At 44.1% G+C, this 144,179-nt stretch overlaps 2 protein-coding genes across 2 annotated transcripts; both read left to right on the top strand.

The window, feature by feature from the left end:
- The first annotated feature begins 9,912 nt into the window (after positions 1–9,912).
- On the top strand, positions 9,913–74,865 carry LOC141735629 (tubulin-specific chaperone A). Its single transcript, XM_074568678.1, has 4 exons — positions 9,913–10,063; positions 59,833–59,938; positions 72,091–72,177; positions 73,790–74,865. Exons 1-4 carry the CDS (start codon positions 10,011–10,013, stop codon positions 73,868–73,870), a joined length of 327 nt encoding a protein of 108 aa, XP_074424779.1. The 5' UTR covers positions 9,913–10,010; the 3' UTR covers positions 73,871–74,865.
- Positions 37,355–44,096, top strand: LOC141735608 (protein NYNRIN-like). The gene is made up of 3 exons (XM_074568667.1): positions 37,355–37,387; positions 39,409–42,441; positions 42,890–44,096. Exons 1-2 carry the CDS (start codon positions 37,355–37,357, stop codon positions 42,412–42,414), a joined length of 3,039 nt encoding a protein of 1,012 aa, XP_074424768.1. The 3' UTR covers positions 42,415–42,441; positions 42,890–44,096.
- Positions 74,866–144,179: the final 69,314 nt, after the last annotated feature.

Raw genomic sequence — 144,179 nt, forward strand, 5'->3', positions numbered from 1 at the left:
TACGCCTCTTTCCTCCTGCCACCCTTGAAGAACCATCTACAAACAAATGAAGACCTCCAGATAGGGGTTCTTCCCTTAAGTTAGGTCGTATCTTAGTCTGGTACTCAATTACATCTATGCATTCGTGTGTAAGTTCTTGATCCTTCGCCTCTACTTTTTCTTTTCCACAAAAAGCTCGCTGGGTTAAGGCAAGGGCTGGTAGTTAAAATCAAATCATCCTTTTCAATTAAAACTGCCTCATACTTCAGTATTCTTGAATCAGTTAGCCATTTTCCCATGGTTTGGGCTAAAATGGTTTTGACTTGGTGAGGGGTGCTAACTTCTATCATTCCCCAAAGGTAAGCTTCCTGCTTTCTTCTACTAATAAAGCAGTAGTGGCTACTGCCTGCACACATTCAGGCCATCCTCAAGAAACTGGGTCTAGGAGCTTTGGCAAATATGCTACTGGCTGTCGTTTATCCCCCCATTCTTGAGTTAATATTCCCAGTGCAGCTCCCTTGTCTACAGTCACAAACAACTGAAATGGTTTCTCCAAAGATGGTAAAGATAAAACTGGAGCAGTTATTAGGCTTTGCTCTAATTCGCATATCAAATTCTTCTCCTCCTCCGTCCATCTTAATACATTTAGTTCATCTACTAACAATTTAGAATACAGTCCTTTAGTCCTTTGTGCATACCCTTCTATCCACAGCCTGCAGTACCCGGTTAATCCTAAAAACTTTCTCAATTCCTTTTTGGTCTCAGGCAAGGGTAATTCCACTATTCCTTTAATCTTTTCAGGACTTATCTTGTGGCTTCCTTCACTAACCAAATGTCCTAAATATTTCATTTCTGATTCTACATACTGTAATTTTGTTTTTGAGACTCTTAACCCCTGCTGACCTAAAGAATTTAATAACTCATTGGTGGCTTCTTTTACTTTGTTTTCTTCTTCTCCCGATGTCATGGTTTAGCCTCAGACGGCAACAAAGAACCACGTGCCGCTCGCTTGGGCTTTCCCAATACAGGAAGAATCAGAAGAAAAAGGCAAAACTCTTGGGTTGAGACAAAGGCAGTTTAACAGAACAGCAAAGGGAACAAGAAAAACAACAACAATAACATGGATAGAGGAATATACAAACACGATTAAGGAAACGCCGCTCACGAACCAGATCGGGATGCCCCAGCCCGCTCCAAGTGGCCACTTCTTGCCCCCTCCCCCGGCAGCTCAGGGTGGGCATGGCTCACATGGCATGGAATACCTGTGTCCCTGCCAGAGCCTGGGGAGAATTAACCCTATCCCTGCTGGAACCAGGACACCCGATATTAACAAATCATCCACATACTGAAGCAGGGCTATTCCCGATGGAGGTTTGAATTGTTCAAGCACTTGTTCTAACACTTGCCCAAACAAATTAGGAGATTCTGTAAATCCCTGCGGTAGCACCGTCCATCGATATTGTTGCTTTCTCCCTGTATCTGGATCTTCCCATTCAAATGCAAATAGATCTCTGCTCCCTTCATCTAGTGGACAAGCCCAAAAAGCATCTTTTAAATCCACTACACTAAACCATTTATGATGAGGAGGAATTTTACTCATTAGGGTATAGGGATTTGGGACCACAGGATGTCGTGCCTGCACTATTTCATTAATCTCTCTCAAGTCTTGCACTAGGCGATATGAACCATCCGTTTTTCGCACTGGCAGGATCGGAGTGTTAAAAGGGGACATACAGGGTTCTATTAACCCATCTTACTGGTTGCAGCCCTCGCCTTCCCTCAAGGGGAATTGGGTACTGCTTTTGTCGAATCACATTTGAATGCAGAATGAGTTTTACCCTGAGGGGTTCTATTTTTAACCCTCCTCGGTTCCCTTCACTCACCCATACCTCGGGACTTATCTTTTGCTCATCCTGTTCTGTTAGCAACTTCATAGATACCGTTATCTGTCCTCTTAAAGTTTCTATCTTTAATTCTAAACCAGTGATAAGATCCCTACCTAGGAGGTTACTCCCAGCTTCTGGTATGTATAACAGAGTTCCCATCACTTTCTCAGTTATGCTTCCCACAATCATGGGTTCAAAAACAGGGACTGAGAGACCTTCTTCACCCTTTATTCCTGACACAACTATTCGCTGATTGGACAATCTTGCCCCTTGGGGTATAAAATTCAAAGAAGTTCTAGAAGCTCCAGTATCGACTAAGACGACTGCTTCCTCTTCCTGAGGTCCCACCTTTAAATTTATCAAGGGTTCCCGGTGGGACCTCGAGCTGGGGAACCCCTGACTTCCCTATGCTACATAATCAAAATCCATCAACGACAACACTCGTTCCTCCCTTCTCAAGTCAGGGCACTCCCGCCTAAAATGGCCTATTTTCCCACAATGGTAACACCCTACCGGTGAACCCCGAGCTGCTGGTAGGAGTGGTCGGGGCAGCCCTCTTCCCCGTCCTCTTCCCCTGTTATTCACCCCTCTTCCTCGCCCCCAAGTTTCTCGCCTTTGAGTTATTACAGGATCAATCCTTTGTCTTACCACTTGATCCACAGTAGATGCCATCATTTTTGCTTTCTGCTTATGTTTTTCCTCCTCCCTTTTGACATATACTTTCTGGGCCTCCCTCAGCAAATCTTCTAAGGGTCTCTCGCTCCACCCTTCCATTTTTTGTAATTTCCCTTGTATATCTGGCCAGGCCTTTGTGACAAAGTGAACTTTTAATGACCCCTGTGCTACTGGGTCATCAGGGTTCATGCCTGAATATTTTCTCATTTGATCCCTCAGCCTTTGTAAGAAGGCAGAGGGTGTCTCATCTTTTCCTTGCTGTATTTCAAAAGCTTTAATAAGATTTTGCGACTTAGGAGCGGCTTCTCTAATGCCCAAAATTAACATTTCCCTCAGGTCTTTCATATTTGTTCTGTCTTCAGGATTATTATTATCCCACTGGGGATCCACATTTAGAATCATAGAATCATTTAGGTTGGAAAAGACCCTTAAGTATGGATTTCTTTTTTTTTTTTTTGACAGGTGAACTGTGACGCTAATCCCTTGGAAGCTGTACTGGAATGCTTTGTAAAGCTAAACAAGGTATGTCTTATTATTTACAAAGTGTTCTATTATGTACAAGGTTAATCCTTTAAGTGTTTGAAAAGAAAAATGTCATAATCTGTAAAATAAAATAGGTATTAGAAAATGAACTGAGCAACTTTTTTCACTGTATATAAGAATAATTACTTTATTAAGTACCGATTTGTTTAAAAAAAATTTCATAATTTTTCCATGTTTCTTGCTAACAAAATTATACATTAGATCAGGAAGTTGCAAATACTCAATTTAATGTTGTCTACATCAAAAATAACTCTTTGTGATTTATTTTCCTAGAGAAATTTGTCATGTGCTTTTGCAAACATACAGTATCTATATACAAGCTGAACAAGCCTGTTCATATTGTGAAAATGTTTTACCTGTTTATTCTTGTTAAAGGAATTATCTGTAGAATCATTTTCCCTGGCTACCACTCTGGTACAGCAATTACTGAAAAAAACAATAGATTTTTCAGAAGAACTGCTGACTGACAACTTGGATATCAGTCAAATATAAGATAAATTAATATCTTGGTTAAATAAAAATAACTACTTGTTCACAGAATTTCTGAAGAGGTCCTCTGCTCATAACTTGTTCCTGCCTGATTTGAAGTTCAGAGAACGGTACTAGTTGAATTTAAATGTGTAGTAAAAATGAAAATATGTTATTCTATCTCCTTTTATCAGCATCCCCATTTCCTTATATTAATATTTTAGCAAATCAAACTCTGTTATAGTCTAATAGATACAGAAATTGCTTCTAATTCTCTTTTCCAGTCCAATGAAACCCAAACCAAGTGTCCAAACTCTGTCAAATAGAGGACCTTTCTGTGAAACCCAGTGAAATAGTTTCCTGTGCAACTTTAACGTCATCTGTTGCTACCAGTTAGCCCATCAACTCAAACAGCAATTGCCTGCACCATGGGCGTGAAGTTTCTAACCTAAAAAATCAGGTCCTAGACATTTCAAGATAGGTGCCCTAAATTAGAATCATAGAATCATTTAGGTTGGAAAAGACCCTTGGGATCATCGAGTCCAACCATCATCTCCACTCTACAAAGTTCTCCCTTACACCATATCCCTTAACACCACATCTAAACGACTCTTAAACACATCCAGGGATGGTGACTCCACCACCTCCCTGGGCAGCCTAATTCCAGTGTCTAGCCACTCTTTCTGTGAAGAATTTTTTCCTAATGTCCAGCCTAAACCTACCCTGCTGCAGCTTGAAGCCATTCCCTCTTGTTCTATCGCTAATTACCTGTGAGAAGAGACCAGCACCAACCTCTCTACAATGTCCTTTCAAGTAGTTGTAGAGAGCGATGAGGTCTCCCCTCAGCCTCCTCTTCCTCAAACTAAACAGTCCCAGCTCCTTCAATCGCTCCTCATTTGGGAATTTCTGTTCGGCTGGCACTACACCCTGACCAGGTGGGTTTTGTCTTTCCCATTCCTGCATAGCAGCCCTTCTAATCATTCCTCTTTCTTCTCCCGTGAACAAAATATTTAAAATGGACATCATTTCAGACCAAGAATAAAAACTTGGCCCTAAGAACTGATCGAACTGTTTGGCTACCCCTATGGGATCCTCAATTAAAGATTTCATCTCTCTCTTAAACGCCCTCACTTCACTACTTGTGAGTGGAGCACTAACATAACCCACTTTTGCTCCTAGAGGAACCTCCCTTAGGGGATATGCAGTTATCTTGCTCCCGCTTCCTTCTGACCGCTCTTTTTCTGAAGGGAAAGGGAGATTTAAGACGTCTTTACGACATTCCTCTATTTCCTTGCTCAATCTGGAGCATGCTTTGGTGGGGGGCACACTGGGGACTTTCCCTTGGGAATCTTCCCGAGGTGGCTCTTCTCTCCCGGGGACTTGGGGTTCCCCCGCTCCTGCAGCTTCACTGGGACCTGGGAGCACTGGCACTGGCAGTGCTTGGGGTGGATTATAAGGGGGTGGTAAACAATCTAAAGGGTCCCAGTTTGTAGATGCGACCTTTGTGCTATCTGATTTATCATTAGGAGTCTTAATTGGAAACATATAAAATGGATATGGACGACTCCGACTCCCATATCTACTTATTTTAACCCAACAAAATGCATATTCGCGTTCTTCTAAGGAGACAGGTTCCTTACTATTTACATACACATTTAGAGTCTGGCACACCCAAACTTCATCAGACCCGAATTTGGGCCAAAACACGCTAGGAGGTCTTATAGGCGCCTGTGTCCAGACAAAACAACAATATTGTATCATTTTCTTTTTGTCCTTATCCCTTGTACAAGATGGACTATTCCAATATCTCAACATCCCCCCTAATGGACTGTCTGGGGGAATGTTCCCGGGGTCCTTCCTAGTATCCCCTTTTCCATCCCTAGGCCTAGAATCCTTATTTCCCATTCTATACAGAGACTTTTCTTACACCCCTTCCTTTTGCTTCGTCCTTCTCCGGCTGCGCCCCTCCCGGGACTACAGAACCTCAGATCCGGACTCCACACTCACTTCGTACCGCAGTACGCCTCAGTCACTCACACACAAGTCTCTTAGAATGTCCCCAACCACCAAGGCAATACTTTAACAATCCGATTTGTCTTACCTTGGTCCGTGCACGAAGTTGCCTGGTCGTACTCTCTGTGCCTACTGCACCTATCCCTTTTCCCCCTGTGGTTCACAGAGTCTGCCGTCCAACTGGGTCTCGAGATCTTAGTCGATTCCTCCCGGAATCCCCGCCAACGATCCACGAGACCGTTGAAATCAACAGGACGCGTCTTCCCGTCCTTCGGCGACAGGGACTCCCAAGAAGATGACTTCTCTCCCGGACAAGCCCCCAAATTGTGAGAAATAAGTTCAGGTCCGAATGAAATAGGCTCAGGCAGAATCCTCTGTGAAGCGCATTTTTATTCACGTTCTTGCAAGAGCGGGTGACCTAGCAAGTAGGCACACCTTCAGTTCTTGAAACACGCCTTTTTATTCCCTAATCCCGGCCGAATTTTTCCCTCCCCTGTTTCCCATTGGTTAGGTACTCCAGGGTTCACAGTCTGCCCGAGGTGCCTAAAATCCTTCCCGGATGTCTCGCCTCTGTTTACTTCTTCTCCTTATGCTACACCTAAAGGGATTATCTGACTAGTTTATTTCCTTCCTTTTTGGTAAAAAAACTGCTCAATGTCATTAGCCCTGGTTAAATGTTTGACTACCCTTCTAGTCACTAATCCAGTAGGAATCAGTTTGTCCTTTTGTCTGTGTGATAAGAGATGTTCTGCAAGCCTTTGCTGGAGCCTCTTTGTCTTAGTCATTCCCTTATCATGTCACCTCTGATGGAAACAGCTTTTCTCCTCTGCAAAAGCAATACCTGCCTTTCTTACATTAAGCATGCACGACTGGGAGGAGAATATGTAAATGACTTCTGGGAACTAATTAAGATATGTACGACTTTTTGAGAAATGTAGTTAATATGTAAATATTATGACCGTAAATATGTCTGCTCTGCGTTGCCAGACAGGCACACTTTGGAGGAGTAATCCCTGTGTGCCTCCAACGCTGCAGCTTTGCCAGTAAAGAATGCCTGCTTTCGAAGATTTTCAAATCAAGTCTTAGAGAGTTTTATTTGCTGCTTTTTACGGTATCAGGTGGTACCGTAATAATTTTTGTATATTCCTCTATCCATGTTATTGTTGTTGTTTTCCTCTTTCCTTTGCTGTTCTGTTAAACTGCCTTTGTCTCAACCCAAGAGTTTTGCCTTTTTCTTCCAATTCTTCCCCGGTGTGTGTGTGTGTGTGTGTGTGTCTCGTCCCACTCCCAGTAAAGAGGGAGGGTAAGTGACTTCAGATTCGTAAATTCTCAAGGGCGCGGACTAAGGTGAGATAAATCTCAAGGTCCATATAGAAACAATTATTAGCTTCACAAAATGGTTAGTATAGGTCTTAACAAGTCCACGATAATTGGTTAGGTATATAACAAATTATGGCAAGTGGTGGGGTATACATTGTGTCACTTAACAACAGGTATAGGACAACTTATGGAAGCGGTACTTAAGGTCATACTTAAGGTCGTTACTTCACAACTCTAACCGTTACTTAACAATTCTAAGAGAAAAGAGAAAGTGAGGGACAGAGAAAGGAAAAGACGAGAAAAAAGACAGAGAGAAAGAGATCACCGGTCTTGGTTCCAGCGTCTTTTTCAGGGAATCTTCCCAGGCATAATCTTCTTCTTTCTTGGAAAAATCTTCCCAGGCACGGTCTTCTTTCTTGGGAAGTATCTTCCCAGGCACTATCTTCTTCTTTTGTTTCTTCTTTGTTCCCCTCTCAGGGGCACTTATTTTCCCCTTTTATGTTTGCTGAATTAACATGGTCCACCCACCTTGCCGAGGACAGCCTCGTCTCAGGTTTCTCCCTTCTCCCAGGTGACGTGTAGCATGATTTGGGTGGAGAGATGAGTGCCATAGTCATACATGTTTAGCATGATCTCTATAATCTTCATTAGCATATGCAGGGGTGTGTGCTTTCATATGCATTTCACGGATAATGAAGCAAAGGTGACTCATTGGACACAATGGCCTTGAGAACTGAGAACTAGCAAGCTCACCACACGAGTGGCAGAACTATCCTGTCTTCACAAGACAGCTCTCCCACACTTTCAGGTGCCAGAAGTGTTAGCCTTATCAGTTCTTTGAAGGCCAGGCCTGCATTATTTATTTCCTTGTGAGTGTTTGAGGCATTCCACTGAAGGCTTGGAGGGCCTTCTGCCCCTCATCAGGGAATTTACTGTCCGTCCCTTACAGGGGGGGAGTTTGAGAGAGCAGCCATGTGGTTCTTTGTTGCTGTCTGAGGCTAAACCATGGCATTGTCTCCAGGTCACATTCATTCATGGTGTTATGCAGGCTGTTGATTTTAAGACATACATCTTCCTACAGAGACAACCTGCCAAGCCAAGGCTGTATTTGAACTGGCCCAGCTCGCGGGTCCCCAGGGAGGTTTGCTGGGCTCTGTAACAGGGGTCATGTTCGTCCTCCTCTGCAAATAAGACGCAGCTCCGTGGACTTGAGTGATTTTGGCCCTCCCTATATGTCCTGGTTTGAGATAAAACAAAACCAAATTTCTTTTCAGTAATTCTACTTTTCAGCTAAGCCTCTTCTGACTAACTGAACTCTCTGAAATTAACGGCGTATTCTTCAGACAGTAGTCTGCTTCCAGAGTGATAAGACCTGATTGTTTATAATTTATGCCAAGGAAAGGTATGCAGAGAGGCTCTTGCTTATACTTATTGCTATGACAACCAAGGTCAGCTAACTTTGTTATATGCTCCATTGTAGGGTCGGAAGCGGAAAAGCGTAGAGGGGTCCCACCTGCAGGGAGGAATGGACAGGACAGGTGACCCAAAACTGACCAACGGGGTATGCCATCCCATATGCATCACGCTCAGTATAAAAGCTGTGGGATCAAAGGGTCAGTCTCTTTTCTTCAATGGCTGACATCCAAGGAGGACCCTGTCTGTTCATCTGCCTTTGATCCTGATCCGTGTGTTCCTGACTCCAGCTCTGGAATCCAGTTCCCATCCAGCTCCCTGCGGGGAGATGCTCTTCCTTCTCTGAAGGGGAGAGAAGTAAAAGAGCATCTGTTCTTCATTTTAGTGCCCAGCGCAGCCCAAACCACGACACTATACCATGTCTGAAGTGGGCCCAATAGTGCCAGCCACACTCCTATGGCTGCTGGCTAATGACCTATAACTGGCACGTCATCAAAAGGAATATGACACCCTCCCTCACAGATGGTTTTTCTTAAGAGGTATTGGTCACCAACAGTGTCGAGAGTCAGGGCAAGTGACTAACACAGGACAAAAGGTCTATACAGACCTTCCTGAACTGTACTCCACCAAAACTATATTTATTCTTCTTATTTATTCATTGAAGCTATTTTTTTTCTTTCTTAATGATTTAAATGCTCATTCCAGGGAAGTTCTTTCAAACACATACCCAAAGGATTATTTTTCTAGAATCTGACCCCTGAAATGGCTAGCATCAACTAAGTATAAGCATGATGGAAAACAGCCCTTGAACTGTCAGTTGGTTATAATTCTAGGACTGAGCTGCCAGTGCTAATGTTGCCTTTTAATTCATTTTTATCTCAGAATACCTCCTATTATCATAGAATCACAGAATGGTTCGGGTTGGAAGGGACCTTAAAGATCATCTAGTTCCAACACCCCTGCCCTGGGCAGGGACACCTCCCACTAGACCAGGCTGCTCAAAGCCCCATCCAGCCTGGCCTTGAACACTTCCAGGGATGGGGCATCCACTTCTCTGGGCAGCCTGTTCCACTGCCTCACCACCCTCACAGTAAAGAATTTCTTCCTGATATCTAATCTAAATATCCCCTCTTTCAGTTTAAAACCATTACCCCTCATTTGCTCCACTCCCTGATAAAGAGTCCCTCCCCATCTCTCCTGTAGGCCCCCTTCAGGTACTGGAAGGCTGCTATAAGGTCTCCCCGGAGCCTTCTCTTCTCCAGGCTGAACAACCCCAACTTTCTCAGTCTGTCTTCAAAGGAAAGGTGCTCCAGCCCTCTGATCATCCTTGTGGCCCTCCTCTGGACCCATTCCAACAGGTCCATGTCCTTCTTATTCTATTCTATTGCTGCATCTGACGGTGGATTCGGTCTTTTTTTTCGTGTGTGCTTATGAAGAAATGGTGAATTACACTTGGCCGCTCGAGGGGCCTCGCGCAGGTTACTGCACGCCCACGGAGACCGCCCGGGCCCAGCCCTCACTGATCGCTATAGGGACGCTTCCACCGGGCAGGAGGGGAGGAGCGCAGAGCCCCGTACTCGCTCCCGGTGGTGCCGCCCAGGCTGGTGGCTTGGCGCATGCGCGCGATCGGGCTGCGTAGTCACGGCGTGCGCCTTATCCTCTGTCTCTGCGCCCTTGGGGTCTAGTCCGCGTTGCTTCTTCGCTAGACTCGTTATGGCTGATCCGCGCTTGAGGCAGATCAAGATCAAGACCGGCGTTGTGAGACGGTGAGTGCGCGAGCGTGAAGGAGGGGGAGCCGTTGGGAGAGGCTGAAGGTGGTCCCGCCGCTCCTGAGGGGGTGAGCGGAGAGCGGGTTCGCTCTGCTGAGAGCTCTGAGGGCAGTCACTGTCGCCCTGAGCAGGGAGGGGGCCCTGCGGCTGCCGCGGCACCCGGGAGCTCCACCGGGCCTAGCGGCAGAGCTGCGAATGGGGCTTCGTGCGCTGCCGGCCGTGCCTGCTGCGGGCCTGGGAGTTGTTGCACTGGGTCGTTTTGTGGTGGGATGGGGCTGCCGAGGTGTGCTGGAGGGTGGCCGTGGCACAAGTTCTACCATGGCTGCCGATTTCTTCCCCTTGCTCACCGTCATCAGGAAAAGACCTTTCTTTCTGAAACCGCAATTAAATGTTTCTTTTTTTTTGTCGCGCTGCTCCATTAGCGTACAGGGCAGTCTCGCCATATACCTCGCAGAGGCAGGAAATCTTACCTATTTTACCAAAACAAATGTTGAATGGGTTGTTTCTGATTCGATAGTTCACACAGCAAAATCGATGGTAATTTCAACACCTGAGTCTCAGTTTTGTCTAGTTTTAACACAGTCTTCCTTTTTAAGAAAAGTTGCAGTTTATCTATCTGAATCTCTCTTATGACTGTAAGCACAAGGTTTTGACATTAAATATTTGGTCACAGTGGGGTTTATTAAGGCTGCACCCTACTAAGACTGCACTGGCCAGGGATAGACAGGAATTAGTACGTGTGTCGGATCAGGATGTTAAATAGTCCAGTTTTGTACAATCAACTTTGTATTATGACTTATTTAAATTCAGTTAGTGAAAGACTAACAGTAAAACGGGTACGCTTTCTAATACCTGCTTAGCTTTTAAGGATTGGAATTCAAGACTAGAAAAGTAAAATGAATACAGGTTTATCATTATATTTATGCTAGATAAAACCCCTTTGAGTTCTCAAAACAAAACCAAAAAAACCCCAAACTTCGAAATGGGGAGCAGTTCTCAAGTACTGCTACAAGCAAGAAATTGATTATATGATTGTAAGGTCCTGTTTCCTATCACTGCATGGGGCGTGCAAATCATGAACTTGTGTGTTATTTTAAAGCTAGAATGTTTTAGTGTGGTCTGATTGAGTGGCTTGGTGACTGCTTCTTGCTTTGGGTCCCTTTCATGACCTGTGTTACGGTTACTAACTTTTCTGGACAGGAACATTGTAAATGTTCTCTTCACGTTTGTAAGTGGATGGTGATTTGTGTCAGCTTTTGTAGACAAAGTATTCTGAGGTGTGGAAAAACTAGACTTACTTAGGTTAACATTTTTTTCAATCTCTGTATACTTTCTGTCAGCCAAAAGTATAATTTATTGGTGTCTAGATACTTTTGAGAAAACTGTTGTATCTATGTGTTGGGTTTGTGTGGCAAGCTTTTTGGAGCAGAGGAGGGGGCTATAGGGGTGGCTTCTGTGAGAAGATGCCAGAAGCTGCCCCCATGTCCGATAGAGCCAATGCCAGCCGGCTCCAAGATGAACCCGCTGCTGGCCAAGGCTGAGCCAATTACCAATGGTGGTAGTGCCTCTGAGATAACATATTTAAGAAGGGGAAAAAAACCTGCTGCGCAACAGCAGCCAGAAGAGAGGAGTGAGAATATGTGAGAGCAACAACTCTGCAGACACCAAGGTCAGCGAAGGAAGAGGAGGAGGTGCTCCAGGTGCCAGAGCAGAGATTCTCCTGTAGCCTGAGGTTAAGACCATGGTGAAGAAGTAGGTTGTTCCCCTGCAGCCCATGGAGGTTAATGGTGGAGCAGGTATCCTCTCTGCAGCCCGTGGAGGACCCCGTGCCAGAGCAGGTGGATGTGTCCAAAGGAGGCTGTGACCCTGTGGAGAGCCCATCCTGAAGCAGGCTCCTGGCAGGACCTGTGGACCCATGGAGAGAGGAGCCCACGCTGGAGCAGGTCTTCTGGCAGGACCTGTGACCCCATGGGGGTCTGGAGGTCTATTTCTGAAGGACTGCACCCCGTGGAAAGGACCCATGCTGGAGCAGTTTGCAAAGAACTGCAGCCCATGGGAAGGACCTATGTTGGAGAAAGTTGTGGAGGACTGTCTCCTGTGGGTGGGACAGGGGGCTGGAGCAGGGGAAGAGTGTGAGGAGGAAGGAGCGAGAGAGACAAGGGATTTTAAGATTTATTTTTATTTCTCATCACCCTACTCTGATTTTGATTTGTAATAAATTAAATTAATTTCCCTGAGTTGAGTCTGTTTGGCCTGTGATGGTAACTGCTGAGTCATCTTTCCTTGTCCTTATATCGACCCATAAGCCTTTAGTCATATTTTCTTTCCCCTGTCCAGTTGAGGAAGGGGAGCAATTGAACAGCTTGGTGGGCACCTGACATCCAGCCAGGGTCAACCCACCATAATCTAATAAGACACAATTTTACTTTTGTAGAACTTGTAATTTGTGGAAGTTTCTGTACTGACTTATTGCTGTTGTTTGATAGTTTTACTGAGAGAACTGTTCTCTCAGTTTTACTGAGAGAACTGTTCTGAGAGAACTGCGTGCACTTAAGATGACCATTGCTTAATAATAAAAAATCATCACAAAAGTTACCTGAACAAGCTTTTTCTTCATGTTTATAGTCTGGGAAACAGAGGGGGAAAGTCTACGCTAGGCAATGTGTGCAGATCCTGTTCAGAGCTGGTGCAGGCCTGCACGTTCACATGGTGAATGCTGTACCATGTGGCTATGTCCCCTGGGCCTGGGAGTGGTTTGATGATGCTAGTGTGGAGCTAGCTTGGCATCTGTATACCACTGACTGTTCTTAGTGCTTCTAGCTTTGAAATTAGCTTGCACATTCTTTGTCTGAATTTCTCTGCTGCTGCAGTTTAAGTGAGTCTGAGAGCTGAGAACAAGAGATTAGTAGTGTTGTTACCCTGTGTGAGCAATTTCTTTTCCGCTTATTATGGCTCTTCTGTTTGTTCACTTGATTTATGGAAATCCATGGATGCTGGTTTTGATTTTGTTTCAAGTTTGCTGCATCCAAGTTACAGAGTAGGTTGCTTAAATTCCCACTGGATATTAGTTCAGTTACAATGGTACTAACACAATTCAAATTATATACAGTCAAAATTAATAGACACAAAGCTTCTAATGTTTCTACTTTGTTTCTTATGGCACCCTTTCCCTGATGTTATACTCACCTTTTTGCTGTCCCTCTGGGTCCTAATGTGAGAAACGTTCCTTAGCCAATAACAACGGCTCAGGCAGTGAACGATACGAAGCACAATTTATTTGAACATTCTTGCAAGAATGGGTGACCTAGCAAGTAGGCACACCTTCAGTTCTTGAAACACACCTTTTTATTTCCTAATCCCGGCTGAATTTTTCCCTCCCCTGTTTCCCACTGGTTAGGTACTCCAGGGTTCACAGTGTGCCCGAGGTGCCTAAAATCCTTCCCGCATGTCCTGCCTCTGTTTACTTCTCTTTATGCTACACCTAAAGGGATTATCTGACTAGTTTATTTCTTTCCTTTTTGGTAAAAAAAAAAAACTGCTCAATGTCATTAGCCCTGGTTAAATGTTTGACTACCCTTCTAGTCACTAATCCAGTAGGAATCAGTTTGTCCTTTTGTCTGTGTGATAAGAGATGTTCTGCAAGCCTTTGCTGGAGCCTCTTTGTCTTAGTCATTCCCTTATCATGTCACCTCTGATGGAAACGGCTTTTCTCCTCTGCAAAAGCAATACCTGCCTTTCTTAGACTAAGGCCACTGGCTAAATTTGGTAGTGGGGAGGGGACAAATTCAAGCAAGTCATCACCGTCTCAAATCCTTTGCTGAGGGGAATATGATGTTGATGGTTTTGTGCTTCTCTGAGTCTGTATATAGAAATGCATATAAAAATCCATATTTTAGTTTTTTTTTTTATTGCTTCACACTCAACACTTTATCTGAATTTACTGTGTATGGTGTGTTGCATGTGTCAAATAGTATTTCTTTGTTATCCTAAAACTGGTTTTACCTGTTTCTCAGGGTTGCATTTCTTTGATGAACAGTGCTTGACTACTGATGATTTGTTTTTTTATAGCACTGGGGCATTTTGGTATCTTCCTGTGGCTGTGTTTTTCAAGGACTCTACTATCACTCCATGCTCTTGCTCTCATCAGATTTGATCGTTTAGACTGCATTTTTATTCTAAATCAGAGATAGTTCATTCTTGTTAGTAACAAAAATCAATACAGCAGTTATACCACACGGTTGTACAAAGCTGAGCAAAAACTAAAACAAAGTAGGTAATTTGAAAAGGAGGCTAAGGGGGGACCTTATAGCTCTCTACAGCTACCCGAAAGGAGGTTGTAGAGAGGTGGGGATTGGTTTCTTCTCCGAAGTACCAAGCGATAGGACAAGAGGAAACAGCCTCAAGTTGTGCCAGGGGAGGTTTAGATTGGATATTAGGAAAAAACTCTTCACCGAAAGGATTATCAAACATTGGAACAGGCTGCCCAGGGAAGTGGTGGAATCACCATCCCTGGAGGTATTTAAAAGATGTGTAGATGTGGTGCTTAGGGACATGGTTTAGTGGTGGTTTTGGCAGTGTTAGGTTGATGGTTGGACTTGATGATCTTAAAGGTCCCTTCCAACTTAGATTATTCTATGAATTGTTACCTAGTCATAATGTTGTCTCAAAGCGGGGTCACTTACCTGGCTTGCAGAGGCCAATATACACACAGAGTAGAGGTATTATTTATTTAAATCATTTCTGCAGAGATGGGTTCTAGGTGGTAATCCACAAAGCTAGCACACCGGCCTACAGTCTCCTCGGAATATTTATACAGTTCAAAACACAGAAATACACATCCTCAATTATAATTACCGGTTAGTACCTTATCTTAACAGTTTCTATTGGTTAGTACAGTCTCTCACTTTCATTTAAAGTTACAAGGTCCTTTAATTGATGTGTGCGTGCCCCAGCGCTGTGGGGGGGTAGTCCAATTCAGTCTCGAGTTGGTGGTCACAATCTCCCACTGCCACCTTTACCTTTCCCCCAGTTATGGCAAATTTTGGTTGACTTTATGCTTTATCCAGCAGCTGTCTGGTTTTCAACCGGTTTCAGTGCTTTCTGTGGAGGCATGTTCCCTTATTATCAGCCTTCTGTTCTTCTTCAAGGGTATATTCATTAATAAGGCATTTATTGTTTATACCAAGTGTCTGGTTTCACAGGGCCTTGTAACCTTTTTACAGCTCTTTATTCTTACTTAATGAGAGATTCTACCTTCTAAAATATATTCTAACTTTTTAAAAGTACATTCTACCTTTTTAAAGTACATCAATAATATATAAACAGCTGCTTTGTTCTTAGCTTGAAAAAAGCAATGAGTTAGGTAACTGATGAGAAAAGAATGGGCTACAGCAGATGATTAAAAAAAAAAAGAGACAAATGAAGTGTCAAAAAAATTCAATACATCCTGATGGTTCTTGACCCTTATCTTTTTATATATACTCTTATAGCCTGAGCATTGAACATGCTTGAAAATCAGAATTACAGGCTAAATTCAATGCACTTTTCTAAACTGCAAATTCAGAAAAAAACTAAGGAAAATTAATTGAAGTGTTAAGACAGTCACTTTATGGCATGTTTAATAAGCCTCTGCATGAGTCCTCTTACACACCAGGAATAAATACCTATATAGTTGCTCTAGTCCCAAATGAGCAGACAATATTAACGTTCCTAAGTTGACTCAAGTCACATGCACACCCACTGTAGTACAGAACTAGACTTATAGTTGGAGAAGGAAGGGTGGAGTGGGACAGAGCCACACCTCTTGCATCTGTGTGCAACTATCACAGAAGTGGGAGCTGCTGCTGTATCATCTCCCCCACAGGGAGTGTAAGATAATATTCCTTTATATATATATAAAACCCCATAAAAATAAAAGTTACCTTTTATTTTTGGAGGAGGGATGGGGCCTCCACCACCTCTCTGGGCAACCTGTTCCAGTGTCCCACCACCCTCATTGTAAAGAACTTCTTCCTGATGTCTAATCTAAACCTACCCTGCTCTAGTTTAAAACCATTGCCCCTCGTCCTATCGCTACATGCCCTTGCAAACAGCCCCTCCCCAGCTTTCTTGTAGGCCCCCTTCAGGTACTGGAAGGCCGCTATAAGGTCTCCCTGGAGCCTTCTCTTCTCCAGGCTGAACAACCCCAACTCTCTCAGCCTGTCTTCGTAGGAGAGGTTGTGGATACTTTACTTACTTTCATGCTTCTTATGTTGTGATGTATCAATGAAAGAAATTTGAACTAGCAGTGGGGAGAACCATTTGCTTTTTCTGACAAATCGGATAGCCAGGCTCGTGGTGATTGCATGCTTTGATTAGCCAATCTTTCAAAAAAGTAGATTTGATGAGCATGAATAAGGTTTGCTGTACTTGTGGCTTATGTCCTAACAAGCAGTGCTTCTGTTTAATCACTTCAAAGTGAGGATCAGAGATAACATCGGTGCATTACTTGATGAGGTTTGGTCACCTCACAAATAGGGATGTAGACAAAGCAGAGATGTTTAATGCCCTTTTCACCTGTCTTTAACACCCATGATGGGCCCTGGTACCCCCAGAGCCCTGTCTTTGGAAGACCGTGATTAGGGTGATGATGAACTCCCAGCTGACCCTGAACTTGTTCAAGATTTGCTGCTTCAGCTGGATGCGCATAAGTCTATGGGGCCCAATGGGATTCATCCCAGGGTACTGAAAGAGCTGGCCGATGTCATTGTGGGACCTCTCTCCATTATTTTTCAATGGTCTTGGGAATCTGCAGAGGTCCCAGTTGACTGGAAGCTGGCAAATGTTGTCCCAATTTTCAAGAAGGGTAAGAAGGAAGACCCTGGTAATTACAGGCCTGTCAGTCTCACTTCAGTGCCTGGTAAAATTATTGAGAAGGTTATTCTGGGAGTTATTGAAAAACACTTGAGAGACAATGCAAGCATTGGTCACAGCCAGCATGGGTTCATGAGGGGGAAGCCCTGCTTAACTAACTTAATTTCCTTTTATGACAAAGTCACCCATCTAGTAGATCGAGGGAAGCAAGTAGATATGGGTTATTACAATTTTAGCAAGGCTTTTGATTCTGTCTCTCACAGTATCCTTCTGGACAAAATGTCCAGCATACAGCTAGACAAGCCCATAATACGATGGGTGAGCAATTGGCTGATGGGTCAGACTCTAAGAGAGTAAATGGGGTTACATCAGGCTAGCGGCCAGTCACCAGTGGGGTTCCCCAGAGCTCGGTTTTAGGGCCAGTGCTCTTTAATGTTTTTATAAATGATCTGGATGCAGGAGTCGAATGTACATTAAGTAAGTTTGCCAATGATACTAAACTAGGAGGAGCTGTGGACTCCCTCGAGATTAGAGAGGCCTTACAGAGAGATCTGGATAGACTAGAGAGCTGGGAAATCACCAACCATATGAAATTTAATAAGAGCAAGTGACAGATTCTGCACCTGGGAAGGGGTAATCCTGTTTATACATACAAATTGGGGGACAAGAAGCTGGAGAGCAGCCCCACGGAAAGAGATCTGGGGGTTTGGGTTGATGGCAAGTTGAATATGAGTCAACAGTATGCCCTGGCAGCCAAAAGGGCCAATTGGGTCCTGGGGTACATCAAGCACAGCATAGCTATCTGGTCAAAGGAGGTGATTGTCCCCCTCTACACTGTACTGGTGCGGCCCCACCTCGAGTACTGTGTGCAGTGTTGGGTGCCTCAATATAAGAAGGACATCAAACTACTAGAGTGTGTCCAGAGGAGGGTGACCAAGATGGTGAAAGGTCTCAAGGTCAAGACTTATGAAGAGAGGCTGAGGTCACTTCCTTTGTTCAGCTTGGAGAAGAGAAGGCTGAGTGACCTCTTTGCAGTCTACAACTTCAAGAGGGGCAGTGGAGGGGGAGGTGCTGATCTCCTCTCTGGTGAGCAGCTGTCCTGGTTTGGGGTGGAGCAGAGCCAACTTCCTGTTGAATGAGAGAGGCTCTTGCTTATACTTGTTGCTGTAGCAACCAGGGTCAGCTGACTTGGTTGTTTACCCTGTGGAAGGGTTGCACCTGTGGGGAGGAGTGGACAGGTGACCCAAACTGACCAACAGGGGTATTCTATCCCATCTGCCCCATGCTCAGTGTAAAAGCTGAGGGATCAAAGGGTCAGTTATTCTTCGATGGCTCTCTTTCTTCAATGACTGATGTCTGAGGAAGACCCTGTCTGCTTGTCTGCCTTTGATCCTGATCAGTGTGTTCTGGAATCCAGTTTCCATTCATTGCCGAGTAATGTCTGGGACTTCCCCAGTGTCTGCTGGTGACATCTTCCTGGGAACTTGATGTGGTTTTGTGCATATTGTATCTATTTCATTATTTCCTTTTGTATTTTATCGTTAATATTTCATTAAAGTAGTTTTAGTTTTTTTCTAAACTCATAACTCTGTTTGTCTCTCCTCTTCCTCTCCTTGGAGCAAGAGGTGGGGGAGAGCATCTGCTGTCTTGTCATTGGCCAATCTGGCCTAAACTATGACAGCGGTGATAGAACATGTGGAAATGGAATGAAGCTATGTCAGGGGAAGTTCAGATTGGACATTAGGAAAAGGCTCTTCACTGAGAGGGTGGTCTGTCACTGGAACGGGCTCACCAGGGAAGTGGTCATGGCACCAAGCCTGTCAAGAATTCAAGGACTGTCTGGACAATGCTCTTAGTCATATGGTTTAGTTCTAGGTAGTCCTGAGAAGGGCAGGGAGTTGGACTCAATGATCCTTATGGGTCCCTTCAAACTTGAGATATTCTGTGATTCAAAATAGTCTTACTTTTAGTAAATCCAAAATCAGACAACCTGCTGGATAGTGAGGGAATTGATTGGGGGGGTGGGGAGAAAAAACAAACCTACTTTTAAAAATATTTTTTACTCATTTCAGATTGGCAGTGGTTTTAAAAACTCCTGTGAACAAAGTAATTTGAGGCATGTGAAAATAGCACTGACATTTGCCCATAGTTTCCATATGATTAAATGGAAGTGACATCGGTAGATTAGAATGAGACTAAGACAATTCACATTGCAATTGTTAGTTAAGCTTTAACAATCTTTTAATGCTCTTGTTTAAATGTGGATGACGTACCATAATTACAAATCTACATGCCTTGATTATAGAATTTTATGTCATGAACCTGGGGGAAAATGTACTGATTTTTGTGAAGCAGCAGCTCTTTTTTAAAACCACCTTTCTAAAACTATGGAATCTTCCTAAGATGTTCTTTTGCCTGTAGCGCTAGCGTTGATACTTTTTTTTTTTCTCTCTGTAAAATATCCTCACATTGCAAAGCAACTTATGCTGTTATGTTTTTTTATTATTCCCCCCCAAGTACAGAAAGTTCTGCGAGTTACACAAAACTGTTGGTTTCATTTAAAATATAAATATAAACAAGTATTTTAAATTTTAATTATTTTACTAGTGAGTTGGGGATACATTTTGTGCAAGGGAAGTATGAAATACTGCAGAGAATGCAGATATTCCTTTTGCTGTATGGTAACTATTGCGAAATCAAGCACAAAACTAGCTAATTTTCTTGGTCACTCAAGAAACTTGCCATTTCTGGTGTAAATCACAAATTTTCTCAGTCTTCTCTCCACCATATCACTTTCTTCATAAAATCATAGAATGGTTTGGGTTGGAAGGGACCTTAAAGATCATCTAGTTCCAATCCCCTGCTGTGGGCAGAGACACCTCCCACTAGACCAGGCTGCTCAAAGCCTCACCCAACCTGGCCTTGAACACCTCCAGGGGTGGGGCATTGACAACTTCCCTGGGCAACCTGTTCCAGTGTCTCACCACCCTCACAGTAAAGAATTTCTTCCTGATATCCAATCCAAATCTCCCCTCTTTAAGTTTAAAACCATTGCCCCTTGTCCTATCATTACACTCCCTGATAGAGAGTCCCTCCCCATCCTTCCTGTAGGCCCCCTTCAGGTACCGGAAGGCTGCTATAAAGTCTCCCCATAGCCTTCTCTTCTCCAGGCTGAACAACTCCAACTCTCTCAGCCTGCCTTCAAAGGAAAGGTGCTCCAGCCCTCTGATCATCATCTTACTTGTTTTTGATTAGCTATGGGTACTGGTCCTGATTCTTACCATCAATATATTGATAAGAAACTCATGTCTCCTTTCTTTATTCTCATTATAATTAGAAGATTGTATGCAACGACTGCTTGTTAGTTCAGTTAATGGGAAGGGCTGGGATATCCTTTATTATAGGAGTATTGGGGAATGATCTGCAGAGCTGCTCAGCTATACTGAGTCATCATGATAAAGCTATTTAATGTTTACACTGCACATCCAAGAGCGCAGGGATTCAGGTAGGTTGAATATATTGCATGCACTGTTGGATACATGTTGACAAACCTTTTATACCTTTTCCCACAGCATTCTGCTGGAGAAACTGGCTGATCATGGTTTGGATGGGCATATGCTTTGCTGGGTAAAAAACTGTCTGGATGGCCAGGCCCAAAGAGTGGTGGTGAATGGAGTTAAATCCAGTGAGTGGCCGGTCACAAGTAGTGTTCCCCAGGGCTCAGTACTGGGGCTGGTTCTCCTTAATATCTTATCAATGACCTGGATGAGGAGATCAAGTGCAGCCTCAGTAAGTTTGCAGCCGACACCAAGTTGGGCAGGAGTGTTGATCTGCCTGAGGGTAGGAAGGCTCTACAGAGGGACCTGGACAGGCTAGATCGATGGTCCAAGGCCAATGGTATGAGATTCAACAAAGCCAAGTGCTGGGTCCTGCACTTGGGTCACAACAACCCCATGCAATGCTACAGGCTTGGAGAAGAGTGGCTGGAGAGCTGCCTGGCAGAAAAGGACCTGGGGGTGTTGGTCAACTGCTGGCTGAATATGAGCCAGCAGTGTGCCCAGGTGGCCAAGAAGGCCAACAGCATCCTGGCCTGTATCAAGAATAGTGTGGCCAGCAGGACCAGGAAAGTGATTGTCCCCCTGTACTTAATACTGGTGAAGCTGCACCTCAAATGCTGTGTTTGGTTTTGGGCCCCTCACAAGAAAGACATTGAGGTGCTGGAGTGTGTCCAGAGAAGGTCAATGAAGCTGGTGAGAGGTCTGGAGCACAAGTCTTATGAGGAGTGGCTGAGGGAGCTGGTGTTGTTTAGCCTGGAGAAAAGGAGGCTGAGGGGAGACCTTATTGCTCTCTACAACTACCTGAAAGGAGGTGGGTGTCAGTCTCTTCTTCCAAGTAACAGGTGATAGGACAAGAGGAAACGGCCTCAAGTTGCGCCAGGGGAGGTTTAGACTAGATAGTAAGAAAAATTTCTTCACTGAAAGGGTTGTCAAACATTGGAACGGGCTGCCTAGGGAAGTGGTTGAGTTGCTGTCCCTGGAGGTATTTAAGAGGTGTAGATGTGGTGCTTAGGTTTAGTGGTGGACTTGGCAGTGCCAGGTTAACGGTTGGATTCGATGATCTTAAGGGTCTTTTCCAACCTAAATGACTCTCTGATTCTATAACTCTGTATCCAAATTAAATACCCTGTCTCAGAGTGTAGGAGGACTGTGCAGCTCTTGTCTAGGATTGTCACCAGCTCAGTCCTGGAGTCTTAACAGTGCAGCCTGTAAACTTGGGTTCAGTGCTAGCCAAATGTGGTTGTTGTGGTCCAGAGCTACTTTCATACATCCGAAGCACTTTCTGTAGTGCTTGTGGTGTGAGGATTGGATACAGAAAGTCCAAAGTTGGCCCTGCATTTGAAGGCTGCTTCAGTCTTCTAGACTTAGTAATTTAGTCTCTGTCTAATAAAAACTGTTTTATGTGAACTGGTTGAGAAAAGTGCACACCTGCATTTACACAGTGCTATCTGAATTAACATCTGTGGCATCCATAGTCACCAAGCTAGATAATTAGTTTAAGGGCAATTGTAAGTTGACTCTAGTCTCCAGAAACAAAACTACTTGTTTTAAGGGGTTCCTACTTCCCTATGTTTTTCAATGCATTCTTACTTTCAAACTTCAGGAAATACCACGCAGTACCTGCACTTGTGGGGGAGCATGCCAGTGTTCTGAGAGCCAGAAGGCCTACCACCCCTCAAGGGTGAAAACTACACGCACAACTCCCTCTCTGAAATGCTTATACACCAATGCACGCAGCATGGGGAATAAGCAGGAAGAGCTGGAGATCTGTGTGCAGTCGCAGGGCAACGATCTCATTGCAATTACTGAGATGTGGTGGGATAGCTCACATGACTGGAATGCTGTCACGGATGGTTATGTCCTTGTCAGAAAAGACAGGCCAGCGAGGCAAGGTGGTGGAGTTGCTCTTTATGTGAGAGAGCATCTGGAATGCATTGAGCTCTCCCTGGGGGCGGATGAAGAGAGGGTTGAGAGCTTATGGGTAAGGATATATGAGGGACGTTGTTGTGGGTGTTTATTACAGGCCACCTGATCAGGATGGGGAAGCTGATGAGGCTTTCCACAGACAGCTGAAGGTAGCCTCACAATCACAGGCCTTGGTTCTCATGGGGGACTTCAATCACCCCAATATCTGCTGGGAAGACCCCACAGCCAGGCACACACAGTCCAGGAGGCTCCTCCAGTGCATTGATGACAACTTTTTGACACAGGTGGTGCAGGAGGCAACAAGGAGAGGAGCACTCCTGGACCTGGTACTGACAAACACAGAGGGACTGGTGGAGGACATGAAGGTTGGGGGCACCCTAGGCTGTAGTGATCATGAAATGATAGAGTTCAGGATCATGGGCAATATTCACAAAACAACAAGTAGGATTGCAACCTTGGACTTCAGGAGGGCTAACTTTGACCTCTTCAAGAAACTGCTTGGAGAGATCCCGTGGGCTAGGGCTCTGGAAGGCAAGGGGGCTCAAGAGAGCTGGTTGGTATTCAAAGACCACTTCCTCCAAGCTCAGGATCGGTGCATCCCTAAGAGCAAGAAATTGGGCAAGGGACGCAGGAGACCTGCGTGGTTGAGCAGGGAGCTTCTGAAAAAGCTCAAGTGGAAGAAGGACGTTTACAGTAAGTGGAAGAAGGGACTGACCCCTTGGGAAGATGACAAGAATGCTGCCAGAGCTTACAGGGATAAAACGACGAAAACCAAGGCCTCCTTGGAATTAAACCTGTCAAGGGATGTTCAAGGTTAACAGGAAGGGCTTTTTCAAGCATATCAGAGGCAAAAGGAAAACTAGAGAAAATGTGGGCCCACTGTTGAATGAGACAGGAGCCATGGTGACAGAAGATGCGGAGAAGGCGGAGTTACTGAATGCCTTCTTTGCTTTGGTCGTTACTGCTTGGCTCAGCCCTCAGGAGTCCCAGACTTTGGAGAAAGTAACAGGGAAAGTCTAGATGAAGGAATCATAGAATCTTCATGGTTGGAAAGGACCTTTGAGATCACTGAGTGCGCGCGCACACACACACACACAAACAAACAAACAAACCCACAAAAACCCCCCACAAACAACCAACCTACAATCTCTGCCACTAGAGCATGCCCTGAAGTGCCAAATTTAGACGTTTCTTAAATACCTCTAGGGATGGTGACTCAACCACCTCCCTGGGCAGGCCGTTCCAGTGCCTGACCACTCTTTCAGTACAGTAATTCTTCCTAATATCTAATCTAAACCTCCCCTGCTGCAACTTCAGACCATTCCCTCTGGTCCTGTCATTATTCACCTGGGAGAAGAGGCCAACACCCACCTCTCTCCAACCTCCTTTCAGGTAGTTGTAGAGGGCAATGAGGTCTCCCCTCAGCCTCCTCTTCTCCAAGCTAAACATGCCCAGCTCCCTCAGCCTCTCCTCATATGACTTGGTCTCCAGACCCCTCACCAGCCTGGTAGCTCTCCTCTGGACATGCTCCAGCACCTCAATGTCCCTCTTGTACAGAGGGGCCCAGAACTGAACACAGTACTCGAGGTGAGGGGCCTCACCAGTGCCAAGTACAGAGGCACGGTCACTTCCCTGCTCCTGCTGGCCACGCTATTCCTGATACAAGCCAGAATGCTGTTGGCCTTCTTGGCCACCTGGGCACGCTGCTGGCTCATGTTAAGCTGGCCGTCCACCAGCACCCCCAGGTCCTTTTCTGCTGGGCTACTTTCCAGCCACTCTTCCCCGAGCGTGTAGCGTTGCTTGGGGTTGTTGTGACCAAAATGCAGGACCCGGCACTTGGCCTTATTAAACCTCATACAGTTGGCCTTGGCCCATTGATCCAGCCTGTCCAGGTCCCTCTGTAGAGCCTTCCTGCCCTCAAGCAGATCAACACTCCCACCTAGCTTGGTGTCATCTGCAAACTTACTGAGGGTGCACTCAATCCCCTCATCCAGATCATTGACAAAGATATTAAACAAAAGTGTCCCCAAAACTGAGCCCTGAGGGACAACACTGGTGACCGGCTGCCAAGAGGATTTCACCCCATTAATCCCAACTCTCTGGGCACGGCCATCCAGCCAGTTTTTGACCCAGCGAAGAGTACACTTGTCTATGCCATGATTCGCCAGCTTCTCCAGGAGAATGCTGTGGGGGACGGTGTCAAAGGCCTTACCAAAGTCCAGATAGACAACGTCCACAGCCTTCCCCGCGTCCAGAAGGCGGGTCACATGGTCATAGAAAGAGATCAGGTTGGTTAAGCAGGACCTCCCTTTCCTAAACCCATGCTGGCTGGCCCTGATTCCGTGGCTGCCCTGCACTTGCCATGAGAGCTCACTCCAGATGATCCTCTCCATGATCTTTCCTGGTATCGAGGTCAGGCTGACAGGCCTGTAGTTCCCCGCATCCTCCTTCCGACCCTTCTTGTAGATGGGCGTCACATTAGCCACCCTCCAGTCATCTGGTACCTCCCCTGTTGACCAGGATTGTTGATAAACGATGGAGAGAGGCTTGGTGAGCTCTCCTGCCAGCTCCCTGAGTACTCTTGGGTGAATCCCATCCGGCCCCATAGACTTGTGTGCGTCTAGGTGCAGAAGCAGATCACTGACTACTTCCTCCTGGATTATGGGTGGGTTGTTCTGCTCTCCGTCCTTATCTTCCAGCTCAGGAGGCTGAACCCCCTGGGGATAGCTGGTCTGACTATTGAAGACGGAGGCAAAGAAGGCATTAAGTATCTCAGCCTTCTCCTCGTCCTTGGTTGCAACTTTCCCCCCGGCATCCAGTAAGGGATGGAGATTCTCCCTGGCTCTCTTTTTGTTGATGTATTTATAAAAACTTTTTTTGTTGTCCTTAATGTTAGTGGCCAAGTTGAGCTCCAGCTGGGCTTTTGCCTTCCTAATTTTCTCTCTGAATAACCTAACGAGATCTCTGTACTCCTCCTGAGTTGCCTGTCCCTTCTTCCAAAGGTGGTAAACCCTCTTTTTTTATTCCTAAATCCCATCAGATGTTCCTTGTTCATCCAGGCTGGCCATTTTCCCCGCCCTTTAGACTTGCAACACTTGGGGACAGCCTGCTCCTGGGCCTTTAAGATTTCCTTCTTGAAGGGCATCCAGCCTTCCTGGACCCCTTTGCCCTTCAGGACTATCTCCCAAGGGACTCTCTCAACCAGTGTCCTGAACAGGCCAAAGTCCGCCCTCTGGAAGTCCAAGGTGGAGGTTTTGCTAACCCCCTTCCTTACATCACTACGAATTGAAAACTTGACCATTTCATCATCACTAAACCCAAGATGATCTCCGACCACCACATCTCCCACTAGTCCTTCTCTGTTTGTGAACAGTAGGTCTAGCGAGGCACCTCCCCTGGTAGGCTCGCCTACCAGTTGTGTCAGGAAGTTCTCTTCCATGCTCTCGAGGAACCTCCTAGCCTGCCCGCTCTCTGCTGTGTTGTATTTTCAGCAGATACCCGGCAGGTTGAAGTCCCCAACCAGAACAAGGGCTGGCGATTGTGAGACTTCAGCCAGCCGCTTATAGAATACTTCATCTGTCTCCTCATCCTGGTCGGGTGGTCTATAGCATACTCCCAGCACAAGATCATCTCCCTTATTTGCCTTCCCCTTCATCCTTACCCATAAACACTCGACTTTATCATCACTGGACTCTAGCTCTATCCAATCAAAACATTCCCTAATGTACACAGCCACACCCCCGCCCCTCCTTCTTTGCCTGTCCCTTCTGAAGAGCTTATAGCCATTCATCGCAGCATTCCAGTCACGACAGTCATCCCACCGCGTTTCCGTGATGGCAACTACATCATAGCTGTCCTGCTGCACAATGGCTTCCAGCTCATCCCGTTTGTTGCCCATGCTACGTGCATTCATGTAGATGCACTTGAGCTGGGCTACCAATTTCGTCCCCATCCTTGGCCCTTTATCCCTAGGCTCATTACTAGTGGGCCTGGTTTTATCCCCTTCCCCCTTCGTTTCTAGTTTAAAGCCCTGTCCATGAGCCTTGCTAACTCTTGGCCTAGTACCCTTGGTTGAGGAGGATCAAGTGAGAGACCAATTAAGTCAACTGGATATCCACAAGTCCATGGGTCCTGATGGGATGCACCCAAGAGTGCTGAGGGAGCTGGCGGAAGTCATTGCTGGGCCGCTCTCCATCATCTTTGAAAGGTCCTGGAGAACAGGCGAGGTGCCTGAGGACTGGAGAAAAGCCAACGTCACTCTGGTCTTCAAAAAGGGCAAGAAGGAGGAGCCGGGGAACTACAGGCCGGTCAGCCTCACCTCCATCCCTGGAAAGATGATGGAACAGCTCGTTCTGGGCGTCATCTCAAGGCATGTGGAGGAAAAGCAAGCTATCAGGAGTACTCAACATGGATTCACCAAGGGGAAATCATGCCTGACTAATCTGATAGCCTTCTGTGATGTCATGACTGGATGGAGAGATTGAGGGGAGGGCAGTGGATGTGGTCTGCCTTGACTTCAGCAAGGTTTTCGACACAGTCTCCCACAGCATCCTCATAGGGAAGCTTAGGAAGAGTGGGCTTGATGAATGGACAGTAAGGTGGATAGATAACTGGTTGAAAGAGAGAGCTCAGAGGGTCGTGATTAGGGGCACAGAGGCTAGTTGGAGGTCAGTGACGAGTGGTGTCCCCCAGTGGTCAGTACTGGGTCCAGTCCTCTTCAATATATTCATCAATGACCTGGATGAGGGGATAGAGGGCACCCTCAGCAAGTTTGCTGATGACAACAAGCTGGGAGGGGTGGCTGTCACACCAGAAGGCTGTGCCGCCATACAGCGAGACCTGGACAGGCTGGAGAGTTGGGCAGAGAGGAACCTTATGAAACTCAACAAGGGCAAGTGTAGGGTGCTGCACCTGGGGAGGAATAACCCCATGCACCAGTACAGGTTGGGGGCTGACCTGCTGGAGAGCAGCTCTGTGGAAAGAGACCTGGGAGCCCTGGTGGGCAACAGGATGACCAGGAGCCAGCAATGTGCCCTTGTGGCCAAGAAGGCCAATGGCATCCTGGGGTGCATCAAGAAGAGTGTGGCCAGCAGGTGGAGGGAGGTCATCCTCCCCCTCTACTCTGCCCTGGTGAGGCTGCATCTGGAGTACTGTGTCCACTTCTGGGCTCCCCAGTTCAAGAGGGACAGGGAGCTGCTGGAGAGGGTGCATCAGCAGCTACCAAGATGATGAGGGGACTGGAGCATCTCTCTTATGAAGAAAGGCTGAGGGATTTCGGTCTCTTCAGTCTGGAAAAAAGATGGCTGAGGGGGGAATCTTATCAATGCTTATAAATACTTAAAGGGTGGGTGTCAGGAGGATGGGGCCAGGCCCTTTTCAGCGGTGCCCAGTGACAGGACAAGAGGTAACAGGCACAAACTTGAGCATAGGAGGTTCCACCTAAACATGAGGAGGCACTTCTTTACTTTGAGGGTGGCAGAGCACTGGAACAGGCTGCCCAGAGAGGTGGTGGAGTCTCTGTCTCTGGAGACATTCAAAACCCACCTGGACACTGTTCCTGTGCAACCTGCTCTAGGTGACCCTGCTCTGGCAGGGGGGTTGGACTAGATGATCTCCAGAGGTCCCTTCCAACCCCTACCATTCTGTGATTATATACGTGCAATCAGTCCTTTATATCACTTAGCTAAGATTTCAATGTTTAGCATGCTATTAGTTATTTACTGAGGATCTGTTGCAGTAAGGAATCTCTAAACCTTGAGGAGTAACGTTGAGAGCCGTCTCTACTCAAGGGGAGATCCTGGTGTGCAGCCCGGTGCCATGCAGGAGAGCTCAAAGGGCTCTTGGGCTGTCCACTATTTATAGAGTAAGATAATTGACCTATACTCTAATTTGCATAGCAACAAAATGTCTAGGTCCCCATTCCAGACAGTGTTTGGTTGTCTTGCCAGCCATCCCCCAAAGTCCAGGTGCAACCCATCACAACTCCCACTGACAGTCATGGCTTGAGCAGGAGCCTAGGGAAGGGGGAGAGCACACTGCTAGAGTGGCCTGACAAGCGCTGAGTAGGGTGGGATAATGGCTTCTTTATCTCTGCTGGTGATGCCCTTGTTGATGCAGCCCAGCATCTTGTTGGCTTTCTTTGCTGCAGCAAATGTTCACTCATTGAGCTTGTTGTCCACCAGGACCCCCGGCTCCCTTTCCACATAGCTGCTCCACAGCTGGGTAGATCCTAGCTTGCGCTGCACTACTGGATTATGTTTTCCTGGGTGTAAGACCTTACACTTGTCCTTGTTGAACTTCATAAGGTTCTTGTTAGCCCACTCTTCCAGCCTATCCAGGTCTTCCTGCAGGGTGGCTCTCCCTTCCGAAGTGTCCACTTCCCCACTTGGTTTGGTATTATCAAATTTGGTATTATAATTTGGGCAAGTACATATGCAAAACTGGCTTTGCAAACTTACATTCTTTCAGCAGTATTTCAAAAGTTTAGAAATATTATGGTTATAGTTGCTTGGCAACCCTAGTTTAGTGCCATTACATGTGTGTAGTACTGTTGTCTTGTTTTTGACTGTGTATACCTTTTTCAGGGCATTCCTGCCCATGACATGGAGCCACATATTCAACTATGTGGATAAAACAGTTGCAAATAATAATAATATGCATGAAATAGAATGTGGCTCTATGGAAAAAAACTAAATTATTATATTAAACTTATGGTAGTGCTTTGTATGTAGAAGATACAGCACTAACAACCCTAATCCATCCTGGCTTGACTTTGAGTTTAGTATTAAATTATATGCATCATATGGGTAGAAATCTCATCAGGACCAGGAGGCCCATTGTATTTTCTATAAACTGTATTCAGTCTCTTTCCTGATGCATTGTGAATTGCCTACACACATAATATGACTTCAGTTCTATCTAATTTTGGTCATTACTTTAACACTTGCAATGGGTTATCCCCAGAATTCGGGGGAGGAGGGAGAAGTAGATTCTATGCCTTTTCTCCAAAATAAAGGTCTTGACTGAAGATGATGACTGTGGGGTTATAGAAGGGAAAATTAAGTGGTGATCTCTGGTAACCCCAATTGCTGCTACAACAGAGGCCCCATTTCTTGTTTTTCTTCTCCAGAAGTGAAGTTCTCTGGTTCCTTAGCGTTTATAACTTTCAACTTCTGTCCTGTTCCATTATGTACCTTTCTCTCCCAGAATTTTTGCCATTCCAGAGCCTCTTCAGGATGGGCTGATAAACTTTTTACTTCTCTCTAACTCTTGTCTTCAGTCCATCAGAGATGCTTTTTTGGTTTTCTTGGTTCAGTACCCCATCTCTTTGCCCCCAGCCGCCCAAGTTGCTTCTTTCAGTACCTCAGCAAATACTTCATCCCTGGCTAGCATCTTTCTGCTTTTTGAGTAGTCAGTAACTTAAGAACTTTAACTGATTACATCTGTTGGATTCTTCCGTTCCTTGTTCCCTCCTCCATGTTCCCACTGGCTGCTGGCATTCATAGAATCGTAGAATGGTTTGAGTTAGATGATCTTTAAGGTTGCTTCCAGTTCCAACCTCCTTGCCATGGGCAGGAACACCTCCCACTAGACCAGGCTGCTCAAAGCCCCATCCAACCTGGCCTTGAACACAGGGATGGGGCACCCACAACTTCCCTGGGCAACCTGTTCCAGTGCCTCACCACCCTCACAGTAAAGAATTTCTTCCTAATATCTAACCTAAATCTCCCCTCTTTCAGTTTAAAACTGTCACCCCTCGTCCTCTCGCTCCACTCCCTCATAAAGAGTCCCTCCCCATCTTTCCTGTAGGCCTCCTTTAGGGGGTTGAACAACCCCAACTCTCTCAGCCTGTCCTCATAGGAGAGATGCTCCAGTCCTCTGATTATCTTTGTGGCCCTAATCAAGCAGACTTTCTCAGCAGGGCAAAAGAGGAACTTCATCTGTTGCTATGGCAAGGATTTAAAAAAGTCTGCAGGAATATATTGCAAGAGCAGGAAAATGAGAGGCAAGGACAGAATGTAAAGCCCTGGAGATTCAGAGAAATTTCAAATGTAAAAATGATATAATTTGCCTTTTTTACTAATGAAAGAGATGCTGTAAAAATGTTAAAACCAAGTCATTTTAAAATTAAAATAATTTTCTAACTTCAAAAAAGCCCTGTAACTGATTTTCATAGTCTTCATAGTAGTGATATCAGATTAAAGCCAATGAATAAAGGTAACCTAGTAGTTCAGCAAAATTCTTATAAGTTATAAATCAGTAGTGCCATTAGTATAAGACGGCATGAATAATAGGAAAAGCTATGAGTTTCATAGTTGGTTGGTTAAGAATAAGGCAGGTACCTAGAAATGGGAACAGACTGAAGAAATTGACCACTGAAACATATTGCAAGCCAAAGAAGAACCATATATGGCTAGATCGACTGAGTTCACCAAGCGGTCACTGCAAGTTTTGGAGTCTATGACCGCTGAGGACCACCAGAGGGACCATCATGACTCGACCACACATGTGTTCTATAGGAGGGGACTATGTAAATGAGTTCCGAGAATTTGAGTGAATATGTCTAACCATTCCGGGAAATCAAAATGCATATGTATGTGATAGCCTAATAAAGACTGTGTTCTGTTTGACACACGGTATGCATGCTAGGAGGAACGATCCCCCGTGCATCCAGCGCTGCAAATAAAGAATGCCTGCCTTCTAAAACTTAAAGCGAGTCTTAGAGGGTTTTCTTCTAACCGGGTTCTATGGTAACAGTAGTAGTCCCTGATAAATGCTAAGCCTGCAAATTTAGCCTGAAAATGTCATGGTAACTCAGTTCTGTAAGCTGTAGATGTGGGGAGGGGTATGCGTGGTAAAAATAACGTGTATACTTGTGTGTGGCTGCTTTTGACTTTTTTAGAGAAAGTTTATCTTTTATGCTGATTTTGTCACTATCAAGAAAATGAATGCATAAACTTGAGACCCTGTTCAAATCAGGAAGTAGTCAGTTACTCATGGCTAAGAAAATATGGCAGTTGGTGATAACTATGTCAAGTATTGTATTTCTTTCCTCTGTCCTTGACTTTTGCTCTTAGGCCCCGGTCTGTAATATGCATGTGCTTATGTAGCTTCAGTGAAACCAAAAATGTACATAAGTAATTTTCAGATTTGGGACCTGATATTTTAAGCTCTGCAGGTAGTGGTTTCCACAGCACCAATGTTACTACAGTTTTTGAATTACTTGTGCTATATTTGTGTATAATGTTAATACATGGAATTTATTATACTATAACAAAAAAAGCTGTACCATGTACAACAGTTACACTATTATGGATTTTTATGTTTGGACTAAGTCAGCATAGCTATTTCATTATCTAGTCAATACATCTTGTCAGCTTTGAGTTTTCTGTGTGCTAAGGTTTAATCCATGATATATTAGCATATACCATGGTTAATAGTAACGTTAGTTTTGAAGATATGTATCTCCTTTCAATAGTGAAGCTATTCAATAGCAAAATTGATAAATTCCCCCCCCATCTTCTTCAGAGTTCCACTGAGCTTGCTCAGTCCAGCCAGGGAAGTGTTTCTTATGTTGATTTTTCTAATACTGGAGAGCAGTCTTTATTTGGTGGCTTAAGCACAGAGGTACCGTTCTAGCTTATGTATAACCTGATTTGTTGGGTATTGCTGGAGGAAACATATCAAGAGTATCATTGTGTACTTCCACTGTCCTTGTACCATTTTACTATTTTCATTCTGGGCATTCAGTATTAGTTCCTGCCTGCGACACTGGCTCATAAAGGTGGAATTTTTGCCTACCTAGTACAGAGGATGTACCTATGGAGAATAAGAAAGGGGAGGAATTTGTGTCTTTCTCAACAACAGCCAGAAGTTAGAACAGTCTAAACCACTTGCAACTCTGCACCCTAAACAGACTAGGAGTGAAGTCCATTGAGAAATCAACATCATCCTAAATTTGGAGGTCTCATTTCCCTCTCCCCTTCTCCAGTTCTCTGATGCTAGTCAAACCTTTTGCTGAGCTCGCTCAATTTCCTTAACCCAGGAGAAAAACTGTTAGGGTTTTTTTTCTTACTGTGTTAATTTCCTGCTGTTTTGGTGAACTGAATTCTCACATTAGCGCTGTCAGAGATGTAATTGGTGAGTGATCTCCCTGTCCTTATCTCAGCCCACGAGCCTTTCATTGTCTCTTTCTCCCCCTGTCCAGTTGTGAGGAGGGGGAGTGATAGAGTGGCTTGGTAGGCCCCTGGCATCCAGCCAAGGTCAACCCACCACAGCTCTTCAGCTTGGTAAGTGGAAGTGGAGGAGAAAGTGAATAGAAAAAAATAGGTGAGGAAGTAAATCATAATGGTATGGAAAAGGTGGTTAAAGAATTTTTTTTTTTTTTTTTTCCTTCCAACTCAAGATTCTCTCAAGCTCTTTGAGCTCTTCTGGTTTTAGTCTGCAGCTTTAAAGTAATAAAACTGTGGGGTTTTTTTTACACAGAACACGCAAATTGTGGAATTAAGCGATGTGAAAGTCAAATGTGTAAAGGATTTTAAAAGGGTAGCAGCCATAGCCAGGAGCTGACTATTAAACATTGATGGTTTAGTTTTCTTCAGTGTTAAAAAGTCCTTAACTTGATTTCTAAAGGCAGGTATACCACAGGAAATGTCACTTTTGATTTGATTTGGTTTTTTATATTCTTTCCCTAGTAGTTAACTGTGGCAATTAGGCACGGACTCCGTTTCGTTGCACGAATGAAATCGCTTTATTTTAGGCAACAGCCTCCTTAAATACCTTCTGCTACAGAGCTAGTAATTTCTCACTGCTACATCCTTATCATGTGATTACACAGCATATACCACACATACCACATACCATACATGGTGTAAACAAAGACAAGCTATTCATCTTTAGCAACCCGGCCGGCAGGCCATCAGCACTCTCTCCTTTTCCTCCTCTTATCATGGCTCAGGTGCTGTGCAGCTAGGGCTTGGTTTGCCGCCAGTGAGAGCGATGAGATCTCCAGGGCTCGTTCCGGGTGCCGCGTCCGCAGGTTCTTCGGCATCCACAATTCCCCCTTCTTTATTTACTACCAAAACAGTGGCTAAGGTTTTGTCTATAAGATGCCGCGCACACTGTAGCATACAGGGAATACAAAGCATAATGCACAAGAATATGCTCATACAAAAAAGCAAGAATTTTAGAGCTGATTGCAACCATCCAGTTAAGCCCCAACTGTTAAAAAGGTTATCCAGCCATCCCCAACTTCCCCCCATTCGTAATTTTCTGCACATTTTGCTCTAACTGTTGTATACTTTTATGGATTCATTCAGGGTGGTCTGATAAATTCATACAGCACATGCCGTCAAAATCTTCATATCCATGGCCGTGCGCTAATAACAGGAAATCGATGGCTGCCCTGTTTTGCAAAGTTGCATGGCGTACTGAATCTACGTCTAATAAGAGGCCAGAAAGAGCTAATGAAGTAGCATTACTTTGTTTCACAAGCCAACAACCTAGCTTTTTTAAGAGTATTAGCGCTTTCACAGAAGCCACACCGGGAGCAAAGAAAGAAGAAATGGCAACCACGGGCAGTTGCCAAAAGTGTACCTGGTTGTCACATTTTGACTCGAAAGCATGAGTTACCGATCTTTTATTTCTATGGTAGTCGTTCGCATGAGTGTGATTTAATATCATTGTGATGTTAGGTGTCAGCGTGGTTAATTTTTCTATAGTACAAGGCCCTCCCATAATCCGAGAGGGAATCCCTGACCATGCACGATCTCCACAAATAAAAAACACGCCCTGGGACAGTTTCCGGGGCACCGGATCCACAGGGGCAACGTGAGCGGATGTCCAATTGCACCATTTTGATTGATTCCGATATGTATAATCAAGAGGGGTGACCTTTTGGAGATATGTTGCGTTTCGAGGGTATTTGGTAAAGTTAAAATACTTACAAGCATCCATCTGAATTGAGCCTAGAATATCAATCTCCTGTGGCTCTAAAGGCAGGGGAAAGAATAATTTATTTGCCCAATATAATCTACTAAGGCAATTTGTAGGTTAAGACTTTGTGATAACCAAGGGTCAAGGTCGTCCTTTTTGACGGGGACATGTATGTGGCTTGGATCCATTCCAGAAAGCTGCTGACAGCACAAACGACCCTGGAAAAACAATCGTGGTAACATTTCAATCATCATAGTTACTGGTTTTGAAAAGGTATGTGGCAAAAATACCCACTCTAATGCAGTCAGGCTCTTTGCGAGTGCATCATCCCACTGTCCTATCAGTGCGCTCATGTCTCCCCCTCTCCGGCCCGAGACAGCCCCCTTATATCCTGCACCGGATTGAGTGGAAAAGTACAGGCTAGAGTCGCTGCACGCGTGGCCAGCACATGCAGCGAGTCTCACCAAACTCATGATCCAGCTTTGCTAACAGCGGCTGTCTGATACCTGACTACATTGTTGTAATCCCTTCTTGTTATCTTCTTCTGTGAAGGTCAGGTTCTCATGGGTATGCACATAGTTTTTGCAGCAACAGTACTGAGTCCCTTTTTCCCAACATGTATACTGGGTTTGGTTCAACTAGTAATTTTCCGTCGTGTCTCACTTGGACCATCCTCTATTATCCCTTACACATGCCACGCTGTGGTCCGTAGTTGGGACACCACGATATTCTACAACTCATACAAGGGTACGATGCAAAGCGGCATCTACAACTGATCGTATAATGCTTATTAAACACAGCAAACAGCATACTCAACATAACAGACAAATAGACAAATTCCTTCCACACAGGCAATGAGTATAATTTGCTTCAACCAGCCCCACCCCCAAGTCCATCCAGCAAAGAGATTTCACCCAGTGGTCTCCACAAGTTGCTGGTTCGGTCACTTAGATTCATACAACACAGTCCTTTCAAATCTTGACAACCATGTCTGTGAGCTGAAAGCAAAAAATCAATAGCAGCTCTGTTTTGCAGCATCACATATCGAATACTATCTACATCTAGCAATACCTCAGAAATAGCTGTACTAGTAGCATTGTTAAACTTATCCTTGGCAGCAAGAGAGTCCTTGTTATCAAAAATCCTTGGCAGCAAAAGAGTCCTTGTTAGCAAGAGCGCATGCGGACTCCCTGTTCTTGCTGGTACTGTGCTTTGATCTTCTTCCACAACAGGCCAAGATTCTCAAGCAGCTGGATAAGGTGTCTGTGAGTCCATTACAGGCTTATGTCATCCAAATGTTTTTCTTGCCAGCACCCGAGACTGAATAACAATTGGTGTGATATATGTGCTTTCCAGCACCCAGGTGCGAGTCCCTTGAGTGTATTTACAATCCTCCTCGCCGATTTTCCATTGCTTTCCCATATTCCACCCCCTTGCTCAAGAGACCGCTTCTGCTGGGGTTCATTTTAGTCTCGCAGGGTATAACACAGAGCAATCTACTAAGGCATGCAATAACATAGACACATATAGGAAAAACCCAAAAACATATCTCTATGGTACTGCTTTGAATCAGGTGTCCTATTTCTCTTTTTCTGATGCTTTCTCATAGCGCGTATGGCATACTTTTGTGCTAACGTGGCACATTTCCCATCTAATTGTTCCTGTTTGGGTTTTTGGTTTTGGGGGTTTTTTCGGTTTTTTTTTTCTTCTTCTTTCTTCTTCTTTCTTCTTCTCTTTTTTCTTTTTTTGTCTTTTTCTTTCTTTTTTCTTTCTTTTTTCTTTCTTTTTTCTTTCTTTTTTCTTTCTTTTTTCTTTCTTTTTTTCTTTCTTTTTTTCTTTCTTTTTTCTTTCTTTTTTCTTTCTTTTTTCTTTCTTTTTTCTTTCTTTTTTTCTTTCTTTCTTTTTTTCTTTCTTTTTTTTTTCCCTCCCCCATCACTTACGACTGACAATTCATCTTTAGCAACCCGGCTGGCAGGCCATCAGCACTCTCTCCTTTTCTTCCTCTTATCGTGGCCCAGGTGCTGTGCAGCTAGGGCTTGTTTACTTATCCCACAGTTTGCCGCCAGGGAGAGCGATGAGATCTCCAGGGCTCGTTCCAGGTGCCGCATCTGCAGGTTTTTCGGCATCCACAGTTAACTACTGGCTGTCACTGGAGTCAAGGTCCAGAATAATTTTTAATCTTATGGTTCTTCTTTTTAATTTCAGAAGTCTGTGAGAAGCTAGTAAAAATACTATTCTTTTGTTTGGGTTATTTTTTCCCCTGTTTCTGGGGGCATAGACCTCTGCTTCAGGGGTCCATGAAAGATAACTAAGGAAAACAGGCTTGTTTTCAGTAGATTTAAGCCAGGTATGTGAGAAAATTGAGGTAGAGTTCTGATAGCTGAAAAGAGCAATTGGAAATGGAGACTTGAAGTATGAGAATAAGCTAATATTGGTAGTATGCAGCTGTTGGTCAGTTCTTACTTATTTAACTTAGGGTGTCCAAGGAGAGGAAGGATTTGGTAATTTTTGGTCAGTAGATTTATTTTAAAATGAGGAAAACTAAAGGAAAATTTCAGTCATTATTTGATACCTTAATTATGTACCGGGTGCCTCTAATCAAAAGCTCTCACATGCTTCCTCGTAGTCCGCTGAACTGTAACACTTGCCAGAAAGCAGAATGGGATGTGGAAACTGTAAAAAAATATATAAAAAATGAAACTTCCTTACAGATTTTTGCATTTTTTTAATATCTGACACAACTGCAAAATATATTATCCTATTAATTTAAATAGTGGCTGTTGTAATAAATAGAATCATGTTTGTTAATCAAATCAGGCTTTCTTAAAGGCTGGTGAAAAATTACAATGTTTCGACTCTTCACATACTTAAATCGCAGGCATCCAGCGTGCTATCTGGTGCACTTTGACACCTCAAGGCCTAAATCACAGGCATCTGGTGTGCTTTAACACTTCATTCAAAGGGAAGAGCTAAGTTGTGAGATAAGCTGAAAAGAGTCTCCCCAAGGACACTGATAAAGATGAGGAGCCTTCAGCCTCATGACCATCAGGAGGTGGGACAAGACCGACCCCCTAGCAACACGTCGCTCAGACACAGAATATACCAGGATTGACACATATACAGGAACCAGAAGAGTATATAATCAGCTACTTTCGGGAAGTGGGTGTGCGCCGTTGGCGGAGCAAAGACTCCCTGGCCGCCCAGCGCTGTTTTGCTTGCTGTCGCTTGCTTAATAAACTAATTTGATTAATTGGACTGGTTCCTGTCAATTATTGGGCCACAATCTATAACAAATTTGGTGCCATGACTCGGATAGAGGCAATTTGGCTGTAAACCTCACAGGGGGGGCGCCCTGCTGAGTAAGCGGCCCCTGTTGGGGGTTTTTACACCCAAAACCTCTACCGACGAACTCGAAATTCGGCAGCAAGCAAATAAAAGCCGGCAACCCCATAAACTTTGTGCACGAAGACCCGAACGAAGACTCAGGAGTGAGTAAGTATAGGCCGGTGATCCGTTTGGTTGGGGTTGGGTATCCTGGAGTGTGCCTGTGTGAGACGTCCACTTGAGGACGAAGCAAGTGGGGACCCTTTAGTAGTGCGGTTCCCATCTCCCGCGAGGGACAGGGCCACGAACAGGGGGAAAAGATTGTGTGTGTGTGTGAAGGCACTCCGGAAGATGGGACAGAAGAAAAGCAAGCCTTCTGATCCCATGGGTGGGTCGGTGCCTAAGGTTAGGTTACCCCAGATACCGCCAGACAGTCCGTTAGGATTAATGATTAAATATTGGGATGATTACCCTTCTAGGCAGGGTAAGGATAAAGCAAAAATGATACGTTATTGTATGGAAGTTTGGGGCGGGAAACAAATTAGAAGTGACCACCTGTATTGGCCCGTTTTTGCGTCCTTTGAAGATTGGATATGCCAGGCTTTGCATATTTATGTTAATTCTAAGGAACCCTTTAGCCTGGAGGAGAGTGAATATGCACACTTGTGGATAAGGTCAGAGACGAGAGTAAATCTATATCACTTGAGAGAGAAGAAACAGGGGGGTAGGAAAAAACCCAATTTGTAGCTAAATCATGGACGGACATTAGAAAGAAGCTGGAGAAAGTGGAGGATTGGCAGGATAGGGGTTTGGATGAATTGTTAAGGGAAGCCCAGAAAGTGTATGTCCGCAGGGAGGAGGAAATACATAAGAAACAAGCCAGAATGTTGGTAGCTGCAGTCAGAGAAGGGCAAAGGACGTCAACCCCTGGAAAAGGGTTTGAAGCTCACCAGATAAGACAGGAGACCCGAAAACCTTTAAGAGGGAGAGAATGGGGAACTGTGGTTTGTTTTTATTGTGGAGGAAAAGGGCATGTTAAAAAAGGACTGCAGAAAGAGAATGATGGATGAGAAAATGTTCAAAGACTAGGGGTGTCAGGGGCTCTATTTGCTGGGAACCCGAGAAAAAAACAAAAACAAAACAAAAAAAACAAAAACCAAAAAAACAACAGAGCCCTTGATAAAACTAGAAGTGGGTCCCCAGCAACAAGAAATTGAGTTCCTAGTGGACTCGGGAGCAGAAAGATCTACCGTTCAAAAATTGCCCCAAGGATGTAAAATATCCTCGGCGACTATACAGGTTATTGGAGCAAAAGGAGAACCTTTTGGAATACCCGTAATAAAGGATGTGTTTTTTGAAACCCATTCTAAGGTAGGGGTGGGGTCCCTGCTACTCATGCCTGAAGCAGACTATAATTTATTGGGCCGAGATTTGATGATTGAATTAGGAATTGGCTTAGAAGTAGAAAATGAAACACTAAAAAAATTAAACTGTGTCCCTTACGAGTAAGAGATGAAGAGAAAATAAATCCTGAAGTCTGGTACACCCCGGAAACAGTAGGTAAGTTAGATATTGAACCCTTTTCAGTAACAATAAGGAACCCAGAAATACCAGTCAGGATAAAACAATACCCCCTTCCTAGAGAAGGGAGGCTAGGTTTGAAACCTGAGATCCAAAGATTACTTGAAAAGGGGTTGCTAGAACCCTGTATGTCTCCTTTTAATACTCCCATCCTGCCTGTAAAAAAAGCCGGATGGAAAATATAGGTTAGTACATGACTTACGAGAAATTAACCAGAGAACAATAGCTAGATTCCCGGTGGTGGCGAATCCACACGCCCTCCTGAGTCAAATAGGGCCCGATAATCAATGGTATAGTGTAATAGATCTGAAGGATGCATTCTGGGCATGCCCTCTCAAAGAAGATTGCCGAGATTACTTTGCTTTTGAATGGGAAGACCCAGATAACCATCGGAAACAACAATTACGGCAGACGGTATTGCCCCAAGGGTTTACCGAATCTCCGAACTTGTTCGGACAAGCCTTAGAACAAATCCTGAAGGGGTATGAGTTAAGTGAAGGAGTCACACTGGTCCAATATGTGGATGATTTGCTCCTAGCTGGTGATAGCGAAGAAAAAGTGAGGCAGGAAAGTATTAAGTTACTAAATTTTTTGAGTTTACAAGGATTGAAGGTATCAAAATCAAAACTACAATTTGTTGAGAAAGAAGTAAAATATCTGGGACACAGACTAAGCAAGGGAACTAAGAAATTAGACCCCGAAAGGGTGAATGGCATATTGTCATTACCGGCTCCTAGAACTAAAAGACAGGTTAGGCAATTATTAGGTCTCTTTGGCTATTGCAGGCAATGGATTGAGAACTATAGCAAAAAGGTGAAGTTCCTCTATACCAAATTAACTAAGGATGGATTATTGAAATGGTCGGAGGATGATGATAAACAATTAGAAACACTAAAACCTGATTTAGTAAATGCCCCAGTTTTGAGCCTGCCAGATGTAAAGAAACCATTTTATCTATTTATCAATGTTGATGAAGGGACCGCATTTGGGGTATTAGCACAAGAATGGGCAGGAAGAAAGAAACCTGTGGGATACTTATCTAAACTCCTGGACCCTGTAAGTAGGGGTTGGCCTACCTGCCTTCAAGCGGTAGTAGCCGCAGCCCTTTTGGTAGAGGAAGCCCATAAAATTACCTTTGGAGGAGAATTGAGGGTATTATCACCTCACAACATCAGGGGAATTTTGCAACAAAAAGCTGACAAATGGATAACAGACGCCCGGCTCCTAAAATATGAAGGCATCCTAATCTCCTCTCCCAAACTGGAACTCGAGGTAACAAGCGTGCAGAATCCAGCACAGTTTTTGTATGGGGAGCCGAGTGACAAAATAAATCATGATTGTCTTTACAACATTGAGGAGCAAACAAAAATCAGACCAGATTTAGATGAGGAAGAACTTGGAGAAGGAGAAAAGCTATTTGTAGATGGATCATCCCGGGTAGTTGAAGGAAAGAGAAAATCAGGCTTTGCAATCGTTGATGGAAAAACATTTAGTGTAATAGAATCAGGACCTCTGAGTCCTAGTTGGTCTGCACAGGCTTGTGAACTATATGCTGTATTGAGAGCCTTGCAACTTTTAAAAGGTAAAATTGGAACCATATATACGGATTCAAAATATGCCTTTGGCGTAGTGCATACTTTTGGAAAAATTTGGGAAGAAAGGGGTTTAATAAATTCTCAAGGAAAAGGATTAATACACCAGGAATTAATAATCCAGGTCTTACAAGCATTACGAGGACCAGCGGGAATAGCCGTAGTACATTTAAAAGGACACCAAAAAGGATTAAGCCCATTAGTCAGAGGAAACAATCTTGCTGATCAAGAAGCAAAAAGAGCGGCATTAATGGTGATCCAGACTAAAAGAACTCGGGAGGACTGTATAACTTGTGGAAAGGAATCAGACGAATTCCCATGTTATGAGTGTTGGAAGGATTTTGGAATCGATGCAGTCCCTTGCAGATGTCTAATTTATGATGAATGTGACAACCCCAAGTATAGCCATTGCCATCTACACGGAAAAATTCACTCAATCCTGAGTTTTACAGTGCAGGAAAAAGATAAGCTGACTCAGATGGGAATCAGGGAGACAGAAAAAGGAAAGTGGACACTCCCGGATGGCCGGGAAGTTCTCCCAAAACCTCTGGCTTTGAAAATCATGCAAAAATTCCATGAGAACACCCATTGGGGAACTCAGGCGTTAGTGGGTCAGTTTGCCACAAAGTATATGTGCATTGGTGTATACAATATAGCAAAGAGAATAGTTAGCGAATGTATGACATGCAAAAGGGTCAATAAACATCAGTTACAGGAAAAAGCCCTGGGGGGAAGGGAACTGGCTCACAGACCATTTGCTAAAATCCAGCTAGACTTCACTGAACTTCCAAAGGTGGGACGATATAAATACTTATTAGTAATCATAGACCACCTAACCCATTTTGTGGAAGCTTTCCCGACAGCTAGAGCCACCGCTCAAACCGTAGTGAAGACTTTGCTGGAAAATATAATCCCTAGGTATGGATCCATTGAGGTAATACACTCTGATAGGGGCTCCCATTTTGTTTCAAGAATAGCAAGGGAAGCTCTCTCCTCTTTGGGGACAAAATGGGAATATCATACTCCCTGGCATCCACAAAGCTCGGGAAAGGTAGAAAGAGTAAATGGGGAAATAAAGAAACAGCTCACAAAATTGATGTTAGAAACTAAGATGTCATGGGTAAAGTGCCTCCCCTTAGCACTATTGAATATAAGAACACAGCCCCGAACTGATGTAGGAATTTCCCCCTTTGAAATGTTATATGGGATGCCATACGATTTAGAAATTCCGCAGGACCACCCCCAACTTGAAAATTCACAAATTAGACCTTATATAATTCAACTCATGGCTAGGAGAGAAAAGCTGCGGAATAAGGGCTTAGTAGTACAGAGACCCCCCTTGGATGTAGCCATGCATAACATAAAGCCAGGAGACAAAGTGCTAATCAAATCATGGAAAGAGTCCCCATTAACCCCCCGTTGGGAAGGGCCCTATCTCGTTTTACTCACCACAGAAACAGCCATCCGGACAGCAGAGAGAGGCTGGACTCATGCGAGCCGCGTAAAAGGACCATTAAAAGACTATTCTTGGGAAGTGACAAGCCCGCCTGGAGATCTGAAGATTGCCTTCAGGAGGTTGTAAATGGACACACATATAACTGTGGTACAAGTGAGCGACTACAGCATATCGGTGGGGTACGGTTACGGTGATACAGGGGGCATAAGAATCAAGTGTGACATTCTGAGCTGTAATTGTTATCCTTTTTATTTGTTTTATTTGTAAAGGGTGTCGAGAACGGAGGGGGACCCATTGCCGTTACGGGATACCCCCTCGAGGGGTTTGCCAACCTTGTGGGGACAAAGAGCGTGAGCTCACCAAATTGGCTCTAGACATAAAAATATTTAATGGTGAAATCCAGGAGCAATCTAGTGAATGGCGGGAGATATTTGCACGGGGTATTAAACCCGAGTACTATTGCTATCACCCTAGCGAACCTGCTCCATTTGTAATTGACATTATTAAAGTGTGTTGTCGCAAGACACTTAAAGGGGTTCAGTGCGATTCACCTGAAATGCACAGAAGCAAGAGACTAAAAATTGCATTTATTCTCCTGAAGACTACCCCTGCTGCCGAGAAGATGATACCCCTCGTGGCTCGAAGCAACCGAGTCGACGAGCGAGGCAGAGGAGTAAAAAGCTGTGGAGAACAGAACCCAAAGAGTGGGACTGTACAAAGCCACTGGGAGGACTGCCTCAGTGTTAACCAAGGGAATCGCACGAAATGCCCCGGGAGGAGTGATAGCACTGAAAAGGACTGGGTAATTGGAGTGAGTGTTCAAACTAAACTTATTACCCGGCCGGGTTTCCACCCTTCTCGCCACACTCTAATTTTAATTTTATTAAATCTTGTAGGTGTCTTATTGTTTGCACAGCAAGGGGGGTTGTGTGTTGCTCTGGATGAGGAATGCTGCGTATATGTAGATCACACTGGAGTAGTTAGAGACACCATGACAAAACTACGAGAAGGATTAGAAAAAAGAAAGAAAGAAAGAGAAGCACAGCAAAGTTGGTATGAATCTTGGTTCAATTATTCCCCATGGATGACTACGCTATTGTCTACCATCGCGGGACCTATGATACTATTAATTTTGGGATTAACATTTGGCCCTTGTATATTGAACAAAGTAATTGAAGTTGTAAAGGGCAGACTGGAAGCTGCCCATTTAATGCTTCTCAGGGCTAAATACGAGTCATTAGATAAGGAACCAGCAATAGAAGAAACATTAGCTTTAAGTCACGCTGAACTCCAAAGATTTGATGAACAAAATGGTAAATAAAAAAAAAAAGGGGGGATTGTAATAAATAGAATCATGTTTGTTAATCAAATCAGGCTTTCTTAAAGGCTGGTGAAAACTTACACTGTTTCGACTCTTCACATACTTAAATCGCAGGCATCCAGCGTGCTATCTGGTGCACTTTGACACCTCAAGGCCTAAATCACAGGCATCTGGTGTGCTTTAACACTTCAAAGGGAAGAGCTAAGTTGTGCGATAAGCTGAAAAGAGTCTCCCCAAGGACACTGATAAAGATGAGGAGCCTTCAGCCTCATGACCATCAGGAGGCGGGACAAGACCGACCCCCTAGCAACACGTCGCTCAGACACAGAATATACCAGGATTGACACATATACAGGAACCAGAAGAGTATATAATCAGCTACTTTCGGGAAGTGGGTGTGCGCCGTTGGCAGAGCAAAGACTCCCTGGCCGCCCAGCGCTGTTTTGCTTGCTGCCGCTTGCTTAATAAACTAATTTGATTAATTGGACTGGTTCCTGTCAATTATTGGGCCACAATCTATAACACTGTCTCTGGTCTAATCTTTACAGAATGGTAGGGTTTGGAAGGGACTTCTGGAGATCATCTAGTCTAAACCCCCTGCTAAAGCAGGTTCACCTAGAGCATGTTGCACAGGATCGTGTCCAGGCAGGTTTTGAATCTCTGCAGAGAAGGAGACTCCACTGCCTCTCTGGGCAGCCTGTTCCAGTGCTCTGCCACCCTCAAAGTAAAGAAGTTTTGCCTCATGTTCAGACGGAATTTCCTGCGTTCCAGTTTGTGCCTGTTTCCCCTTGTCCTGTCCCTGGGCACCACTGAAAAGAGTCTGTCCCCATCCTCTTGACACCTGCCCTTTAGATATTTACAAGCATTGATGTAATTCTCCCTGTAGGAGACAGTAGCGATTCCCAGAAACAAAGACTGGGAGAAGCAGCCTGAGGGAAGCATGAACAATGGTGAGAGAGGAAATTTGGTAGAGATAAGGTGGCCTGGTTTGAGGCCCTCGGAGCCTTTCTGAGAAATATGTCAAACACAAGTACCCTGAAATGAAACTATAGCTACAGGGTGGATAATGTACAAGAGGGACATTGAAGTGCTGGAGCGTGTCCAGAGGAGAGCTACCAGGCTGGTGAGGGGTCTGGAGACCAAGTCATATGAGGAGAGGCTGAGGGAGCTGGTATGAGGTTCAACAAGGCCAAGTGCCGGGTCCTGCACTTGGGTCACAACAACCCCATGCAGCGCTACAGGATTGGGGCAGAGTGGCTCGAAAGCAGCCCGGCAGAAAAGGACCTGGGGGTGTTGGTTGACAGCCGGCTGAATATGAGCCAGCAGTGTGCCCAGGTGGCCAAGAAGGCCAACAGCATCCTGGCCTGTATCAGGAATAGTGTGGTGAGCCGGACTAGGGAAGCGATCATCCCCCTGTACTCGGCACTGGTGAGGCCCCACCTCGAGTACTGCGTTCAGTTTTGGGCCCCTCGCTACAAGAGGGACATTGAGGTGTTGGAGCGTGTCCAGAGAAGGGCTACAAAGCTGGTGAGGGGTCTGGAGGACAAACTTTATGAAGAACGACTGAGGGAGCTGGTGTTTAGCTTGGAGAAGAGGAGGCTGAGGGGAGACCTTATCACCCTCTACAACTACCTGAAAGGAGGTCGTAGAGAGATGGGGGCTGACCTCTTCTCCCTGGTGACAAGTGATAGGACGAGAGGAAACGGGTTCAAGTTATGTCAGGGGAGGTTTAGACTGGATATTAGGAAACATTTTTTCACTGAAAGGGTTATTAAACGTTGGAATAGGCTGCCCAGGGAGGTGGTGGATTCACCATCCCTGGAGGTGTTTAAAAAAAGGGTAGATGGGGCACTTAGGGACATGGTTTAGAAGTGGCTTTTGTCAGGGTAGGTTAAAGGTTGGACTTGATGATCTTAAAGGTCCCTTCCAACCTCAGCAATTCTATGATTCTATGTTTAGCTTGGAGAAGAGGAGGCTGAGGGGAGACCTCATTGCCCTCTACAACTACCTGAAAGGAGGTTGGAGAGAGGTGGGTGTTGGCCTCTTCTCCCAGGTGAATAATGACAGGACCAGAGGAAATGGTCTGAAGTTGTGGCAGGGGAGGTTTAGATTAGATATCAGGAGGAATTACTGTACTGAAAGAGTGGTCAGGCACTGGAACGGCCTGCCCAGGGAGGTGGTTGAGTCACCATCCCTAGAGGTATTTAAGAAACGTCTAGATTTGGCACTTCAGGGCATGCTCTGAAGGACAGAGATTGTAGGTTGTTTGGGTTTTTTTGGTTTGGTTTTTTTTTTGTGTGTGTGTGTATGGTTGGACTCGATTATCTCAAAGGTCCTTTCCAACCATGAAGATTCTATGAATGTGGAGTCTGGATAATGCAGGCCTTCTGCTCAGGGAACTGATAAGGCTAACACTTGCTTATCTCTTGTGTGACTCATGCGGGAAGAAACTCACCTGAATAGCACAGGATGTGGCTGGAGGAGGAAGCCCTATGGAGACAGGATGGTTCTTCTCTGATGCAACTTGTGAAGCTTGTTAGTTCTCTGTTTTTGGGGCCATCGTGTCTGATGAATGACCTTTGTCTCATTATCCGCAAAATGCATATTAAAGTTGACCTCCCTGCATATGCTAATGAAGATTATAGAGATCATGTTAAACATATATGACTGTAGCACTCATCTCTCCACCAAAATCATGCTACATGTCACCTGGGGGGAGGGAGACAGACCTGAAACTGACACCATGGCAGTACAGCTGGTCATACTGATACAGCGAACATAAAAGGGGAAGATAAGTGCCACTAAAGGGGGATCTGCAGAAGAGCACTCCTACAAACCAGAGACCCCCCTGTTGGCTGGACCAACACTGGAACCAGGACCAGTGATCTCTTTCTCTCTCCCTCTCCCTCTCTGTCCGTCTGTTTCTCTTTTCTCTTAGAGTTGTTAAGTAATGCAGGGCATACCTTTCTGCTTGCCATATTTTGTTATATACCTAACCAATTATCATGGACCTAGTTAAGCCTTATATTAATCACTGTGGGAATCTAATAAATGTATACAGACCTTGAGAGTTGTCTCACCTTAGTCCATGCTGTTGGGGATTTGCAAATCTGAGTCTCACACACACATACACACACCGCCTTCTGAGGGGATTGTGACAATCCCCTCTCAGTCTTCTCTTCTCCAGGCTAAACAGACCCAGGTCTCTCAACCTTTCCTCATAAGACAGGTGCTCCAGTCCCTTGATCATCTTTGTAGCCCCCCCGCTGGACTCTCTCCAGTAATTCTTTGTCTTTCTTGAACTGGGGACCCCAGAACTGGACACAGTACTCCAGATGTGGCCTCATGCTCTTTTTAATGCACCCCAGGAGACCATTGGCCTCTTTGGCCACAAGGGCACATTGCTGGCTCATGGTCAACTTGTCCACCAGGACTCCCAGGTCCCTCTCTACAGAGCTGCTTTCCAGCAGGTCAGCCCCTAACCTGTACTGATGCATGGGGTTATTCCTCCCCAGGTGCAGCACCCTACACTTGCCCTTGTTGAACATCATTAGGCTCCTTTCCGCCCAACTCTCCAGCCTGTCTAGGTCTCTCTGTATGGCAGCACAGCCTTCTGGTGTGTCAGCCACCCCTCCCCCCAGCTTTGTATCATCAGCAAACTTGTTGAGGGTATACTCTGTCCCCTCATCCATGTCATTGATGAATACATTGAACAGGACTGGACCCAGTACTGGCCCCTGGGGAACACCACTAGTTATAGGCCTCCAACTAGACTCTGTGCTGCTGATAACAACCTGCTGAGCTCTGCCATTCAGCCAATTTTCAATCCACCTCACTGTCCATTCATCTAACCCACACTTCCTAAGCTTCCCTATGAGGATGCTGTGGGAGACAGTGTCAAAAGCCTTGCTGAAGTCAAGGTAGACAATGTCCACCACTATCCCCTCATCCACCCAGTCAGTCATGCCATCATAGAAGGCTATCAGATTGGTCAAGCATGATTTCCCCTTGGTGAATCCATGCTGACCACTCCTGATGACCTCCTTTTCTTCTAGATGCTTAGAGATGACATTCAGGATGAGCTGTTCCATCACCTTTCCAGGGATAGAGGTGAGGCCTGTAGTTTCCCAGGTCCTCCTCCTTGCCCTTTTTGAATATTGGAGTGACATTGGCTTTCCTCCAGTCCTCAGGCACCTCTCCTGTTCTCCAGGACCTTTCAAAGATGATGGAGAGCACCTTCGCAATAACATCTGCCATTTCCCTCAGCACTCTCGGGTGCATTCCATTAGGGCCCATGGATTTGTGGGTGTTGAGTTTGCCTAAATGATCTCTAACCTGATCCTCTTGGATCAAGGGAAAGTCTTCCTTTCTCCAGACTTTTTCTCTTACCTCCAGGGTCTGGGATTCCTGAGGGCTGGCCTTAGCAGTAAAGGCTGAAGCAAAGAAGGCATTCGGTAACTCCTCCTTCTCTGCATCCTCTGTCCACCAGGGCACCCATCTCATTCAGCAGCGGGCCCACATTTTCCCTAGTCTTCCTTTTACTGCTGATGTACTTGAAGAAGCCCTTCTTGTTGTCCTTGACATCCCTTGCCAGGTTTAATTCCAAGTGGGCCCTAGCCTTCCTTGTTGCATCCCTGTGTACTCTGGCAATGTTCCTATACTCCTCCCAAGTGGCCAGTCCCTTTTTCCACCTTCTGTAAACTTCCTTCTTCCATCTGAGTTTTTTCAGAAGCTCCTTGCTCATCCATGCAGGTCTCCTGCCTCCTTTGCTTGATTTCTTGCTCCTAGGGATGCACCAATCTTGAGCTTGGAGGAAGCAGTGCTTGAATATTAACCAGCTCTCTTGGACCCCCCTACCTTTTAGAGCCCTAACCCATGGGATTCCTCCAAGTAGGTCTTTGAAGAGGCAGAAGAGTCAGCTCTCCTGAAGTCCAGGATTGGGATCTTGAACTCCACCATCTCATTGTCACTGTAGTCAAGGCTGCCCCCAACCTTCACATCCCTAACCAGTCCTTCTTTGTTTGTTAGTACAAAGTCCAGCAGCACACTTCTCCTCATTGGTTCCTCTGCCACCTGTGTCAAGAAGGTGCTCTGCAGAAACCTCCTGGACTGTGTGTGCCTGGCTGTGTTGCCTTTCCAGCAAACATCAGGGCAGTTGAAGTCCCCCATGAGAACCAAGGCCTGTGATCGTGAGGCTATTTGCAGCTGTCTGTAGAAGGCCTCATCGACTTCCTCTTCCTGATCCGGTGGTCTGTAGCAAACATTCAAAACAGTGTCTCCCATGTTAGCCTGCCCCTTAATTCTTACCCATAAGCTCTCAACACGTTCTTCATCCACCCCTAGGCAGAGCTTGCTACATTCCAGTTGCTTTCTCACATAGAGAGCAACTCCGCAACCTTGCCCTGCTGGCCTGTCTTTCCTAAAAAGTATATAGCCATCCATGACAGCATTCCAGTCATGCGAGCTACCCCACCATGTCTCAGTAATTGCAATGAGATCGTGGCAGTGTGACTGCACACGGATCTCTAGTTCTTCCTGTTTATTCCCCATGCTGCGTGCGTTGGTGTACAGGCATTTCAGAGAGGTAATCAAGCATGCAGGTTTCCCTGGAGGGGTGCAAGAGGATCTACCACAGCCATTCACACCCTTGAGGTGATTGGCCTTCTGGATATCATCTTGGGAGGCAGCTAAGGAACATTTGTCACTGCTCTGGTTGGCCTGGCTTATTCCCCAGTTGCATGTGATGACATGAGCATGTCACCTTGGACCCCACACCCCAAGCCCTTCAGTTTAAAGCCTGCCTCACCAAGTTGGCCAGCCTGCTGCCAAAGATTCCCTTGCCTCTTTAAATAACTTATTTTTTTATAGCAATCATCTTGTTAATTTTTTAAAAATCATTAATATCTTGAAATTTGAGGCTCTACCTTGAAACTTTAGGATAAAGATTGAAGCGTGAAGAAAAAACTTTGTGGCCAAAGGGCAAATATTCCCAAAGCAGAAAATCAAATCAGAGGGGAAAGAGATACAAAAAATAATAAAAGCAAAATTACTGAGTTTTTTTCTTTCTGGCAGAATATAGTAGAGTAGAAATAAAAATTATTTAGGTTACATAAGTAATTATTTTTTTTAAACACTGCTGCATCCCTATGAGAGGAAAGCGTGCGAGTATTTTAAAGTGGGCACGCATCTCTTCCTATGCACAGGCTACCATTAGCTTTATCTTAAGGAAAGTTAGGTTGGAGATCTTTTGGTTTTAGTAAACACTTTCGTGTGGAAGAAAAAGTGAATTCTTGGTGATATGAGTGCTAGTACGAGTCATCATATTGACATTAATGACAGTCATCAGTGACAGAAATTATTTTCAATATAAATTTGCATTGGTGCTAATCTGTACCCTGCAGTACCCTGGAAAAATTAATAACTATCAGGAAAAATTACTTGTAAATCTTTGTTTAAAACAGGCTATAGTGGCAAATCTTTTAAAGGGAAAACCCCCCACTTTTTCTTTATAAAGCTTCCAAAGAATAACATTATGTAGTTTTGGGGGTTTTTAATTTTTTTTTTTTTAGCATGGCAAGTTTACTTTTTGTGCAAAATATACACGGTGCACTTTGTCAGAAGCAATTGTTTTGGAGATTAAAAAACCCTTGATTAATTTTGTTGCTTCAGCCTCTAGGTTGTTTAATCACTGTCTAAATATAGTCAGTTTAAGTCATTACAGTTAAGCCAGTATTTAAAATTCAAAATGTACATAAATGGCAGGCTGTACCCTATTTTATGTGCTCAAAACAATTTATTTTTCATAATCTTTTTCTCAGTTTAATCAAAGTAAGCTACAGTCAGCTTCAGAAGGTTTCAGGTAGACATAAGAGCGGCTTCTTATGTTTCCTATGCCTATTCTGAAATCAGGTTAAGGTAAGGTTATCTTACAGATTCAATACAACAGAAAAAAATAATTATCACTGTTTTTCTGTAAGACTTTTCATTTCATTAATGCTACATTAATAGATATCTGTATTTTTGTACCTATTAAAAAGTTTTAATAAAAGAAAAAAATATCATTGTTTGATTGGGGAAATCTAATATTTGCCACTAATACCTTAATGCTTTCCTTTCGAAGATGGAAATAAAGTTGGAACTTCTAATTTCTTTTCCATAATTTAAAAAAAAGAAAAAAACACAAAACCAAACCACAAACCAACCAAAAAAGGTAAATATCTAAAGACTTAAGAAAGTTAAAGTGGTACTGAAGTAGAGAGCATTTTTTATAGGTGGAGTCATTGAGGCTTTGGAGTTCTGGGGGAGGAGGAGATGAAACAGCTTGTGCTGGAATGGTCCTGTACTTCTAGCTGGTTGTGGATGTCTTGCTGCAGATTCCCTGAAGAAATTACTTTAACAGTTTGACTTGTTCTCTTTATGCATACTGAGAGCATGTAGAGAATAAAAAGAACAGATCCATGTTTGGATCTTTTGTAGACTTCTTGAGCAAAACTGGACTGAGAAAGTTCTTCTAGCCACTTCTCAAAGACTTTTCAGCATTTTGTAGGTGGTTTAAGAAAGTACCGATTGCTTTCAGAACAGTTCATCCTTACAGGTACTTTTTATGTTATAAAACTATGGGCAGTGGTTTGCAAATGTAATTTAGAGGAAGATTCTTCTTGGCCCATTTAGGAACTGGTGGATGTTAGGTATACAGTAAAAATGAAGCGATTTTTTTTTTTTTTGAGGCTGTGACACTTTGGTTTGATCATAAGCCTTCCAAATAATATTTTCCATAAGCTTTGGCATAGGAAAGTACCCATCACCTTAATGTCACATAGATGTTTAAGATGTTCCTGTGCATGTCCATGAATTCTGGCAGCTGTTAACACTATGTCAGGAAGGAGGGAGAGCTGTAGGAAACATAGTGGCCAAACTCCTTGGAGAGAATGGGAAGTGTGCTTGCCTGGCAAATATAACTTCTAAAGAATGACACCAGTGTAAAATATCAACACATGAAAACCATAAAGCACTTGAACTGGCTCAGAGGATCTCTGATAAGTCAGATTAATAGATCTAGTTCTGTTTAATTGTCACAAATGTGGAGTCAAAATAAATTCCTAACACAGTCTTTTCAGGAATTTGAGAAATACCCGGTGTCCCTTTCAACACAAGGTTCAATATAGAATGGACCTAAGTTAGACGTTTCTCTTGCTGGTGTATATACACTTTTGAAAATGGAAAAATTCAGTAAAACATTTTCTTCTTTTTTATTGAAAACTGAAAGCTGTGGTTGTGATGGAAGTAGTGGGAGCCTTTGGAGTGGCTTGTTTGCTGCCTTGCCTGCTGCCTGCTCAGGTGACTTAGGTCAAAATGAGTAAGACCTTTTTTTTTTTTTTAAGTGAAGATCATGTGAGCTTAGCAAAGTAGATGTTAACCTTTAGCAAGAATATGCAGTATATAACAACTCTTAAGTCACATTGCAATTATGTGATTTTTTTTTTTAAATAAGATAAATTGCTAAAGGAGATTCTCTTTGACTACTAATGCTTCACCCAGAATACCTGTGTGTACAAGAGGAAATAGTGTGGAATAGTTAAGTTTAAAACATCATGCCTGTGCTTTAAGAAATTCCAAATTCTTGACTTGCTGTCTTTGAACATCAGCATTCTGCACAATGCATGCCCTGGTCTGAAGGTGAGCAGAAAGGGAGGAAATGGGAACCTAATTTCTTTAGCCTCTGTAGCCCCAAGGTAAGTTGTGAGAGAGGAATGTGCAAAATAAATACTAATTTTATGTAAAATACATACATTGGTAACAATTCCAAACTTTTTGTGTTATCTGTTGTACAAACCCAGATATTTATCACTGGTTTAAAATACTTTTACCAAGTTTGAATAATGACTTGCTTATGCCTGAAAAAAAAATAGATTTCATGCACATAATAAAGAAATCTGTCTTATTCAGTGATAGTATATTCTTCTAGTGAAATAGAATTCAATGAACAGTGGCCTCTATTCCAGACCATTTATAATTCTGCAATAGTGCTGGGTGCACGCTTACTGAAGTGTAACCTTGTGCAAGATCTGCAGTCACAGTGCAAAGTAAAATGAAGCATTGCCACTGCTTCCTTTCTCCTCTTTGGAAGCTAAAAATACTGTGCATGGCTTTTCTACAGTTTTGCACACTTGAGTTAGCTCCTTACCCAATGGATACCCTTAATAAAATAACAACATCAATTTAGTTTTGTCATTTGAACTGGCACATGGCTCAAAAATACAGTATTAGAGTAGTTGAATGTGTGTTGAGTCTAATTCTTCTTTCCATTTTCTAGAGAGTGGCTTTTCCATTAACTTTGGGAAAACATACTGGCACATTCATAAGCTCAGCTCCACCCTTCATATAAGTGACACTGTGCAATAAGAAATTAAGATCAAGGGATGTTTTTCGTTACCTTGTGGTTTTATTATTTACGTTCCAAAGACAACATTACGAAACACAACTGTATCTGCAATATAACTAACTCATCTCAAGGAGCTTTAAGACACTGAGTGTAGCATATGCTAACTATTACAAGATTCCTTGATGGAAGGCTATTAAAATTACTGGTAACTGACATAAAATATGACAAAGTGTTTTAGGCTCCCTGAGCAAAGCAACACATATTACGGAGGAGCGGCCCCATAATGTAACTGATTAATGAAGGATTGCTGAGGCATACACAGATGATGTTATGAAAAATGAATTATTTGTTGTTGTGCTGACATCCCAGCAACTGCAGTCAGAAAAGACTATTAGTGAGAATCATTATCAATAGCAATATTTTTCAAACTTTATTATAGCAATCAGGCTAGAAATTATTCAGTAGATTTACTTCATTTGGTGATAACTGATAAATAATCAAAATTTATCAATGTGCTTGCACACATTTCACTAACAATCGAGCAAAAGTGGTCCATTTACTACTTGACTTGGTCCAAATTAGGATTAAATTGATGATCAGTTAATCTTAGGAGGGGCAGCATTGTATTTTGTGGAGGAACAGCAGCAAAAGTATCAAATAAATGGTGTAAAGACAGGAGATTAGTAGAATGAGCAGAACCACTATATTTTGCAGCTAATGAACATGCAGATGGATTGCAAATGACTGGATTTATAGTGTTGGTATAAAAATAAAACTGGCTGTAGTTTAGAGCTGTCACAAACATGGAGACAGAAATTGGAGTATATTTGATATCACCCTTCTACAAATAGAAAAGGCAGAGCAGAGTCTCAGGTAATACCTCTAATTGCATGTCATTGACAAAACACTTTATGGGATAAAAATGTGTTTGGGTCAGAGGTTTGGGGACACAGTAAAAGATCAAAACAAATGTTTATTTTGGTACTTCCATCCGTTACTCTGGCAATGCTTTATATTTTTGTACAAACAAACTTTGTACACAGCAAATGAGTACGGAAAAATTCTTGGCTTTATACAGTGCCTCTGGCACACAACATAAAAATCTCCACCAAGAATTCAAGAAATGTACACACACAATGTCAGGCTTCTGTGAAATATTTCAAGTTAAAAAGCTAACAATAACTTTGTTTTCAACTATATGAAGTCTAATTTCAGTTTTCATATAATCATTTAGGTTGGAAAAAGACCCTTAAGATCATTGAGTCCAACCATAAAGCTAACACAGCCAAGTCCACCACTAAACCACGTCCCTAAGCACCACATCTACGCGTCTTTTAAATACCTCCAGGGATGGTGCCTCAACCACTTCCTTGGGCAGGCTGTTCCAACCCTTTCGGTGAAGAAATTTCTCCTAACAGCCAATCTAAACCTCCCCTGGTGCAACTTGAGGCCATTTCCTCTTGTCCTATCACCTGTTACTTGGGAGAAGAGACTGACACCCACCTCCTTTCAGGTAGTTGTAGAGAGCAATAAGGTCTCCCCTCAGCCTCCTTTTCTCCAGGCTAAACAACACCAGCTCCCTCAGCCACTCCTCATAAGACTTGTTCTCCAGACCTCTCACCAGCTTCGTTGCCCTTCTCTGGACACACTCCAGCACCTCAATGTTTTTCTTGTAGTGAGGGGTCCAAAACCGAACACAGCATTTGAGGTGCAGCTTCACCAGTATCAAGTACAGGGGGACAATCACTTTCCTGGTCCTGCTGGCTACGCTATTCCTGATACAAGCCAGGATGCTATTGGCCTTGGCCACCTGGGCACACTGCTGGCTCATATTCAGCCAGCAGTTGACCAACACCCCCAGGTCCTTTTCTGCTGGGCAGCTCTCCAGCCACTCTTCTCCAAGCCTGTAGCATTGCATGGGGTTGTTGTGACCCAAGTGCAGGACCCGGGGAGGGGGAGACCTTATCACTCTCTCCAACTACGTCTGTATAAAATACATCTCAATATCCGAGTCTATCCAAGTGATACGTTGTAAAGAATAAATGTAGTCATCTACCTTTTTGAGTTTGAGGGGAGACAACAATGACTTTTTTTGAAGTGTTGAAACAAAGTTGTAGTTATTTTTTACGTCAGTTTTGTGCTGATCAGTGTGATACCTTTGCATTATAATATACTTTATAGAGCTTTGTAGAGACTTTTCTGAATGGAATATTCACCCTGAACTTGGGGTATACCAAAATTAATCCTTTTATTCTGATAATACAGAATACATCTTACAGGTATGTTATTATTGCTTAACTGTAACATAAATAAATATAAACAAAATGCTGAGAGGTTGAATTTCTTAGTCCTTGTTATTCTTAACTGTCCTCTATGGTTTTTTTGTGTATTGCATTTTAAATTACTCGTTTCAACTAAAGTTCTGTTTTATACTGAAGGCAATATCTCTGGTGACTTAATTTCCACTTACTTATCATATGTTATAGTTGCACTTGAGAAGAATTTGAAAAATAAAATAACATTTTAAGGTAGCTGAGAGGATACATGTTGTCATGCATGCCAAAATGTTTTACCTTGAGTGCATGAAGGACTAAAATTTCTATTTTGTGAGCAAAGTTAAGATTTTTCTTTTAAAAAGGGTGAGTGCCCTTCTCTCCTATTGGTGTCCATAGGAGTTCTGTTTATAGACTACTACCGAAAAACAGGCTTGTTTTTACCAAAGAGAAGAAAAGAAAAAGAACATTATTTAGTTTTCTAACTTTGGCAATCAGATTTGAGAGAACTGGTCACAGAGCTGACAATATTTCTTAATACAGTGTGCCTTTCAACGTATAGAACTTTTTGTTGATTAATGTTTGATTTATTTACAGAGCTATTATAGGATGCAGGATATTGTGTAGCTGAAATAAGGCTAACTGTAGGGTTTCAGATGGATACTAGGTGACAGAATTGTTTAAAAACAAGAGAATAATTTAAGGAAATGCTTATTGTAGAATAAAGGCTTATTACATATGACAATGTCATGGTTTAACCCCAGATGCCAGCTAAGCACCACACAGCTGCTCTCTAACTCCCCCCCCAGTGGGATGGGGGAAGAGAATCAGAAGGGTAAAAGTAAGAAAACTTGTGGGTTGAGATAAAAACAGTTTAATAATTGAAATAATAATAAATTGTAATGAAAAGGAAAACAACAGAGAGAGAAATAAAACCCAAGAAAAACAAGTGATACAAATGAAAACAATTGCTTGCCACCAACCAAACGATGCCCAGACAGTCCCTGAGCGCACACACACACACCCCTGCCAGCCTCCCCCATAGTTTTATTGCTGAGCATGATGTCATATGGTATGGAATATCCCTTTGGTCAGTTGGGGTCAGCTGTCCCAGCTGTGTCCCCTCCCAACTTCTTGTGCACTCCCAGCCTACTCACTGGTGGGGCAGTATGAGGAGCAGAAAAGGCCTTGACTCTGTGTAAGCACTGCTCAGCAATAACAAAAACATCCCTGTATTATCAACACTGTTTCCAGCACAAATCCAAAATATAGCCCCATACTACGTACTGTGAAGAAAATTAACCCTATCCCAGACAAAACCAGCACAGGCAAGTATAACTATGATAAATAATCTACATTGTTTCCTTTTTTTTATTTTGGATTAAAGTTATTGTAGCTTATATTTTGTATGACACTGTAAAATGTCTGCTAAAGTTATGCCTGTAGTAGTTTTTATGGCTGCAGGTTTTTCTATTTATAAATGACCCGTGTACTTGAAATGCAACAAGCTATTGTCTGCCTTTTTGTGGTACCTACTGAGCTATTCGTACTCTGTTCACTGTGTACGATCACACCATATATAAAGATTCTGGTTTAGTATTCATTTTAACCTGGAAGGGGACAAAAAAAAAAACCACCCCACCCCCCAAAACCAAAACCAGAACCCAAACCAAAACCAGAATCTTGCTTCTAGATAGACAAAGGATGAAGGGGGAAGAGAGGAACAAAGTATCATGTAGCTATCTTTCTGTAGAGTTCTGCTGAAATTTTTAAGGAAGAGGTGATTAAAGGATAGTATTGCTCCATTATGAAATTTGACTTTCCTTTTGAAATCAATAGCTTGTTTTAATTTAGCATTTCCCAAGCTACGTATTCAATAGAAATAGCTTCATGGCATCTAGAGGAAGGATCTACTACAGAAAATGTTTTCAGATCAAAACTTCTTAATAGCATTAATATCAGCATCCTAATCTTATGAATGATAAATGGAACATTAAATTGGACAATTCTGATTACTGAACAAAATGCAATGGAAAAAGTGTCTCATATTTCTGGAAACATTACATGAAACCTGTTTTGAAAGCAGAATATTTCAAGTTCTGCTTCTGAAATGTACAATTAATACAGAAATAGAAGTAGGTAGATAAATACGGATGTAATTATTAAGCATCCAGATCTGAGAAATGTGGGCAAAAAATCAAGTTAAAACTTAGTTCTAAACTATGCCCAAACATGCAGTCCTTTACCTTTTGACAAAAATAAGCAAAGTTGAATAGCGGTCAGTTTGAAAAATTAGTATGCATAGAGGGAGATGTGAGTGTGAAAACATAGTGCGAAAACATAAGTAGTGACAAACATTGTGCCTTTTGTTCTAGCTAAAAATTAAAATAATTAAAAATGCTGGGTTTAGCAATGCAAGTTGCCTTTAGTTTTGATAGCATACACACTTTAGTAAATGAATCAACATAAAAACTGCTTTTAATCATTTCTCTCTCCCCCTGCTCCTCAAGGGAATTTTCTGTTCTCATTCAAAAAAACCAGCTGTCTCACAGGTTGATTCAAATTAACTTTTTTGGAACCTAAAAATAGCAAAGCAAATAATACTGTCTGGAATTAAATCAAGCAGCCTTGATCAAACAATTAACTCATCCTCTATTAAATCAATATTTGATAATGCTAATACTGGAGATAGTTCCAGTAGTTGGAATTACAGCACCTGATTTAGTATCTTTATTAGTAGTAATTAGGCTGCTGTCTTTCCCCAGTACTGTTTTTCAAAGCTAGTACTTGGCTGACTTGTAGAAACTGGCCTAGATGATACCTACACTACATGCTTTACACACTGCTCCTTTATAAGGCCCTCTTTGATGGTGTGATTCCATGGGGGTTGAAACCAGTTCAGGTGAGTGTTGCCACAGCCCAATATAGATCAACTGTTGTGAAACCACAGCTTAAGGCTATTTTGGCAAAACAATTTTTGATGATATAAACTCTATCAAAAGCAGGGAGAATTCCTGCTGTTGCAATATCAGCATATTCTCTTTGGAATTTTTCTCAAGATATTATTGCAGTGGCGCTTTTGTGGTGGCTTCAGTTCACGAAAGATTCTTATCAACCCAGTACTGTTCTGTCCATCCTCAGCAGCACTCCTAGTAGAGCACTTAACTGTGACAAATTAGGAATTAATTTGCTCTGATGTGATAATGTGACCAAGAAGCTCTCTACAAAACCTTTATTCTCTTTTCATTTGTATAATATTCTTTGCTTCTTGGATCTGATTATGTTCTTTTGGCTGTTGAGTTTTCCTTAAACAATCTTATCTAATATAGGCTGATCTGATATAGGCTCGTTCTTGTTTGGGGAAGGATTTTCCTTGGTGTTTCTTTGTGTCTTGAATTAGCTAATCAGGAATTACTTCATCATTCTCTAGATCCTGAAGGATGTTTTGGTTTGAATCTAGCATTATGTAATCCAACATATACATAATGAACATACGTGACAAAGTAGGAGATGTAACAGCAAAATTGCAATAACAGCAAATAATTAAGCCTGATAATGGAATTGCAATGTAAAAATTACTGCAGGACATCAGACTAGACTACTTTAATATTCCCTTCTGATCTTCAAAGTTTCTTGCGTTACTCTTGAATCTACGCTTGTTAGCAAAAAGCATTCTGCTTCCCAAATATGGGTCCATTATTAGGATTAAAAGATGGATTATTTTCCCTGTAAAAAATAAGGCCATAAAGAAAATTGCTATAATGTAAATTATAGAACTGTTACTTTTGTCTGTAACTCCAAAACCAGCATCAAGGTAAATGGAGAAAATACTCTAGGGAACACAAGACTATGAGGCTACTGTGTTATTTGGGAATTTTACTTTTCATTATTTTGTACAAAAACTAATATGGGAAATATTGCATTTAATGGCATGACATACAGTTGTGATCAGTAAAAAACAAAACAAACAAACCATTTTGGGATCATAGTTTGTGAACCTGAAAGTGCTTTTTCTTTTCATTTACACATGATAACTTTTTTCCAGAGTTACTACTAAGAAGAATGTCTGTCATTTTTTTGGTGCAGGTGCAGTGGTGTTATTTAGTAGTGAATAGGAAAGAGTAAAGGCCACATGACTATAACAGCCAATATAGGTTACTCACAAAACTATCAGAGAATTTTTTTTGAGATAGAGAGATAGCTTTCTCCTCTACTACTGTCTTCATTAGCAGTCATCCAGATCTACAAGGCAGCTTCTTATCTGTTTCTATTATGTATTTGAAATGAAGTACCAGTATATAACTATTTTAGGATATTCTGTATGGATAAGACCACACAGAATCTTTAAAAATATTTTTAATTGAAATAATTCTTATAAGAATTATTATAAATTATAGCTAAATTCAGCATTTCCTAGATGCAGTTTTTATAGTGGTTAAGAGCCTTTTTTTATAAAACTGCATATTATCTTATAGGGCTGCAGCTTTCAGGGGTTTTTTTTGTTTTCAGTGGCATAACGTTTTACCATAATAGAACCAGATTAACACAATCACTTGGTTTAATTGCAGATTGGCAAAAGAAAAGGTTATGTATGAAAAAGAAGCAAAACAGCAAGAAGAAAAGATTGAAAAAATGAAAGCTGAAGCATGTGATGATTATGGAATTAAGAAGCAGGTAAACTATCCTAAAACTTGTTTTATAAAATCCTTCTTTGCTCTAATTTAATCATAGTCATCCTTAAATAAAAGAATCTCCTCTACCTTTTTCCAGACTCCTGTTATGTAAGTGCTAGACTAAAATCCTGTTGATTATAAAAGTCATAATATGCATTTGTAGAAATTTCCTTTCTTCCAGAACTGTTAAATTATAAGGAGACTGGATTGTTTAGCATTTGGTGTCAGGATGGCTATCACTCACTAACAATGGGTATGGTTTAGAGTCACTACTACAATATGATTGAATTTTTCTTGGAAGGTTCCCCATAAAAGACAATTGTTTCAGACAGTTGGTACATGCCCTTTTGGAAGGAGGAGTGTCAAGTTTCCTTGTCACTGAGAGAAGGCTTGGGTTTGGGAGATTCGTTTATATTCTTTACCTAAGTGTGGAATGTCTGCGTTTAACTGGCCTTTATGTTCTTTTTCAGCTAAATATGTTATCTTTTAACTATGTTTTACCAAGCATTTCCCAGATGTTTTCTCTTAAATCTTCACAGAAACTGAAACTGTAAATTAAAATTATTTTCACTTGTTTCAATAGTCTGGTGACTTCGTGTTATAAAACCTACTGTTCTCCCATCTTCATTGTCAAACAATGGAAGAATAGGTTAAATAAATCCTAATATAAAAATAAATGAAAACAAGCTAGGAGAAAGCCCTTTTAGAACAAACTAAAACAACTTTTTTAATAAGTTCAGATTTCAGTTCATGTGTGCATGTCCTGCCTTGCTTTCATTATGCCATGAGAAAGAAATACAAATAAAGAATTTGTATACAAATAAAGAGTTGTATTTATAGAGCTGAGCTGTCTTCTGCCTTACCACAGGCTGAGACTCCAAGTTCCTACAGAAATAGTATTTCTGAAGATCTGCTGGTGCTAACAAGAGCTAATGAATGCAATTCCCATTTTTAGTGTCCCCCATTCATCAGATTATTTGACTGCACTGTGGTATTTCCACATTGACCTGGCAAGATATCATCAAAGTCAAAAACAGCAGAGGCCATTAACTTCTGCTGTGAAATGAAATGTTACACACTACTTGAAGGTATTTTCAGAGACCAATGACAAAAGCCTTCAAAGAGAAAATAGTCTTGATTCATTCAGAAATTGCCCAATCCACTTTGAAAACAATCAATTCCTCCAATGACTTTATTTTAAAATATGGTTATAGACTTTATTTCAGTAATGAAAAATAGCATTTGGGAGATGGGAATGGATTCAGTCATTTGAGACTATGAGAATAATTTTAACTTATTTTAGCTGAGGTATCAGCTAAATCAGATATGTATATACAAATCAATCCAGAGTTGAGGGAGGGATGCTTAAAAGCATTACTTACCTCTTAATGTACTACTATTCTCATTTAGCTTTCTAGTTACATCTCTGCAGTAGAACATATGGTTTAACAGTACAGAAGTGTCTAAGGAAAAACTTACTTTAAAATTAATAATGCCATTCCTAAAGCATATGTAGACTTTAGGGTGCGTCTGGTTTGTAAGGAGGAATCGGTCCCTTTGTAGAACAATAGTTTGACTCAGTATATTCTCCTAACTCCTTATACAATTAGGCACCTTCTGGTTCCTGTGAATTCAAGTGATCTCTAGCTGAGGCAGTGACTGACTAGGGTAGTTGGCGCTTGTTAGATATTAGCCTTCACCTGCACTGTCTAGAAGGACAAATTTAATGAGGAGCAGATTCAGTAGCTGAGAAACAAAAAGGACTGTTTGCTCGCAGTGCTGGTATATTCTGACCAACAATATAACTTGAAGACCCCGTATATTACCATTGTCCTGTGTGCATGTTGTATTTGCATTACTTGCTGTGTCTCAACTAATGTACTTCAGCTGAATCCAAGCTGGGTGAGATCTACTTGTGGTAGGTAGTATATCCCAAGGAAAGAATTGCTAGCATTATGGGGCAGGGAAGCCCTTCCTTTCCCATCACTTACAGCTTATTAAAAAAAAAACCCAACAACAACAACAAAAAAAAAACCCAAAAACAAAAAGAGAAACCCCCACAAAAAGAGAAACCCCCACACCAACAAACAAAAAACCAAATTAAAACAAACAACCCCCCAACAAGAAAAAACCCCACCCACAACAAAAATCCCCAAACAAAAAAAACCCCACCAATCTGTTTTTTTGTCTACAAAAGGCAGATGAGAAGTTTAAAATTTAGGGGAAAGCTTATAACAATTTATTGTCATAAAAAAACATAATAAAAGAAGAGCAGTATTTGGGGGGAAAATACTATGAAAGAAAATATTTTCATAAATTTTTTATCTCAGAATCACACTATCTTCAACCACAAGACACTTAGGAAAAAGGGTTATTAAGTATTTTAATAAAATGCTAAATTGAAAACAATTTTAATAAAAACTAAACTATTTTATACAAAACAGGTTTGTACAAGTTAGGGGAAATAAAAAAGTATTAAGAGACTTTTGATGTATTCTATCAGGTGTGAATTCTGCATATAGTTTCTGTAGAGGGTCATGAAGACTCCTGACTGGTAGCAGCAAACAATGCAGTTGTACCTCCATGTGGATTTTTTTTTTTTTAAATGAAGCCTTAGTTTCTACAGAATTGTTAATGGTTCTCGATATATGAAGACTTTACACAAGGCTTCATGATATTTTATCTGTAATAGAAACTTTTCACTGTAGTTGCTTATGAATGCAGACTAATGGTAGGAACCAGTAGTTTTCTGTATTTCTGAGGTTGTTGATTTGTCCCGTACATAAATAACATCCTTTCCCATCTCATGCTTTTATCTTGAGGCTTGTGAGTGTGGGAAGAGCCTGAGGTATCTACTTATTTCCTCTCAGTGGGATTGTAGATCTACTCTGGAGTTTTTGTTAACTGGCAGCATTTTTACTGATAAATGATAAATTTATTTATTTATTTTTAAATAGTTATCCTACAGTTCCAAATGATTTCTCATGTAATGTCATTTCCAGATGAATTAAAAATCCAATGGACTTAACATAGAATTTAATATCTGCCTGCCAAAGAGTACATACAGTCTTGCTAATACAGTTTTTCTCCAAGTATTAGTGAAAACAGTAATATTTCTCTTGCTTTGTTGAGTGGGAGGTAGAATATTTCCTGAAACAGCTAAAAAGAAATACATTTGGAAACAATTTCTATTGTTTTGGAAAATTATTGTCGAGGATGAGAATGAACTGCTAATCTTTTTACTGAAGGAGTTCTAGCTGAAAGGAACATTGTAATGTTCTGTAACTTTTTCATTTCTAAATGTCTATTTAGCATCAAAGAAATACTCCAGTTAGCTCATGTATTGGGTCTGGCTGAGATGGAGTTAACTCTCCCCATAGCAGCCCTCGTAGTGCTGTGCTGTGTATTGGTAGCTAGAAAGGTGCTGATAACACATCAGTGTTTTGGCTACTGCTGAGCAGTGCTCCCACAGCATCAAGGCTGTCTCCAACATTTCCCCCCTCACCAGTAGGCTGGGCGTGGGTAAGATCCTGGGAGGGGACATAGTCAGGACAGCTGACCCAAACTGACCAAAGGGATATTCCGTACCATATGACGTCTGCTCAGCAATAAAAGCTAAGAGAAAGGAGGAGGGGCATTTGTTATTATGACACTTGTCTTCTGGAGCAACCGCTATGCATACTGAAGCCCTGCTTCCTGGGAAGTGGCTGGACATTGCCTGCTGATGGGAAGTAGAAAATAAATCTTTTGTTTTCCTTTGCTTCCACATGCGGCCTTTGCTTTTACCTTTATCTTGACCCATGAGTTTTTTCCATCTTATCCCCCCCTATCATGCTGAGGATGGGGAGTGATAGATCAGCTTGGTGGGCATCTGGCATACAGCCAAGGTCAATTCACCACAGCTCAGTTGGGTTTTTAACTCTTTCCACCCCTCACCCTATTGGTTCAAAGTTTCAGTCTTCTCACTGATCAAATACAGTAAAATTAGATGAAACGTACAGTTTTGCTGCAGTCTGATTATTTTCATAAATTGGATTTTTTTCTAAGAATATATGATCTTTGTTTAATAATCTGAACTCTGTAGCTCTAGCTACTTAGGTAAAGAAGCAGTGGAAATGCTAATGAAGGGTCTAATGCTCCCCCTTATGTATTTGGACAGTATCCTTAACAAGCACAATTTGTTTCCTTAAAAGCTAGCAACTTGTAATTCTCTGTATTAAATACAGAATAATATTCTTAACATACAGGTGATATTAAAAATGCTTTTAAACTTTGTTTTTTATTACCTAATGTGCTTTCTGAAAGAGACCAAATGATGAAAAATCATTACTGTGATCTTCCTTTTTCCCTTCTGTTTTCTGGAGGGTGTTTTCTTTTTTATCTAGGCAGGTGTAAATACCTTTTGGATTCCAGATTTTATACTGAAGATTAAAGACACTTGTGCAATATTTGGAATAAGTTAGTATGGCAACTTGCCACCGAGGACATGATTAATTTTTTCTGTAGTTGGGCTCACTTTTTCTCTGCTCTAGAGGGAGGAAAAAAATCTGGACTTGACTTTTTGGCCTTCTGTCTATCTAGGGAACTTCCCATGTCTGTTCTGTTTCCAATTTTAGCACAAATATTTCCCCAGGTATTTTGCCTCCACAAAACAGATGGGGGATTCCTCCCAAACCTTCAAGCTTATTCTAAAACATCTCCTAACCTAACCTTTGAGCAAAGCATGCATTCAGAATCTATATGCTATCTTAACAAGCAAACAAAAAACAACAACAAAACGCAACCATCTAAACCTCTCCCCCAGGCTTAACCTCAACAGAGAGAAAATTTGGTTATTTGTTCTAACAAGGTTGAGACATTCTTGTTGGGAAAGCAAGTCTGTCTTTTTTCAGTGTTTTCTTCATGCTACTCCCAAAGAAAACTCTTCATTCAGATGTTTACCACCTCTCACCTGTTTACAGGGTGAGGCTTTATATTTGCATTAACATGGATCTGTTCAGGTAGAATTTTGAGTTGCTGGGAGGAAATGTGCTGCCTGCTGATTAAATGATAACTTCTGTAATGGATAATTCCATTATCATCCTCTAATTTTAAAGGAGCGGTATCTGTGATTTATGATACAGAGTATTTAATTAAAAACTTTTTCAGTGGAGGACACAGAGTTTTGCTTCTGTCCTCTGCACAGTATCTCCATTTTTTAGCTTCAATTCATGTGGTGTTCTCCCTCCATTCCCCACTGCTGGCAATGAAGAAAACCTTACAGTTGTATGCTAGTGGAAAACAGCCAGTGACAAACTGTTTTCCAAAAAGACCAAAGGAACCTTTCTGCCTTTTATGCCTTAGTGATCTGCTTTAAAAGAAACAGGATTGGCCCTCACCTAAGAGGAGTTGCAGAGAAAGCTTGTTTGAAAAACAATATCGTCATCATACCCTGTGACTCAGTAGTTGTTCTTCTTAAGATCAAGGAATGACAGAGCATCCTATGGAGGTTTTCTTGTTGTTTTTAAATTAATTGTGGGTCTGCACACCTCTAAATCTTTTGTTAAGTTGTGGGTCAGCTGAAAAAAAAAAAAAGCACAAAAAACCCACCAAACTCTGCTTCCATCTTTTTGAAGCTGATAAAACTGTTGTCCCCATTATACAATACATGTCAGTTAGGCTGAGCAAAATTGCTTCCTGTTGCAGACTACTTAGTATCAACACTCATAAGCATTAATATTTATTTGTATTCTTAAAGTATCAAAAATTTGTTTTGGTACAAGTGCTTGGGTGAGCCAAAAAATAGAGACTCTGCCTCATCTGAGCAGCTCTGATATGCCTAGATAAATTGAAATACTGGCTTTGAACTTTTATTGTGGAACCTGCTAAAATCAAAGTTGCTTATGTTTAAAGCCTCAGGCATTACCTCCTCAGCTGTTTCTCATAGAGTTGTGTTTGGTCTTTGTGCTTACTTTGAATGTTTAAAAATAATTGTCTGATTTTTGTTATGGTGCCCTTCCACTTAAGCAACTAGTAGGTGGATCTGTGTGTTTGCATCTATTTGGCTTTTCTCTTTCCAGTTCTGCTTTATCTGTCACTGTAATCTGGAATTTATGGAAAACTGATTGAAGGCTATTGATAGTGCATTACGCACAACTAGTTCCTTGACATCTGAACCAATTTACAAAAAATCCACATCATGTTTAGTAAATAGGCTATATATACCCCAACAGTTAGAGAGCTCCATCACATCTGAGCAGACTGCTTTCTTTTGAAATATACCAGACATCTGCTCCCTTAGTAGAAATACCTTCAGTGCTGAAAGAAAACTGATCAGAAATGTGGCTCTTGAAGAGATGTGTTTAACTGGATTTTTCAGTACGCTTAAAGGAATAGGGACATCATCCTCACTAGTCACAGTAGCTCTTCTGGTCCTATGTGCACTTATTGACAACAAAGTCAATTTGCTTCTCTCTGTACATACTTTTGTGCTTTATTGCTTTTGTCTTAACACTGCACTTTATTTAGATGCGTTTCAAGTACTCCAGTTTTTTAATACTTCTATTTGGCATTGTAATTCACAGAAACCTTGCAGATATTTATGGTTCTTTGCAAAGTTAGATCAGTTCCATGTAATAATTTCCTCTATGACCTGCTTATAATTTAAACTCCTTAGAATTTAGTCAGAAAGTTTCCATAATGCGTTGGGGGAGGGGAGAGGGCTGCTGTTTAAGTTTTGATAGAATTTGGAGAGCAAACACTTCTTAAAAATTCTAGTCCTAAAGCTTATCTAATTATTTGAGCTTTTGACTGCTTTATTATATACATTTGTAACAGTAAATGGTCCACCTTGGGAAAAAAAGTGTTTTATGTAGAAGTTATCAAAGTTTGTAGTAATCAACTAATAATCTTGTTTCCACAAAATTCCTGTTTCAATCTCCAACTGTTTGCACCTACTGAGTGTAGTTACAGGATTTATCTTTCTTCTGTTTTTTGTTTATTATTACATAACTGCAGGCAAATGTAAATAAAACTCAGGTACCCCTTTGGATCTCAGTCAAATTCTGTTTTGGTTTAAGGTAGTTTTGTTCTTTTCTTACAGCAGCCAGGACTAAAACTTATATGCCTTCCCTGATCACTTACTGAGTGGCATATATTAAATAAATTACTACTTTCCGTATCATCCACCAGCTTTCCAACACACAACTATTTAGCAACACCAGCCCAAGAATTGGATATTCTCACGCTTGTAGGTCTTCTTTGTAGAACAAAGTTGTAGTACATAAAGCAAAAGGCATCGTCTCATGGCATGCCTCATTCTATAGAGATTACAAACCTTTATTTATTCACTGAAAGTTTAACATGCAGACTGACTAGTCTTATTTTTAATAGTCCAATGCTGAATGCTTAAAAGAAAGTGATAATACTGATGAGAACTAGAACTTGGGGGTGCTTAACTTTTTTTAAACATTTGTCAACCATCTTTGCTTCATCAAAAGTAGGCAAGTTTTGCCCTAGATTCTCTGAAAAGAAATTAGAAAAAGGTTTTTAAACCCTTTCTCTGAAAAATGACTTGAACTAAGAACTTAAGCATATGGCACTTAAGAATAATGATAATGTTGTACTACAAAAGGACTTCCTGTATGCATAAATATATTCTTAGCCATAGCTTATTGTCCCTTTTGTGATGACAGTGTTCCCTTCAGTGTGGCAGCATTAATACTGAAAGAATACAACATAGGAATGACAGAATGAAGTAAGCCATTTAAAGTGAAAGCCTTTTGTTGTAGGTTATCCTGAATGCAGAAGAGGTTTCATACTTAAATATCTAACCTACTTTAATTTCTAAATAGATTTAACATTATTACCCTCTTTTGATCTTACAGGCAGACAGTGATGAGCTGGAGAGTAGAAGTCTGAGGGCAATGAAGAAAGATTTCAGGGCCTTGGGATGGCTTGTCAAGGGTTCGGGAGCACAAATTGTGTTCTCCTCTGCCCCTCCAGTTTTGGGGACTGACGAATGGGTGAACAAGAAAATCAGACAGATCAACACCTGGCTCCAAAATTGGTGCTATGAGCAGGGCTTTGGGTTCTGTGATCATAGTTTGATCTGCAGGACACCGGGCCTGCTTGCTAAGAATGGGGAAACCTTATCCTGAAAGGGGAAAAGGGGACTAGGCCAAGAGATAGCAAGGCTCACGGACAGGGCTTTAAACTAGAAACGAAGGGGGAAGGGGATAAAACCAGGCCCACTAGTAATGAGCCTAGGGATAAAGGGCCAAGGATGGGGACGAAATTGGTAGCCCAGCTCAAGTGCATCTACACGAATGCACGTAGCATGGGCAACAAACGGGATGAGCTGGAAGCCATTGTGTCACGACTGGAATGCTGCGATGAATGGCTATAAGCCCTTCAGAAGGGACAGGCAAGGAAGGAGAGGTGGGGGTGTGGCCGTGTACATTAGGGAATGTTTTGATTGGATAGAGCTAGAGTCCAGTGATGATAAAGTCGAGTGTTTATGGGTAAGGATGAAGGGGAAGGCAAATAAGGGAGATGATCTTGTGCTGGGAGTATGCTATAGACCACCCGACCAGGATGAGGAGACAGATGAAGTATTCTATAAGCGGCTGGCTGAAGTCTCACAATCGCCAGCCCTTGTTCTGGTTGGGGACTTCAACCTGCCGGGTATCTGCTGAAAATACAACACAGCAGAGAGCGGGCAGGCTAGGAGGTTCCTCAAGTGCATGGAAGAGAACTTCCTGACACAACTGGTAGGCGAGCCTACCAGGGGAGGTGCCTCGCTAGACCTACTGTTCACAAACAGAGAAGGACTAGTGGGAGATGTGGTGGTCGGAGATCATCTTGGGTTTAGTGATGATGAAATGGTCAAGTTTTCAATTCGTAGTGATGTAAGGAAGGGGGTTAGCAAAACCTCCACCTTGGACTTCCAGAGGGCGGACTTTGGCCTGTTCAGGACACTGGTTGAGAGAGTCCCTTGGGAGATAGTCCTGAAGGGCAAAGGGGTCCAGGAAGGCTGGATGCCCTTCAAGAAGGAAATCTTAAAGGCCCAGGAGCAGGCTGTCCCCAAGTGTTGCAAGTCTAAAGGGCGGGGAAAATGGCCAGCCTGGATGAACAAGGAACATCTGATGGGATTTAGGAATAAAAAAGAGGGTTTACCACCTTTGGAAGAAGGGACAGGCAACTCAGGAGGAGTACAGAGATCTCGTTAGGTTATTCAGAGAGAAAATTAGGAAGGCAAAAGCCCAGCTGGAGCTCAACTTGGCCACTAACATTAAGGACAACAAAAAAAGTTTTTATAAATACATCAACAAAAAGAGAGCCAGGGAGAATCTCCATCCCTTACTGGATGCCGGGGGGAAAGTTGCAACCAAGGACGAGGAGAAGGCTGAGATACTTAATGCCTTCTTTGCCTCCGTCTTCAATAGTCAGACCAGCTATCCCCAGGGGGTTCAGCCTCCTGAGCTGGAAGATAAGGACGGAGAGCAGAACAACCCACCCATAATCCAGGAGGAAGTAGTCAGTGATCTGCTTCTGCACCTAGACGCACACAAGTCTATGGGGCCGGATGGGATTCACCCAAGAGTACTCAGGGAGCTGGCAGGAGAGCTCACCAAGCCTCTCTCCATCGTTTATCAACAATCCTGGTCAACAGGGGAGGTACCAGATGACTGGAGGGTGGCTAATGTGACGCCCATCTACAAGAAGGGTCGGAAGGAGGATGCGGGGAACTACAGGCCTGTCAGCCTGACCTCGATACCAGGAAAGATCATGGAGAGGATCATCTGGAGTGAGCTCTCATGGCAAGTGCAGGGCAGCCACGGAATCAGGGCCAGCCAGCATGGGTTTAGGAAAGGGAGGTCCTGCTTAACCAACCTGATCTCTTTCTATGACCATGTGACCCGCCTTCTGGACGCGGGGAAGGCTGTGGACGTTGTCTATCTGGACTTTGGTAAGGCCTTTGACACCGTCCCCCACAGCATTCTCCTGGAGAAGCTGGCGAATCATGGCATAGACAAGTGTACTCTTCGCTGGGTCAAAAACTGGCTGGATGGCCGTGCCCAGAGAGTTGGGATTAATGGGGTGAAATCCTCTTGGCAGCCGGTCACCAGTGTTGTCCCTCAGGGCTCAGTTTTGGGGACACTTTTGTTTAATATCTTTGTCAATGATCTGGATGAGGGGATTGAGTGCACCCTCAGTAAGTTTGCAGATGACACCAAGCTAGGTGGGAGTGTTGATCTGCTTGAGGGCAGGAAGGCTCTACAGAGGGACCTGGACAGGCTGGATCAATGGGCCAAGGCCAACTGTATGAGGTTTAATAAGGCCAAGTGCCGGGTCCTGCATTTTGGTCACAACAACCCCAAGCAACGCTACACGCTCGGGGAAGAGTGGCTGGAAAGTAGCCCAGCAGAAAAGGACCTGGGGGTGCTGGTGGACGGCCAGCTTAACATGAGCCAGCAGCGTGCCCAGGTGGCCAAGAAGGCCAACAGCATTCTGGCTTGTATCAGGAATAGCGTGGCCAGCAGGAGCAGGGAAGTGACCGTGCCTCTGTACTTGGCACTGGTGAGGCCCCTCACCTCGAGTACTGTGTTCAGTTCTGGGCCCCTCTGTACAAGAGGGACATTGAGGTGCTGGAGCATGTCCAGAGGAGAGCTACCAGGCTGGTGAGGGGTCTGGAGACCAAGTCATATGAGGAGAGGCTGAGGGAGCTGGGCATGTTTAGCTTGGAGAAGAGGAGGCTGAGGGGAGACCTCATTGCCCTCTACAACTACCTGAAAGGAGGTTGGAGAGAGGTGGGTGTTGGCCTCTTCTCCCAGGTGAATAATGACAGGACCAGAGGAAATGGTCTGAAGCTGTGGCAGGGGAGGTTTAGATTAGATATTAGGAAGAATTACTTTACTGAAAGAGTGGTCAGGCACTGGAACAGCCTGCCCAGGGAGGTGGTTGAGTCACCATCCCTAGAGGTGTTTAAGAAACGTCTAGATGTGGCACTTCAGGGCATGCTCTGAAGGACAGAGATTGTAGGTTGTTGGGGTTTTTTGGGGGTTTTTGTTTTGTTTTGTTTTGTTTTTTTTGGTTTGTTGTGGATGCTGAAGAACCTGCAGACGGGGCACCCGGAACGAGCCCTGGAGATCTCATCGCTCTCATTGGTGGCAAACCATGGGATAAGTAAAACAAGCCCCAGCTGCACAGGACCTGGGCCATGATAAGCAGAAGAAGAAGAGAGAGTTTTGCCAGGTTGCTAAAGATAAGAAGAAGAAGAGTGAGTGCTAACGGCCGGGTTGCTAAAGATAAATAGTTTGTCTTTATTTACACCATATATGGTATGTGTTGTGTGATCACATGATAAGGATGTAGCAAGGGAGAATGAGTAGCTCTGTAAGGAAAGGTACTTAAGGAGGCTGTTGCCTAAAATAAAGTGCCTTCACTTGTGCACCAAAACGGAGTCCGTGACTAATTGCCACAGTTTGGTTTTGGTTTTTGTTTGTGTGTGTATGGTTGGACTCGATCTCAAAGGTCCTTTCCAACCATGAAGATTCTATGATTCTATGATTCTAACATTATTGAACAACTCCACACACTTTTTCTTCTCAGTAGTTGGATTTCAGATCCAAAAGTGTTCCATGAAATGTTCCCTTGTATAAATCTGAATTTTTCCTGTAGGAGGAGTCAGGATGTTCAGATTCAGTGGGGTGCCAGTTTAGAAATTTTATTCAAAGTGCATGGTGAGAATAATCTTTCTGACCAAATGAAGCACAAGGATAAGTAATAACTTTTTATGCATGATAAACATCAAAAATATGAGCTTGCTGGTCTTTGCTTTTAGTTTTTCTTTACCTTTCTCTTTCAGTCAGAGCTTCCTGCAGTGTGCACACAATGTGATCAATAACTCAATAACTTTTTTCATACAGTAATTATTTCTATGTGGTATTATCTGAACACAAAGCGAATGGAAGTGTCCTGTAAATTAACAGAGTTTAATAATTATGCTAAGTGTGTCTTTTAATAAAAAGCCTATTCAGAAAATAGGTACCACTGTCCTTAAGTTCCTAGATGGTGACTGGACTACTGATTTTTCAGAGTAAAGACTTACCTTAAAAAATAACGTTCCTATCTGGAATATATTCTCATTTCATTGGCTTCTAATTTTCACAGATTGAGATCTTACAAGAGTCACGAATGATGATTCCAGACTGCCAGCGCAGATTAGAAGTTGCACATGCAGATCTTACTCAACTACTAGTAAGTGTAGCACTAAAATCCACTGATCAAGAAATGCTGTTGTTCCTTGATGAACTTGGATAAACATGCTTATCTGTACTACAATTGCAGCATATTAGAACTGGATTTAAGAATTACTTTTTATAGGTCCCAAGACTAACACCCTATAACATACCAATATTTCATTTTAGATAACCGTCTTTACAGAATTGGTCTTCAGTCTTATAAAAACTGCGTGTGTTAGAATATTAGAAGCTGTCTTTAAGGGAGCGCACATTCAACATACACTTAAATACTGAACTATTAGAATGGACTCTGAATTCCTGTGATAGTTACATGATCAGAAAAAATAGTTCATTTACTTTAGGTAGTCTTTCTAGATCACGTAGATGTATATAATATACTTGTAGTGAACTGAAATAGTCAAAATACTTTTCTTACTATTATTATGCTATGGACAAGAAACAAGACAGTTGAGTCCTGTAAGGGACTCTCTCTCCTTTCAAAGAAGTAATGCAAGGCATGCCATACCGCTTGCCATAATTCATAGTATATCTGTTATTAAGTACTAGCACGGCCACTCTCGAGTCTTTGGTCGCGTTCAGTGAGAAACCAAAACGACTAGCTACTTAAACAGTGCAGTTTATTTAAGCAACAGATATACAGGTTCTTAGGATTGCCGGTGATAAATACACTGTCTGCAAAGCACGTGCAAATGAAAGTATTGTTACATATACAAAACACACGACAAAGTTATAAACGATACAGCCTGGCTATAAATGTAGAAAAGAGAGTCTCTAGAGAAATTTCTAAGTTTCCCGAGGAAACACTCGGTATAATCTAAGTCTGACCCAAAGGCGTCCCTGTGCGGGGGAAGAAAGGCTCAGCCCGTCAACTGGTCCCAGAAGTCAGTGATGGAGTTCTGACTTGTTCGTGATGGTGTCTTCCTTGGGTATCCCCCCTCTCTCGGGCTGTTTTTATACTATTTTTTTTAACTTCAAAGTGGAGTTTGAGTGACTTTAGCCATAAATACTTTTATTATGATTGGTGTACTCAAGGAGGAGTGGTCGCACCTCGGGGGCGGGTAGCCTCTGGGATGGAGGTGTGTTTTGGTACATTGTAATGAGCAAAGTTCGCACAAAGGACAGCATTTCATCAACACTTGATGAAATGTTGGCTCGGGTAGCGAGTAGGCCGCTTATCTGTTCCGTAGTACCATCTTGTTCCCATATCTGCTATTCGTCACAAGGGAAGGCCATGGAACAAGCGCGTTCCGTTCCATCCCTCGTGTAGTTTTGCAAACAACCTTGTACAGGGAATCGCAGATGTTGCATTCTTCGCTTGCCAGCTGCGGCTGTATTCTACCTCAGAAGCCTCTTGATTTTATGACTTTCCTTAATGTGTGAACAATGCTGTACTTTTGTATTCTTGGCCAATTTAGTAATTATTTCACACCACCTGACAGCCATTATCCTGGACCTTAAGCAGGACAAAAGAAAATTACCTGTGCTTTGAATTATGTAAAACTAGTGTTTTCAATAATGTTATATCCCTTGTTTCATAGTTTCCTTCTTAAATTTAATCCCATGTCCATTATTTTCAAAGTACTCAAAAGTTTTGTTTTTAATTCCAGGAAAATGAAAAAGAATTGGAAGAAGCCGAAGAGTATAAAGAAGCAAGTTCTGTACTAGAGTCAGTGAAGCTGGAAGCCTAGAAGTTTTTCAGTACTCTCTTTATATGTGTTAGCACTGGGTCCATTCCACACTTTCATTTGACTATGGCTCTTGTTACTATTGTTGGCTTACTAAGGTTCCCTTTATGCAAACTGGCCTTTCTCTAACTGCAAGATGCATCAAATAAATGATGTTCTGAAACATCTGTGTGTTCCATATTCAGGCAGAATGGAAACATTTCCAGTTCACCTCAGTTACAGAAAGGAAAAAAAATAAAACCTATTTAATGTAAGCATAATAGTGTAATAGCTAATATACAGAACTTAATCTAAACAATTCAGGCTAAGAAATTTTAGCTATGTAAGGGACCAATAAATACTTTAGAGGCACCTTATATTTGAAATAAGCCGTTATAGCATAACAGTCTGTACTGAAAGAAGAGATGGAGTAAGTGACCCTTCAGTGTCACCCATCTTTTTTCTGTGATGCAATTTATTTGTAATTTTATCAAGTATTACTCCTTGTTTATCTTTGAGCTCAAGACAGAATTAAGAGCCAATTCCAAATCTTTCTCAATTTGCTTAGGATCAATTTTTAGAGCCCAATTCACACAATTGCCATTGATCAAAATTCTGTTACTTTTTCAAGAAACAGAATTTAGCAGATGACTAGTATGTTGTCAGTTGGATCTGTTGGTAAGATTATGGACTGAATGCTTTTCCTGAAAGCACCTTGTCTTAAGTGAGTTTCTTTGAACAAAGCTTAAACCCCAGAAGCTGAAAGAGAACTAACAGGTAAGGGAACAATGCTTAATCTGCCTAGAAGACCAAACATGTACAAAAGCTGTGGTTCTTTCAGAATGGCTTCTCTAAACAGCCAAGAGTAAGCTCTGATGAACAAGAAAGTTTTTTACATTAGTTTTTTTAGTATGAAATTTTTTTGGCATATTCCTTAAAGGCAACACAAAGCACAGTGTACCTTTTGTGTGGTGCTATATTGAATACTCTTTATTAAAATTTTTTGTTAATTTGCCTGAGTTTGGGTAAATTGCATTTCCATTACCTCCGTGTACCTTACTCTAAATGTGCTTAATAAGTCTACTTCTTCATCACTCCTAAGCACTGCTCTGACAGATTATCAGCACTGCAATATTTCTGATTGACTGCAGAATGACCTACTTTTGAAGTGACCCCAGACCAGTATTAGCGCTAAGAGATAAAAAGCATTTGTGACAACACTATGGTTTCATAAGAGTATATGCACACCTTCTTACCAGCATTGTGTCCTAGGCACGTAACTGCCAAACAGACACTGCTCTTTTCACAAGGTAAATGAACTGCTGAGAACATCTGTCTTTGCATACTCATTTCAGTCAGTTTCTTCTATGAACCTTCATCAGGAACAGCAGCTGGAGCAGACAAAGCCTTCCTTAGCTGACTGACTACAGTCAGCATAATAGTAACTATGCTTGCAGGGCCTTGAGTGGAGTGTGAGGAATAAATACTGAGCTGAAAAGGGGGAGGGGTTAGTCAAGTCTGCCAGTAAGGCAGAATTTAAAATAAAAATTACTCTTCTTCAGAAGAAATAATACACATTTCTCAAAACCAAACACACAGAAAAAGGATATGCAGTTGCCGAGTACCACATGCAGATCAGCATGAAATCTGAACATAGGTGGGACCTGTAGTGGCTGAAGGGAAGTAGCATTGTGGTATGGCTTAAGTTGGCATTTAGAGTTAAGGGTGCATGGGACTGAGTAGTTAACATATAAAGCAGACCCCAGGGAAAAGTTTCTTGGCGCAATAGTTTCTAGGGTAGAGTGGTTTCTCGTGTTTGCCTATATATCTCTGTCCAAGCTATTTTCTAGCTCCCTCTGATTACATCATGAACTATCTATTTCTTCTTCCCTCTGAGTTCTCCAGAAGACTGAGCGTATTCTGTTGTACAGAAAATAGCCAACCTCACTAATGAAAAATCAAGGTATGTTCATACCTGAAATTATTTGCTCTTTTCTTGTCTCCAGGTGTCCCTGAAAGTGTCTAACTTCTGAGAAGATAGCAGCATGATATCTGTAAAAACTATACCAAAAAATTGTGACAAGGCAGCAATAACATAGGGCTGACCCTTGAAGGGCGATTGGCAAATCCATGCAGGTAATTCATTACTCATGCTAGTAGAACAGTTTATCCAGTGATATATTATGGCAGACTAAATTTTTCCAGCAGTGCTCTGAGTGGCCAGATACAAATTATTCATATAGAAGATGATTTTTGCTGACAAAACATTTATCATTTAGACTGGGGCCAATTTCCATAGTGAAGTAAAATACAGAAAATTAAGCCCAAGTAGTAGTCCTCTTGGATCCCAAACTCAAAAGGCAATAGCACATCAAGTGACACCATGTTATTTCTAATTTTAAAGTTACCTACTCTTTTTGGAGATACGTAGTCTGCATTAGCAGATACAAGAGACCATTCCAAAAAAGAAAAGTCCTTTGGGCAACATTTTTGACCTGTCCTCTTAGAACCTTGACACTAGCTTTACTGATGCCTTTCAAAGTCTACTTAATATTGACACAAGCTGTATTTACCCTTACTATGACGATACATGTTCATTTATCACTCAGAAGTTTTCATACTACACTCTTATCATGAATGCATTTTTATGCCCTGGACATTTCTCTCTTGCTGGCAGAATAATTTTAAGAAGTTTCCCAATTATTTGCCATCTGAACAAAGTGTTTGTTTTACTGGAAGGCCATAGCAGAACAGGAGTCCAAAAAGTTATTTTAGAAGAAAAAGGTAGACAGAAAATAACAATTTCTAAGTAAGTTATCATTATATCATAACAGTCCCATGCCCATTGCTCTGATCACATGCTTGTTAGCTACTACCTGCTTTTAAGTTTACCTTTGCACAGTTAAGATTCTCACCCTTTGATTCGTAAGACGTGCTGCATCTGAAATACAACTACAAAACAAATTTGATATCTTCACCTGGAAACTAATATTTCCTCAAGTCCTCAGTTATACTGTATATTCAAAACTGAAAGTAGTTTCAAAACTCAGTTTGTCCTCTAATTTAAACTCCTTCCTTCACTTGAAAAGCCTCCACAATACAAAGGTAATTTCTTGCAACTGGCTAACTTGCAGGCCAGTTGCCTTTTTTATGTTACTAAAAGTGTTTCAATCAATACAAAGCACTTTCTTCCCCAGCAATAATTTCATAAGGATTCTTTGAAGGTAAGTTTCTTACATTCATAAAAGTAACCATGATTCTAAAATAAAGCTTCTTACAGGCCTCTAATACAACACATCTCAAAATATACCGCATGAAAAACAAACCGTGCTTTGCACCATATTTTGGGTTGTTTTTACAGTGTTTATGTTCTAGGAGGAAGATCCAGGAAAAGAACTTAATTTTCTTCTGAAAACTACATGTTGTAGTTCAATGCTTTCAAGAGGATCCAGGAAACATGCACACTTCAGCACAAACTGTAGGAAGCACACCATTAAGCCACACATCCCTTCCTCACTCCTGTTCTTCCAGCTCCAATTCCAATAACCAAGCTGCACCTTTCTCTGTCTGAGATTTTCAGCTGTGGTGGGTTGACCTTGGCTGGCTACCAGGTGCCCACCAAGCCACTCTTATCACTCCCCCCTTCTCAACTAGACATGGGGAGAAAAATACAACGAAAGGCTCATGGGTTGAGATAAGGACAGGGAGATCACTCACCAATTACCATCATGGGCAAAACAGATGCGACTGGGGAAATTAATTTAATTTATTGCCTATCAAATCAGAGTAGGATAATGAGAAATAAAAACAAGTCTTAAAACCCCTTCCCCCCCACCCCTCCCCCTTCTTCCTGAGCTCAACTTCACTCCTGATTTTCTCTACCTCCTTCCCAAGTGGCGCAGGGAGACAGGGAATGGGGGTTGTGGTCAGTTCATTATGCATTGTCTCTGCCACTCCTTCCTCCTCACACTCTTCCCCTGCTCCAGTGTGGGGTCCCAACCACAGGAGACAGTCCTCCATTAAGTTCTCCAACATGGGTCCTTCCTGCAGGCTGCAGTTTTTCAAAATGCTCCAGCGTGGGTTCTTTCCATGGGGTGCAGTCCTTCAGTAATGGACTGCTCCAGCACAGGCTCTCTGCGGGGTCACAGTCTCCTTCAGGTGCATCCACCTGCTCCAGCATGGGGTCCTCCAAGGGCTGCAGGTGGATACCTGCTCCTCTATGGGCTGCAGGGGGACAGTCTGCCTCACCATGGTCTTTACCACGGGCTGCAGGGGAACCTCTGCTCCGGCACCTGGAGCATCTCCTCTTCCCTCCTTCACTGACCTGGGTGTCTGCAGGGTTGTTTCTCACATATTCTCACTCCTCTCTCGGCTGCTGTTGTGCAGCAGGTTTTTTTCCCCCTTCTTAAACATGTTATCACAGAGGCTCTACCACCATCGCTGATTGGCTCAGCTTTGGCCAACAGTGGGTCCGTCCTGTTGGGGGACATGGGGGCAGCTTGGGGCAGCTTCTTACAGAAGCCACCCCTGTAGCCCCCCCCCCCCCCGCTACCAAAACCTTGCCAGACAAACCCAATACAGCAACCCTGAACCTCTGCTTAGAGTCCAATTAGAGTCCAATGTCTACATCAGTTATTTCTCCCAAAACACAAGCAGAGGATACAGCTGCCAACTTCATCCTTTTACCCTTTTATTTATTAGCCAAGCAGCTACCACTTCCCTGAAATGTGGAAATCTGTTCTTATAATTGGCCACGCTATACTACAGACCAACTAACAAGACAACTGAAATTTTACATTCAAAAATAGATTTTTGGGATGACTTAAGTATGGGGAGCAGGGGAAAGCACAATCTGGTCCAAAAGCACTTGCACAAGGAATATCACTATGTACAGGTCATTTCTGGCCATAGCTTACTAGCATAAAAGGGATGAAACTGAATAATGTATTTTTCCCCAATCAAAAATAGTATTCATTGAGTTGAATTAGCTGAATTTCACTAAGGTCACACAGCATAGATTAAAAGGAGATTTATCCATTGAAACACAGTTTCAGAAAGGACAGAGACTTAAGTAAGCCTCCAACAGAACAAGCCTGCTTCCCCTATCCTGTAGGCACATAATTAGCTACAAAAAAGGACTACAGTGTACGTCTCCAGGGAGGTTATGCTCCAACTTCCCTTAAGAGAAGGTAAGAGCTAACTGTACATGAATATTTTGGGTTAAATCTACAAAAAGGATAAAGGTGGTACAGTATGTCCTGTGCTAAATGCTTTGAGGTAGGAAAAGGACCGACTGCAGAGTACAGAGCCAAACAGCCCAGTACCACTGAATCTAAGGGCAACCATTTCATAGATGTCTAATGCTCATGGATCTGCAGAATATAGTGTACTCCATGCTACAGACACTTCTGACACACTCTGTCAGAGTTTGGACTTTCAGGCATGGGAAAAGTTTGGGCTTTCAGAATGGCATTCACAAAAGGCAATAAACTAAGCAAGAAGTTTCTAGTCAGCAGGAAGCGTCAAGATTAGAAGCAGGAAAAGGCAGGCTTTATCTGCCATCTAGAAGACCTATTTTCAAATCCTTTCTGCTTAACCCAAGGCAAAGGCTTGAATCCAGATCTGCCAATTAAAAAAAAAAACAAAACCAAAACCAAAAAACTGACACACACACACAAAGTTGCTCTATTTCCTTACGATAATGTACTGGTTTGGCAACCCACCTTCCACACCCATAGTGAAAACCTTCAACTCTGAGGTGCAGTCAATCATCTCCCACACTCCTCCAACACTGACTGAACTAGCTTTAAAAGCCCAGACTGAGAGCCCTTCCACAGAATACCTAGCAGCCACAGTTCAAAACATTCTCTTGGGGGGGTGGGGGAGGAGAAGGATTGAAGTCCTTAGTCTAAATCAAGCAAGCAGAGGGGTTCTGATCCCAAAAAATGCTTAACTAATGGACAATACCTGCCACTCGTTCCTAATAGACGGGTCCTCAGAATTTACACATAAGTAGGACAGGTGGGTGCACAGCCCCTTACACCAGGTAGTTACCAAGAGTTTACTACTAAAATTGAATGTTCTGACCACCCAAAAAGGTGCAGTTCTGTTCAACTGATCTATATGACGAAAGAGGTGAAAGAAGTATGCATATCAAATATGTGAGTGACAAGGCTCTTCAATATCTTGAAGGACAAGATTAGAAACCAAAATGTTTCTAACAAATTGGAGAATTAAAAAAAATGCGTTTCAGTAAGAACATGTTTAAATAAGGAAAAATGCAAAATTTTACATGGCAGCAGAAATTATCTGTTGCATAAACGCAGGAAAAGATAAAAGCTAGACGGCATTTCTGAGAGAGATGTGTTTTAGTGAATTATATGCAAAACACTAGCCTAGCTCACAAGACATGGGCAACAACCTGCTGGAAACAACTGGGAGGGGTGCAGCAAATTCAGTTGAAAGTCTCAGCTTTAGTAGAGACTCAGAGCAGGACTGCTTGATGGAAAGGAGAAGACATGGCCTAACCATCTTAATGGCCCTCCTCCCACCTGATCTCTCTGGGCACCAACTCTTTATAAGGAGCCAGGACTACACCACGGACCGAAAACACGAGAGAACCACTTACTGGGTTCTCCTCCATGTGCAATCTCAGCTATACTGTGTTGTTATATGTAACACAGGCATCACAATAAATCCAAACGATGGGTTTAGGGCTTCAGAGGAGATGGCACAAGAGATGTGAAACTGACACCTTCCCCCTGTTTTCTAAATACATATTCAATCATAGCGGAAAAAAAACAGCACTTGAACTTTGCAGATTACTTGCTAGCATGTCCTAGGATCGAGCATTTTGGGTCAAATGTCACTGGAACTCACCAAATTCCAAAATCTAGAACTGCTCAGCATAAACGTTACCTTTAACAGGAAGAAGGAAAACTTCAACTTCACAACAGTTCTGTTTCCTTATTGTTCTGAAGTTTCTGTAGATGTTACATTAGATGGAAGGAAACCAAATGACCCATAGAAAGAGCATCAATTAGTAAGGTTAACAGAAGCTAAATAGGTTGAAATTGGAAAAAGCAGCACATTATTTACGTACCAATTACTACTTGCTCCCTATTTCAGTGAAAGGAAATAAAATTTTCTCATCCTTCTGTCACATCCCACTCTCAGGAAAGAGGGGGGTAAGTGACTTCAGATTCGTAAATCCCCAACAGCACAGACTAAGACTTGAGATAAATCTCAAGGTCCGTATACAAACATTTATTAGTTTCCCAAAATGATTAGTATAGGTCTTAACAAGTCCACAATAATTGGTTAGGTATATGACAAATTATGGCAAGTGGTGAGGTATGCATTGTGTTACTTAACAACAGGTATAGGACAACTTATGGCAAGCGGTACTTGTTACTTAACAACTCTAACCGTTACTTAACAACCCTAAGAGAAACCAGGGGATAGAGAAAGGAAAAGACAGAGAAAAAGACAGAGATAGAGAGATCAACGGTCTTGGTTCCAGCATCTTTTTCAGGGGAATCTTCCCAGGCATAATCATCATCTTCCTTGGGAAAAATCTTCCCAGGCACGGTCTTTTTTCTTGGGAAAAATCTTCCCAGGCACTATCGTCGTCTTTGTTCCCCTTTTATGTTTGCTGAATTAGCACAGTCCACCCCCCTTGCCGAGGACAGCCTCGTCTCAGGTTTCTCCCTTCTCCCAGGTGACGTGTAGCATGATTTGGGTGGAGAGACGAGTGCCATAGTCATACATGTTTAGCATGATCTCTATAATCTTCATTAGCATATGCAGGGGTGTGCGCTTTCATATGCATTTCGCGGATAATGAAGTAAAGGTCACTTATCGGACACAATGGCCTTGAGAACTGAGAACTAGCAAGCTCACCACACAAGTGGCAGAACTATCTTGTCTTCACAAGGCAGTCGTCCCACTGCTTATCAGTTCTTTGAAGGCCAGGCCTGCATTATTTATTTCCTCGCGAGTGTTTGAGGCATTCCACTGAAGGCTTGGAGGGCCTTCTGCCCCTCATCAGGGAATTTACAGGCTGTCTCTTACACCTTCCTAACTATCCAGTGGCAGCCTCCTGCCCCAGCACAAGTAGTAGTAAATTTCACCACAGCTCTCCATAAGCAATCAAAAGGCTACCTATTAAAAAAGTAATTAGTTTACACAGATAGATGTGAGTGGGTAGATTAGTTTATGAAAAATAATACAAAGTTCCTCTGAATGCTTTTAGTGACTTGGCTTCCTGCTGTTTCTACACATTTCTAAGGGAGTGGGTTAAAACAAACAAACAAACAACAAAAACTGCATATGCAAATGAAGATGGTACCTTTCAAAACCAATTGATCACATACGTCAATTTTATAATTTGTCCTCTTGTCGTGGTTTGGCCTCAGACGGCAACAAAGAACCACGTGCCGCTCGCTCGGGCCTTCCCAATACAGGAAGAATCAGAAGGAAAAAAAGAAAAGGCAAGACTCTTGGGTTGAGACAAAGGCAGTTTAACAGAACAGCAAAGGGAACAAGAAAACAGCAACAATAACACGGACAGAGGAATATACAAACACGATTATGGAACCACTGCTCACCGACCATACCCGAGACACCCCAGCCCGCTCCAAGTGGCGACTTCCTGCCCCCTCCCCCGGCAGCTCAGGGTGGCCATAGCTCACATGGCAGGGAATACCAGGGAAAATTAACCCTATCCCCGCCGGAACCAGGACACCTCTGTTCTCAACACAGAAGATAAACTTCATATTTTTGCATAAAAATCAATGCCTCCACAGAAGGAATGGTGTGTTATGTTTCATTCTCTCGGGTCATTTACACAATACCCACCACCAAGTCATCTAGGCACCAAGCTGAACCAGTGCTGAACCTGTAAAAGGAAGGCTTGAGAGCTATTGTCCAGCACACTGCAGGATTTGTAAGAACTCAGAACAGCTCCCAATACTGGGCCAGACCAAGGGCTCTCTCCCCCAAGCATCCTGCCACCAACAGAAGCTAGGTGAAACACCCTGGGCAGGAATGCAGTTTTCTCAGGATGAAGATCAAGCCTCACACTCCATAGGTGCCAACATGCAATTTCCCCAAATGTGGGAAAATTGATTGCATCATTTGTGGCAGCAGGGAGCTGTATTCTCGCTCTCTTGAGCTAGGGCACAGATGGGGGGGTGGGGGTGCAAAAGCCAGTAGCCAATACTCGAGGGAAAAGTGTAAGAAACAAGTATAACAGTGATCCTTGACGACAACTGGGAAGCTCTGCCAGGGAAATCAGTAAGTTAAGCCCCCAAAGGCTGTATCATGGCCAATAGCCACTGAGCGACCTCACTTCCATGACTACACCAAATACCATTGGTGACCTAAAAAAAAAAAAAATTGCAGTAAAAACTAACCAGCACAAGAGAGCAAGCCTTCTAAACAGTGGAGAAGAAAAAAAAAAAAAAAAAGCCACACACCACAAAAAAAACCCCAAAACCAAAAAGCTAAACCATTACTCTTAGTTAAATAAATTAAACAGCTGTAAACTTAAGTTTTATCTCCTTTAAATTAAGAAAGTACACGTGAAACTGAAGTTTTAAACAGATCAAAAAGATACAACTACCTATACTGAAATAATTGACTTGTTTTTAAAGGATCCAGACACCAACTCTCATTTTGTTTGCCTTTGCTGCTTTTGGAGTGCTACCCCCTGCTTTGAAGAATATTGAGTAAACAAAATTTCTGGCTAAAGTAGACCCATGAGAACCCACACTGAAGACATCTGAAATTCCACATGTACCTTTATGCGCAGTAGATGGAGCTAGTGGAAAAAAAAAGCAGCTTGTGGAGTGATCAAAATGAAGCAATTTTAACATCAAAGCTAACAAACCTTAGATTACTTGGCCAAACCCAATTTAAAATCAGTAACCATCAACATTATGTAAGCTGCTGAACAGTGTGTAGGTAAAGTGAGATGGTGAACCTAGTCCATTTATGAATATTATTGAGCATTTACAGAGACAGCATCTAAAAAAGCCATCACACTAGGTCCTCACTGCGCTGGGGGCTGTACAAATAAAGGAGAACAATAATCCAAACAAGTTTATGGTCTCTATGCTCATATGAACATGTGACTAAGACAAGCAAAGAATCAAAAGGAAAAAGGTAACCAAGACATTAAGATTCTTAGCCAGGAGGAAATGATAATGGCCACACCACCTGGCTACTACTAGAAAACAGTTTCTTTCCACAGATAGGCAGAGCTGAGACTGCATTAAACTGGAAGGAGGACAACCAGCGTTCTCACTTGGCATTGAACTCATGCCCCTGTGTAACAGCTACATGCAACAAAAGCTATGGAAAAAAATAAAAAATGCAGTCTTGCAGGAGCAAAAGACAGATGAGAGAGCAGAGGTGACAACTGAGACACCATAATATCATACGGCAAATGGGACACTGCTAAACATAGGGGACTATGTAAATGAGTTCCGAGAATTTGAGTGAATATGTCTAACCATTCCCAGAAATCAAAATGCATATGTATGTGATAGCCTAATAAAAACTGTGTTGTTTGACACACGGTATGCATGCTAGGAGGAATGATCCCCTGTGCATCCAGCACTGCAATAAAGAATGCCTACCTTCTAAAACTGAAAACAAGTCTTAGAGGGTTTCCCTTTAACCGGATTTTATGGTAACAGTAGTCTTAAACTATTTACAGCTTATGTATACACATCCTAAACAGTGACATTTGTTTTACAAAGTACGAAAACAGGAGACAATGGGGACATGTCGGGGGCCAGCCAGACTCTAGTTCAGGATATCCCATTCTACCAATAGGATATCCTGAACTTACATTTATAACCATAAACATGTTAGAAATTCCAAAGTAGCCCTAAGGATTGTGTTTTGTTTTTTTTTTCTTCTAGGTGTTACTGTAAAATCCAGTCCTAGTCCCCTCCTATAGAATGCACACATGGTCGAGTCATGATGGTCCCTCTGGTGGTCCTCAGTGGTCATAGACCCCAAAACTTGCAGTGACCGCTTGGTGAACTCAGTCGATCTAGCCATATATGGTTCTTCTTTGGCTTGCAATATGTTTCGGTGGTCAGTCTGTTCCCATTCCTAGGTACCTGCCTTATTCTTAACCAACCATCTGTGAAACCCATAACTTCTATCTCTTATGCTAATGGCACTACTGATTTATGACTTATAAGAACCTTGCTGAACTACCAGATTACCTTTATTCATTGCCTTTAGTCTGATATCACTACAAAACCCTCTACGCACAAATACACTAAAAACACAGAGATAGTCAGTTAAGAAAAAAAAATAATAAAATCTCACCATGACAGAAAAGCAGGACAAGTCCTCAACCCAGGGGCCACCAATGCTCCTGCAACTCTCAGCTCCTTCACTGCCAAGCACAACCTTCCTGAATTTTTTGCTAATGTCACACAGACCTTTTTCCCCAGTCAAGAAACTTGATCTTTACCACATATTGCAGGTATCAGGCTGAAAGGTGAAATGTTTTGGTGATGATAAGAAAAAAAATGTAGATTCCATCTCCTCTTTAAGTTACTGACAGCATAAGCAACAAAAGAAAAATACACTGGCCTTTATTTTATTTTAGTATTTCTTATTCAAGCTGTTTTTCTTGATTAGATGATAAAATACCAAGACATCCCCAAATTTACACTATTAAAAACAAAACAAAAAGCTGGGGGGGGTGAAAGCAAAACAATGCTTTTCCCTCTGTCACAACAACAGAGCCAGAATGTAATTTTTCCGGGGAACATTAGGCTGTCTCTAATGCCATTTACTTACCTTTTACTTTATGTAAATATAACACTTTACTCTCAAACAGGCCTTGTGAGAAATAAGTTCCGGTCCGAATGAAATAGGCTCAGGCAGAATCCTCTGTGAAGCACATTTTTATTCACGTTCTTGCAAGAGCGGGTGACCTAGCAAGTAGGCACACCTTCAGTTCTTGAAACACACCTTTTTATTCCCTAATCCCGGCTGAATTTTTCCCTCCCCTGTTTCCCATTGGTTAGGTACTCCAGGGTTCACAGCCTGCCCGAGGCGCCTAAAATTCTTCCCGCATGTCCTGCCTCTGTTTACTTCTTCTCCTTATGCTACACCTAAAGGGATTATCTGACTAGTTTATTTCCTTCCTTTTTGGTAAAAAAAGTTGCCCAATGTCATTAGCCCTGGTTAAATGTTTGACTCCCCTTCTAGACACTAATCCAGTAGGAATCAGTTTGTCCTTTTGTCTGTGTGATGAGAGATGTTCTACAAGCCTTTGCTGGAGCCTCTTTGTCTTAGTCATTCCCTTATCATGTCACCTCTGATGGAAACGGCTTTTCTCCTCTGCAAAAGCAATACCTGCCTTTCTTACAGCCTGTTCCCTCAGAGGTGCTGACACACTCCCCTCCCCGCCCCGCGAACCCCCGGCCGGCTGTTAGAGGCAGCTCCCCCTCACACAGCCCGGGGCCAAAGCAGCGCCACTTCCCGCGTTGGTTTTACTCAGGCCTCTCCTTCTCCAGTACCTCGACACCCCCACTGAGACCAGCCACTAGCCCCTTTCTTCGCCGTCCCGGTCCCGGGCCACCACCTCTTCCCGCCTAGCGGGAGCCAGAGCACTCGCAGCAGGCCGCTATCTTAGCCTGTGGCAGGCGAGGGCCGGAACAGCCGTACTGGCGCTCCTCTAAGGCGTCCTGTAATTGATTTTCTTAATTAGCCATTTTGGTTCTAATCTGCGTTCCTTGACTCGGTTGTTCGTCTCTGTTTTGTTGCCGGGGGTGGGGAGGGGGGTGGTGTGTGTAGGTCGACTTCTGTTCTTACAGCCTTCCACCTCGCTAGCGGAGCCGAGCTGGAACGGACCTGAGGCTGGGCACTGCCCGTGGCCCCACCCACCCCGGGCAGCTCCCTGAGGAGTCGGCTCTGGGGACTGCCCGGGGGTACACGGCGCAATCGAAGGAATAGCAATAGTTTCCGCGGAAAGGCTGTGGAGAGCACCGAGTGTACCAGGCGGGCGCGCAGGAGGAGGGAGTTGTTAAGCCTTGCTGTTCCTTGTTAAAAATGGCCGCGCTAATAACTTTAAAAAAATTACCCATGATCAAAATACCTATCTCCAGGTGGCGCCCGCGGGCGAGGAGACCTCAGCCGGATGCTCACGGGCATATAGGTGCCCGTCCTCCAGCGAGCGTGCTTGCGGGGCGGTGGTAGGGAGCCGGAGGTAGGGCTGCTGCCAGTTCAGGCGTATTTCATCCTGGCACGATGCACTGCGCCGCTGCCCTCCACGCACAGCTTAATGAGACCCATTTACTCCGTGACGTGTAACCGCTCCATCTTGTTAAGAAAATAGCTCTTCAATGCTGATTATTTTGTTTGCAGCCATAATTATATTTCTTTCGTCTAAATCACAGTTTAATCGAGCTCACATGGAGGGCAGTAGCACTAATTACAGAGGGAGATGTGGTTGGTGGTCGGAAGAGGAGATGCTGAGGAGGGCGCGGCACTCCCTTCTCGGGGGCAGGGCGGAGGGCCGGGGCCGGGGCCGGGGCCGGGGCCTCAAACACAACAACTTATTACTTCTAATTCTCCGACTGTCACCAAATCACCTGCACAAAACAAGAATCTAATTTGTTAAGTTGGCATTTCTGCAGATGGAAGATCGATTTTCTCTTTAGATTTCTCTAATTGAGTAAATATAGGCACCCCAAATTAGCCACGCTCGAGCAAGAAGGGAAGGGGAGAGGAAAAAAAAGCAAACAAGGGCTTGTAAAATAAGCCCTATTACCTCTAGAATTCTCCCCCCGCCAATAATAAAGGAAAATTTATCCAGTCCTGAGGACTGGAGGAAGGCTGACATCACTCCAGTCTTCAAAAAGGGCAAGAAGGAGGAGCCAGGGAACTACAGACCGGTTAGTCTCACCTCCGTCCCTGGGAAGGTAATGAAGCGGCTCGTTCTGGATGTTGTATCCAAGCACGTTCGGGAGCAGGAAGTTATTGGAAGTGGTCAACATGGATTTACCAAGGGTAAATCATGCTTGACCAATCTCATAGCCTTCTATGATGTTATAACTGGTTGGCTGGATGAGGGCAGAGCAGCAGATGTCATCTACCTTGACTTCAGCAAGGCTTTTGACACTGTCTCTCATAACATCCTCCTTAGGAAACTGAGGAAGTGTGGACTAGATGAGGGGACAGTGAGGTGGATTGAGAGCTGGCTGTGTGACAGGACTCAGAGGGTTGTGATTAATGGAGCAGGGTCGAGTTGGAGGCCTGTAACCAGTGGTGTCCCCCAGGGGTCAATACTTGGACCAGTATTGTTTAACATATTCATCAACGACCTGGACGAGGGGACAGAGTGTATCCTCAGCAAGTTCGCTGATGATACCAAACTGGGTGGGGTGGCTGACACTCCAGAGGGCCGTGCTGCCATCCAGCGTGACCTAGACAGGCTGGAGAGCTGGGCAGAGAAGAACCTAATGAGGTTCAACAAGGACAAGTGTAGGGTCCTGCACCTGGGGAGGAAGAATGTCAGGCACCAGTATAGGTTAGGGGTGGACCTGCTGGAAAGCAGCTCTGAAGAAAAGGATCAGGGGGTCTTGGTAGACAGTAAATTATCCATGAGCCAGCGATGTGCCCTCATGGCCAAAAAGGCCAATGGAATCCTGGGCTGCATAGGGAAGAGTGTGGCCAGTAGGTCGAGGGAGGTCATTCTCCCCCTCTGCTCTGCACTGGTGAGGCCACAACTGGAATACTGCATCCAGTTTTGGGCTCCCCAGTTCAAGAGGGACAGGGAACTACTGGAGCGGGTCCAGCGAAGGGCAACTAAGATGATTGAGGGACTGGAGCATCTCCCTTATGAGGAAAGGCTGAGAGAGCTGGGACTCTTTAGCCTGGAGAAGAGAAGGCTGAGGGGAGACCTTATTATGGCATATAAGTATCTAAAGGGTGGGTTGAAGGAGGATGGTGCCAGACTCTTTTCAGTGGTTCCCAGTGACAGGATGAGGGGCAATGGGCACAAGCTGGAACATAGGAAGTTCCGATCAAATATGAGAAAAAAACTTCTTTACGGTGAGGGTGACAGAGCACTGGAACAGGCTGTCCAGGGAGGTTGTGGAGTCCCCTTCTCTGGAGATTTTCAAGACTCGCCTGGATGCAGTCCTGAGTGATGTGCTCTAGGCAATCCTGCTTTAGCAGGGGAGTTGGACTAGATGATCTCTAGAGGTCCCTTCCAACTCTCAAATTCCATGATTCCGTGATAAAGTTGCTTTCAAATAAGTATAGTTATTACAGCTATAAAATGCTGCATGTTGTCTAATTTTGTAAAGTAGCAGTGATCATCATATTTTGCTATGACTAGAATGAATATGTTATCCAAAAAGCGGATTTGTTGTCCGGCGTGCAATAAACCGATTCTCACACACAGGGGAGATACCATATTTTATTCAGGCCTGGGTGTCTTCATTGACAACCCCGATTAGTTCTTCTGGTATCGGGGCCATGGCTGGGATGGGAGTCCAATTAGATGGTCCCTTTGCACACTCATTTTTCCAGTCCCTTTCTCTTTACAACAGGCACACTAATCACTCCCTAGTGGGATTCTAGTTGCTAAGTTCCTTCCTATTCCTCGATCTCTTCCTCATCTTCTTGGAAAGCCTCGACCTCGGGACGAGGCTTGAGCCTGTGCGAAAGCAGCTGCCAATACTGCTGCCTTTCCCTCAACTTCTCCTTTACATTCTCCTTTTCTACCTCTTTCCTATTATTATATACCTTGTCCTTCCTGCTATTGGGCTAAAAGCTTCACTACCTCTTTCACTGCCTCCCTCTCCATTATTGACACTTTCTTTATCTGGAGCCACTAACATCTGAATATCTTCCTCCTCCTCTTCCAGCTTCAGGCACCTTTTTCCTATACTACAAGCAGAACAACACCTTGGTGCCTTTTTTATATCTTTCATCATCATCATCACATTTGAATCAGAAACTAACAAATTACATTGCTTTCGTGTTTTATAATCATTCCTCAACAAGAAAAATAAATCAACATATGGTACTTCATCCCATTTATCCAACCTTCTGCAAAATAACATCAATTGCAAAATTATATTATAATTCAACAATCCCTTCTCTGGCCATTTTTCCTCATTCTCATCATCCAATTTGTACTTTGTCCACCACTGAGTACAATAGTCAGTCAGTTTTCTTTTTGTTAGGGGATCCCCTCCAAACTTGCCCCAGTGTTTTAAAATACAACCTAATAGGGAACAAGACGTTACTACTGACTGCCAGGCACCCATATTTTTCCCCAAGAAGAATGTTCTAAAGCAAGATTTCATATACTTGTTGTCACTGTCAAACATATATGATTACCTATTAAACCTCCCCACATGAATGCATATAATAACCAAGTAAGCAATATCTCTTATAACAAGCATTGTGGTGTATGAGGGCACGGATTCCGGCTGTGATAAGCACGAAATCGTTTATTGCTTCTCAGGCCTCGGCTTTTATACCCGAGCTCTAAAACTTTCCATGCACCTGCTAGGCAAGTAAACACATATTTCAGATCACTAACCCAGTTGCCTTATTCAGTTCCCACTAAGATAAGCACGCAAAGCTGTTTTCTTGTTCCATGTTTATATTGGACCAGTTCCTCTTCATTCCATCCGTATCGACATCTGTGTTCCTGTTTCTGTGTGCTCTGCTCACTGTGTCTTTGGCCGTATGCAGGCCTCTGCTCGTAGATCTGCCACATCTCCCCCTTTTTTGTTTAACACCAGACCATTTATTAACAAGGTCGCCATGACTTGTGCTTCTACTCATCGTGACGCTCTTAGCAGGTTATATACTAAACACAATTAAAAACAGAATCAAAAGGAACCCTGCTAAGGCAATAAATACCCAGATTCCTAAATTTAGCCCAGAAAGCCAATTTCTTTGGATTTACCCACGAGAAATCCTTTTCTAATGTTTCAAACGCATTGTGGTTCATTAAGTCTTGAATCTTTAGTATTTGAGTTTTTAGCTGATCATGTAAAGGACAAGTATTTTGTTGCAACGACATGTCAAAAGCACCTTGGAGATGGTGTTTAACCATTTCCCAGCCATGTAGCAACGTATTCCAGGGGAGAGATGTAACACAAAGTCTTCAAGAGTTGTACTCCCAATCACAATACAGAGAAAGACGTGTTTTTAATGCATTTTGCCGATCCTCTATCCATATTACTGCTGCTTCTAAGGCTTGTAATTTGGTTAATATTTCTTCATCTATGCATTCTTGCGTATCAGTGTCATACCTATGGGAGGGGGAGGCAGTCACAGCGCTTCAGGGCGTCCCCTGTATCTTCAAAGTGCACTCATGTCTCTCTCCCCCTCTCCAGCCCGAGACAGCCCCCTTAAACCATGCATCAGATTGAGTGGAAAAGTATAGGCTAGAGTCGCTGCACGCATGGCCAGCGCATGCAGCGAGTCTCACCAGACTCATGATCCAGCTTTGCTAACAGCGGCTGTCTGATACGTGACTACACTGTTGTACTCCCTTCTTGTTATCTTCTTCTGTGAAGGTCAGGTTCTCATGGATACACACATAGTTTTTAGAGCAACATATTCTACAACTCGTTCAAGGGTACGATGCAAAGCAGCATCTACAACTGATTGTACAATGCTTATTAAACATGGCAAACAGCATACTAAACATAACTAATTCTTCAGTTACATTAGATAAAGTTTCTCCTACAACCTTAGCAGTCTGGACAGATTCAGTAAGCGCAACAAAGGCTACAAAAGATGAAGTTAAAATAACAATTGCAGATACTATTGCAAAAATCATGAGAAGTACAAATCATTACAGAATCTTCTTGCTCACAACTTCTATTTGTTGCAGTATTATCTATGGTTAGCTTATGAAGACTTCTGTTTACAAATACAAATCCCATTCGCCAGCCCTCAGTATATAACCCAATATACAAAAGAATCTACATGAGACAATGTTGCGTGAAAGGGGCAAAGCGGTTTTGGCAGAAAATAAATCCCCTTGCATTCTAACACTCCTCACCGAGGTGGGAGGCCAGGTGCGGCTAGGTTTAAATTCTGAGTGATGCCCAATTCAGCTCTATCAGTCCAGTCGCGTTTAATATGTATTAAACTATTACGATTTGGATACACTAATAGTGGACTGCACCTTCAGGCTAGTTGTGCTCCTGAACTAGCATGACCACTCTCGAGTCTTTGGTCGCGTTCAGCGAGAAACCAAAATGACTAGCTACTTAAACAGTGCAGTTTATTTAAGCAACAGATATATAGGTTCTTAGGATTGCCGGTGATAAATACACTGTCTGCAAAGCACGTGCAAATGAAAGTATTGTTACATATACAAAACGTGCGACAAAGTTATAAACGATACAGCCTGGCTATAAATGTAGAAAAGAGAGTTTCTAGAGAAATTTCTAAGTTTCCCGAGGAAACACTCGGTATAGTCTAAGTCTGACCCAAAGGCGTCCCTATGGGGGGGAAGAGAGGCTCAGCCCGTCGACTGATCCCGGAAGTCAGTGATGGAATTCTTTGCGATGGTGTCTTCCTTGGGTATCCCCCCTCTCTCGGGCTATTTAGTGACTTTAATCATACATACTTTTATCATGATTGGTGTAAAAGTCTCTCGCTTCACATTTAAAGGTATAGTTTATGAGAAATTCAGGGCGCAGACTCAAGGAGGAGTGGTCGCACCTTGGAGGCGGGTAGCCTTCGGGATGGAGGTGTGTTTTGGTATTATAATGACATTATAATGAGCAAAGTTCGCACAAAGGACAGCATTTCATCAAAATTTGACAAAATGTTGGCTCTGAGTATCGAGCGGGCAGCTAATTGGCAGCTTATCTGTTTCATGGTATCATCCCATTCCTGTACCCACTATGCATCATAAGGTAAAGCCGTGGAATAATTGCATCCCGTCCCGTACCTCATGTAGCTTCACAAGGATCCTTATCAGGGAACCACAGATGTTGTATTCTTCATGCCAGCTGCGGCTATTTTCTACCTCAGAAGCCTCTTGATTTTATACTTTTCCTTAATGTGTGAATGATGCTGTACTTTTGCATTTTTGGCCAATTCAGTATTTATTCCACAGACAAAAAAGAGATAAGCATTAAAACCTGAAAGATTAATAAAAATACCCATCCTTAGGTATGCCTGCTTTACTCATTGATTGGCTCGACTGGTTCCAGGCCTCCCTTTTCCTGTACTGGGCTCGGCTGATGAGCCATGATCCAGCTTTGCTAACAGCGGCTGTCTGATACGTGACTACACTGTTGTACTCCCTTCTTGTTATCTTCTTCTGTGAAGGTCAGGTTCTCATGGATACACACATAGTTTTTAGAGCAACATATTCTACAACTCGTTCAAGGGTACGATGCAAAGCAGCATCTACAACTGATTGTACAATGCTTATTAAACATGGCAAACAGCATACTAAACATAACTAATTCTTCAGTTACATTAGATAAAGTTTCTCCTACAACCTTAGCAGTCTGGACAGATTCAGTAAGCGCAACAACGGCTACAAAAGCTGAAGTTAAAATAACAATTGCAGATACTATTGCAAAAATCATGAGAAGTACAAATCATTACAGAATCTTCTTGCTCACAACTTCTATTTGTTGCAGTATTATCTATGGTTAGCTTATGAAGACTTCTGTTTACAAATACAAATCCCATTCGCCAGCCCTCAGTATATAACCCAATATACAAAAGAATCTACATGAGACAGAAAAGAGATAAGCATTAAAACCTGAAAGATTAATAAAAATACCCATCCTTAGGTATGCCTGCTTTACTCATTGATTGGCTCGACTGGTTCCAGGCCTCCCTTTTCCTGTACTGGGCTCGGCTGATGAGCCGGCTTAACGAATTTTGCAGGAATCCAGTAGGAACCTGAGGACAAAGACACACAAGCATACCCTCGACCCCATGTTATCAGGGGGACTGATTCAAGGTGCTTATAGTACACCTTCGGTTGTTCAGGCCATTCAACAGTCCTTCCAAAATGTCACTCTACTGCTGTGGATGACAAAGAAGACATGTTTAGAAAATTTAAAACATGAGTTGCTTTATACAATCACTCTTGAGGTGTCATACCTACGGGATTCCCCCTTTTTTGTTTAGCAAGCATGGTTTCTAAAGTATGATGCATACGCTCCACAATTGCTTGCCCAGTTGGGGAATGGGGAATACCGGTGACATGTTTAATACCCCATGTCTGTAAAAAGGCCTGTACTTTAGCGGACACATAAGCTGGTCCATTATCAGTTTTTATAGTTTTTGGTACTCCCATGACTGCAATGCATTGCAACCAATGTCGAATAACATCACAAGCCTTCTCTCCTGTATGAGCAGTAGCTACAACAAAGTGAGAAAACAAATCAACTGAAACATGCCCAAATTCCATAATGTGAGTAACGTTGGATTGCCAAAGTTCATCAGGTGTAAGCCCTCGCGGGTTACCCCCCGCAAATGATGGCAGAGGAGCCAGCTGCTGACAATCGGCACAAGTTTGCACAATATCATGTGCTTCTTGTTGTGTTAAAGAAAATTGCTTCCTCAATGCCTTTGCATTTTGATGAAAAAAATCATGTGACATTTTAGCTTGCTGCATAATGTTCGGAGTTGTTACCGACAGAGTGTGATAATCTGCAACTGTGTTTCCCTCAGTTAAAGGACCAGGTAAAAAGCTATGAGAGCATATGTGGACAATAAAATAAGGAAACTGTCTTTTTTGTAAAAGCAACATTAATTGCAGTATGAGATTAAATAACAATTGGTTCTCTACTTGTTTTACAAATGCTCCTTCAAGTCTTTGAACAATGCCAGTAACATATTGAGAATCTGCCACTACATTTAATGGTTCCTGTTGAAATAAGTCAAAAGCCCTTACAGTAGCGGCGAGTTCCACAATTTGCGTAGATCCTTCAACTGGAGTTTACAACCAAATCCCACTGTCCTTCAGAGGTCTTCCAGGCTACAACTGCTTTTCCTGTTTTCCCTGAGCCGTCTACAAACACCGTACGGGCGCCAGCAAGAGGCTTTGGCGCTAGCAGGATGCGCGGCTGTAAAGGAATTTGTGAAAGTGACTGTAATAGTCTGTGCCAGGGGAAAGAATAATTTATTTGCCCAATATAATGTACTAAGGCAATTTGTAGGTTAAGACTTTGTGATAACCAAGGATCAAGGTCATCCTTTTTGATGGGGACATGTATGTGGCTTGGATCCATTCCAGAAAGCTGCTGACAGCGCAAACGACCCTGGGAAAACAAGCGTGGTAACATTTCAATCATTATAGTTACTGTTTTTGAAAAGGCATGTGGCAAAAATACCCACTCTAATGCAGTCAGGCTCTTTGCGAGTGCATCATCCCACTGTCCTATCAGGGCGTAAGGTTGAAATTCTTGATATATCACAAACAGTCTGACAGGAAGGTGTTCAATGCATCTTGCAGCAGTAGTAGACTATATCTTATCTTGCAACGTGCTGTAATGCCTTCTGAGCTGTTGAGGTTAATGAACATGGAGAAGCTAAATCTGGATCTCCTTTCAATATATTAAACAATGGAGACAACTCTTCGGTAGCAATTCCTAGCAAAGGACGAACCCAATTAATTGTTCCAAATAACTTTTGAAGGTCGTTTAAGGTGACAACTGAATGAGCAATGCGTAAAGGTTGAGGCTGTATATGTGTTTCAAGCAGCTTCCAGCCTAAATACTTCCAAGGTGACGTGGTTTGAATTTTTTCTTCTGCAATCTGCAAACCATGGTGTTTCAATTGTTGTTCAGCAAATGTTAATAAAGAAGTTAAAACGCGCCGTTCTTTAGTAGCAAATAGAATATCATCCATATAATGATAAATAAGAGCATGGGGGAAATTCTTTCGGACTTGCTCCAAGGCTGCACTGACAACTGACAGATGGTGGGGCTATTCATCATTCCTTGAAGTAAGACCACCCAATGATATCGCTGCACGGGCCCTTCATTATTAATTGAAGGCACAGAAAAGGCAAAATGTGCACAATCATCAGGATGTAAATAGATGGTGAAGAAACAGTCCTTCAGGTCTATGACAACAAGATGCCAATGTGCAGGTATCATGAATGGCGTAGGTGTTCCTGGTTGCAACGCACCCATTTGTTCCATTGCAGCATTAATAGCTCTTAGGTCTTGTAACAACCTCCACTTTCCAGATTTTTTTGGGATGACAAAGATAGGAGTGTTCCAGGGGCTGGTAGAAGGAACTATATGTCCTAATTCTAATTGTTCAGCAACCAGTTCTCTGGCCTTTTGCAGCCTCTCCCCTTTCAAGGGCCACTGATCAACCCAAACAGGCTTGTCTGTTTCCCAAGTCAATTTTAGGCGAGGCCGTTTGTCAGTGACCCTTAGGATAAATTTGTAGTAAGAGTCATATTCCATTGTTGCAACAAATCTCTTCCCCATAATGTACAGGGAACTGACATGACAAAAGGTTGTAGTATCCCTTGTTTGCCATCTGGACCTTCTATCAATAAGGACTGAGCACTCTGCCACGGCACCTGCATTCCTCCTACACCCGCTACTGCCACGGTGGATCTCATCAAGGGCCAGTCCGCAGGCCACTGAGATTGTTGTACAACAGTCACATCAGCACCCGTGTCCGCTAGGCCGGAGAATAATTTCCCATTAATTCTGCAAGAAAGCATAGGCTGGCCGCTTGATACCTTTTGTGTCCACAGAATCTGAGGCATGCCTGTACTACCAAAACCTCCATTTCGAGGTGTCCCATTACTGGATGTTGTTAAAACAGTGTCATGGTTTAGCCTCAAACGGCAACAAAGAACCACGTGCCACTTGCTCGGGCCTTCCCAATACAGGAAGAATCGGAAGAAAAAGGCAAAACTCTTGGGTTGAGACAAAGGCAGTTTAACAGAACAGCAAAGGGAACAAGAAAACAACAACAATAACACGGACAGAGGAATATACAAACACGATTACGGAACTGCTGCTCCCCTGCTGCTCACCGACCAGACCCTGGACGCCCCAGCCCCCTCCAAGCGCGACTTCCTGCCCCCTTCCCCCGGCAGCTCAGGGTGGGCATGGCTCATATGGCATGGAATATCTCTCCTGGGGAGAATTAACCCTGTCCCCGCCGGAACCAGGACAAATGGGAAATGGTATCAATTGAGCAATTTTTTCCCCTTGAGGTATAGTGCAAGGAGGTTTTGGAGTCCAGGCCATGATTTTTATTTCCCCTTTATAATCCGAGTCTATAACACCAGGCAGTACAAACAATCCTGTGCAAGTTGTAGAAGAACGGCCAATTAAAAGAGCTGCACTATTTCTTGGCAACAGCCCATAGACCCCCGTAGGCAAAAGGTGTACACTAGTATCTGCTATTATGGTTGGTTTGGAAGTGGCCAGGTCCAACCCCGCACTTCCTGCTGTGGCAGGTTGTAGGCCAGTGACACACCGCTTGTCTCCGATGTCTGGGGGGTTGCTACTTGCCCTGCAAAGGCCCAATTCATTGTTTTCAGGGCGCTGGGCCTTGCGCCCCTCCTCCCATTTCCTGGGAGGGTCCCAATAGGATTACCGAGCTTATCATATTTTGAACGGCATTGGCTACTCCAATGATACCCTCTCTGACACCGAGGCCATAGTTGTGTTGGGGTAGCAGGCCTTCTTGAAGTTGGATGGTCGGTGCGTCGGGGACAATTCCGTTTAATATGTCCTTCCTTATCACTAAGGAAGCATTTAGCAGCTGCACGGGCTACCACCATCCGTTGAGCTAAAGCAGTGGCTAACATTTATGCTCTATGTTGCTCAGAGCCCGTGTTTTGACAGGCTCTTATTAGCTCTGATTGATAGAGTTTTGGCCTTATTTCGCAACGGCTCTAAAGCGCGCTTGCAATCCGCATTAGCATTTTCAATTGCTAATTGAAACAACAATCGCTGCGCCTCTGCAGAATCTATTTGCCTTCGGATAGCAGTCTGCAATCTGTCTAAGAAGGTAACATAAGGTCCTTGCGCCCCCTGGCGCACAGCCGCAAAAGACGTTTCTCGTCTTCCTGTATCGGGAACTTGCCGCAAGGCTCTAATAGCCAGCACAGTGGCGTGACTAAAAAGTCTTCTGTCTAACTGGGCTTGTGCCTGCGCAGTGGCGTAGGGCCCTTGTCCCAGTAACTCGTTCAGACCTATATTAATACCTTGAGTAAGATTGTCCATAATTTGAGCAGTGGCAACATCACGATACTCTGTGTCCCAGACTGCAAATTGTGCTTCAGTCAAGATTAACTGCAAAAGAGAACGCCAATGATAGAACCATAGAATCATAGGGTTGGAAGGGACCTCTGGAGATCATCTAGTCCAACCCCCCTGCCAGAGCAGGGTCACCTTAGAGCAGGTTGCACAGGAACAGTGTCCAGGCAGGTTTTGAATGTCTCCAGAGACAGAGACTCCACCACCTCTCTGGGAAGCCTGTTCCAGTGCTCTGCCACCCTCAAAGTAAAGAAGTTCCTCCTCATGTTTAGGTGGAACTTCCTATGCTCAAGTTTGTGCCCGTTACCTCTTGTCCTGTCACTGGGCACCACTGAAAAGGGCCTGGCCCCATCCTCCTGACACCCACCCTTTAAGTATTTATAAGCACTGATAAGATTCTCCCCTCAGCCGTCTTTTTTCCAGACTGAAGAGACCCAAGTCCCTCAGCCTTTCCTCATAAGAGAGGTGCTCCAGTCCCCTCATCATCTTGGTAGCCCTTTGCTGCACCCTCTCCAGCAGTTCCCTGTCCCTCTTGAACCAGGGAGCCCAGAAGTGGACACAGTACTCCAGATGCAGCCTCACCAGGGCAGAGTAGAGGGGGAGGATGACCTCCCTCCACCTGCTGGCCACACTCTTCTTGATGCACCCCAGGATGCCATTGGCCTTTTTGGCCACAAGGGCACATTGCTGGCTCATGGTCATCCTGGTGTCCACCAGGGCTCCCAGGTCTCTTTCCACAGAGCTGCTCTCCAGCAGGTCAGCCCCCAACCTGTACTGGTGCAGGGGGTTATTCCTCCCCAGGTGCAGCACCCTGCACTTGCCCTTGTTGAGTTTCATAAGGTTCCTCTCTGCCCAACTCTCCAGCCTGTCCAGGTCTCTCTGTATGGCGGCACAGCCTTCTGGTGTGTCAGCCACCCCTCCCAGCTTTGTGTCATCAGCAAACTTGCTGAGGGTGCCCTCTATCCCCTCATCCAGGTCATTGATGAATATATTGAAGAGGACTGGGCCCAGTACTGACCCCTGGGGAACACCACTCGTCACTGACCTCCAACTAGCCTCTGTGCCCCTAATCACGACCCTCTGAGCTCTCTCTTTCAACCAGTTATCTATCCACCTTACTGTCCATTCATCAAGCCCACTCTTCCTAAGCTTCCCTATGAGGATGCTGTGGGAGACTGTGTCGAAAACCTTGCTGAAGTCAAGGCAGACCACATCCACTGCCCTCCCCTCAATCTCTCCATCCAGTCATGACATCACAGAAGGCTATCAGATTAGTCAGACATGATTTCCCCTTGGTGAATCCATGTTGAGAACTTCTGATAGCTTCCCTGTCCTCCACATGCCTTGAGATGATGCCCAGAACGAGCTGTTCCATCATCTTTCCAGGGATGGAGGTGAGGCTGACCGGCCTGTAGTTCCCCGGCTCCTCCTTCTTGCCCTTTTTGAAGGCTGGAGTGACATTGGCTTTCCTCCAGTCCTCAGGCACCTCTCCTGTTCTCCAGGACCTTTCAAAGATGATGGAGAGCGGCCCAGCAATGACTTCCGCCAGCTCCCTCAGCGCTCTCGGGTGCATCCCATCAGGACCCATGGACTTGTGAATATCTAATTGACCTAATTGATCCCTCACTCGATCCTCCTCAACCCAGGGGAAGTCTTCCTCTTTCCCCTGTTACTTTCTCCAAAGCCTGGGACTCCTGAGGGCTGGGCTGAGCAGTAAAGACCGAAGCAAAGAAGGCATTCAGTAACTCTGCCTTCTCCGCATCCTCCATCACCATGGATCCTGTCTCATTCAACAGTGGGCCCACAACTTCTCTGGTCTTCCTTTTGCCTCCAATATACTTGTAGAAGCCCTTCCTGTTGAGCTTGACATCCCTTGCCAGGTTTAATTCCAAGGTGGCCTTAGCTTTCCTTGTTTCATCCCTGCATGCTCTGGCGGCGTTCTTGTAATCCTCCCAAGGGGTCAGTCCCTTCTTCCACATGCTGTAAACTTCCTTCTTCCACTTGAGCTTTTTCAGAAGCTCCCTGCTCAACCATGCAGGTCTCCTGCGTCCCTTGCCCGATTTCTTTCTCTTAGGGATGCACCGATCCTGAGCTTGGAGGAAGTGGTCTTTGAATACCAACCAGCTCTCTTGAGCCCCCCTGCCTGCCAGAGCCCTAGCCCACGGGATCTCTCCAAGCAGTTTCTTGAAGAGGTCAAAGTTAGCTCTCCTGAAATCCAAGGCTGCGATTTTACTTCTTGTTGTTTTGTGAATATTGCCCATGATCCTGAACTCTATCTTCTCATGATCACTACAGCCAAGGCTGCCCCCAACCTTCATGTCCTCCACCAAGTCCCTCTTTGTCAGTACCAGGTCCAGGAGTGCTCCTCTCCTTGTTGGCTCCTGCACCACCTGTGTCAAAAAGTTGTCATCAATACACTGGAGGAGCCTCCTGGACTGTGCATGCCTGGCTGTGGGGTCTTCCCAGCAGATATCAGGGTGATTGAAGTCCCCCATGAGAAGCAAGGCCTGTGACTGTGAGGCTACCTTCAGCTGTCTGTAGAAGGCCTCATCAGCTTCCCCATCCTGATCAGGTGGCCTGTAATAAACACCCACAACAGTGTCCCTCATATTTGCCTGCCCCTTAATCCTTACCCATAAGCTCTCAACCCTCTCTTCATCCGCCCCTAGTGAGGGCTCGATGCATTCCAAATGCTCTCTCACATAAAGAGCAACTCCACCACCACGCCTCGCTGGTCTGTCTTTCCTGAAAAGGACATAGCCATCCGTGACAGCATTCCAGCCATGTGAGCTATCCCACCACGTCTCAGTAATTGCAATGAGATCGTGGCCCTGCAACCGCACACAGATCTCCATCTCTTCCTGCTTATTCCCCATGCTGCGTGCATTGGTGTATAAGCATTTCAGAGAGGGAGTTGTGTGTGTAGTTTTGACCCTTGAGATGTGGTGTGCCTTCTGGCTCTCAGAAATACTGGCACAGTCCCCCACAAGTGCTGAGCAACTACGCCCTGGCACCTCACCAGCAAGCCCAGTACCGTCCCCACCCCGCTTCAAATCTAGTTTAAAGCCCTATCAATGAGCCCTGATAACTCTTGTCCTAGAATCCTTTTTCCCCTGGAAGTCAAGGTATTCCTGCCTGTTGCCAGCAGGCCTGGTGTTTTGTGTTTTGTAAATCAGGCCATGATCAAAGAACCCAAAGTCCTGCCAGCAGCACCAGGCTCAAAGCCTGGCATTGATCTGCTGGCTCATACACTGTCATTGTATACGAGTCAGCTATGGCATGAATAATATTCGTTGTAAAGGAAGATTGCAATCCGTAATTTCTGGCAGAATTTCTTAACTCTCTAACTAACTCATAAGTTGAGTGCTGATATTGAGGAGGTTGGTTAGGTCTATAAATTACGGGCATCACTTGTAACATCTGAACATCTCCTCTGCGCAAAGCCTCCCGCCAGCATTCTGACAATATACCACAATACCCTGATTCTGGCTGCGCACGTATAAGCAGTTGATAAGAAGGAACAGACGTGGTACCTGGTGCAAATGGAGGAGAAGCGCGATAACGACTTTTGTCGCTGTTGCTGTAAAATCTCCTCCGCAGTTGGAGCAGATGCAGCCATAGCTTTAATTGGGGTTAAAGGTGGATATAAATCAGGTTCAGTCTCTGGATTTATTGGACCAGGACCAAAGGGATCTTCTGGCTCTTTGCCTCACGAATTCTGCTTTTGGTAATGTTCTGCAGGATTGGGAATTTCAGCAGATTTAGGCTCAGGGCCTGCAAACGGGGGTATTACGTCAACAGACTGAGGTTCCTCTGGGCGAGCTTGTGGTGCCCCTCCAGTAACCCTTTGCAGGGCTTGCTCTGCGGGATGCAGTGTTCGTATGGTAGTGTATACAGTTCGCCAAGTAATTATTATTCCTTCTGGCAAGGACAAGTGCAGCGTCTCCCGCATTTGCAATTCCTCCCCCACTTTTTGCCAGTGAGCTAAATCGTAGGACCCCCCTTCAGGGAACCATGAGCAATAATCACGTATCCATACGAGCAAAGATACTAATTTGGCAGGGGCCACTTTAAAGCCCTGTTCTGTTAAAATGCGCTGCAGAAGTTCAAGTTGCAATTTCTGTTCTCGAGTAGCTGTTTGTCCCATTTTTAATATCTACTGCAGTTGCTCACCTTTTTCGTCCAATGAACGGCGATGAAAGTAATTGCTAGAGAGCTCTCGGTATGAATTCCTCCGTCCAGCCGCGGGTACACCACCGGATAATTAGTACTTCATATCTCTGTTCCTTTTAATCCTTGTTCTTTTAAACCCTGTTCGGGCGCCATTTGTAGTGTATGAGGGCACGAACTCTGGCTGTGATAAGCACAAAATTATTTATTGCTTCTCAAGCCTCAGCTTTTATACCTGAGCTCTAAAACTTTCCATGCACCTGCTAGGCAAGTAAACACATATTTCAGATCACTAACCCAGTCACCTTATTCAGTTCCCACCAAGATAAGCACGCGAAGCTGTTTTCTTGTTCCATGTTTATATTGGACCAGTTCCTCTTCATTCCATCCGTATCGATATCTGTGTTCCTGTTTCTGTGTGCTCTGCTCACTGTGTCTTTGGCCGTATGCAGGCCTCTGCTCGTAGATCTGCCACACAGATCATTGATAAAGATATTAAAGAGAACAGGCCCCGATACTGAGCCCTGGGGAACACCACTCGTGACCAGCTGCCAACTGGATTTAACTCCATTCACCACCACTCTCTGGGCCCAGCCATCCAGCCAGTTTTTTTACCCAGCGAAGAATATTCCCATCCAAGCCATGGGCAGCCAGTTTCTCCAGGAGAATGCTGTGGGAAACGGTGTCAAAGGCCTTACTAAAGTCCAAGTAAACAACATCCACAGCCTTTCCCTCATCCACTAAGCGGGTCACCTTGTCATAGAAGGAGATCAGGTTAGTCAAGCAGGACCTGCTTTTCATGAACCCATGCTGACTGGGCCTGATCACCTGGTTGTTCTTCACGTGCCACATAACGGCACTCAAAATAATCTGCTCCATACCTTCCCTGGCAGCGAGGTCAGACTAACAGGCCTGTAGTTCCCCGGATCCTCCTTCTGTCCCTTCTTGTGGATGGACATCACATTTGCTAGATGCCAGTCAACTGGGACCTCCCCGGTTAGCCAGGACTGCTGGTAAATGATGGAAAGTGGCTCAGTGAGCACTTCCACCAGCTCCCTCAGTACCCTCGGGTGGATCCCATCTGGCCCCATAGACTTGTGCATGTCTAAGTGCTGTAGCAGGTCATTAACCATTTTCCCTTGGATTATGAGGGCTTAATTCTGCTCCCCATCCCTGTCTTCCAGCTCAGCAAGCTGAGTACCCTGAGAACAATTGATCTTACCATCAAAGACTGAGGCAAAGAAGGCATTAAGTACCTCAGCCTTTTCCTCATCCTTTATCAGTATGTTTCTGCCCCTGTCTAATAAAGGATGGAGATTATCCTTGGTCCTCCTTTTATTGCTAATGTATTTATAGAAACTTTTTTTTATTTTCCTTAACATCAGAAGCCAGGTAAAGTTCTATTTGGACTTTCGCCCTTCTAATATTCTCCCTACATTATTTATGTATTATTTATTTTTTACTCTCGAGGCAGAGCACTATTAGCTTTACATTTACAGTGTACCGAGTGACAGCTAACGTAACCCTATAACTATTTCTTGCCTGCCAACAGTTGCCCCACAGATAAAGCACAGGCTGAACTCCCATGGATTTCCACCAGACTAATTCTGGTCTTTTTATTTTCACCACTTTTCCACTGGCATGGCTCTAGCCTTTTGAAAAGCTCGTCATTATTCACATTAGTGTAAAAATGAAGAATGTGTCTAAAAGAGTGACAAATTTATGCTCTGGGAAGCTAAGTGAGGAGAGCTAGTTACAGTATTCAGGACCCTTCACGGAGAACACAGTGTCAGTAGCCTCCTCTTATTTAAATCAAAATGGCTTCAGTTTTAATTACGCTCCTGGAAGCAGCTTTGTTGTTTTTCTAAGGGAAAAAGGGTATTCCTCAGATAACCAGATCCCAAATCAGTTGCAGCAGTAGAATTAAAATCAGTATCTGAAATTCCATGTAAAAATTAACCAGAAGCCTGTGTAGGTCAGGGAGCGCTGGGATCCTGACACTGTTTTTCTGGGCTATGGCTGCACCGCTTGTAGAGAGGCCTGGAGCCACCCTCTGCTTGAGACTTGACAGAGGGAGCCTGGGTCAGACACAGTCTGAGCCTCCCTTGGAAAATGTGTCCTGAAGATTCTGTGCCCCAAGGCTTCCCAGACTGGCAGTGCACAGCCTGGCGGAGGCTGCTATGCATGAGACCCCTTCAGAGAAGCGTGGCCACAAGCTCCCACGCGGCACCTCAGAGCGATGCTAGCAGGCCACCTCTCCAGGGAAATGTCCAGCCGGGTTCTTGTGGCGCTTTTAACCTTGAAACTATTTTGTCAGATATCTGTCAATAACAAGTAGAGAGGGGCCAGCTTGGGTCCTCATCAACTGCCCTTCTCAAGGCCCCACCAAAACACGTCGCTAATTCTTGTGGCAAGCAAGCAAAAAAGGGATGTGAAATATCTTTTGGTTTGTACCTTTAGAACTTATTAAATGTCTCTCTCCTGCTGAAAGCTTTCCATGGTGCTATCTGCAAAGTGTCATCCTGGAGCCAAACTTTGTGGTGATTACAAAGCCCTTGAAAATGCCCTGGTTGAAGTAGTCAGGGTGACTCGGGGCCAAACAATGCTCTCTCCCTGAGTGCTGACTGCCTGTGGGCAGAGGTGAGCTAGTCCCTGGCTCAGGACATTTTGCTCGCCCATGTTATGAAATGCATGGTTCTGGGGCAGTAAGTTTACCCACAAGCAAAGGACCTCAGCCTGCTGCTGTGCAATGATAGATGAAACTGTTCGAGCTTTATAAGATCTTTCCTGATCCTTTCCATTAGTTATTTTTCCTACTCCACCTGTAGGTCAAATTGGCAATCGCATTATATCAATGTAGACCTGTTTTCTATACCCAGATACGGGCTTCTGCAATAAAATACACTCTCCTGACATGGCCAGCATTAATGTTTCCACATAGGGAGGGTCCTGTGTCGTAGTGAACAGATATTTTTCCTTGGTTTCAACATTCATGTAACAATAACAATGCAAAGCAACATATTTAATTACAGATGACTTCTTGAACAGATGTGCACTATTATCCACCTTTGGCGGGTGTGTGTGTGTGTATGATCAGTCAATAGTTCTGATATGCTTTTGCCAGGAAAAGTCCAGAGTTTTTCCCTGGGAACTGAGTTTCATATGCCTATGTCCTGGTTTGAGGTGCCCAAACCACGACAGCAGGAGAAGAGTCAGAGATCACTCAGACAGATCTGATCTAGTAGTTAGTTTATTGAGTTCTAATCAGTAAATTTAGGTATGTAAAATATTTAATAAGTACAGATGTGATATCACAGAATCATGGAATCATGGAATTTTTCAGAGTTGGAAGGGACCTCTAGAGATCATCTAGTCCAACTCCCCTGCTAAAGCAGGATTGCCTAGAGCACATCACTCAGGACTGCATCCAGGCGAGTCTTGAAAATCTCCGGAGAAGGGGACTCCACAACCTCCCTGGGCAGCCTGTTCCAGTGCTCTGTCACCCTCACCATAAAGAAGTTTTTTTCTCATATTTGATCGGAACTTCCTATGTTCCAGCTTGTGCCCATTGCCCCTCATCCTGTCACTGGGAACCACTGAAAAGAGTCTGGCTCCATACTCCCTTTAGATACTTGTAAACATTAATTAGGTCTCCCCTCAGCCTTCTCTTCTCCAGGCTAAAGAGTCCCAGCTCTCTCAGCCTTTCCTCATAAGGGAGATGCTCCAATCCCTCGGTCATCTTTGTTGCCCTACACTGGACTCTCTCCAGTAGTTCCCTGTCCCTCTTGAACTGGGGAGCCCAAAACTGGATGCAGTATTCCAGTTGTGGCCTCACCAGTGCAGAGTAGAGGGGGAGAATGACCTCTCTTGATCTGCTGGCCATGCTCTTCTTGATGCACCCCAGGATGCCATTGGCCTTCTTGGCCATGAGGGCACATCGCTGGCTCATGGATAATTTACTGTCTACCAAGACCCCCTGATCCTTTTCTTCAGAGCTGCTTTCCAGCAGGTCCACCCCTAACCTATACTGGTGCCTGACATTCTTCCTCCCCAGGTGCAGGACCCTACACTTGTCCTTGTTGAACCTCATTAGGTTCTTCTCTGCCCAGCTCTCTAGCCTGGTCATGGCAGCACGGCCCTCTGGAGTGTCAGCCACCCCACCCAGTTTGGTATCATCAGCGAACTTGCTGAGGATACACTCTGTCCCCTCGTCCAGGTCGTTGATGAATATGTTAAACAATACTGGTCCAAGTATTGACCCCTGGGGGACACCACTGGTTACAGGCCTCCAACTCGACCCTGCTCCATTAATCACAACCCTCTGAGTCCTGTCACACAGCCAGCTCTCAGTCCACCTCACTGTCCCCTCGTCTAGTCCACACTTCCTCAGTTTCCTAAGGAGGATGTTATGAGAGACAGTGTCAAAAGCCTTGCTGAAGTCAAGGTAGATGACATCTGCTGCTCTGCCCTCATCCAGCCAACCAGTTATAACATCATAGAAGGCTATGAGATTGGTCAAGCATGATTTACCCTTGGTAAATCCATGTTGACCACTTCCAATAACTTCCTGCTCCCGAACGTGCTTGGATACAACATCCAGAACGAGTCGCTTCATTACCTTCCCAGGGACGGAGGTGAGACTAACCGGTCTGTAGTTCCCTGGGTCCTCCTTCTTGCCCTTTTTGAAGACTGGAGTGATGTCAGCCTTCCTCCGGTCCTCAGGCACCTCTCCTGTTCTCCGTGACCTTTCAAAGATGATGGAGAGTGGCCAAGCAATAACATCTGCTAGTGCTCTCAGCACTTGCGGGTGCATCCCATCAGGGCCCATGGACTTATGGATGTCCAGATTGGCCAAGTGGTCTCTAACCTGATCTTCCTCTACTGGGGAAAACTCTTCCTCTCTCCAGACCTTCCCCCTTGCCTCCAGGGCCTGGGATTCATGAGGGACAGCTTTAACAGTGAAGACTGAAGCAAAGAAGGCATTCAGTAACTCTGCCTTCTCTGTGTCTTCCACCACTAGGGCGCCCATCTCATTTGTTAGTGGGCCTACATTTTCCCTAGTCTTCCTTTTTCTATTGATATACTGAAGGAACCTCTTCTTGTTATCTTTAACCATGGTGGCCAAGATGAGTTCTGATTGAGCTTTGGCCCTTCTAATTTTCCCCCTACATAGCTTCACTACATCTTGGTATTTTTCATAAGTAGCCAACCCCCTTTTCCAAAGATCGTAAACTTTCTTTTTTTTCCTGAGGTCCAGCCAAAGCTCTCTATTTAGCCAGGCTGGTCTTCTTCCCTGTCTGCTCGTTTTTTGGGACTTGGGGATGGCCTTCTCCTGAGCTTTTAAGAGTTCCTCATTGAAGTAAGACCAGCCTTCCTGGGCACCTTTGCCCTTCAGGACTGTCCCCCAAGGGACACTCTCAACCATGCTCCTAAGCAGGCCAAAGTTTGCCCTTCCGAAATCTAAGGTGGCAGTTCTGCTGGCTCCCCGCCTTGCTTCACCAAGAATCGAAAATTCTATCATTTCATGGTCACTGTGCCCAAGATGACCTCCAATCTTTACATCCCCTACAAGACCTTCTCTGTTAACAAGCAGCAGGTCCAGTAGGGCACTTCCCCTAGTTGGGTCCCTCACCAGCTGTGTTAGGAAGTTGTCTTCCATGCATATCGAAATGTCTATGATTGTAAGTCTGTAAATCATTTGGGTAAATGATTCTTGACAAGACAATGGGATAGAAGGAACAACCGGACCTAAAACCAGGTACCAGAAACTTTACCAGAAACAACATTTTGGCAACCCAGAGGGGACAGCCATAGGCCTTGCCTGGTTCGTCTGGTCGATTTCCAGCAGCCAGAACGGCGCAAGCAGACTCCAGTGCACACCAACCTATTGATCGGGGACTACAGATGATCCTTCCTCCACTCTGGGGTGGACAGCAACTCAATGGTGTAACACCAAACAGAGGTATTAGAAAGGTACGGAGAGAAGTTTACTCTGGAGCGTGGTTGTGTGGGAAAGTAATGGAAGATCGGTGAGGAGGACTGTAAATACGCTGAAGTGACTCGCACCTGGGGTGCTGGGAAACACATATATCACACTAATTCTTGTTCAATCTTATGTGCTTGCAAGTAAAACATCTGCACTTAGTTAACGTAAGTCTGCGATGGACTCAGGGACACCTTATCTAGCTGCTTGAGAATCCTGGCCTGTTGTGGAAGAAGATCAAAGCACAGTGGGAAAACTATGCCTGCTTGAACCCTTGAAATACTGGCAAGAATAGGGAGTCTGAGCGCGCTCTTGCTCTCTCACTCTCTTGCTAACAAGGCCTCTCTTGCTAATAAGGACTCTCTCTTGCTCCGCGGTGCCTGAATCCCCCACTTGCATGCCTCTGCCCAGGTGCTGCTTCGGAGATTCCCTGATCCATGAGGTATCAAGATTAAATTTAGTCTTTGCCTTTCATCTGTGGTTTTGTGGTTGTTCCTGCATCCTGCCTGCATCAGCGCACACAGGTTGTCACTCCCTTTAGAAGCCCTGCAGGCATTGCATTTGGTATCTGGTGTCTCTACACGTAGATGTGTGGCGAAGAAAAGGTCCTTTTGCCTTTGCTGACAATAGATTGGAGCCGAGTGTACAAAACTTGTTTTTGTAAAATGTGAGCGACCCCCTCAACTCTGAGTACCTCTTATACCCCCATGGGATGCAGCTTGAGAAATTGTAATAAGTTTGGTGGGGACCCTATGACTAAGGATAAGATGAAAAGATACTGTAATCAATGGTGGCCAAAATATCAATTAGGAGACAGAGAGAAGTGGCCAGAAAATGGTTCACTGAAATATAACACATTGTTGCAGCTAATGCTGTTTTGTAAAGAGCAGGGAAAATGGGAAGACGAGCCATATGTTCATGCTTTTATGACATTAAGAAATTATTATGAAACCAGAAAGGAATCTAAATTAATAAATGTGCACTTGAGTGTGGATGGCTGTTCTGGTTCCGGTGGGGACAGGGTTAATTCTCCCCGGGGATCCAGCAGGGACACAGATATTCCATCCCATTCGAGCCATGCCCACTCTGAGCTGCCAGGGGAGGGGGCAGGAAGTTGCTGCTTGGAGGGGGCTGGGGCGTTCTGGGTGAGCAGCGGTTCTGTAATGGTGTTTGTATATTCCTCTATCCGTGTTATTGTTGTTGTTTTCTTGTTCCCTTTGCTGTTCTGTTAAACTGCCTTTGTCTCAACCCAAGAGTCTTGCCTTTTTCTTCTGATTCTTCCCATATTGGGAAGAGCTCGAGCGAGCGGCATGTAGTTCTTTGTTGCTGTCTGAGGCTAAACCACGACAGTCCTTTTTGACGCCCAACATGGGGCTCAAAGGGTTGAGATAATGACAGAATCCAACTAGAGCTTGAAAAAACAAATTTGTTGTATGCATTTATTGTATTAGGCAAATAGTCGCTGGTCACCATGTTGCTTGGTTTGTTCTCATGGCTGTGTTATGTGAATTCCTATATGGCTTAGGTACTCCTTCCGATGATGTTTGTTACTTCTGGGAGAGGGATGAGGATTATCATTCTGCTGTCCTGTGCAATATCGGCTTATGATATGATAACATCACTTGTTAGACAGTTACTTTGGGGCGTTTATGTGGTATTGCTGTCCTGTCTGTACCTTGGGCACTGTCTCTCAGAATTTATTAACAATCACACCCAGCCTGTGGGGGAAACAGGGGGGGACACTTTCCCCAGGTCTTTTGCCTCCCTTTTCTCCTTGGGGTCAGGTATGACAGCTTTTGAGAATTTTGAATATCCTTGGGAAGCTCAAACCAGCCTGGTCCTAGTGTTATGTCTCCTGAATGTGTTCCAGGTCCTGTTTAGGGTTAAACAGCTATTTAAGACTACCACCCAGAGATCTGCTCCGAGGCTGGATAGTCAGGGGTGGCATGGCATGTGGGAGAACATGGGCAGGTACCTAGAGAACTTCTCACCTCCAGTGGTCTGGGACTTCACCCCTGAACAATTACAGGACCCTGACAGAGTAGTAGAATATTTGAAGGGAAAATGCTGTGGCTATTCTAGAGAGGCACAACTCACCACGCTGTGCTGGGCCCTGGCCAGTATCTAACAAGCACTGCTCAGTGTTATGCAGCACCCTCAGGGGGAAGAGATGGAGACCAGACAGACACACACTGTGGCTGAACCAGGGAACCAACCCGTGCCAGTATCAGTTGCCCCCATAAAGAAGAAGAAGTACACGAAGAAATCAGTTCGCTTAGTAAGAGATGATGATGAACCAGGGCCATCACGAGAGCAGGAGGAAGAGGCAGAACCAGAGATAATTACTCGATCCCTATCCTTGAGTGAGCTGCGGGATATGCGAAAAGATTTCAGCCGACTTTCAGGCGAGCACATTGTCACCTGGCTGCTCCGGTGCTGGGATAACGGGGACAGTAGCCTGGAATTAGAGGGTAGGGAGGCCAGGCAGCTGGGATCCCTGTCTAGGGAAGGCAGCATTGACAAGGTGATTGGGAAGAAGACCCAAGCCCTCAGCATCTGGAGGCGACTCCTGTCAGGCATGAGGGAGAGGTACCCCTTCAGTGAGGATGTTGTATGTCAACCAGGCAAGTGGACTACCTTGGAAAGAGGTATCCAGTACCTGAGAGAATTAGCCATGCGGGAGATGATTTATTGTGACTTGGACAATGCAGACTTACCCACAGACCCTGATGAGGTCCAATGCCCAAGGCCCATGTGGCGGAAGTTTGTACGGAGCGCACCATCGTCATATGCCAACTCACTGGCAGTAATGGAATGGAAAGGTGAAGAGGGACCAATGGTGGATGAGGTGGCTGGCCGGCTCTGGTGATATGAAGAAAGTCTCTCTTCCCCCCTTGTCTCAGCTGTGGAGAAACTGTCATGGAAGGTCCAGCAACTTGAAGAGAATATGTCCTACTCCCCACCTGTACAGGCCAGCATCTCAGCTATTAGAAGCAGGCATTGGGAGGACATGAGGAAGTGGGATGGACAACCTACTTCGATCCTGCGAACACGGGTACAGGAGTTGCAAGGAAGGACAACCACAAAAGGGGATCCCTCCAGGAAAAGTGCCGCCCCAGTTTCCAGTGGGCAGTTCCCCAGACAGAGCAGAAGGCCTGATCTTGCTTATGATCCTCCTGAAGGAACTTCCAAGTCATTTCTGCAAGAAGTGAGTAACGGATACTATGACCAGGATTAGAGGGGCCCTGCCTCCGGCCAGGTGGAGGAAAGGGACAACTGGGTTTATTGGATAGTGTGGATTTGATGACCTGGCACATCAGACCCACAGGAGTATAAGGCTCTGGTGGACACGGGTGCACAGTGTACCTTAATACCATCAAGCTATAGAGGGGCAGAACCCATTTGTATTTCTGGGGTGACAGGGGGATCCCAAGAGTTGACTGTACTGGAGGCGGAAGTGAGCCTAACTGGGAATGAGTGGCAAAAGCATCCCATTGTGACTGGCCCAGAGGCTCCATGCATCCTTGGTATAGATTACCTCAGGAGAGGGTATTTTAAGGACCCAAAAGGGTACCGGTGGGCTTTTGGCATAGCTGCCTTGGAGACGGAGGAAGTTAAACAGTTGTCTACCTTGCCTGGTCTCTCGGAGGACTCTTCTGTCGTGGGGTTGTTGAGGGTCGAAGAACAGCAGGTGCCGATTGCTACCACAATGGTGCATCGACGGCAATATCTCACTAACTGAGACTCTCTGATTCCCATCCATAAGCTGATCCGTCAACTAGAGGTTCAAGGAGTGATCAGTAAGACTTGCTGATCTGATACTGATACACCAACTGTAAATGAGGTGGTGTTGCGAGAAAAGGGGCAAAGCGGTTTTGGCAGAAAATAAACCCCCTTGCGTTCTAACACTCCTCACCGAGGTGGGAGGCTAGGTGCGGCTAGGTTTAAATTCTGAGTGAATTCAGCACTATCAGTCCAATTGCATTTAATATGTATTAAACTATTACACTTTGGATACACTAATAGTGGACTGCACCTTCAGTCTAGTCGTGCTCCTGAACTAGCATGACCACTCTCGAGTCTTTGGTCACGTTCAGTGAGAAATCGAAATGACTAGCTACTTAAACAGTGCAGTTTATTTAAACAACAGGTATATAGGTTCTTAGGATTGCCGGTGATAAATACACTGTCTGCAAAGCACGTGCAAATAAAGGTATTGTTAAATATACAAAACGCATGACAAAATTACAAACAATACAGCCTGGCTATAAACGTAGGAAAGAGATTCTCTAGAGAAATGTCTAAGTCCCCGAGAAAGCACTCGGTATAGTCTAAGTCTTACCCAAAGGCGTCCCTATGGCGGGGGGAAGAGAGGCTCAGCCCGTCGACTGATCCCGGAAATCAGCGGTGGAATTCTTCACGATGGTGTCTTCCCTGGCATCCCCTCTCTCTCGGGCTATTTTTATACTATTTTTTTAACTTCAAAGTGGAGTTTGAGTGACTTTAGCCATAAATACTTTTATTATGATTGGTGTACTCGAGGAGCCTTCGCACCTCGGGGGCGGATAGCCTTCGGGATGGAGGTGTGTTTTGGTACATTGTGGTGAGCAAAGTTCGCACAAAGGACAGCATTTCATCAACATTTGATGAAATGTTGGCTCAGGTAGCGAGTAGGCCGCTTATCTGTTCCGTAGTACCATCTTGTTCCCATATCTGCTATTCGTCACAAGGGAAGGCCACGGAACAAGTGCGTTCCGTTCCATCCCTCGTGTAGTTTTGCAAACAACCTTGTACAGGGAATCACAGATGTTGCATTCTTCGTGTGCTAGCTGCGGCTGTATTCTACCTCAGAAGCCTCTTGATTTTATGACTTTCCTTAATGTGTGAACAATGCTGTACTTTTGTATTCTTGGCCAATTTAGTAATTATTCCACAGGTGGCTAAAAAGGTGTGACAGTATGAAGACAGTCTCTCTGGACAGGAGGAGGAGAGGGACAACAGAGTTTATTGGACTGTGTGGATTCGATGGCCTGGCACATTAGAGCCACAGAAGTATAAAGCCCTGGTGGACACTGGTGCACAGTGCACCCTAATGCCATCGAATCATAAAGGGGCAGAATCTGTTACTATTTCTGGAGTGACAGGCGGGTCTCAAGAACTGACTGTATTGGAGGCCAATGTGAGCCTAACTGGGAATAAATGGGAGAAGCACCCCATTGTGACTGGCCCAAATGGTCCATGCATCCTTGGCATAGACTTCCTCAAGAGAGGGTATTTCAAAGACCCAAAAGGGTATCAGTGGGCTTTTGGTATGGCAGCTGTAGAGACTGAGGACACTACACAGCTGTCTACCTTGCCTGGTCTTTTAGATGACCCTTCTGTGGTGGGACTGCTGAGGGTTAAAGAACAGCAGGTGCCAATTGCTACTGCCATGGTGCATCAATGACAGTATCGCACTAACTGAGACTCCCTGATTCCCATCCAGAACCTGATTCATCACCTAGAGACCCAAGGAGTGATCAGCAAGACTCACTCACCCTTTCACAGCCCTACATATAGGGCGAAAGTCTGACGGAGACTGGTGGCTAACAGTAGACTATCGTGGCCTGAATGAAGTCACACCACCACTGAGTGCTGCTGTGCCAGACATGCTAGAACTTCACTATGAACTGGAGTCAAAGGCAGCCAAATGGTATGCTACAATTGACATTGCTAATGCATTCTTCTCTATTCCTTTAGCAGCAGAGTGCAGGCCACAGTTTGCTGTCACCTGGAGAGGCATCCAGTACACCTGGAATCGACTGCCCCAGGGGTGGAAACACAGCCCCACCATTTGCCATGGGCTGATCCAGACTGCACTGCAGAAGGGTGGAGCTCCAGAACACCTGCAGTACATTGATGACATCATTGTGTGGGGTAACACAGCAGAAGAAGCTTTCAAGAGAGGTAAGAAAGTAATCAAGATCCTTCTGAAAGCAGGTTTTGCTGTAAAAAGAGGTAAGGTCAAGGGACCTGCATGAGACATCCAGCTCTCTGAGAATTAAGTGGCAAGATGGGCGTCGCCAGATCCCAGTGGATGTGATTAACAAAATAACAGCTATGTCCCCACCTACTAACAAAAAGGAAACACAAACCTTCTTAGGCACTGTGGGTTTCTGGAGAATGCATGTTCCAGGTGATAGTCAGATTGTGAAATTTCTCAATGAAGTGACTTGAAAGAAAAATAATTTTATGTGGGGTCCTGAGCAATGACAGGCCTTTGAGCAAATTAAACGAGATTGTGCATGCAGTAGCCCTTGGTCCAGTCCAAACAGGATGGGACATTAAAAATGTGCTCTACACTGGAGCCGGGGACAATGGCCCTACCTGGAGCCTCTGGCAGAAAGCACCAGGGGAGACTCGAGGTCGACCCCTAGGATTCTGGATACAAAGGATACAAAGGCTCCGAGGCCAAATATACTCCAACTGAGAGAGAAATCTTGGCAGCATATGAAGGAGTTAGAGCTGCTTCAGGAGTAGTTGTTACTGAAACACAGCTCCTCCTGGTGCCCTGATTACCAGTGCTGGGCTGGATGTTCAAGGGTAAAGTTCCTTCTACTCATCATGCCACCAATGCTACCTGGAGTAAGTGGGTTGCCTTAATCACTCAGCAAGCTCGAATAGGAAACCCCAATCGTCCAGGAATTGTAGAAGCGATCACAAACTGGCCCGAAGGCAGAGACTTTGGAATGCCACTAGAGGAGGTGGCGACTCATGCTGAGGAAGCCCCACCATATAATGAACTCTCAGATAATAAGAAAAAGTATGCTTTGTTCCCAAAGCATATGCCCAAACTGTGACATGAGGTTATGCAGGAAAAAAATTAGAAGGGCCAAAGCCCAACTAGAACTTAATCTGTCTACTGCCATAAAAGACAGTAAAAATATTTCTATAAATACATTAACAACAAAAATAGAATCTCCATCATTTATTGGATGCAAGGGGAAACATAGTGACAAACAATGAGAAGGCGGCCGATGTTCTCTAGGTACCTGCCCATGTTCTCCCACATGCCATGCCACCCCTGACTATCCAGCCTCGGAGCAGATCTCTGGGTGGTAGTCTTAAATAGCTGTTTAACCCTAAACAGGACCTGGAACACATTCAGGAGACATAACACTAGGACCAGGCTGGTTTGAGCTTCCCAAGGATATTCAAAATTCTCAAAAGCTGTCATACCTGACCCCAAGGAGAAAAGGGAGGCAAAAGACCTGGGGAAAGTGTCCCCCCCTGTTTCCCCCACAGGCTGGGTGTGATTGTTAATAAATTCTGAGAGACAGTGCCCAAGGTACAGACAGGACAGCAATACCACATAAACGCCCCAAAGTAACTGTCTAACAAGTGATGTTATCATATCATAAGCCGATATTGCACAGGACAGCAGAATGATAATCCTCATCCCTCTCCCAGAAGTAACAAACATCATCGGAAGGAGTACCTAAGCCATATAGGAATTCACATAACACAGCCATGAGAACAAACCAAGCAACATGGTGACCAGCGACTATTTGCCTAATACAATAAATGCATACAACAAATTTGTTTTTTCAAGCTCTAGTTGGATTCTGTCATTATCTCAACCCTTTGAGCCCCATGTTGGGCGTCAAAAAGGACTGTCGTGGTTTAGCCTCAGACAGCAACAAAGAACTACATGCCGCTCGCTCGAGCTCTTCCCAATATGGGAAGAATCAGAAGAAAAAGGCAAGACTCTTGGGTTGAGACAAAGGCAGTTTAACAGAACAGCAAAGGGAACAAGAAAACAACAACAATAACACGGATAGAGGAATATACAAACACCATTACAGAACCGCTGCTCACCCAGAACGCCCCAGCCCCCTCCAAGCAGCAACTTCCTGCCCCCTCCCCTGGCAGCTCAGAGTGGGCATGGCTCGAATGGGATGGAATATCTGTGTCCCTGCTGGATCCCCGGGGAGAATTAACCCTGTCCCCACCGGAACCAGAACAGCCATCCACACTCAAGTGCACATTTATTAATTTAGATTCCTTTCTGGTTTCATAATAATTTCTTAATGTCATAAAAGCATGAACATATGGCTCGTCTTCCCATTTTCCCTGCTCTTTACAAAACAGCATTAGCTGCAACAATGTGTTATATTTCAGTGAACCATTTTCTGGCCACTTCTCTCTGTCTCCTAATTGATATTTTGGCCACCATTGATTACAGTATCTTTTCATCTTATCCTTAGTCATAGGGTCCCCACCAAACTTATTACAATTTCTCAAGCTGCATCCCATGGGGGTATAAGAGGTACTCAGAGTTGAGGGGGTCGCTCACATTTTACAAAAACAAGTTTTGTACACTCGGCTCCAATCTATTGTCAGCAAAGGCAAAAGGACCTTTTCTTCGCCACACATCTACGTGTAGAGACACCAGATACCAAATGCAATGCCTGCAGGGCTTCTAAAGGGAGTGACAACCTGTGTGCGCTGATGCAGGCAGGATGCAGGAACAACCACAAAACCACAGATGAAAGGCAAAGACTAAATTTAATCTTGATACCTCATGGATCAGGGAATCTCCGAAGCAGCACCTGGGCAGAGGCATGCAAGTGGGGGATTCAGGCACCGCGGAGCAAGAGAGAGTCCTTATTAGCAAGAGAGGCCTTGTTAGCAAGAGAGTGAGAGAGCAAGAGCGCGCTCAGACTCCCTATTCTTGCCAGTATTTCAAGGGTTCAAGCAGGCATAGTTTTCCCACTGTGCTTTGATCTTCTTCCACAACAGGCCAGGATTCTCAAGCAGCTAGATAAGGTGTCCCTGAGTCCATCGCAGACTTACGTTAACTAAGTGCAGATGTTTTACTTGCAAGCACATAAGATTGAACAAGAATTAGTGTGATATATGTGTTTCCCAGCACCCCAGGTGCGAGTCACTTCAGCGTATTTACAGTCCTCCTCACCGATCTTCCATTACTTTCCCACACAACCACGCTCCAGAGTAAACTTCTCTCCGTACCTTTCTAATACCTCTGTTTGGTGTTACACCATTGAGTTGCTGTCCACCCCAGAGTGGAGGAAGGATCATCTGTAGTCCCCGATCAATAGGTTGGTGTGCACTGGAGTCTGCTTGCGCCGTTCTGGCTGCTGGAAATCGACCAGACGAACCAGGCAAGGCCTATGGCTGTCCCCTCTGGGTTGCCAAAATGTTGTTTCTGGTAAAGTTTCTGGTACCTGGTTTTAGGTCCGGTTGTTCCTTCTATCCCATTGTCTTGTCAAGAATCATTTACCCAAATGATTTACAGACTTACAATCATAGACATTTCGATATGCATGGAAGACAACTTCCTAACACAGCTGGTGAGGGACCCAACTAGGGGAAGTGCCCTACTGGACCTGCTGCTTGTTAACAGAGAAGGTCTTGTAGGGGATGTAAAGATTGGAGGTCATCTTGGGCACAGTGACCATGAAATGATAGAATTTTCGATTCTTGGTGAAGCAAGGCGGGGAGCCAGCAGAACTGCCACCTTAGATTTCGGAAGGGCAAACTTTGGCCTGCTTAGGAGCATGGTTGAGAGTGTCCCTTGGGGGACAGTCCTGAAGGGCAAAGGTGCCCAGGAAGGCTGGTCTTACTTCAATGAGGAACTCTTAAAAGCTCAGGAGAAGGCCATCCCCAAGTCCCAAAAAACGAGCAGACAGGGAAGAAGACCAGCCTGGCTAAATAGAGAGCTTTGGCTGGACCTCAGGAAAAAAAAGAAAGTTTACGATCTTTGGAAAAGGGGGTTGGCTACTTATGAAAAATACCAAGATGTAGTGAAGCTATGTAGGGGGAAAATTAGAAGGGCCAAAGCTCAATCAGAACTCATCTTGGCCACCATGGTTAAAGATAACAAGAAGAGGTTCCTTCAGTATATCAATAGAAAAAGGAAGACTAGGGAAAATGTAGGCCCACTAACAAATGAGATGGGCGCCCTAGTGGTGGAAGACACAGAGAAGGCAGAGTTACTGAATGCCTTCTTTGCTTCAGTCTTCACTGTTAAAGCTGTCCCTCATGAATCCCAGGCCCTGGAGGCAAGGGGGAAGGTCTGGAGAGAGGAAGAGTTTTCCCCAGTAGAGGAAGATCAGGTTAGAGACCACTTGGCCAATCTGGACATCCATAAGTCCATGGGCCCTGATGGGATGCACCCGCAAGTGCTGAGAGCACTAGCAGATGTTATTGCTTGGCCACTCTCCATCATCTTTGAAAGGTCACGGAGAACAGGAGAGGTGCCTGAGGACCGGAGGAAGGCTGACATCACTCCAGTCTTCAAAAAGGGCAAGAAGGAGGACCCAGGGAACTACAGACCGGTTAGTCTCACCTCCGTCCCTGGGAAGGTAATGAAGCGACTCGTTCTGGATGTTGTATCCAAGCACGTTCGGGAGCAGGAAGTTATTGGAAGTGGTCAACATGGATTTACCAAGGGTAAATCATGCTTGACCAATCTCATAGCCTTCTATGATGTTATAACTGGTTGGCTGGATGAGGGCAGAGCAGCAGATGTCATCTACCTTGACTTCAGCAAGGCTTTTGACACTGTCTCTCATAACATCCTCCTTAGGAAACTGAGGAAGTGTGGACTAGACGAGGGGACAGTGAGGTGGACTGAGAGCTGGCTGTGTGACAGGACTCAGAGGGTTGTGATTAATGGAGCAGGGTCGAGTTGGAGGCCTGTAACCAGTGGTGTCCCCCAGGGGTCAATACTTGGACCAGTATTGTTTAACATATTCATCAACGACCTGGACGAGGGGACAGAGTGTATCCTCAGCAAGTTCGCTGATGATACCAAACTGGGTGGGGTGGCTGACACTCCAGAGGGCCGTGCTGCCATGACCAGGCTAGAGAGCTGGGCAGAGAAGAACCTAATGAGGTTCAACAAGGACAAGTGTAGGGTCCTGCACCTGGGGAGGAAGAATGTCAGGCACCAGTATAGGTTAGGGGTGGACCTGCTGGAAAGCAGCTCTGAAGAAAAGGATCAGGGGGTCTTGGTAGACAGTAAATTATCCATGAGCCAGCGATGTGCCCTCATGGCCAAGAAGGCCAATGGCATCCTGGGGTGCATCAAGAAGAGCATGGCCAGCAGATCAAGAGAGGTCATTCTCCCCCTCTACTCTGCACTGGTGAGGCCACAACTGGAATACTGCATCCAGTTTTGGGCTCCCCAGTTCAAGAGGGACAGGGAACTACTGGAGAGAGTCCAGTGTAGGGCAACAAAGATGACCGAGGGATTGGAGCATCTCCCTTATGAGGAAAGGCTGAGAGAGCTGGGACTCTTTAGCCTGGAGAAGAGAAGGCTGAGGGGAGACCTAATTAATGTTTACAAGTATCTAAAGGGAGTATGGAGCCAGACTCTTTTCAGTGGTTCCCAGTGACAGGATGAGGGGCAATGGGCACAAGCTGGAACATAGGAAGTTCCGATCAAATATGAGAAAAAAACTTCTTTATGGTGAGGGTGACAGAGCACTGGAACAGGCTGCCCAGGGAGGTTGTGGAGTCCCCTTCTCCGGAGATTTTCAAGACTCGCCTGGATGCAGTCCTGAGTGATGTGCTCTAGGCAATCCTGCTTTAGCAGGGGAGTTGGACTAGATGATCTCTAGAGGTCCCTTCCAACTCTGAAAAATTCCATGATTCCATGATTCTGTGATATCACATCTGTACTTATTAAATATTTTACATACCTAAATTTACTGATTAGAACTCAATAAACTAACTACTAGATCAGATCTGTCTGAGTGATCTCTGACTCTTCTCCTGCTGTCGTGGTTTGGGCACCTCAAACCAGGACATAGGCATATGAAACTCAGTTCCCAGGGAAAAACTCTGGACTTTTCCTGGCAAAAGCATATCAGAACTATTGACTGATCATACACACACACACACCCGCCAAAGGTGGATAATAGTGCACATCTGTTCAAGAAGTCATCTGTAATTAAATATGTTGCTTTGCATTGTTATTGTTACATGAATGTTGAAACCAAGGAAAAATATCTGTTCACTACGACACAGGACCCTCCCTATGTGGAAACATTAATGCTGGCCATGTCAGGAGAGTGTATTTTATTGCAGAAGCCCGTATCTGGGTATAGAAAACAGGTCTACATTGATATAATGCGATTGCCAATTTGACCTACAGGTGGAGTAGGAAAAATAACTAATGGAAAGGATCAGGAAAGATCTTATAAAGCTCGAACAGTTTCATCTATCATTGCACAGCAGCAGGCTGAGGTCCTTTGCTTGTGGGTAAACTTACTGCCCCAGAACCATGCATTTCATAACATGGGCGAGCAAAATGTCCTGAGCCAGGGACTAGCTCACCTCTGCCCACAGGCAGTCAGCACTCAGGGAGAGAGCATTGTTTGGCCCCGAGTCACCCTGACTACTTCAACCAGGGCATTTTCAAGGGCTTTGTAATCACCACAAAGTTTGGCTCCAGGATGACACTTTGCAGATAGCACCATGGAAAGCTTTCAGCAGGAGAGAGACATTTAATAAGTTCTAAAGGTACAAACCAAAAGATATTTCACATCCCTTTTTTGCTTGCTTGCCACAAGAATTAGCGACGTGTTTTGGTGGGGCCTTGAGAAGGGCAGTTGATGAGGACCCAAGCTGGCCCCTCTCTACTTGTTATTGACAGATATCTGACAAAATAGTTTCAAGGTTAAAAGCGCCACAAGAACCCGGCTGGACATTTCCCTGGAGAGGTGGCCTGCTAGCATCGCTCTGAGGTGCCGCGTGGGAGCTTGTGGCCACGCTTCTCTGAAGGGGTCTCATGCATAGCAGCCTCCGCCAGGCTGTGCACTGCCAGTCTGGGAAGCCTTGGGGCACAGAATCTTCAGGACACATTTTCCAAGGGAGGCTCAGACTGTGTCTGACCCAGGCTCCCTCTGTCAAGTCTCAAGCAGAGGGTGGCTCCAGGCCTCTCTACAAGCGGTGCAGCCATAGCCCAGAAAAACAGTGTCAGGATCCCAGCGCTCCCTGACCTACACAGGCTTCTGGTTAATTTTTACATGGAATTTCAGATACTGATTTTAATTCTACTGCTGCAACTGATTTGGGATCTGGTTATCTGAGGAATACCCTTTTTCCCTTAGAAAAACAACAAAGCTGCTTCCAGGAGCGTAATTAAAACTGAAGCCATTTTGATTTAAATAAGAGGAGGCTACTGACACTGTGTTCTCCGTGAAGGGTCCTGAATACTGTAACTAGCTCTCCTCACTTAGCTTCCCAGAGCATAAATTTGTCACTCTTTTAGACACATTCTTCATTTTTACACTAATGTGAATAATGACGAGCTTTTCAAAAGGCTAGAGCCATGCCAGTGGAAAAGTGGTGAAAATAAAAAGACCAGAATTAGTCTGGTGGAAATCCATGGGAGTTCAGCCTGTGCTTTATCTGTGGGGCAACTGTTGGCAGGCAAGAAATAGTTATAGGGTTACGTTAGCTGTCACTCGGTACACTGTAAATGTAAAGCTAATAGTGCTCTGCCTCGAGAGTAAAAAATAAATAATACATAAATAATGTAGGGAGAATATTAGAAGGGCGAAAGTCCAAATAGAACTTTACCTGGCTTCTGATGTTAAGGAAAATAAAAAAAAGTTTCTATAAATACATTAGCAATAAAAGGAGGACCAAGGATAATCTCCATCCTTTATTAGACAGGGGCAGAAACATACTGATAAAGGATGAGGAAAAGGCTGAGGTACTTAATGCCTTCTTTGCCTCAGTCTTTGATGGTAAGATCAATTGTTCTCAGGGTACTCAGCTTGCTGAGCTGGAAGACAGGGATGGGGAGCAGAATTAAGCCCTCATAATCCAAGGGAAAATGGTTAATGACCTGCTACAGCACTTAGACATGCACAAGTCTATGGGGCCAGATGGGATCCACCCGAGGGTACTGAGGGAGCTGGTGGAAGTGCTCACTGAGCCACTTTCCATCATTTACCAGCAGTCCTGGCTAACCGGGGAGGTCCCAGTTGACTGGCATCTAGCAAATGTGATGTCCATCCACAAGAAGGGACAGAAGGAGGATCCGGGGAACTACAGGCCTGTTAGTCTGACCTCGCTGCCAGGGAAGGTATGGAGCAGATTATTTTGAGTGCCGTTATGTGGCACGTGAAGAACAACCAGGTGATCAGGCCCAGTCAGCATGGGTTCATGAAAAGCAGGTCCTGCTTGACTAACCTGATCTCCTTCTATGACAAGGTGACCCGCTTAGTGGATGAGGGAAAGGCTGTGGATGTTGTTTACTTGGACTTTAGTAAGGCCTTTGACACCGTTTCCCACAGCATTCTCCTGGAGAAACTGGCTGCCCATGGCTTGGATGGGAATATTCTTCGCTGGGTAAAAAAACTGGCTGGATGGCTGGGCCCAGAGAGTGGTGGTGAATGGAGTTAAATCCAGTTGGCAGCTGGTCACGAGTGGTGTTCCCCAGGGCTCAGTATCGGGGCCTGTTCTCTTTAATATCTTTATCAATGATCTGTGTGGCAGATCTACGAGCAGAGGCCTGCATACGGCCAAAGACACAGTGAGCAGAGCACACAGAAACAGGAACACAGATATCGATACGGATGGAATGAAGAGGAACTGGTCCAATATAAACATGGAACAAGAAAACAGCTTCGCGTGCTTATCTTGGTGGGAACTGAATAAGGTGACTGGGTTAGTGATCTGAAATATGTGTTTACTTGCCTAGCAGGTGCATGGAAAGTTTTAGAGCTCAGGTATAAAAGCTGAGGCTTGAGAAGCAATAAATAATTTTGTGCTTATCACAGCCAGAGTTCGTGCCCTCATACACTACAAATGGCGCCCGAACAGGGTTTAAAAGAACAAGGATTAAAAGGAACAGAGATATGAAGTACTAATTATCCGGTGGTGTACCCGCGGCTGGACGGAGGAATTCATACCGAGAGCTCTCTAGCAATTACTTTCATCGCCGTTCATTGGACGAAAAAGGTGAGCAACTGCAGTAGATATTAAAAATGGGACAAACAGCTACTCGAGAACAGAAATTGCAACTTGAACTTCTGCAGCGCATTTTAACAGAACAGGGCTTTAAAGTGGCCCCTGCCAAATTAGTATCTTTGCTCGTATGGATACGTGATTATTGCTCATGGTTCCCTGAAGGGGGGTCCTACGATTTAGCTCACTGGCAAAAAGTGGGGGAGGAATTGCAAATGCGGGAGACGCTGCACTTGTCCTTGCCAGAAGGAATAATAATTACTTGGCGAACTGTATACACTACCATACGAACACTGCATCCCGCAGAGCAAGCCCTGCAAAGGGTTACTGGAGGGGCACCACAAGCTCGCCCAGAGGAACCTCAGTCTGTTGACGTAATACCCCCGTTTGCAGGCCCTGAGCCTAAATCTGCTGAAATTCCCAATCCTGCAGAACATTACCAAAAGCAGAATTCGTGAGGCAAAGAGCCAGAAGATCCCTTTGGTCCTGGTCCAATAAATCCAGAGACTGAACCTGATTTATATCCACCTTTAACCCCAATTAAAGCTATGGCTGCATCTGCTCCAACTGCGGAGGAGATTTTACAGCAACAGCGACAAAAGTCGTTATCGCGCTTCTCCTCCATTTGCACCAGGTACCACGTCTGTTCCTTCTTATCAACTGCTTATACGTGCGCAGCCAGAATCAGGGTATTGTGGTATATTGTCAGAATGCTGGCGGGAGGCTTTGCGCAGAGGAGATGTTCAGATGTTACAAGTGATGCCCGTAATTTATAGACCTAACCAACCTCCTCAATATCAGCACTCAACTTATGAGTTAGTTAGAGAGTTAAGAAATTCTGCCAGAAATTACGGATTGCAATCTTCCTTTACAACGAATATTATTCATGCCATAGCTGACTCGTATACAATGACAGTGTATGAGCCAGCAGATCAATGCCAGGCTTTGAGCCTGGTGCTGCTGGCAGGACTTTGGGTTCTTTGATCATGGCCTGATTTACAAAACACAAAACACCAGGCCTGCTGGCAACAGGCAGGAATACCTTGACTTCCAGGGGAAAAAGGATTCTAGGACAAGAGTTATCAGGGCTCATTGATAGGGCTTTAAACTAGATTTGAAGCGGGGTGGGGACGGTACTGGGCTTGCTGGTGAGGTGCCAGGGCGTAGTTGCTCAGCACTTGTGGGGGACTGTGCCAGTATTTCTGAGAGCCAGAAGGCACACCACATCTCAAGGGTCAAAACTACACACACAACTCCCTCTCTGAAATGCTTATACACCAATGCACGCAGCATGGGGAATAAGCAGGAAGAGATGGAGATCTGTGTGCGGTTGCAGGGCCACGATCTCATTGCAATTACTGAGACGTGGTGGGATAGCTCACATGGCTGGAATGCTGTCACGGATGGCTATGTCCTTTTCAGGAAAGACAGACCAGCGAGGCGTGGTGGTGGAGTTGCTCTTTATGTGAGAGAGCATTTGGAATGCATCGAGCCCTCACTAGGGGCGGATGAAGAGAGGGTTGAGAGCTTATGGGTAAGGATTAAGGGGCAGGCAAATATGAGGGACACTGTTGTGGGTGTTTATTACAGGCCACCTGATCAGGATGGGGAAGCTGATGAGGCCTTCTACAGACAGCTGAAGGTAGCCTCACAGTCACAGGCCTTGCTTCTCATGGGGGACTTCAATCACCCTGATATCTGCTGGGAAGACCCCACAGCCAGGCATGCACAGTCCAGGAGGCTCCTCCAGTGTATTGATGACAACTTTTTGACACAGGTGGTGCAGGAGCCAACAAGGAGAGGAGCACTCCTGGACCTGGTACTGACAAAGAGGGACTTGGTGGAGGACATGAAGGTTGGGGGCAGCCTTGGCTGTAGTGATCATGAGAAGATAGAGTTCAGGATCATGGGCAATATTCACAAAACAACAAGAAGTAAAATCGCAGCCTTGGATTTCAGGAGAGCTAACTTTGACCTCTTCAAGAAACTGCTTGGAGAGATCCCGTGGGCTAGGGCTCTGGCAGGCAGGGGGGCTCAAGAGAGCTGGTTGGTATTCAAAGACCACTTCCTCCAAGCTCAGGATCGGTGCATCCCTAAGAGAAAGAAATCGGGCAAGGGACGCAGGAGACCTGCATGGTTGAGCAGGGAGCTTCTGAAAAAGCTCAAGTGGAAGAAGGAAGTTTACAGCATGTGGAAGAAGGGACTGACCCCTTGGGAGGATTACAAGAACGCCGCCAGAGCATGCAGGGATGAAACAAGGAAAGCTAAGGCCACCTTGGAATTAAACCTGGCAAGGGATGTCAAGCTCAACAGGAAGGGCTTCTACAAGTATATTGGAGGCAAAAGGAAGACCAGAGAAGTTGTGGGCCCACTGTTGAATGAGACAGGATCCATGGTGATGGAGGATGCGGAGAAGGCAGAGTTACTGAATGCCTTCTTTGCTTCGGTCTTTACTGCTCAGCCCAGCCCTCAGGAGTCCCAGGCTTTGGAGAAAGTAACAGGGGAAAGAGGAAGACTTCCCCTGGGTTGAGGAGGATCGAGTGAGGGATCAATTAGGTCAATTAGATATTCACAAGTCCATGGGTCCTGATGGGATGCACCCGAGAGCGCTGAGGGAGCTGGCGGAAGTCATTGCTGGGCCGCTCTCCATCATCTTTGAAAGGTCCTGGAGAACAGGAGAGGTGCCTGAGGACTGGAGGAAAGCCAATGTCACTCCAGCCTTCAAAAAGGGCAAGAAGGAGGAGCCGGGGAACTACAGGCCGGTCAGCCTCACCTCCATCCCTGGAAAGATGATGGAACAGCTCGTTCTGGGCATCATCTCAAGGCATGTGGAGGACAGGGAAGCTATCAGAAGTTCTCAACATGGATTCACCAAGGGGAAATCATGTCTGACTAATCTGATAGCCTTCTGTGATGTCATGACTGGATGGAGAGATTGAGGGGAGGGCAGTGGATGTGGTCTGCCTTGACTTCAGCAAGGTTTTCGACACAGTCTCCCACAGCATCCTCATAGGGAAGCTTAGGAAGAGTGGGCTTGATGAATGGACAGTAAGGTGGATAGATAACTGGTTGAAAGAGAGAGCTCAGAGGGTCGTGATTAGGGGCACAGAGGCTAGTTGGAGGTCAGTGACGAGTGGTGTTCCCCAGGGGTCAGTACTGGGCCCAGTCCTCTTCAATATATTCATCAATGACCTGGATGAGGGGATAGAGGGCACCCTCAGCAAGTTTGCTGATGACACAAAGCTGGGAGGGGTGGCTGACACACCAGAAGGCTGTGCCGCCATACAGAGAGACCTGGACAGGCTGGAGAGTTGGGCAGAGAGGAACCTTATGAAACTCAACAAGGGCAAGTGCAGGGTGCTGCACCTGGGGAGGAATAACCCCCTGCACCAGTACAGGTTGGGGGCTGACCTGCTGGAGAGCAGCTCTGTGGAAAGAGACCTGGGAGCCCTGGTGGACACCAGGATGACCATGAGCCAGCAATGTGCCCTTGTGGCCAAAAAGGCCAATGGCATCCTGGGGTGCATCAAGAAGAGTGTGGCCAGCAGGTGGAGGGAGGTCATCCTCCCCCTCTACTCTGCCCTGGTGAGGCTGCATCTGGAGTACTGTGTCCACTTCTGGGCTCCCTGGTTCAAGAGGGACAGGGAACTGCTGGAGAGGGTGCAGCAAAGGGCTACCAAGATGATGAGGGGACTGGAGCACCTCTCTTATGAGGAAAGGCTGAGGGACTTGGGTCTCTTCAGTCTGGAAAAAAGACGGCTGAGGGGAGAATCTTATCAGTGCTTATAAATACTTAAAGGGTGGGTGTCAGGAGGATGGGGCCAGGCCCTTTTCAGTGGTGCCCAGTGACAGGACAAGAGGTAACGGGCACAAACTTGAACATAGGAAGTTCCACCTAAACATGAGGAGGAACTTCTTTACTTTGAGGGTGGCAGAGCACTGGAACAGGCTGCCCAGAGAGGTGGTGGAGTCTCTGTCTCTGGAGACATTCAAAACCTGCCTGGACACTGTTCCTGTGCAACCTGCTCTAAGGTGACCCTGCTCTGGCAGGGGGGTTGGACTAGATGATCTCCAGAGGTCCCTTCCAACCCTATGATTCTATGGTTCTATCATTGGCGTTCTCTTTTGCAGTTAATCTTGACTGAAGCACAATTTGCAGTCTGGGACACAGAGTATCGTGATGTTGCCACTGCTCAAATTATGGACAATCTTACTCAAGGTATTAATATAGGTCTGAACGAGTTACTGGGACAAGGGCCCTACGCCACTGCGCAGGCACAAGCCCAGTTAGACAGAAGACTTTTTAGTCACGCCACTGTGCTGGCTATTAGAGCCTTGCGGCAAGTTCCCGATACAGGAAGACGAGAAACGTCTTTTGCGGCTGTGCGCCAGGGGGCGCAAGGACCTTATGTTACCTTCTTAGACAGATTGCAGACTGCTATCCGAAGGCAAATAGATTCTGCAGAGGCGCAGCGATTGTTGTTTCAATTAGCAATTGAAAATGCTAATGCGGATTGCAAGCGCGCTTTAGAGCCGTTGCGAAATAAGGCCAAAACTCTATCAATCAGAGCTAATAAGAGCCTGTCAAAACACGGGCTCTGAGCAACATAGAGCATAAATGTTAGCCACTGCTTTAGCTCAACGGATGGTGGTAGCCCGTGCAGCTGCTAAATGCTTCCTTAGTGATAAGGAAGGACATATTAAACGGAATTGTCCCCGACGCACCGACCATCCAACTTCAAGAAGGCCTGCTACCCCAACACAACTATGGCCTCGGTGTCAGAGAGGGTATCATTGGAGTAGCCAATGCCGTTCAAAATATGATAAGCTCGGTAATCCTATTGGGACCCTCCCAGGAAATGGGAGGAGGGGCGCAAGGCCCAGCGCCCTGAAAACAATGAATTGGGCCTTTGCAGGGCAAGTAGCAACCCCCCAGACATCGGAGACAAGCGGTGTGTCACTGGCCTACAACCTGCCACAGCAGGAAGTGCGGGGTTGGACCTGGCCACTTCCAAACCAACCATAATAGCAGATACTAGTGTACACCTTTTGCCTACGGGGGTCTATGGGCTGTTGCCAAGAAATAGTGCAGCTCTTTTAATTGGCCGTTCTTCTACAACTTGCACAGGATTGTTTGTACTGCCTGGTGTTATAGACTCGGATTATAAAGGGGAAATAAAAATCATGGCCTGGACTCCAAAACCTCCTTGCACTATACCTCAAGGGGAAAAAATTGCTCAATTGATACCATTTCCCATTTGTCCTGGTTCCGGCGGGGACAGGGTTAATTCTCCCCAGGAGAGATATTCCATGCCATATGAGCCATGCCCACCCTGAGCTGCCGGGGGAAGGGGGCAGGAAGTCGCGCTTGGAGGGGGCTGGGGCGTCCAGGGTCTGGTCGGTGAGCAGCAGGGGAGCAGCAGTTCCGTAATCGTGTTTGTATATTCCTCTGTCCGTGTTATTGTTGTTGTTTTCTTGTTCCCTTTGCTGTTCTGTTAAACTGCCTTTGTCTCAACCCAAGAGTTTTGCCTTTTTCTTCCGATTCTTCCTGTATTGGGAAGGCCCGAGCAAGTGGCACGTGGTTCTTTGTTGCCGTTTGAGGCTAAACCATGACACTGTTTTAACAACATCCAGTAATGGGACACCTCGAAATGGAGGTTTTGGTAGTACAGGCATGCCTCAGATTCTGTGGACACAAAAGGTATCAAGCGGCCAGCCTATGCTTTCTTGCAGAATTAATGGGAAATTATTCTCCGGCCTAGCGGACACGGGTGCTGATGTGACTGTTGTACAACAATCTCAGTGGCCTGCGGACTGGCCCTTGATGAGATCCACCGTGGCAGTAGCGGGTGTAGGAGGAATGCAGGTGCCGTGGCAGAGTGCTCAGTCCTTATTGATAGAAGGTCCAGATGGCAAACAAGGGATACTACAACCTTTTGTCATGTCAGTTCCCTGTACATTATGGGGAAGAGATTTGTTGCAACAATGGAATATGACTCTTACTACAAATTTATCCTAAGGGTCACTGACAAACGGCCTCGCCTAAAATTGACTTGGGAAACAGACAAGCCTGTTTGGGTTGATCAGTGGCCCTTGAAAGGGGAGAGGCTGCAAAAGGCCAGAGAACTGGTTGCTGAACAATTAGAATTAGGACATATAGTTCCTTCTACCAGCCCCTGGAACACTCCTATCTTTGTCATCCCAAAAAAATCTGGAAAGTGGAGGTTGTTACAAGACCTAAGAGCTATTAATGCTGCAATGGAACAAATGGGTGCGTTGCAACCAGGAACACCTACGCCATTCATGATACCTGCACATTGGCATCTTGTTGTCATAGACCTGAAGGACTGTTTCTTCACCATCTATTTACATCCTGATGATTGTGCACATTTTGCCTTTTCTGTGCCTTCAATTAATAATGAAGGGCCCGTGCAGCGATATCATTGGGTGGTCTTACTTCAAGGAATGATGAATAGCCCCACCATCTGTCAGTTGTCAGTGCAGCCTTGGAGCAAGTCCGAAAGAATTTCCCCCATGCTCTTATTTATCATTATATGGATGATATTCTATTTGCTACTAAAGAACGGCGCGTTTTAACTTCTTTATTAACATTTGCTGAACAACAATTGAAACACCATGGTTTGCAGATTGCAGAAGAAAAAATTCAAACCACGTCACCTTGGAAGTATTTAGGCTGGAAGCTGCTTGAAACACATATACAGCCTCAACCTTTACGCATTGCTCATTCAGTTGTCACCTTAAACGACCTTCAAAAGTTATTTGGAACAATTAATTGGGTTCGTCCTTTGCTAGGAATTGCTACCGAAGAGTTGTCTCCATTGTTTAATATATTGAAAGGAGATCCAGATTTAGCTTCTCCATGTTCATTAACCTCAACAGCTCAGAAGGCATTACAGCACGTTGCAAGATAAGATATAGTCTACTACTGCTGCAAGATGCATTGAACACCTTCCTGTCAGACTGTTTGTGATATATCAAGAATTTCAACCTTACGCCCTGATAGGACAGTGGGATGATGCACTCGCAAAGAGCCTGACTGCATTAGAGTGGGTATTTTTGCCACATGCCTTTTCAAAACCAGTAACTATAATGATTGAAATGTTACCACGCTTGTTTTCCCAGGGTCGTTTGCGCTGTCAGCAGCTTTCTGGAATGGATCCAAGCCACATACATGTCCCCATCAAAAAGGATGACCTTGATCCTTGGTTATCACAAAGTCTTAACCTACAAATTGCCTTAGTACATTATATTGGGCAAATAAATTATTCTTTCCCCTGGCACAGACTATTACAGTCACTTTCACAAATTCCTTTACAGCCGCGCATCCTGCTAGCGCCAAAGCCTCTTGCTGGCGCCCGTACGGTGTTTGTAGACGGCTCAGGGAAAACAGGAAAAGCAGTTGTAGCCTGGAAGACCTCTGAAGGACAGTGGGATTTGGTTGTAAACTCCAGTTGAAGGATCTACGCAAATTGTGGAACTCGCCGCTACTGTAAGGGCTTTTGACTTATTTCAACAGGAACCATTAAATGTAGTGGCAGATTCTCAATATGTTACTGGCATTGTTCAAAGACTTGAAGGAGCATTTGTAAAACAAGTAGAGAACCAATTGTTATTTAATCTCATACTGCAATTAATGTTGCTTTTACAAAAAAGACAGTTTCCTTATTTTATTGTCCACATATGCTCTCATAGCTTTTTACCTGGTCCTTTAACTGAGGGAAACACAGTTGCAGATTATCACACTCTGTCGGTAACAACTCCGAACATTATGCAGCAAGCTAAAATGTCACATGATTTTTTTCATCAAAATGCAAAGGCATTGAGGAAGCAATTTTCTTTAACACAACAAGAAGCACATGATATTGTGCAAACTTGTGCCGATTGTCAGCAGCTGGCTCCTCTGCCATCATTTGCGGGGGGTAACCCGCGAGGGCTTACACCTGATGAACTTTGGCAATCCAACGTTACTCACATTATGGAATTTGGGCATGTTTCAGTTGATTTGTTTTCTCACTTTGTTGTAGCTACTGCTCATACAGGAGAGAAGGCTTGTGATGTTATTCGACATTGGTTGCAATGCATTGCAGTCATGGGAGTACCAAAAACTATAAAAACTGATAATGGACCAGCTTATGTGTCCGCTAAAGTACAGGCCTTTTTACAGACATGGGGTATTAAACATGTCACCGGTATTCCCCATTCCCCAACTGGGCAAGCAATTGTGGAGCGTATGCATCATACTTTAGAAACCATGCTTGCTAAACAAAAAAGGGGGAATCCCGTAGGTATGACACCTCAAGAGTGATTGTATAAAGCAACTCATGTTTTAAATTTTCTAAACATGTCTTCTTTGTCATCCACAGCAGTAGAGTGACATTTTGGAAGGACTGTTGAATGGCCTGAACAACCGAAGGTGTACTATAAGCACCTTGAATCAGTCCCCCTGATAACATGGGGTCGAGGGTATGCTTGTGTGTCTTTGTCCTCAGGTTCCTACTGGATTCCTGCAAAATTCGTTAAGCCGGCTCATCAGCCGAGCCCAGTACAGGAAAAGGGAGGCCTGGAACCAGTCGAGCCAATCAATGAGTAAAGCAGGCATACCTAAGGATGGGTATTTTTATTAATCTTTCAGGTTTTAATGCTTATCTCTTTTCTGTCTCATGTAGATTCTTTTGTATATTGGGTTATATACTGAGGGCTGGCGAATGGGATTTGTATTTGTAAACAGAAGTCTTCATAAGCTAACCATAGATAATACTGCAACAAATAGAAGTTGTGAGCAAGAAGATTCTGTAATGATTTGTACTTCTCATGATTTTTGCAATAGTATCTGCAATTGTTATTTTAACTTCAGCTTTTGTAGCCGTTGTTGCGCTTACTGAATCTGTCCAGACTGCTAAGGTTGTAGGAGAAACTTTATCTAATGTAACTGAAGAATTAGTTATGTTTAGTATGCTGTTTGCCATGTTTAATAAGCATTGTACAATCAGTTGTAGATGCTGCTTTGCATCGTACCCTTGAACGAGTTGTAGAATATGTTGCTCTAAAAACTATGTGTGTATCCATGAGAACCTGACCTTCACAGAAGAAGATAACAAGAAGGGAGTACAACAGTGTAGTCACGTATCAGACAGCCGCTGTTAGCAAAGCTGGATCATGGCTCATCAGCCGAGCCCAGTACAGGAAAAGGGAGGCCTGGAACCAGTCGAGCCAATCAATGAGTAAAGCAGGCATACCTAAGGATGGGTATTTTTATTAATCTTTCAGGTTTTAATGCTTATCTCTTTTTTGTCTGTGGAATAAATACTGAATTGGCCAAAAATGCAAAAGTACAGCATCATTCACACATTAAGGAAAAGTATAAAATCAAGAGGCTTCTGAGGTAGAAAATAGCCGCAGCTGGCATGAAGAATACAACATCTGTGGTTCCCTGATAAGGATCCTTGTGAAGCTACATGAGGTACGGGACGGGATGCAATTATTCCACGGCTTTACCTTATGATGCATAGTGGGTACAGGAATGGGATGATACCATGAAACAGATAAGCTGCCAATTAGCTGCCCGCTCGATACTCAGAGCCAACATTTTGTCAAATTTTGATGAAATGCTGTCCTTTGTGCGAACTTTGCTCATTATAATGTCATTATAATACCAAAACACACCTCCATCCCGAAGGCTACCCGCCTCCAAGGTGCGACCACTCCTCCTTGAGTCTGCGCCCTGAATTTCTCATAAACTATACCTTTAAATGTGAAGCGAGAGACTTTTACACCAATCATGATAAAAGTATGTATGATTAAAGTCACTAAATAGCCCGAGAGAGGGGGGATACCCAAGGAAGACACCATCGCAAAGAATTCCATCACTGACTTCCGGGATCAGTCGACGGGCTGAGCCTCTCTTCCCCCCCATAGGGACGCCTTTGGGTCAGACTTAGACTATACCGAGTGTTTCCTCGGGAAACTTAGAAATTTCTCTAGAAACTCTCTTTTCTACATTTATAGCCAGGCTGTATCGTTTATAACTTTGTCGCACGTTTTGTATATGTAACAATACTTTCATTTGCACGTGCTTTGCAGACAGTGTATTTATCACCGGCAATCCTAAGAACCTATATATCTGTTGCTTAAATAAACTGCACTGTTTAAGTAGCTAGTCATTTTGGTTTCTCGCTGAACGCGACCAAAGACTCGAGAGTGGTCATGCTAGTTCAGGAGCACAACTAGCCTGAAGGTGCAGTCCACTATTAGTGTATCCAAATCGTAATAGTTTAATACATATTAAACGCGACTGGACTGATAGAGCTGAATTGGGCATCACTCAGAATTTAAACCTAGCCGCACCTGGCCTCCCACCTCGGTGAGGAGTGTTAGAATGCAAGGGGATTTATTTTCTGCCAAAACCGCTTTGCCCCTTTCACGCAACATTGTCTCATGTAGATTCTTTTGTATATTGGGTTATATACTGAGGGCTGGCGAATGGGATTTGTATTTGTAAACAGAAGTCTTCATAAGCTAACCATAGATAATACTGCAACAAATAGAAGTTGTGAGCAAGAAGATTCTGTAATGATTTGTACTTCTCATGATTTTTGCAATAGTATCTGCAATTGTTATTTTAACTTCATCTTTTGTAGCCTTTGTTGCGCTTACTGAATCTGTCCAGACTGCTAAGGTTGTAGGAGAAACTTTATCTAATGTAACTGAAGAATTAGTTATGTTTAGTATGCTGTTTGCCATGTTTAATAAGCATTGTACAATCAGTTGTAGATGCTGCTTTGCATCGTACCCTTGAACGAGTTGTAGAATATGTTGCTCTAAAAACTATGTGTGTATCCATGAGAACCTGACCTTCACAGAAGAAGATAACAAGAAGGGAGTACAACAGTGTAGTCACGTATCAGACAGCCGCTGTTAGCAAAGCTGGATCATGAGTCTGGTGAGACTCGCTGCATGCGCTGGCCATGCGTGCAGCGACTCTAGCCTATACTTTTCCACTCAATCTGATGCATGGTTTAAGGGGGCTGTCTCGGGCTGGAGAGGGGGAGAGAGACATGAGTGCACTTTGAAGATACAGGGGACGCCCTGAAGCGCTGTGACTGCCTCCCCCTCCCATAGGTATGACACTGATACGCAAGAATGCATAGATGAAGAAATATTAACCAAATTACAAGCCTTAGAAGCAGCAGTAATATGGATAGAGGATCGGCAAAATGCATTAAAAACACGTCTTTCTCTGTATTGTGATTGGGAGTACAACTCTTGAAGACTTTGTGTTACATCTCTCCCCTGGAATACGTTGCTACATGGCTGGGAAATGGTTAAACACCATCTCCAAGGTGCTTTTGACATGTCGTTGCAACAAAATACTTGTCCTTTACATGATCAGCTAAAAACTCAAATACTAAAGATTCAAGACTTAATGAACCACAATGCGTTTGAAACATTAGAAAAGGATTTCTCGTGGGTAAATCCAAAGAAATTGGCTTTCTGGGCTAAATTTAGGAATCTGGGTATTTATTGCCTTAGCAGGGTTCCTTTTGATTCTGTTTTTAATTGTGTTTAGTATATAACCTGCTAAGAGCGTCACGATGAGTAGAAGCACAAGTCATGGCGACCTTGTTAATAAATGGTCTGGTGTTAAACAAAAAAGGGGGAGATGTGGCAGATCTACGAGCAGAGGCCTGCATACGGCCAAAGACACAGTGAGCAGAGCACACAGAAACAGGAACACAGATGTCGATACGGATGGAATGAAGAGGAACTGGTCCAATATAAACATGGAACAAGAAAACAGCTTTGCGTGCTTATCTTAGTGGGAACTGAATAAGGCAACTGGGTTAGTGATCTGAAATATGTGTTTACTTGCCTAGCAGGTGCATGGAAAGTTTTAGAGCTCGGGTATAAAAGCCGAGGCCTGAGAAGCAATAAACGATTTCGTGCTTATCACAGCCGGAATCCGTGCCCTCATACACCACAATGCTTGTTATAAGAGATATTGCTTACTTGGTTATTATATGCATTCATGTGGGGAGGTTTAATAGGTAATCATATATGTTTGACAGTGACAACAAGTATATGAAATCTTGCTTTAGAACATTCTTCTTGGGGAAAAATATGGGTGCCTGGCAGTCAGTAGTAACGTCTTGTTCCCTATTAGGTTGTATTTTAAAACACTGGGGCAAGTTTGGAGGGGATCCCCTAACAAAAAGAAAACTGACTGACTATTGTACTCAGTGGTGGACAAAGTACAAATTGGATGATGAGAATGAGGAAAAATGGCCAGAGAAGGGATTGTTGAATTATAATATAATTTTGCAATTGATGTTATTTTGCAGAAGGTTGGATAAATGGGATGAAGTACCATATGTTGATTTATTTTTCTTGTTGAGGAATGATTATAAAACACGAAAGCAATGTAATTTGTTAGTTTCTGATTCAAATGTGATGATGGAGAATTTCCCCCATGCTCTTATTTATCATTATATGGATGATATTCTATTTGCTACTAAAGAACGGCATGTTTTAACTTCTTTATTAACATTTGCTGAACAACAATTGAAACACCATGGTTTGCAGATTGCAGAAGAAAAAATTCAAACCACGTCACCTTGGAAGTATTTAGGCTGGAAGCTGCTTGAAACACATATACAGCCTCAACCTTTACGCATTGCTCATTCAGTTGTCACCTTAAACGACCTTCAAAAGTTATTTGGAACAATTAATTGGGTTCGTCCTTTGCTAGGAATTGCTACCGAAGAGTTGTCTCCATTGTTTAATATATTGAAAGGAGATCCAGATTTAGCTTCTCCATGTTCATTAACCTCAACAGCTCAGAAGGCATTACAGCACGTTGCAAGATAAGATATATTGATATATCTTATATATCTTATATATAAGATATATAAGATATTCTCTTTAATATCATTATCAATGATCTGGATGAGGGGATTGAGTGCATCCTCAGTAAGTTTGCAGATGACACGAAGTTGGGTGGGAGTGTCGACCTGCTTGAGGGTAGAAAGGCTTTGCAGAAGGATCTGGACAGGCTGGATCCATGAGCCGAGGCCAATGGCCAACAAGGCCAAGTGCCAGGTCCTGCACTTGGGTCACAACAACCCCATGCAGCACTGAAGGCTTGGGGAAGAGTGGCTGGAAAGCTGTCTGGCAGAAAAGGACCTGGGGGTGTTGGTGGACTGCTGGCTGAATATGAGCCAGCAGTGTGCCCAGGTGGCCAAGAAGGCTAACAGCATCCTGGCCTTTATCAGGAACAGTGTGGTGAGCAGAATGAGGCAAGTGATCATCCCCCTGTACTCGGCACTGGTGAGGCCCCACCTCAAGTACTGTGTCCAGTTTTGGGCCCCTCACCAGAAAAAAGATATTGAGGTGCTGGAGTGTGTGCAGAGAAGGGCAACAAAGCTGGTGAGGGGTTTAGAGAACAAGTCTTATGAGGAGCAGCTGAGGGAGCTGGGATTGTTTAGCCTGTGGAATTTGGATAATGAGATGAAGTCTCTCTGATCAAAGAGCAATGAAGACTGGCTTTGCTGTCTCTTGTGCAATCCAGGGGAGCGAAGGCTTGTCTGGCTATCACAGGATACATAAATAATGGGGTAGTCTTGGGGAGCCAGGACAGCCCTGCTTTTCGTCAGCAGAGACAGTAAAATCAAGATAACAGAGACTTTGTGTAGTTCTTTGTTTCCTTGAGAGGCTGCCATGCCCGATAATTGACCTTTGCCTCATTACCTGTGAAATGCATATTAAAGTTAACACCCCTGTATATGCTAATGAAGATTTTAGAGATCATGCTAAATATATATGACTATAGCACTTGTCTCTCCACCCAAATCATACTACACGTCACCTAGGGGAGGGAAACCTTGTAATTTGGGGGATAAAAGGATGGAGAGAATGACTGTTAAATTGGGAGAGAAGAAACTTGATACCTGACAGACCAGTTGACAGGCTGTGTTCTCTTCCTCCACCCCAGGCAGGGACGCCTTTCTGGGTAAGCGCTGCGCCTTTCACCCTCTGGGGAATGTTACCCCGGGTTGTTGTACTATCATTATTTTTGCTAGCAATATTAACCTTAAGTAATTAGCGCTGTTGTAGTCAGTGAATTTATCAATGGCAATCTCGAATCTGTGACTGTTGCTCTCAATAAAATAACTAATTTCGATTATTTGTGAATCTGATTCAGTGAAAGTCCTTTGGTGGGATTCTGATAGTAAATCAGTGAAAGTCCTGGGACTCTGACAGAAAAACATCGAAACTACAGTCCTTTAACGCGACATAGCCTGGAGAGAAGGAAGCTGAGGGGAGACCTTATCTCTCTCTCCAACTACCTGAAAGGAGGTTGTAGAGAGGTAGGGGTTGGTCTCTTCTCCCAAGTAACAGGCAATAGGACAAGAGGAAATGGCCTCAAGTTGCACTAGGGGAGGTTTAGATTAGATATTAAGAAAAATTTTTACGCCGAAAGGATTATCAAACATTCGAACAGGCTGCCCAGGGAAGTGGTGGAATCGCCATCCCTGGAGGTATTTAAAAGACATGTAGACATGGCACTACGGGACATGGCTTAGTGGTGGTTTTGTCAGTGTTAGCTTTATGGTTGGACTCAGTGATCTGAAGGGTCCCTTCCAACTTAGACAATTCTATGATTCTAATGAGTGAATAATGCATAGAATTTTAGCAGAGTGTAAACATTGCTAAGCGCATGCAATCACAAAGAAGCACACAAATGCTGTATTACAAAACCACCACACCCCTCCGCCGAAACCAAAATCCCCCCAAAATACCAAACACTGCCACAAGCATACCACTTCTGGCTTGTGGATAACATGCAAGGAAACAATCAAGATTTTACTTTTGCTACATCCAAACCGGTGAAGAATGCTTTTAAGCAACAACCTGTTTAAGCAGAGAAACTGGTTTCTTAGGTACCTTGGCAGGTAGAATTTAACCATACCTTGCCAGGATGGGAAAAGCAGAGGGACCCCTCACCTGACAGGAAAGGACATAAAAGTACAATTTAGAAATGTACCTTAGGTAAGGCTATGATACATAGCAAGAAATAATTAGTGGTAGACTATCGTAGTTTGGGCCAGGTTGGCCAATAACAAGATGACAGATGCTCTTCCCCACGTCTCGCTCCAAGGAGAGAAAGAAGACAGAGAGATTGATGAGTTCAGAAAAAATTAAACTGCTTTAATAAAATATTAATAATAAAATTAATAAAAAAGGAAATAATGAAATACATACAAAACACGTATATAAAATCATATTAAGTTCCAGACTGGACTCAGCAACAGATGGGAACTGGATTCTGAATCTGGCTTCAGGAATGCATGGATTGGGATCAAAGGCACATGAACTGACAGGGTCATCCTGAAGCATCAGTCATCAAAAAAAGAGAATTAATAAAAAAGCCAAGCCACAGAAGAAAAAGCCTAGACCTTTTGCTCCTTCAGCTTTTATACTGAGCATGACAGATGGGATGGAATACCCTATTGGCCAGTTTTGGGTCACCTGTTCACTCCTCCCCACAGGTGTGACCCCTCCATGGGGTAAACAATCAAGTCAGCTGACCCTGATTGCTACAGCAACAAGTATAAGCAAGAGCCTCTCTCACTGAACAGAAAGGTGGTTCTGTTCCACCATGAACCAGTGCAAATATATACAAAACTGTATCAAGCTCCTAGGATGATGTCACTGGCAGGCACTGGGGAAGTCACAGACTAGACTCAGCAACAGATGGGAACTGGATTCTAGAGCTGGAGTTAGGAACACACAGATCGGGATCAAAGGCAGATTAACAGACAGGGTTCTCCTTGGACATCGGCCGTTGAAGAAAAAAAGCTGACCCTTTGATTCCTCAGCTTTTATACTGAGTGTGGTACAGATGGGATGGAATACCCTGTTGGTCAGTTTTGGGTCACCTGTCCTGTCTGCTACCCCCTTCAGGTGGGACCCCTCTACGCTTTTCCATTTCCGACCCTCGGGGGGGGGGGGGGGAGCAAATAATGAAATTAGCCTTGGTACTTATAGCAATAAGTATAAGCAAGAGCCTCTCTACATATTGTTCCTTGGCACAAACTGTAAACATTAGTCTTATCACTCTGAGAATGAACAGTTTTCAGCACAACATGCTGTTAATTTCAGAGAGTTAGAAGAGGCCTAGCTAAGAAGTAAAATTACTGAACATAAAGTTGGTTCTGTTTTACCTCAAACTAGGACAAATATAAATTAGAAAATTTGCTGAGGAGTTTCTTCTCTTCTATGATGGCTGCACTCCAGAGATGATCTTGTCCCAGTGCCGGACTCCTGAGGTCTTCCCTTCCTCTTGAAGCCATAGCGCTCGCAGTCCGACATTTGCTCTTCACTGCTGGGAGTGCACAGCTTCCTACTGATATAATTGGCTGAGTATAATCCTCGTATATTTTATATTGGTATCGAGATCAATATCAGTTCTTTAGTATTATTAATGTTAATTATTTAGTCTTATCCTATTAAATCTGTTTATATTTCATCCCTTGTATTTCCTTGTTTTTTCCTGATTCCCCTTCCTGGGTTGGGAGGGGTCATCGGGTGATAGAATAATTGTCTAAATAACAACAAATTGTTGTGGGTTCTTCAAACCATAAAAGGAGGGAAGAGGAACATTAAGTCAACTCAGTCCCATGACTGAGTTAATGGTGTGGCTCCACAGATAGCCATGCAAGCACAACATCAACATGAGTGGTGCGTCTCCAATTTGTAACGCACGATTTGGGACCTGGGAAGAGTCACTGCAGAATCACACTATTGTTGTCACCAAGGGATCAGTATTTGAAATCAAAATTCTTGGATTCATAGCACTAACTTAGAAATCATGAGGTTTTACTGACAAAAAATGCTGGGAGGTATATGGCTTTTGATCTTTTCAGGTCTGTATTTGCAGGTTTTTCCCTCAAAACACAAGATGTAGAAAGGCTCTCGTCCTTAGAACAATGTAAGTTCAGATGCTTAAGCACCTTCTCACTTTGGTAGCTGGAGTTTTAAGGCAAACAACATGAGATTTGCAAGCAGTAGAAAGATGCAATATTTATGACTCTGAAGTCATTACTTTATAATTTTTCAGGTGTTAGTTTTATACAAAAACACTCTTTTGTGCATATTTTTATACACATCCATCTGGTTTCTTCCTCTAAAAGTTTGGCTGAATCAAAGTTACCCACATGTTTGTTTTCCCTCCATCCCACAAACTGTTTTTGTTTTTAAAAATTGGGGTTTTGATTTAAAGATAAATAACAATAGAATTTTTTTTTTTTTTTAGATTGATGCCCAACAGAGCTCAGTTAGAATCAGAGAATCACAGAATCATAGAATAGTTTGGGTTGGAAGGGACCTTTAAAGGTCATCTAGTCCAACACCCCCTGCAATGAGCAGGGACATCTTCAACTAGATCAGGTGGCTCAGAGCCCTGTCCAACCTGAACTTGAATGTTTACAGGGATGGGGCATCTACCACCTCTCTGGGCAACCTGTTCCAGTGTTTCACCACCCTCGTCATAAAAAAATTTCTTCCTTCTGGTTACTTTTGCTCACCCTAGAAACCGTTATAAAATCTGAGGAACGTATTCCTCTAGATGTTGAGTTTTGGTATTCAGTGTTGCCTTTGATTGTACACCAGGATAGTTCAGAAGTTAAAATAACTTCCTCAGTGGAAAGGAACCATTGCTGCTTAGATCAAAAAACGCTTTTGTCACTTCTGCTCCAGGTCTCCATTTTACCCATCCATTTAGTTTGTCACAGTATTTTGAATTACTGCCACAGTTCACCCTCTCACATTTCTTTAGGATGCTTCTGGCTGATATAGCTCTGATCTAGCTTGAGCTTAATCTACTTTTTTAATTGTGGTTTCTGCTGCAATCACAGGCACTTGCTTGTTGGAAGGTGTGTGAGCCTATTCAGGCAGGACACAGGAATAACCACAAAACCACAGATGAAAGGCAAAGAACAAGTTTAATCTTGATACCTCACAGACCGGGGAATCTCCGAAGCAACACCCGGGTAGAGGCACACAAGCAAGGGATGTGGGCACCGTGGAGTGAGAGAGAGTCTTTGTTAGCAAGAGAGTCCTTGTTAACAAGAGCGCACGCAGACTCCCTGTTCTTGCTGGTATTTAAAGGGTTCAAACAGGCATAGTTTTCCCACTGTGCTTTGATCTTCTTCAACAACAGGCCAGGATTCTCAAGCAGCTAGATAAGGTGTCCCTGAGTCCATCACAGATTTATGTTATCTAAGTGCAAGTGTTTTTCTTGCAAGCACTGGAGACTGAATAACAATTAGTGTGATATATGTGTTTCCCAGCACCCCAGGTGCTAGTCACTTGAGCATATTTACAATCCTCCTTGCCGATCTTCCGTTGCTTTCCCACAGAAGGGAAGAGCTGACAGGGAAATCAAGGAAGGGGAGCGCTGGGTTGCACTGTTGCCTCTCTACTCTGGGTGTACAAGGAAGGGAGCAGAGGCCAGCGATGGCCCTCGCTTGCTTTTCCCAAGCAGGGAAGTTACAGCCTCCCCACTGACACTAGCTGTGTTTTTTTCAGGGATCCCTGAGGCCAATTATGTGATAACTTATTTTTTTTATGTACCTCATGACAATAAATAATGCATAACACGAATACTGTGCTGAGGGGGAGGCTGTAACCGAGCCCAGTTCCAGGTGCTAAATCCCACAGCCCATTCCTTTCCCCACAGAAGAGGCCACTTGCAAGGTCCACCACAGACAGTAGCGCTGCTGTAGCACTACACGGCAGCTGTGCTGGGGGGGTAGTTCCTGATTTTGTTTCCTAATGTTGCCTTGAACGCCTCTTGACCTTTTGCTTGATTCGTAAACACAGTGGTCATGGCCTTTTCATTGCAATCTATGCAAAATTATAAATCTGGGTTCACCTGGTGCTCCTGCTGAAATCCTTGTCAGTTTATGGGGGGCCCAGTTCTGCCACCACGGCCCCCATGAGTCACCATCCTTTTGTCCACCTCTGATGTCCAGCAGGGCTGAGGTGGCTCTACCCTCGTGCTGAGGCACCTGGGGTCCACCTCACCAGTCAGGGAAAGATCTGCTCGCTGCACAAGGAGTGTAAAGGATGGACAGATGTTTTTGGTTAGGACGCTGCCATTTGATCTGCACAAGCACCAGTGTGGCAAGTACAGCTTGAGCTTGTCAGCCTTTAATTAGCTGTGTGAAGGAAACAATTCAAAAGGTCCTTGCAGTAACTAGGAGCCTGCCTGTAGTTAATCTCCTTCCATATTGTGCTGTAGAAATTCAGGCTGACCCACCTGATGAGCAGCTCCCTGTTCCTGTTTACCAGGGTGATCTCTCCAGACCAGGCTTTCTCTACTGCAAAGATTATAAGGATAAGGACTTTTTCTGTGATACCTAATAGAAAAGAAAAAAAAAAAGCCTCTTTGAAATTAGCAAATGCAGTTTTCCTTTCTGTAGGACAAATGAACCCAGCCAAAGAATATGATTTACCAATATAATAAAGGTACTGTCCCAGAAAAAGTGACATTAGAGCTGCTGTTTCCAACAAAAAGCCTAGTGTCTCTAATTACCTGCATGTATTTGCATCACTGCTACATAAGCCACACAAGAATTTATAATATCAATATCCTTCGCCATACAATCCTTTGCACCAGTGATACAGCCGGGAGTAGCCTGAAGACTATCAAGAAAGATTATAGAGCCCCAGGAGTGGCAGTCAGGGACTCTAGGGCACAGGTAGTTTTTTCATCAATCCTCCTTGTCAAAGGGAAGGGGGTTGATAGGGCCAGTCGAATCTGGCAAATCAACAAATGGCTACAGGATTGGTGCCACAGCCAGGGGTTTGGCTTCTTAGACCATGGGACTTGCTTTGAAAAACCTGGTCTACTGAGGCCTTAAAGGGAGGGCAAGAACAGGTGACATTACAGTGGGGATGTGCTACAGGCCACCCGACCAGGAAGACTGAGCAGAAGAGGCCCTCCATAGACAGATAGGAGCAGCCTCACATTCACAAGCCCTGGTCCTCATGGGGGACTTCAGCCACCCTGATATCTGTTGGAGGGACAACACATAAGCAATCCAGGAAGTTCCTGGAATGCATCAATGATAACTTCCTTCTCCAAGTGATAGAGGAGCCAACGAGGAGAGGTGCTATGCTGGACCTTGTTCTCACCAACAAGGAGGGGCTGGTGGGGAATGTGAAGCTCAAGGGCAGCCTTGGCTGCAGTGACCATGAAATGGTGGAGTTCAAGATCCTTAGGGTGGCAAGGAGGGCACACAGTAAGCTCGCTACCCTGGACTTCAGGAGAGCAGACTTTGGCCTTGTTACGGTTTGAGAAACCCACAACAACTTATTGTCAATTATTCTATCATCTGATGACCCCTCCCCACCTGGCCACTTTTCTCGCTCAGCGATAGCTAAAGCCAACTGGATGGCTTTCACTTCTGCAAACTGACTCGACTCACCCACTCCCTCAGTCGCTTCCGCTACTCGTCGAGTAGGACTCCACACAGCAGCCTTCCACCTTCACTGGTTTCCTACAATGCGACAAGATCCATCAGTGAACAGCACATATCGCCTCTCATTTTCCGATAATTGATAATATGGCGGGACCTCCTCAGCACGCACCACCCTCTCCTCCAGGGACCCTCCAAAATCCATGCCTTGTGGCCAATCCATGATCACTTCCAGAATTCCTGGATGATTGGGGTTCCCTATTCGAGCTCGCTGAGTAATTAGTGCTACCCACTTACTCCATGTTGCATCAGTTGCGTGATGTGTGGAAGGAGTCTTCCCTTTAAACATCCAGTTCAACACTGGCAACCAGGGTGCCAGGAGGAGCTGTGCTTCAGTACCAATT

The sequence above is a fragment of the Larus michahellis genome, chromosome W (genome assembly GCF_964199755.1).
Source record: "Larus michahellis chromosome W, bLarMic1.1, whole genome shotgun sequence".
Lineage (NCBI taxonomy): Eukaryota > Metazoa > Chordata > Aves > Charadriiformes > Laridae > Larus > Larus michahellis.

Excerpts from the sequence above, each read along its gene's own strand:
- LOC141735629 (XM_074568678.1), top strand. The coding sequence starts at position 10,011 with ATGGCTGATCCGCGCTTGAGGCAGATCAAGATCAAGACCGGCGTTGTG. Across the intron at positions 10,064-59,832 it reads AAGACCGGCGTTGTGAGACG|ATTGGCAAAAGAAAAGGTTA; the intron begins GTGAGTGCGCGA and ends GTTTAATTGCAG. Across the intron at positions 59,939-72,090 it reads ATTATGGAATTAAGAAGCAG|ATTGAGATCTTACAAGAGTC; the intron begins GTAAACTATCCT and ends TAATTTTCACAG.
- LOC141735608 (XM_074568667.1), top strand. The coding sequence starts at position 37,355 with ATGAGGAGCCTTCAGCCTCATGACCATCAGGAG. Across the intron at positions 37,388-39,408 it reads AGCCTCATGACCATCAGGAG|CCGGATGGAAAATATAGGTT; the intron begins GTGGGACAAGAC and ends CTGTAAAAAAAG.